Source organism: Carcharhinus amblyrhynchos, chromosome 3 (assembly GCF_965287045.1).
Source record: "Carcharhinus amblyrhynchos chromosome 3, sCarAmb.v2.hapA, whole genome shotgun sequence".
Taxonomy (NCBI): domain Eukaryota; kingdom Metazoa; phylum Chordata; class Chondrichthyes; order Carcharhiniformes; family Carcharhinidae; genus Carcharhinus; species Carcharhinus amblyrhynchos.
The window spans coordinates 114,575,288-114,719,466 of NC_137326.1; the positions used below are offsets into that span (position 1 = coordinate 114,575,288).

General features: G+C 41.0%; 2 protein-coding genes and 1 non-coding gene across 12 annotated transcripts; 1 reads left to right on the forward strand and 2 right to left on the reverse strand.

The window, feature by feature from the left end:
* Positions 1 to 8,853: 8,853 nt before the first annotated feature.
* rubcn (rubicon autophagy regulator) lies at positions 8,854 to 64,513 on the forward strand. Of its 6 annotated transcripts, XM_080185781.1 has the most exons (23): positions 8,854 to 9,073; positions 13,035 to 13,188; positions 14,990 to 15,073; positions 17,913 to 17,978; positions 20,201 to 20,348; positions 20,587 to 20,693; positions 29,960 to 30,116; positions 31,918 to 32,436; positions 33,609 to 33,653; positions 35,970 to 36,065; positions 38,858 to 38,973; positions 41,630 to 41,834; positions 43,203 to 43,301; positions 46,654 to 46,728; positions 50,276 to 50,336; positions 54,571 to 54,703; positions 55,792 to 55,937; positions 56,028 to 56,092; positions 56,649 to 56,887; positions 57,903 to 57,964; positions 60,855 to 61,008; positions 62,230 to 62,323; positions 64,350 to 64,513. In XM_080185781.1, exons 1-23 carry the CDS (start codon positions 9,006 to 9,008, stop codon positions 64,511 to 64,513), a joined length of 3,057 nt encoding a protein of 1,018 aa, XP_080041907.1. In that variant the 5' UTR covers positions 8,854 to 9,005. The 6 variants fall into 6 exon arrangements, with proteins under 6 accessions (XP_080041907.1, XP_080041910.1, XP_080041908.1 ...); XM_080185784.1 differs by lacking the exon at positions 46,654 to 46,728; XM_080185782.1 differs by lacking the exon at positions 17,913 to 17,978 and having other exon boundaries at positions 60,831 to 61,008.
* Positions 64,514 to 64,569: 56 nt separating this feature from the next.
* On the reverse strand, positions 64,570 to 99,106 carry cpdp (CPD photolyase). Of its 5 annotated transcripts, none has more exons than XM_080185791.1 (10): positions 98,941 to 99,106; positions 94,635 to 95,167; positions 93,704 to 93,849; positions 91,741 to 91,923; positions 88,652 to 88,810; positions 87,282 to 87,480; positions 85,814 to 85,966; positions 78,113 to 78,234; positions 77,089 to 77,248; positions 64,570 to 64,974 (listed from the first exon to the last, which is right to left on the reverse strand). In XM_080185791.1, the coding sequence occupies exons 2-10, from the start codon at positions 95,125 to 95,127 to the stop codon at positions 64,913 to 64,915; spliced, it is 1,677 nt and encodes a 558-aa protein (XP_080041917.1). In that variant the 5' UTR covers positions 95,128 to 95,167; positions 98,941 to 99,106; the 3' UTR covers positions 64,570 to 64,912. The 5 variants fall into 5 exon arrangements, with proteins under 5 accessions (XP_080041917.1, XP_080041918.1, XP_080041916.1 ...); XM_080185792.1 differs by lacking the exon at positions 64,570 to 64,974 and adding an exon at positions 64,981 to 68,837 and having other exon boundaries at positions 98,941 to 99,105; XM_080185790.1 differs by lacking the exon at positions 64,570 to 64,974 and adding an exon at positions 70,555 to 75,731 and having other exon boundaries at positions 98,968 to 99,106.
* LOC145341687 (U2 spliceosomal RNA) lies at positions 87,691 to 87,882 on the reverse strand. The gene has a single exon (XR_013886441.1). It is a non-coding gene; the product is annotated as a U2 spliceosomal RNA (small nuclear RNA).
* Positions 99,107 to 144,179: the final 45,073 nt, after the last annotated feature.

Here is a 144,179-nt window from a genome sequence, read left to right on the forward strand (position 1 = left end):
GTCCATGAAACCATTGTCCATTGTTGCAAAAACTTATTTGGTTCACTAATGTCCTTTAGGGAAGGAAATCTGCCATCCTCACCTGGTCTGGACTAAATGTGACTCCAGAACTGCCAGCAATGTGTTGACTCTCAACTGCTCTCCAAGGGCAAATCAGGATTGGCAATAATTGCTGGCCAGCCAGCTACACCACACTCCATGAATGAATAAAAAATACAAGTTTGTAAACACACTTAAATGAATAGAATGGCTCATGTGGTGTGGAAAATGGGTATTACCCAAGGCCAAATTTATGTTAAATTACTTCAAAGGTCACACGAGTATGACAATAGCCACAGTGTACAAAGGTATTTATCCAAACATCCCTTTTCCTAAAAAGAAAAGAAATTGCATGTCTTACCATTTGCAATTTACTCAACATACATAGCCCATAAGGAATGATCATGCATGAACGAAAAACTGTTCTTTCTTGTCTGTTCCAATTTCATCAGTCCCCACACACACATTACGTTCATAGTCTTTAAAGGGAGCTCAGGATTTCTAATGGCGTACATGTGACTTGTTGTTGGTGTTCAACTGGTGTCTGCTGGTTCCTGGGATGTCACTGTCTCTCCAGGGAATGTTGTTACCATGACGAGTGTTGTCGCTGTGGTTCATATTGCTGCTGATCTACTGCAGTGATTGGCAAAATCAGCTCTGCTGTGTAGGAGAGGTTTCTCTGGTCCCACATAGATGTTTATAGTTGCAATGTTAGGTCTGGTCATTCAGTTTCATCATGTATGATCAAGGTAACAACTTCTCTACATGGATCCCAAGTTGTGGACTGACTTCTGTTAAGCTTGTTGAATGTTTGTACCCTGACCAGCTCTCCAACTTTCTAGGACCATAAAGACCTTTGCCTTGACAAGTTCTAACATAATTTCTTCTATGGTTGACATGGAGTAGTTCGATCAGTTCAAAGTTTTATTGAGGTCCTTTGGACCTATGCACAATTCAGTTCTCCATTATGCTTCCAATCCAGTCTTGAGTGTTGACTCTTTCTTGATTAGTCCCTTCTTTTCAAGCTCTTCTATCTTCCTTTTCAGGCTGGACGTGGAAGGCAGCTGGAACTAAACTAGAAAGATACTGAGTTGGTCTCACACTCTCATCCATTTCAAGATAACGTTCACCAAGAAGACATCCAAGGTCTGTGAAAACATATTTTTGATTTTTCAGGATCTGTTCAGCAATTGATAACTTGGTGTCATATAGAACAGTACAAGTCTCTCTGGAACGTGGAAATTACCAAGATTTTGAACTTGTTTCAGCTGAGATGAAGGAATTTTGCTTAATGTCCGCAATCTAGAACTGAAAGTCTTCTTTCTTCCTGTTGTATTAGATTCTGGGCTCAGTTTGTCCTCTTGGGGTGAGCATTGTTTCATCAGAGAAGAAATCTGAGTTTTCTGTTCTCCTGTGAGATCTGGGGTGCATAGTTGTCTGCCATTTCCAAACACAGTGTTTATAGATTTAATAGACCTTTGGCTCATGGCCAACCTCCTGTAATTTCTCCTCTTACTTCAATGGTACTTCTAATCCTTTTAATCATTTGTTTCAACAAATCTCTTAACATATAAATTGAACACACTTGGATGTTGCTACACTGCTCCGAGTTGCCAAAATTGCACAGTTCAACCCTTGTTGGAAGCCATACATTCCTGCTGTCCCTTGCAGGGCTCAATTGTTAACAGAATCCCTACAGTACAGAAGGAGGCCATTCAGCCTGTACCAGCTACAATCCCACCCAAGCCCTATTCCCGCAACCCCATGCATTTACCCTACTAATTTACCCGGGTTTTGTGAGGTGGCTGGGTATCGCCAAAACTTCAGCCAATACAAAGACTCATGAAAGCCAGTATCCTAGTTTAAAGACTTTTCTTTTGTCTGACCAGCGAGTTACAGGGAGAGATTATCGAAGAGTCCTAGGACCCTCCAGACATAGAGCAGCCTGACATCTCCCATAAACTCTGACATAAACATTTAGGATAGATCAATTATACATTTTTCTTATCAAATTCTCCTGCCTTTCATTAGCTTTGAATCAATAATCTTCAATACACTTAAAATATCAATAACATCTGTCACATACTTTTTGCATTTTATCCTCTGACATGACGGTATTTTGTTGGTCCATGGAATCTGGATGCTTTCTCTCCCCATTGTTGACTCAACTTCCTCTATTGCTTAGCAACCCCAGACGCTGAGGTCAAATATTCCTTTCATTCCAATGCACATTCTAATATCTGAGAATACTGAATTAACTCTATTCATAAGCTGCCCTGAGAACCTTACTGCTAGCAATTTTTACTGATAAGAATTTGTACATTCTGAGGTATCATTGTTTCCTCAGAATGTGGCTCTGTCTGAAAGTCCCCATACCACCACGTCTTGCAGCAATTTGCTCTTGGCTAAAGTGCACAAATTATAAAAATAGAGATAATACATTTAAAATATTAAAATGTGCATTTAAATCGTAATCACTTGTTTGAATCTCTTACTGCATTCACATACGTGTAAACTATTCTCTTGTTAGCTTATAATTTGATTTATTATTGTCACATATATTAGTATACAATGAAAAGTATTGTTTTTTGCATGCTATATAAAGCATACCGTTCATTGGGAAGGAGAGAGTGCAGAATGTAGTATTACAGTCATAGCTAGTGTGTAGTAAAAAATCAAAAAAGTGCGAGATAGGGTCATTCAAAAGACTGATGAAGCTGTTCTTGAGTTGGTTGGTACGTGACCTCAGATTTTTATATCGTTTTCCTGACAGAAGAAGGTAGAAGAGAGTATGTCCAGGGTGTGTGGGGTCCTTAATCATGCTGGCTGCTTTTCCGAGGCAACGGGAGGTGTAGACAGAGTCAATGGATGAGAGGCTAGTTTCCGTGATGGATTGGGCTACATTGATGAACTTTTGTAGTTTCTTGCAGTCTTGAGCAGAGCAGGAGCCATACCAAGCTGTGCTAGAACCAGAAAGAATGCTTTCTATGGTGCATGTGTAAAAATTGTTGAGTCGTAGCAGACATGCCAAATTTGCTAGTCTTCTGAGAAAGTAGAGGTGTTGGTGGGCTTTTTTAACTATAGTGTCGCATGGGGGGACCAGGACAGGTTATTGGTGATCTGGACACCTAAAAACTTGAAGCTCTCGACCATTTCTACTTTGTCCCCGTTGACATAGACAGGGGCATGTTCTCCTTTACGCTTCTGAAGTCGATGGCTATCTCCTTCATTTTGTTGCAATTGAGGGAGAGATTTCTTTGTCATCGTACCAATTCACCAGATTTCCTATCTCAATCCTGTACTCTGTCTCTTCACTGTTTGAGATCCAACCCACTACAGTAGTGTTGTCAGCAAACTTGAAAATCAAATTGGAGGGGAATTTGGCCACACAGGTATATAAGGAGTGTAGTAGGTGGCTGAGAACACAACCTTGTGGGGCACCGGTGTTGAGGATGATCATGGAGGAGGCGTTATTGCCTATCTTTGTTGCCAGTTTTTGTGCATGGTGATGTCCAGTGGTACCATGGTACCATTTAAAGGTGCCAAGTATTATGTAATATAAACCTCTCCTGCTAAGGCTTGGAACATAAAGATTTTTCTCTCCTTTCTCTTTTTTCTATGAAGACTTTACGACCAGTTATAGATGCTTTGAGCGCCCCTGATGAAATACATCTGGAAGACTAGATTCATGATATCTCAATGAATAGATTGCTGATTTGGAGTGCCTGGGACCATGTAGACAGATTGAGTGAAGAACCTTAAGGAGAAGCAGAGAGTGGCCAGGACCTCTGTACTAAAGAAAACTGTTGGGGAACAAACACTGAAATCTTGTTGCTGTACAATTGTTTAGAATTAAAGTTTGTTTATTAGCCACAAATAAGGCTTACATTAACACTGCAAGAAAATTACTGTGAAATTCTCCTAGTTGCCACACTCCAGTGCCTGTTCAGGTGAATGCATCTAATAAGAACATAAGAACGTAAGAACATAAGAAACAGGAACAGGAGGAGGCCATCTAGCCCTTCGAGCCTGCCCCGCCATCAATCAGATCATGGCGGATCTGAAGTGGCTCAGTTCCATTTTCCTGCTTTCTCCCCATAACCCTTAATCCCCTTGCCTACCAAAAACCTATCTACCCGCGAGGTAGCCTCTACCACTTCAACGGGCAGAGAATTCCAAAGATTCACCACCCTTTGAGTGAAGAAGTTCCTCCTCAGCTCTGTTCTAAACTGCCCCCTCCTTATTTTGAGGCTGTGCCCTCTAGTCCTGCTGTCCTTTCTGAGCAGGAAGAACCTCTCCACCTCTACCCTATCCATCCCTTTCATCATCTTATACGTCTCAATAAGATCCTCCCTCAGCCTTCTAAACTCTAACTAGTACAAGCCCAGTCTATTCAGCCTCTCCTCATAGCTCAACCCCCTCAACTCCGGTATCAGCCTAGTGAACCTCCTCTGCACTCCCTCCAAGGCCAAAATATCCTTGTGCAAGTGCAGCGACCAAAATTGCACACAGTACTCCAGCTGCGGCCTCACCAGTGCCCTGTACAGTTGCAGCAAGACCTCCCTACTTTTATATTCAATCCCCCTCGCGATGAAGGCCAGCATCCCATTTGCCTTCCTGACCACCCGCTGCACCTGTAGGCTGGGTTTTTGCGACTCATGCACAAGGACCCCCAGGTCCCTCTGCACCGTAGCATGCTGCAGCTTTCCTTCCGACTATTATTCCTACCAAAGTGGATAACCTCACACGTGCCAACATTGTATTCCATCTGTCAGGTCCTCGCCCACTCGCTCAGCCTATCTAGATCCCTCTGCAGACTTTCTACACCCTCTGCACAACTTGCTGTTCCACATATCTTTGTGTCATCAGCAAATTTCGACACCTTACACTTGGCTCCCTCCTCCAGATCATCTATATAAATGGTAAATAGCTGAGGCCCCAGCACCGATCCCTGGGGCACTCCACTAGTCACCAACCGCCAATCTGAATAGCACCCATTGACACCTACTCTCTGCCTCCTATTTGACAGCCAATCCCCTATCCACGCTAACACCTTACCCCCAGCTCCATGCCCCCTAACCTTCTGTAACAACCTTTTGTGCGGCACCTTATAAAACGCCTTCTGAAAATCGAGAAACATCACATCCACCGGTTCCCCTCTATCCACCGCACTAGACACATCCTCATAGAATTCCAATAAATTCGTCAGACATGACTTCCCCTTAACGAATCCGTGCTGCGTCTGCTCTATCAAACAATTCTTCTCAAGATGCCTTGCTATTTCCTCTTTGATTACGGATTCAAGCATTTTTCCTACAACAGACATTAAACTAACCAGCCTATAATTCCCTGCCTTTTGCCTGCTACCCTTTTTAAACAGCGGCGTAACATTAGCCGTTTTCCAATCTTCCGGCACTTCCCCGGAATCCAGCGAGGTTTGAAAAATAATCACTAAGGCATCCACTGTCACCTCTGCCATTTCCTTCAGAACCCTTGGATGCATTCCATCCGGTCCTGGGGACTTGTCCACCATCAGTCCCTCTAGTCTGTTGAGCACTGCCTCTCTAGTAACAATGATCTCATTCAGGCCCTCCACTCCTACCATCTTTCCATTGTTAACACCCGGCAAACTATTCACGTCCTCCTCTGTGAAGACTGAAGCAAAAATGTTATTCAACGCCTCAGCCATTTCCTCATCCCCCACCACTAAATCCCCCCTCTCATCCTCTAAGGGTCCAACATTCACCCTAGCCAGCCTCCTCCTTTTTATATATTTATAAAAACTCTTACTATCCTTTTTTATATTTAGCACTAGCTTAGATTCAGTCTATCCTTCTTTTCTTTATCAACTTGCTGTCATTCTTTGTTGATATTTAAACCTCTCCCAATCCTCTTCTCACCCACTACTTTTAGCCACTCTAAACGCATCAGCTTTTAATTTAATACTCTCCTTTATCTCCTTCGTTATCCACGGCTGATTATCTCTTCTCCTACGATTCTTCTTTACCATCGGAATAAATTTCTGCTGAGCACCAAGAAAGATCTCCTTAAAGATCCTCCACTGTTCCTCAGCAGACCTACCGACCAATCTGCGCCCCCAATCTACATTCGCCAATTCCTCTCTCATCCTATTGTACTCCCCTCTGTTCAAATGAAGGGACAGTCATCACATCTTTCAGAATGTGGGAAAAAGACTTCTGGATAAGTACATGGGATTGGGAGTTATAGATAGTTCCGTGGCCTGGTGCAACTTGTGGGCCAAGAGCCTGTTTGTGCTGTAATGTTCTTTGTATAGAAGGAGGCCATTTAGCCCATTGCACCTGCCCTGATCACATCCCACCCAGTGCCTATTACCACAACCCCACGCATTTTACCCAGCTAATCCTCCTCATGCTAATGGATAATTTCACATGACCAATCAACCTAACACGCACATCTTTGGACTATGGGAGGAAACTGGAGCAAACCCACAGGGAGAATGTGCAAACTCCACACCAACACTGATCCAAGCCAGAATTGAACTTGGGACCCTGGTGCTGTGAGGCAGCAGTGCTAACCACTGTGCCACCCCATTCCCAAGAAACTTCCAAGAGTTATCAGACCAATGACTTTCTGAAACATCTGACTTATTGAATGTTGTTACTTATTAATTGTTCATATTGCTAATTTTAATTGTTAACACTAATCTGTTATTGATGTCAGGAATCTTTGATTTAAAGGATGTGGAAAAATGTTGTGTTATTTTTAGTATTTCCTCACCAGCAGCTTTGCAGCGGAACAGAAGCACTTTTAAGAGACCAATCATGTGATGTCACTGATGATGTCATCAGCTATTTGCACAGGCAAATTGACAGTCTATTTTAACAGCTTGTCATGACAACACCCTTTCAATAAAACTCTTTGTTTGAATCTTTGCTGCCTGCAGCCTATCTTTTAAAACCACCTCGGGAGTCAATATACGTTGCAGTGTACAGGCGTCACAGGTAAACAGGACTTGGTTAAGACACAGGCACAGTAAAAAGTTTCACAACACCAGGTTAAAGTCCAACAGGTTTACTTGGTTGCACAAGCCGCAACTTTCGGAGTGCTGCCCCTTCATATCAGGTGAGTGGGAGTTCTGTTCACAAACAGGGCATATAAAGACACAAAATCAATTTACAAAATAATCGTTCCTACGCAAGTCTTTACAGATAACCAAGTCTTAAAGGTACAGATGACGTGAGTGGAGAGAGGGCTAAGCACCAGTTAAAGAGACATGTATTGGCTCCAGCTGGGACAATTGGTGAGATTTTGCAAACCCAGGCAAGTTGTGGGAGTTACAGATAGTGTGACATGAACTCAAGATGAGGCCGTCCTCGTGTGCGGAACTTGGATATCACGCTTTGCTCAGTGACTCTGCGTTTTTGTGTGTCATGACTTGCATTCCAACCATTATTTTGTAAATTGAGTTTGTGTCTTTATATGCCCTGTTTGTGAATAGAACTCCTGCTCATCTGATGAAAGGGCAGTGCTCCAAAAGCTTGTGACTTGTGCTACCAAGTAAACCTGTTGGACTTTAACCTGGTGTTGTGAGACTTCTTGCTGTGTTTACCCCAGTCCAAAAGTATGGAGTTAACAAAACAGCCATTACCTCATTGAATGGTAGAACAGCTCAAGGGGCTAAACAGCCTACTACTGTTGATTGATAACAATGGTATTGTCACCACCATAGGAAGCAATCCCAAAATGTTACTCTGCTCACAAAGCTTCCTGATGTAACAAACCAATCCAAATCTTCAAACTTAACATCAGTCTAAATTGGAATAAAACACATAATTTCTAAATTTGTGAATGAGACCAAACTGAGGGAATAATTTGTGCTGATGTGGACCAGATAACCCATGGAGAACTTAAAGAATGAGTACATAATATGGCAAATTTATTCCAATATTTCAGTATGAGTGGACACATTTTGGAAAGAAAAACAAAGGAGGTCACATAATCGTTGGAAATTAAGAGCCTAAGTGGTTGAAGGAGTACTGATACATAAATCACTAAAAACATAGCCACACAGGTTAATAAGTTCATAAAAAAACAAATCTAGCACTAGGATTTATTTCCAGAGATAGAATTGAAAAGTAGAGATTTAAGCTAAACTTGGTGAGAACCTTGATTAGGTCACAGTCGGAGTATTTGTACAGTTCTAATTATTATTTATAACGAATGTAGTGGCACTGAGAACAATGTGAAAAAGATTTACACAGGTACTAGAACTACAGGGTTACACGCAACAGGAAAGCAGGAACAGACTGGATCTTCTTTCTCTAGTCACTGATAATCTCACTTAAAAGCAGTCGAATGCCAGGTTTAATGAAAAAAATCAATATATGGTGCAAGATGTCACTCTCCTGAGCTGAGGATGGAGCATCTGATTCGAGTGAGATCAAGGGGGTAGTGCCAAAACTTGAAATAATTCCATTTCGGTGAGTGAACGGAAGCTGGGATGGAGAAGGGGCAAAGTGGGGAGAGTGGGTGCGCACGCGCGTCGGATTGAAGGGCGCGCATGCGAATCGGGGGGGCAAATGAAGGGATGACACTGCGCATGCGTGTCAGGGAGGGGCTTTCTCGTCGGAGAAGGGGTAGCTGCGTGGGGAGAGGGAGTGCACACGCGCGTAGTGGGGCGGGGTTAGGTTCGTGGGCAGGAGCCGTGTGCGCGCGTTGGGGGAGGGGGATCGTATCCGGGGCCGTTGGCAAGGCGGGGCTTAGCTTGACATCACGTGGTGTGAAGGAAGGCGGAGGCCCTAAGGGAAGCTGAGAGTGGTGGCGGTGGTAGTGGCGTTGGCGCTGGGGAGGTGGTGGGGTACTGTTCTGAGGAATCGGAACACGGGTCCTGACAGCAGCTGAGGAGGGAAGTAGAGCCGCTGGGGAAGGGCCAGAGAACTGCTTTCTCCGGGAATGCCCGGGGAGTGGTCCAGGTGGGTGAGGACATGTTGTCGACATGGAGGGAGAGCAACTGGCAGCACGACATGGAGAGCGCCGAAGAGGCAGAGTGCAGGTACCAGTCCCAGTCTACTGTCTTCAAATATGTCTCCGTGCCCTGGCTTTTAACTTATCAACGGGCAGTTCCTGATTTTTATTATTCACTTGCGATTCACAAAGCTTGTATAATACTCAGACGGTGGGTTATAATTTTAATGGCAGTGACAGACATCACTCAGTATCCAGCTTATAATTTATCTAAATAGTACGGTAATTGTGAGCGGGCGGAGGCAGTTGTAATGACAGGTACCTCCCAGAGCAAATTTGACCCTCGGCTGCAGAAAGACTCGAGAGAGATTGGCTTAATGGACAAAACCTCAAGTGCTATGACACAATGTATGCTCTTTTAACCTTAGTTGAAAGGTGAGACTGCATTTCAAGAATGAGATTTGTGTATGTGAAATAGAGTTGCCATGTGCAATTTAAAGTTTTGGATTAATGAAGAATTTTGACATGTAGTTATAACAATTTATAGCATAAAGATGATAAGTATTGAAGTTTCTAATTTGAATCCTTTGGACTGTTTGAGGTGGACTGAGGACAAATGGCTACATTTGTTTGGTCTGTTGATGTTATGAATGGGCTTAGTAGGTTCCCCCAGTATCACCTTTTGCATTCCCGATACCACTCATATATTTTGCAGGATGACTTTTATTATGTATTAAGAATAGTGATCTTCAAGGAAATGGAATTATTTCAAGTTTTAGCATTGCCCTGTTGACCTGACTCCAATCATATGCTGCATCCACTGCCTTGGAAGAGAGACATCTTGCACCACATACTGATTTTTTTTTTCAATAAACATGGCATTCGACTGCTTTTAAATGAGATTGTCAGAATGTGCTCCTGTTAATTCTGATTTGGTTGGAAAAATGAATAATTCAACAGTACGAATTAAACAGTTTTAATAAAATGAGGCTTTCTGTACCATTTCTGATAATATAATTCAAATTAATTACATTTTGAAATAGAAACAAATAGCAGTACCAAAGTAAGAATAATTTTATTCTATAAACCCAGGCCCACTAGAAACTGTATTAGCCTGCCCATTTTTTTATAAGATATTTACAACTGACAAAAGGAATTTTTATCCCACTCTTCTGGGTTCAATTTGAATGTACTTTCTAGAGGAGAAAGTTTAACTCACTGTACCAACCTGTTTCCATTTTTTTCTTTCCTTTCAGAAAATAGTTTCTTAGTTTCAGATCTCTGACTGGAAATGCAGATAACTTATTCCTGGTTGTGTTTTGCAGCTGTATGGTTTCATATATTTTTCTAGCTATCTGATTATTTTCCCTTCTAACTGAATGCTGTTGGGAGATCATGGCAAGGATCCCACATCCCAGCACTTTTAATGCTGTACAACATTTTTTAATTGCTTTTCTTATTATTTGCTGCCAGAGCTGATACTGTTGTTCTGCACTACTGAATTTAAGTCCTACTATATCTGCACACTTCCTACCAGCTAAGTGCAGGACATCATTGTTGGATCAGGTAGTTATCCAATCCTTTTGCTCAACATTTGTCTCTACCAGAAATGCTTTTTTTAAAAAAAAAGCAATCATAGAATGGTTATAGCACAGAAGGAGACCATTCAGCTCATTAAGTCAGTGCTGGCTCTCTGCAAGATTAACTCAATTCGCTGCACACCCCTACTTCTTTGTTCTCTTCACATCAATTATCTTTTGACAAGTATAATCAACATCCACTACACTTTTCGGCAGTGCATTCCAGATCCTAATGTGGCATTGCATTTAAAAAACTTTCCTCGTGCTGTCTTTGGGAGGGAAGTTACTCCAAAAAGTGATAGTGGCTTGCATAGTTTGTTAACAACTTTAAGTTTATTTATTTTTGTCACAAGTAGGCTTACATTAACACTGCAGTGAAGTTACTGTCAAAATCCCCTGATTGCCACACTCCAGTGCCTGTTTGGGTACGCAGAGAATTTAGTATGGCCAGTGTGTCTAACCAGCACATCTTTCGCACTGTGGGAGGAAACGGGAGCACCCGGACAAAACATATGCAGACACAGAGAACGTGCAGACTTGGCGCAAACGGTGACCCAAACCAGGAATCAAACCCAGATCCCTTGCGCTGAGAGGCAGCAGTACTAACCACTGTGCCATAGTTCCACCTGGAATACTAATTATATTCAGATTATATTTTATACTTGCTATCATTATTTTGCCCTACTATAATCCAATTTCTGCCAGTATTCTGTAAAGAAGTTCCTATAGCTAGATTAAATGTTTGCGCATTGCTGTCATGTCCATATTGGCTGACTGCTCAACATAAATTATTTTTCTCTTGGGTAACTTTGTTTTGAGGATGGCATTACTGAGGTATCAGGGTAACTTTCATTTCCCGTACAATCTGCAGCTTTTTCTGTTGTTGCATGTGCAGGTTCCCTTATTGCTTAGGCGATTGGTTGCACTTCCTTATTATAAGATAGGGTATTAGCAAGAATTCGTTGAGTGAAGTTTTTTTAATGTTGAAGAAATTATATAATCTCCTTTTCCCTTGGTACACGATCAGTGTACCTTTGAGCCTCATCCTCTTCATTATTTATATAATGTCACTTCGTGACGTTGCCTAGAAGCAGGGATCATGTTTCTACGTATGCTGATCGCAAGTTGCTTTACTTTTCTATCTTCTCTGGGGTTCAAAGTTATGCTTGATCCTCCAATTGCCTTTCTGACATAATGTCTCAGATTAGTCAAATGGAACCACCCTTTTTGATTCCTGTTGGCTTTTGTGTTTGTCATTTGCAGTGCACAAGTTTCACTGACTACCTCCTTGGGCTGAGCCCAGTTTGCAAAATATAAAGTTGATAGATCCAAAATCTCACTTTTTTTGCTGTATCCATTCCCCCCTCTAATTTGTTTTTACCATTGCCATTACCTGTTTAATGCTGCTGCAGAATCTGTTGATACATTTATTTCAAGTTTGACTTCCCATATGCTTACATATCAGGCCTTCCTCCTTCTACTTGCTATAAATTGCAATTAATTCAAAAAGCTTCCACCTACATTCTCTTTGCTGATCACTTTATACTTTCGTAATCCCTACACTTGCAGTGTTTCCCCATGCTTTTTTGATTTTTAATTTTTAAATCATTGTTCTTGTAATTGGAATCTATGACAGACTCATTCAATACCACTGAATAACCTCCTTCAAGCATATGTTACCACTTGCGTACTGCAAGTTTTCATCATTTTTGTGCTACTTGTTTCCTCTTTAACTGGTGGCTATTCTTTCAGTCACCAAATTATTGCTTTTTGGAATTTCCTTTCAAAATCACTCCTATCTTATTCTGTAATTTTTTTGCTTCCAAAAATTGCCTTGATTTTCAGCACCAGGTCCTTTGTTTTGTCTCCTAATTTCATTTTTCCCTGCCACCCTGTGTTTTTTCATCATCAGCTCTTTTAAGATTTCTGATATGGGATATTGATATGAACAATAGTAGATAAATTCAAGTTGTTGGAAATATAGGTTTATAAAGACCTTGTCTTTACGGTCCATCTGCTGGGTTTGATTTGCCCACTGATCTGCTACTTGTAGCAACATAAATGGGCTGTTTGGCAAATATTCTAGATGAATGAAGTTAATTGAAGGAAATGGGCCTCAGTTACTACGTTCTCTGATATAGACCCAACTTCAAGATTAGCTTAATTGACTTTTGCTTTTGAGGGGGAGAAATTCTTTTTCACACTGGACACGTATTCAAGCTATTTGTGCTGTCAAAACAGTGCACCCTTTACACACCAATGATTGGAGAAGCTGATTAGTGACTAGTAACCAGAGAATATAATTAATGTTATTTTGCATGAAGGATGCTGTTTGTTGTGATAGAAAGTGACATTGGAAACAGGCAAATAATAGCTGAATTTTGAAGCTCGTACTCTTAAAATGTGTGATCTCATAAAATAACCTTGCTTAGGTTTGCAGTTGTCTTAATTTTTTAAAATTTTCTACAGACAAGAACATTGGAAGTTGCTGGGAGGCCTGAAGACAACTGTGGAGGGGCTGCTGTCGACAAACAACCCCAATGTCTGGTCTAAGTATGGAGGATTGGCGCGACTCTGTAAGGACATGAACAAGATCATGTGTCATGGACTCCTGGAAGATGAGGTCTCAGTTATTGTATTTTCTTATTGCAGTCGGGTAGAGAGCTAGCTCCTGTTAAAGCTGAATGCCTATCTCTTTGCAGTAGCAAACAGAACATGAGCCAATAAATAATCTCCCCATTGTAATCAACAATTCCAAAGAATCTAAATTATCATGCTCATTTATTCTCACTCCCCACATTCCCCAATGAATGTATCAGATAATAACTTTCATAGAACCAAAGGGGCAAAGTAGTTCAAATATGAAAGGGTTTTTTCTTTTACTGTAGATGTGAAGGAGACTGCCATAGAATAAGTATTTTTGGAAGGATGCGATGATTAATGCTACTTTGCTGAATTCATCAGTATTTAGCATAGTTACCATAGTAATGTTGCATTAATAACTCAGAAGTTTAGAATTGAATTGTAACTTGCATATTGTTGTACTGAACACTAGGGCATTGCTGAGTTGAATCTACTTTGTGCATTTTAAGATGGAGTGTGCGTATGCAATCTGCAAAACGGAAAACTATCACCACACACATTTGAAGCACAGTTTGATTATATTCTGAATTGCGAATTGTGGAAACTGTTTGCTCCGATCATTGATTTTTGTTCCACCTGCTGTCATTAGTGCCTTATGGAAAGATTTGGAACAATATTTCGAAGCCTTCTTTGTGTGGAACGTGCTTAATTGCATGTTGCTACTTTGCAAAGTTTCCAAGAACTGGACAGTGTTACCACTGGTTTATTGTATCACCATTATAAAAGGTTTTCGATTTGTATAATATTCATGTGTTAAAATGCTGTAGCAGGTTACGGTATAAATTTAAAACCTGCACCTTTGGTGAAAAGATCATGTAGCCCATAGATAAGGACAGAAACTTGAATTGGCTTAAGGCTTTTGAAGCTTAGTTTGTTTATTTAATGGTAACTTTCCAGGTATCAGTTGGAATATGTTTTAGTTAAAGTACCATGTCCTGGATGCACTATGCTCATAGAAAGCAGCAAGACTTTTTATACCTGGTGAGGTGGCCCAATGACTTTGCTATCAAATGGATTTTTGAATATCTGAAAGACACAGTGCTGGAGATTTTTGGAAGATCTTCAATACTTAAAATTCACAATCTGTAGCAGTGAGAATTGAAGCTTTCTTCTCTATTTTGTGATAACATGTTGAAAATAAATAATTAACTTGGTCAAAACCTCTGGTAATTCAATGTGTCAGTGTCCTGAGCCACTAAATTGTGCATCGTTCGATTTGAAAAACTGATAACTGGCTCCCATGACTATTGTATATTACGTGAGTGCTACTGCAGTACTGTGACTCATACTGCAGATGTGGGGCTTTTTATTCACTGTTTAAAATAACAGCATGTCAGAATAGCTTCTTACCATGCTGTATTCAAGCAAGTTTTTTTTGTTTCACTTGGTGGAAAGCCCACAGCTTTGACATCTGCACAGCTGAATTCAGGAACTTGATGAAGATGAAGTTGTGATATCTGTATATAAGATAGCTTTTTTTTAAAGAAGGTATGGAAACATTTGGTTCTGTATTCCTGCTGCTTTGATTGCTCTTCATTGGAGCCACTGCACCTGAAAATGGTATGTGTTTTACTAGCGTATTCACTATTTTAAATATATTGCTGTTTTTGGCTGAGAGTTACAGTAAGCTAAAGCTGTGATAAGGGAGTACTTTACTTAAAGGATTTGCTATCGGTAAGGTTGTCATTGAGTCTGGATTAAAGAGGAATTAAGTGTGAAGTGTAAACTAGTGCCGAAGAGTTAAGTATGTCAATACTTAATTATGGTTTAATTTTTAACAGGTATACTGTCAGCAAAAGGATTACTGGCCATTTATAAAAGATGTCCGCTGGGTCAGCCCTCGCCTTGCTCACCATATTGAGCAGGTAAGCCAGAGAGAGGTGTGTCTTATTATTACTATAAACTATTTGGGGTTTGCTTGATCATGTGCTTCATCCTTCGTCTATACCCATGGGATTGTTTTGTAGGTAAATAAGCTTTCACTTTTCCATGTTTCCTGTCAGTGGTTTTTAATGCAATGGTTTCTGGTTTCAAAAGCTGCTGAAATATGTTAGAACTTAGTTTTGAAATGCTCTATTGTAGATTTTCAGACACCCTATTCTTCACTATTAATGAGTGTCGCTGAATTGTCTTGTTTTCCACTTACAGGCAGTTTTGTAATAAAGCATAGCAATGCCTCTCTTTTCAACAAATTATTGTTCTGATTCTTCAAGTTATGCCTTGCAATGGATTCAGTTGAATTCAAAATGGGTTTGTTTTCCTACTTTTTTAAAAAAAGGCCAGCTATTGTCTCCATTTCCTGCTGTCTTACGCAAATGCTCAGAACGAACTTGATGTCTGGCAAAATTATAAATAAAACAATTTAGTTGTAAAAAAGTGTGCCTTTTTTTTTACCATTTGGAACTATTCCCCAAAATATAAACATTTTTGCTCTTAAAAAAAATGAAGGTGTTCTTTGCACCTGTTACATTAGCCCAATGTTTGGACGAACTACAATGTGTGACAGGCCATGCAGTTCCTCCCCCACAAAATTGCTGTCAGTGATATTTTACAATTAGAAAAATTTTATGAAGTGTCATAATTGATGTTTTTCTAATGGTTGGAAAATCATGCCATAGGAACTGCTCTCTGATTCACTGGTATGGCAACATAAAGTTTCCAAAGACATTGCTAGGGATATCAGAATATCCTGATTTGCAACTTTATGAATATATTTCCATTTGCAACTTGCATTTGGGAGCCATGTTGTACTGGAGAATTTCTTGTTTCCCGAGTTGTGATAATTAAACTTAACTAAGTTTGCTTTAAAACTAGCTTTTATTACAAGACTCCATGCAGTATATGGCCAAATCTTGGAAACAGAGAGCAGTCCGTACTAACTGCTGATTCTGTCCCAACACTGCACCTACTACAAGGATCAATTCAATAATTACACTTTTACTTAGCTTACATAATTTTAGTAATACAAGCAATGGTACATTGAATAAAACAAATTCTGTGGCTCCCTCATCCCTGACCTTGGTTCTGTGACTCCTTTATGCCTTGTTTTCTGTAATAAACAAATTCTGTGACTCCCTCCTTCCCGACCTTATCTAATGTCTCGTATGTTATCTCATGGTATATGGAGTCAGCTATGTAAAAACAGGCTTCCCTGGTGTTAATCATGTCTCATTCAGGCTGTGCGAAGTCAACCTTATCAAAACAAACTGAGGCCAAGCATTTGGCCTTCATTAGTTGTAGTCATTTCTTTGTTCAGAGTCAGTCAGTTTTACAGGGGTCTGGCATTTTGAAATGGCTTCATCTGCTGTCCTTATTTCGTACTAAATACTTGACCATTTTTCCCATCAGGCCACAGCTTCATTCGTACACTATCACAGCCAGAATGTCCAAGCAATTCACAAGCTGGTTTTGAGCATGAGTGTATCTTTAGCAATCACCCCCCCCAACAAATGTGATTATCCATGTAAGAAACCATGTGTCACTGGTTGTGGGTTCTGTGGGTCTATACATCGCTGATGAACTAGATCTGAGAGCCATATCTCCAACTGCACGTTTGGCAGGTGCTTCCAGGAGGTGAAATTGTTCCTTGGATTCGATTTACTGGCATTCCTTTCTCGGGCTGCTTTTCCAGATCTCGTTTTGCTTTTGGCTGTTCTCGACAAATTGTGTCCTTACGATTAGAAAGTTCCTCCAAAATGTCCCAGGCATTGATGTCTATGTTGAATTTCTTGATAAGTCTTCAGGGTATCTTTGAAGCACTTCCTTTGTCATTGTCTTGTTTGGGTGCCTTCCTTAAGTTGAGCAAAGATTTGCTTTAGTAATTGGGACTCTGGCATCCTAAGAATGTGGCCTGTCCAGCGAAGTTGGAGAAATTTTGGATGATCATGGCTGCTGATGTGAATGCACCTGTCCTCCCAGCTGATGCAGAGAATCCATTTCAGACAATGTTGCTGGTACCTTATGAGGGCCTTGAGGTGGCATTTAAGTCGTCCGGGTTTTTGAACCATGCAGATCAGTTGGGAGGACAACTGTCTTGTACAGAAAGATTTTAGTATCAGCAGTCAGATTCATAGAATCCCTACAATGCAGAAAGAGGCCATTTAGCCCATCGATCCTGCACGAACAACAATTCCACATAAGCTTCACCCATGCATTTATCCTGCTAATCCTCTGACACTAAGGGGCAGTTTAGCATGGGCAATTTAGCACGGCCAATCAACCTAAGGTGCACATCTTTAGACTGTGGGAGGAAACTGGAGCACTTGGAGGAAGCCCACACAGACACGGAGAATGTTTAAACTCCATACAGACAGTGACTAAAGGCTGGAATTGAACCTGGGTCCTGGCGCTGTCAGGCAGTAGTACCATGCCTCAGCAATCAAAATCTCTCATCTTTAAGCATACAAAAGCAGCGCTCACGGATTGGATACAATGTTGGATTTCTGCATCGGTTGCAGCCTTAAATGAGAAGTGGCTCCCAGGTAGGGATAATGTTCCACGTTTGGGAGGATTTCTCATTGATCTTGATGAGCAAGAGAAGGGTTCCTGCTCTGGGGTGAGTTAATTAAAGAATTAAGTCTTGAGGTTTAGGCTGGTGTGCCTCTGCGAATGTGTCAAGTATGGCTTGGAGATTCTCTTCCGAGAGAGGTGGTGGTGTTGTCATCCGCATACTGAAGTTTTTTTCTTGGATTTCAACTGGTTTAGGTTGAAAAGTTCTCCGTCAATCCTGTAGACAATGTCCACGTGACTGGGAAGCATGTTCCTGACAAGGTAAAGGATGGGAGTGATAATGCATTCCTGCTCAATGCTTTGTCATATTTTCATCAGTGAGGAATGTTCTTGTGGAGGAATCAGAGGATGTTGAAGAATTTCACCTGGCCTTTCTCAAGGTTTTCCATGGTGCTTCCTGATTGACTGAGTTGAAAGACTTTGGAAATTCAAAAGTTAGTTTAATTGCATGCTATGTGACTCAAAGCAATATTAATGATTTGGCTAAAAATGATGGTAAATGTAATCTCTAACAGAAGTTTTAATAAAAATGTTAATAAGATTTTAGCTAAAAGTTAAATTCAACCTGATAAAATGATTTCTAGAACCAAAATAGAATAATCAGCAGTCCAGATGAAAACAAAGGAATAAAGTCCAAATTTTCGTTCAAGCTTTATTTCAAACGTTTCTTTAGTCTTTACCTGTCTGAGAAATGACATTATTGCAGTTTTAATTTTGTTTGTGCTATTTTAGAATACTGATTAACAGTGCTATTTTAACTCAATAATTACCTCATTTAAACTACGAGTTTATAGGGGAAATTTAAGCTTGTGTTAGCCCATGTAAAATAACGGAAATTAAGCTCGCTAGATTTGCATTTGACACCAGAAGCAATCGTCTTGAGCTGTCCCTTGGGATCAAGCATGATTTACTTCCACACTGGTTCAGTGGGTTTTGAGATGGCTGATAATTTTAGTGCATAGTCTGTACACTCTGCTGCATGCGGGGCAGGTGGTGCTTGAAAGTTTGAGTAGCTGGGTTGTTTGCAGACTTGTGAGCTGCTGCTGACACCTTGACTTTGTGCCAACGTGATGAATTTCAGGCAGCCTTTGATAGGAACTTCCGTAGTGCTTCCTGATCAACAGAGTTGAATGCTGTGGGGAGCCAGAATGCCCAACTAATTCACAGGCTGGTTTCCTATGAAGTCCCTTGAGCTCAATATCTTTCCAGGTTATCTCGATCACAAGCCAGGTAATCCCATGAGTTGGCAGAGATGTTTGACCTATTCAGGGGTTCTTTGAGGACATTCTTAAAACTTTACTGCTGTCTTGGGAATCTCCTGCCACAACTGAATTCCAAGTAGAACATATTGCTTCAGGAGTCTTGTCAGGTATCAAAACGATATGCCCACACAGCAGAGTTGGTTTTGAATAATTAGTGATTCAGTGCTAGGCAAGTTGACTTGGGAGATAATATTACTGTTGGACTGCCTTCCTTGCCACTAAATTTGGAGGATCTTGTCAAGGCACCACTGGTGGGTTAGCTAGTCTTTAGAGTGTGAGGATTTCTGCTGCCCTTAGTCTTGGGGTTTCAGACTCTGGTTCTTATATACTTTTTTACCTCAGCTGAAGATGGATTTTGGAGGCAATAATGAATTTTATCACCTATCTGCTTTTGTCCCGAGGAGGCTTCCAAGATTTCACTGTTGATCTTAATTAACGTTGGGAGGTGCTGTGCTGTGGGAGCTATTGGAAAAAGACCATTTTTTTAATGCTTTGGAGTCGTCATCACTGGAGCAATAACAGGAGTGCTTATGTAGTGGCACAGCATATGGGAGTTCTTTTGTATAACAATGCATGTTCATGGGGTGCATAAATTTATTATCTTTTAAGAATTGGGACAAATTAGAAAGCACTAACTGGGGTAATAGCGATCAAGGGAAAATCTGGGGAAGGTGGTTAAAAGTAGCTCATTGGTTTTCATTTCCTTGGCTCAGTGACTTCTGAAGGAACTATTCAGAATATACGGCTTTAATTTCCCTCAAGTTGAAATGTTGAGCTGTTGTAATTTTACAGCAAAATTGACTATTCAGATGCAGTTAGACCTGTAAATGGTGACTAATCCAAACCTTTCCAGTATGAGAGGAATTAGAGCCGATATCAGGGAAACGGTAGGATGTAAAATGTAGAAATAGTAAAATAGACAGAATGGAGAAATAGTAAAGCCAAGAGATTTGCAGGATAAGTAATGAACGTGAGAAGAGGGAAAAAAAGCCAGTGTTTTTTTTAATAGAAGAGATTGGTATGTGCTTTATTTTGTGACATGACTAACTTAAGATAGGAAAGAATTGGAGAGCAAGAAATATAAATCAGGAAATATTAGATGATGCTGAATTTGGACTTTCCAAGCTCTGCAAATCAATGCTGCTTAAGGTTTAGTTTGCGGGGATGAACTGAAACATGTGACTTTGTAATTTGTAACTTTTTTTTATCTCTTCCCCTTAGATAATGGACAACGATGCACATTCTGTCCCAAAGAGTAATCCACAAAAAGCACAGCATTGGCTCCACCACAGTCTTCAGTTCCACTGCCTGTCATCACAGCTAAGGCCATTGCTCAGCAACTGTGAATACACTAGGAAATTCTACAAAGGTACAATATAATGTGCTTTAGACCATATTGTGTAGGATTGGGACTTAATGCATCTTTTCCATGAAAATAATATTGTGTTGGCTGTGAGCTTTTCAAGGCAGCATTGCTCAAAAACAAATGTCACAGGAATGGGTTATTGGAACAGATTCATTGGTATAGAATATTCCTTTTTATTGGATCTAGTTTACTATAACTTTCTATGAAATAATGATTGTAAAAAGCTATTTATCTCTTACAGATACTGCTTTTCTGTTGAGTGATCCTCATGTAACTGCTATGTTTCAATGTCTGGAAGCTGTGGAACAGAATAATCCTAAAATGTTAGCTCAGATTGACACATCTGTGGTAAGACCTTTGCCTTCTGAAATTATAATGCAGAACAGTTTTAAGTAATTAATTTATATTTCATAAGGAGAAACAGGAATGATGGCGCAGATTTACTCGGGTCTCCAGAGATGATTCCAATGTCCAGTACGTGTTAACTGTTCTCTCTCTCATTTTGGATTTTTACTGTACCTGCTTCACTCCTTTCCTGAAGGCTTTGACTCATGTTGAAATGAGTTTTAGCTCCCCGTTGTCTTGCTCAAGTGGTTACTTCTTATTTAAGCCTGCTATTAATTATTTTAATTCCATACTTGTCTATTTGTTGATTTCATGAGGGGGGGAAAAATGTTATTCCAACTATTGGAATGCCACCTATATTTGTTCTCTATGCTGTACTCCTAGCCCTTCTAAAACCACTGCCTGATTATTATTTTTAGCTTTTCTGCTTTTTTTTAACTAAGTGGAATTAGTCAGGGGACACAACTTGCCATAGACTGATGCAGCATTTCTTGCTTTATCAAACTGGCCAAAATTTTGTGTTAACAAACAAAAGGACTGCTGCAGACTTACAGGTTGGGAAATTAATAAAGATGCAAACTCAGCACTTGTGAAAGATTTCAGATGCAGTAATTGAGATGGGGAGGCAGGACTGGAAGAATATAGCCAGGGATAAGATTTCTTTTCTGTCAAATTTATTTTCTACCACCTTAGGAATTTTTTGATCAACTCTTAATTGAAGGCAGGTTTATGACTTGCTTTTCGGCCATTTGAGCCAATTTGCAAGGATGTATGCAAGAAAAGACATCTTCTCTAATGTTACTTATCACCAGTGGAGATATTTTCGGCTTTTACTTTTGGCTTTTGAACAGTGATATGAGTGAATTAGGCAACTCAACATAGCACGGAGCTGTTAAGATGCGTGCTACATCCTAAATAATAGGATTCCTCAGCATGAGTGAGGTTACATCTATAGTACTATATTAATAGAATCCTGACAGTGCAGTAAGAGGCCATTTGGTCCACTGAGTCTACACCAACCCTCCAACAGACCATTTTACTTCAGCCTTAATCCCCATAATTTGGTGTAATTACCTTGCTAATCCCCTAAATGCTACACATCTTGGGACGCTAAGGGGCAATTTAGCATGACCAATCAATATTCGAGGTGAAAATAAGGATTGTCCTAGTTCGTCCCAGTGAATTAAATACCAAGATTTAAACACACTCTCCTGCCCCAAATAATTTTATAGTAACACACATATATAGCACTGTAATTGAATATTTGAGGAAAATTAAAAGTGGTAATTTTTCCAGCACGTTTGGATCAGGTGTCCATCTTGGTTCCTTTTTATTTTCTCCACCGAATAATCTTTACCAAAGCACTGCAATGTTGCTTGAACAACCCACTGCAGATGCCTTTGTTAGTGGGAGCGGGCGAAACGACCACTACGGACTCGGGGTGAAGTTCAATAATGGCACAGCTTTATTTTCTTTTATGTCGATGGAGAAGCACAGTCAGGACATACAATCGGACTGTCCTGAAAGCGCTCTGCCCGTCCCTCGCAGCAGGCTATAGTTATACCTGAACTTCGGTGCGGTATGCAATTCAAATGCTAATACTCTATTTAAAGTATTTGACCTTAGCCATCCTGTCTCGATGTTTCCAAGTGTTGAGGAAATTGTTTTAGGTGTGTGTTAATTGTTTTGAATGATTTGATTATTTAATAGTCTAGAATCTCCAGGGTTTGAACCATAGGTGTGTCATTGATATCAAAAGAGATTTTGAGGGACCAGGAATATTTCCTTATGCTAATGTTAGGTGTCTCCAGGGTTGTTTGACTGTTTAAAGGTGCTGATTTTGATGTGGTGGAGATTTAGTTCCTGAAGGTGCCATCCTGTCCAGCTTCCCTTATGTGCTAGCCCTTATTTGCATTCTAAAAGCATGCTCTTGCCTACTGATCGGTGTCTGTTACTTTGTGATTCTTAGTGGAGGGCTCTGAGGGTAACTTTAGTTTGCTTCCATTTTGTGTGCCCAATTTCATAAAATTTGTTGTCCGATAACACCCTGTTCAGTTTGTGTGGAGATACCGGGCTAAGGGATGTGTATTATCTAAATGATGAGAGATTGTAGAACTGAGGTGCAAAGAAATCTGGGTGCTTAGTGTTCACAAAAGGCTAGTATCCAAGTAATTTAGGAAAACTAATAAATGTCCTCATTGTGAGGGGAATTGAATACAAAAGGAGGGAGGTTATTCTTCAGTTATATAGAGCATGAGTGAGGCCACATCTGTAGTACTGTGTACAGTACTCATAGAATCCAGAAGTGCAGTAAGAAGCCATGCAGTCCATTGAGTCTACACCAGACCAAGCCTTAATTTGATGTAATTACCCTGCTAATCCCTTAACCTGCTTACATTTTGGGGCACTAAGTGGCAATTTAGCATGGCTAATCAAGCTAAATTGGTAAGCTTATTTAATAAAGGATGTAAATGTGTTTGACATAGTTCACGGAAGATTTACCTCACTAATATCTGGAATAGGTGGGTTGTCTGACGAAAGGTCGGACAGCTAGGCTTGTATCTGCTGGAGTTTAGAGCAAAGGATGACTTGATAGAAACATAGGTAATTTTTGATAAGATCCTAAGGGAGTTTGACAAGGTGGATGTGGAGAGGATGTTTCCCCTTGTTGGAGAGTCTAGAACTTGGGGTTGCCCATTTAAAACCGAGATGAGGCAATTGTTCTTCCCTCGAGGGTCAGCCTTTGAAACTCTGTTCCTAAAAAGGTGGTGGAAGCAGAGTCTTTGAAAGTTTTTAAGGCAGAGATGAATATATTCTTAGTAAGCAAGGGGGTAGTAGGTTATCATGGGTAGGCAAGACACAAATTTGAAGTTACGATAAATCGGCTATGATCTAATTAAATGACAAAGCAGGCTTGAAGGGCCAAAATACCTAGCCCTGATCTTTGTTCATATGTTAACACACTAGTGTGTTTTGTTACAAGAATAGCAAATTTAGGGTATTGGTAGAAACTTGAGGATCTCCATCTTTTGAATGTAAGATTTAATAATCAAAATATATTCAAAACTTATTTATTTTTGACAATGTGGCATTGAGCAGCACCGTCTAACCTGTGAACAGGCTTAGGTCTGTTTATGTCTGGATAAGATATCTTGCATAATTAAATGCTTCCCCCAAATCATGAATAATATGCCCAGGGTATGAGGAAAAACATCCCAACAAGCTGGCTACACGTTATTCCCTGTGATCAGAACCATCATTCCTTGCTCTCGTCAACGATTGGCCTCAGCATTCCTCCCACCTCCATTGTTGACACCTCGTCTCCCACATCTGCTCTCCTCCTCCACCATGAAAAGGGCACACGCACGTGCACGCACCAAAACCCCGGCTCCCATTGGAGTCTGCCCTTGGCACAGGTATACACTGCCAGACTGACACTGAAGTTACTGAACTGAAGTTACGAACAGCAAAGGGTCAAAAACTTTGCTGGGTGTATTCTATAGGCCACCCAATAGCGACAGGGAAGTTGAAGTGCAGATAGGGAAACAGATTCTGGAGAAATGTATTAATAGAACATAGAACATTACAGCGCAGAACAGGCCCTTCGGCCCACGATGTTGCGCCGACCAGTTTTTTTTTAAAAAAAACACTGACCCACTAATCTAAACCAATCCCTTTTCGTCCATAAACCTATCCATAGATCTCTTAAACGCCCCCAAACTAGGCGCATTTACAACCTCAGCAGGCAGGGCATTCCAATCCCTCACCACCCTCTGGGTAAAGAACCTACCCCTGACATCCGTCCTATAACTACCACCCCTTAATTTAAAGCCATGCCCCCTCGTGCTAGCATTCTCCATCCGAGGAAAAAGGCTATCACTATCCACCCTATCTAAACCTCTAATCATCTTATATGTTTCAATAAGATCCCCTCTTAGCCTCCTTCTTTCCAGCGAAAACAACCCCAAATCCCTCAGTCTCTCCTCATATGACCTCCCCTCCATACCAGGCAACATCCTGGTAAACCTCCTCTGCACCCTCTCCAAAGCCTCAACGTCCTTCCTGTAATGTGGGGACCAGAACTGCACACAGTACTCCAAGTGCGGCCGCACCAGAGTTGTGTACAGTTGCAACATGACGCTGCGACTCCTAAATTCAATCCCCCTACCAATAAACGCCAAGACACCGTATGCCTTCTTAACTACCTTATCTACTTGATTCCCAACCTTCAGGGATCTATGTACACATACACCTAGATCCCTCTGCTCCTCCACACTATTCAAAGTCCTCCCGTTAGCCCTATACTGAACACATCTGTTATTCCTACCGAAATGAATTACCTCACACTTCTCCGCATTAAACTCCATCCGCCACCTCGCGGCCCAGCTCTGCTAAGTCACCCTGCAAACTATGACACCCTTCCTCACAATCTACCACACCACCGACTTTGGTGTCATCAGCAAACTTACTGATCCACCCAACTATACCCTCATCCAGATCATTAATAAAAATTACAAACAGCAGTGGCCCCAAAACAGATCCCTGAGGCACACCGCTCGTAACCGAACTCCATGACGAATATTCACCATCAACCACCACCCTCTGTCTCCTATCTGCCAGCCAATTCCTGATCCAAGTACCTAGATTACCCCCAATCCCATACATCTGCATTTTCTGCAGAAGCCCACCATGGTGAACCTTATCAAACGCCTTACTAAAATCCATATATACCACGTCAACTGCCTTACCCCTATCCACCTCTTTGGTCACTTTCTCAAAGAACTCAATAAGGTTGGTAAGGCACGACCTACCTGCTACAAAACCATGCTGACTGTCTCTAATCAATTCATTACTCTCCAGATAACTATAAATTCTATCCCTAATAATTCTTTCTAAAACCTTGCCCACAACAGAAGTAAGACTCACCGGTCTATAATTCCCGGGGAAGTCTCTGTTCCCCTTCTTAAACAATGGGACAACATTCGCTGTCCTCCAATTTTCCGGTACTATACCAGAGACCAACGATGACCTGAAGATCAGAGCCAGAGGCTCTGCAATCACCTCTCTAATAACAGAGTTGTCGTGATGGGAGACTTCAATTTCCCAAACATCGACTGGAATATCCCTAGGGTAAGGGGTTTGGATGGGGAGGAGTTTGTTAGGTGTGTTCAGGAAGGTTTCCTGACACAGTATGTGGATGAGCCTACGAGGGGAGAGGCTGTACTTGACCTGGTACTGGCGAATGAACCAGGGCAGGTGATGGATCTCTCGGTAGGGGAGCATCTTGGGAATGGTGACCATAATTCTATCTCCTTCACAATTGCATTGGAACGAGATAGGATCAGGCAGGCTAGGAAGGTGTTTGTCTGGAGTAAGGGGAGATACGAAGAAGTCAGGAAGTTACTTGGACAAATAAACTGGAAGGAGGCGTTCTTAGGGAAAAGTACCGAAGGAAGGTGGCGGATATTCAAGGAATGTTTGTCTGGAGCTATGCGTGACAACGTTCCGATGAGACAAGGGGGTTTTGGTAGGTTGCGGGAACCGTGGTGCACGAAGGCTGTGTTGAACCTAGTCAGGAGGAAAGGGAAGGTGTACAAAAGGTTCAGGGAACTAGGAGAGGTTAAGGATCTTGAGGAGTATAAGGACTGTAGAAAGGAGCTTAAAAGGGAAATTAGGAGAGCCAGAAGGGGTCATGAGAAGACCTTGGCGGGTAAGGTTAAGGAGAATCCCAAGGCCTTCTATAAATATGTGAAAGGTAAAAGGATGAGAAGAGAAGGGATAGGACCTATAAAAGGTGAAGGGGGTAAGGTCTGTGTGGAACCAGAAGAAATGGCAGAGGTGCTTAATGAGTACTTTGCCTCAGTATTCACGGTGGAAGCTGATCTGGGAGATTTTGCTACGGATTTGCAGCAGATGGAAAAGATTGAGTTTGTGGATATTAAGGTGGAGGATGTGTTAGAACTTTTGAATTCTATCAAGATTGATAAGTCGCCGGGACCAGATGGGATATACCCCAGGATACTGTGGGAGGCGAGGGAAGTGATTGCAGAGCCCCTGGCGATGATCTTTGCATCGTCAATGGAGACGGGAGAGGTTCCAGAAGATTGGAGGATTGCGGATGTAGTCCCTATTTTCAAGAAAGGGAACAGAGATAGCCCGGGAAATTACCGACCGGTGAGTCTGACCTCAGTGGTTGGTAAGCTGATGGAAAGGCTTCTGAGGGACAAGATTTACGACCATTTGGAGAGGTTTGACATGATCAGGAATAGTCAGCATGGATTTGTCAAGGGCAGGTCGTGCCTTACGAGCCTAGTTGAGTTCTTTGATAATGTGACTGAACACATTGACGAAGGAAGTGCCGTGGATGTGGTGTACATGGACTTGAGCAAGGCGTTTGATAAGGTCCCCCATGCAAGACTTCTTGAGAAGGTGAGAGGGCATGGGATCCAAGGGCATTTGGCCTTGTGGATCAAGAACTGGCTTGCCTGCAGAAGGCAGAGAGTGGTTGTGGATGGGTCTTTTTCTGCATGGAGGTCAGTCACCAGTGGAGTGCCCCAGGGATCTGTTCTAGGACCCTTGCTGTTTGTCATTTTCATAAATGACCTGGATGAGGAAGTGAAAGGATGGGTAAGTAAGTTCGCTGATGACACGAAGGTCGGTGGTGTTGTGGATGGTCTGGAAGGATGTCAAAAGTTGCAGCAGGACATAAATAGGATGCAGGACTGGGTGGAGAAGTGGCAGATGGACTTCAACGCGGATAAATGTGTAGTCGTCCATTTTGGCAGAACCAACGGGATGAATGAGTACACTATCAAGGGCAGGAGTCTTGGTAGTGTTGAGGAGCAGAAGGATCTTGGGGTCCGGGTCCACAGAACTCTTAAATCGGCCTCGCAGGTGGAAGAGGTGGTCAAGAAGGCGTATGGTGTACTGGCCTTCATAAATCGAGGGATTGAGTTTAGGAGTCGGGAGGTAATGCTGCAACTTTATAAGACCCTGGTCAGGCCTCATTTGGAGTACTGTGTGCAGTTCTGGTCGCCTCACTATAGGAAAGACGTAGAAGCTATTGAAAGGGTACAGAGGAGATTTACAAGGATGTTGCCTGGACTGGGAGGCATGCCTTATGAAGTTAGGTTGAGGGAACTGGGTCTCTTTTCCCTGGAGAGACGTAGGTTGAGAGGCGACCTGATAGAGGTTTATAAAATGTTGAGAGGAATAGATAGGGTGGATTCTCAGAGGCTATTTCCCCGGGTTGAAATGGTCGCTACGAGAGGACACAGGTTTAAGGTACGGGGAGGAAAGTACAGAAGTGATGTTAGGGGTAAGTTTTTCACTCAGAGGGTGGTGAGTGAATGGAATCGGCTGCCGTCAGTGGTGGTGGAGGCGAACTCGCTGGGGTCTTTTAGAACGGAGTTGAGGAGGAACTTCTTCACTCAAAGGGTGGTGAATCTCTGGAATTCTCTGCCCGTTGAAGTGGTGGAGGCTGCCTCGCTAAATATTTTTAAGAAGCGGGTTGATGGGTTTTTGATAAGAGAGGGGATTAAGGGTTATGGGGAGAGGGCGGGAAAGTGGAACTGAGCCACAACAGATCAGCCATGATCTTATTGAATGGCGGGGCAGGCTCGAAGGGCTAGATGGCCTACTCCTGCTCCTATTTCTTATGTTCTTATGTTCTTAAAAGACTTCTGGATGAGTATATGGGGTTTTATGGGATTGGGGGTTATAGATAGGTGTTGATGTGATCGGCACAACTCGTGGGCCGAAGGGCCTGTTTGTGCTGTAGTGTTCTATGTTCTATGACACAGTCAGGGGCATTGCCAGTGCACCACCTGGCCATATCCCTCTTCCCTGGGGGCTATACTTTATGGTAATGGGGGGGATCCCCATGACAGGCTCGTGTCTGGGTGAACCTATTCTAAATCTCAGCGATATTGTGTCACTTTAATGAGGTTTGAATGTAGGGGGGGTGGAATATGTGCAGGGCTGGTCTTTAATTAAATGTATTAAGGTATTTAAATCAGGTTCATGTCTGTTACGGACATGAACCTGATTACATCACTAGTAGGGGGCAGCAGAAATTGAAGTCAAAACCTTGCAGTTGACTTCCAGGGTTTCACTGAATCTTGAACCCTCACTGCCATTCCCACAGACAGCAAGCGTGGACTCAAGATTGCCCCAATGATTCTAAATGCTTGCCTTTGGCATTTTGCAAAGTTTAGTTCTAAAGTATATTTTAATGTAATATTATGCTATAGTGCTGAATTTCCATGATTTACACTTTAGCAGGATTATTGTTCAGGACTCTACAAGAAAGATGTGGAGATGTGGACATTGGATGGGGATAGGCACAATAAGTAGTCTCTCAACACCAGGTTCAAGTCCAACAGCTTTATTTGGTAGTGGTAGCACAAGCACTCATCTGATGAAGGAGCAGTGCTCTGAAAGCTCATGCTACCAAATAAACCTATTCGATTTTAACTTGGTGTTGTGAGACTACTTACTCTTCAAGAAAGATGTAAGCCTGCGAGAGTGCAGAGATTCACCAGGAAGTTACAGGGACTGGTTAAAAAAGGTAGAACTGTCTTCCTTGTAACAGGAAGAATTCAGAGCAGCCTTAGTGGATATTTTCAAGATGATGAAACGGTTTGATAGATTGAGGACATAAAGAAGAATAATGCTCCCAGTGAGTGTGTCAATGCCAGAGTTCATAGATTCAAAAACATTGGCAAAAAACCTAGAGGAGAGATGAGGAAAGCTTTTATTTATGTTGATGGGATTAGGGACGTCACGTGGAAAGGTGGTGGGACCTGATAATTTTCAAATGGAGTTGAAAAAGTAACTGAAGATGGTGATCTTGCAGGAATGATCTCATGACTGTTCTTTTTCAATGTATCAGCCCAGGCCAAAGGGCAAATGGTTCCTGCGCTGTACGTTTCAATGAAAATGGGGGAATGTAGAATTCAATTTGGAATTGTTGCTGAAATTTTGGCAACATCTTGAGTAGTAAAACAGAAATGAGCTTTGTGTTCTTTTTAAACCTATACTCCTACCTGTCAGTTTTTTGTGCGGAATTGAGCCTTGTCAAACCAACCATGGGAAAGCACATGGCTTAAATCTGCTTTTGATAGTGTTGTAGGTTTAACATTTGCTATATTACCACAGCAGTATTCAAAGGGAATTAATAATGTATGTGTTCATGTATAACAAATGTCACTTTAGACTTGTAAGTTCCAGAAAAGTGAAGATATGCAATTTTTTTAAACAATATTTAGTTTGCAAGGAAGTGTAATTCTTCCTTACCAATGATGAAAAGTCAAAGCCTCACAGCTCTACCTGGAACCAAGTGCATGTCCCATACAGAGGGAGGCCAACAAAGACACACCACCTCATATACCAGCCTCTCTGGTCATTCTACCACTTTGAACTTGGGTAAGTGAAAAATGATTTTAAATGTATCTATTTTTAATCTTATTTTCCCTTCCATGGATGTGTTAAATGTAAGATGGTTTTTAGAAGGGATACATCCAAAAGATAAGGTAACATAGTTCAACCATCTCAACTTTGTTGACCAGATCATTTGTTTCAGCACTCTGAGCTTCCAACTAGTCATCTGGTGTTCAATGGTTGGGTTGTTTATTGCCTTATGTGCGTCTGTGTGTAATTATGCCAAAGCATTCAGTGTAGTTAAGCAATCTAATCTAATACAGTAATAATGGAGAATTCAGTTTTCATCTTTCATCCTTAGAGTTTAAGTTGAAACTGAAAACATGACAGTTTGTCAAATCTTCCGAGAATTTTCTGGAGCTGTTAACAATTCGAGCGCAAATCTCCGGTTATGTTTGTAGGATTGTTTAACCATTCTTAACATATGCAATAATTAACCACACCTCACTGAAGTTGGCCTTGATCACAGATACTTGATTTTAAATAGTAGGTTTCTCATTTTCCTTTTCTCCTCCCAGTCATCCACAAAGGGCAACCAAAGTAAAAGTCCAAGCGAATATATTACCACAAGAATAAAATATTGTAATGTGAAGTGACAGGTAGAGAATTCGGGCAAAAATCATATACTATGAACATTGAATTAAAGCTTCCATGTCCTGGCTTTATACTTGCGAGTCTTTATTGAGAAGTTTAGTCTAGTTCCATATGGACCTTTGGTGTTAGTGGGGGATGGGGTGGGGGGGCAGAATCAATACATGAATTATTTGTTTAATTCATCTTCAGAATCATAAACTGTCTATAGTATAGCCAGTAGTATAAAACCATTTGATTATAGTGTTACAGACAGGATGGGGACTAATTTAAAGAGCCCTGATCTCTCCTCTCACTACTTGTCCATAAACAGAGGTGTTTTTGACTTTCTCGTTTAAATTGTGGCATATTTTCCTCAACTCTTCAGTTTGGAATGATGTGATCCTCTATTAATATTCCCATAGCAAACTTGAGGTAAGGTAAGATAACATGGTTGGTTTATTTTACACGCGCACTAAACTTGCCCCTTTTGCACTTGTATAATGAATGAAGGAAAGGAATAAGATGCAAGACCATGATAGAAATACGTCTTACATTTTCATGAGTCCAGAATCAAAATTTCAATAGTGTATTCCTTCAGATTAGCAGGCTAAAGTTGGTGCAGTTTTATCCGTCAGACAGAACTTCCACGATGGAAGAAAACATGCAGAGATAATCTCTCAGACACTGATACAGGATGTTTCTGGTGGTGCATAATGTAGATAAGTACCAGGCAATTTACCTGGACAGTTATTTTGTTGCTATTTGTTGGGTGGTAAAATGGCATACTGCCAGAGTTCGGTTGCAATGGCAATATTACAAGTTCTAGCAGCTCTGGGAGGTCATGTAACTTGTATCCTTCCTCCAAGCAGTGGAATCTTGAGAGATTTAATAGGGGACTCAGGGTCCCTTTTGCCCTTGCAGTTGCACAGTCTCTAGAAATGTAAAGAGCACTGGTGCATTTATTTGAATTTTGATCAATATCTCTTCAAAGGTATCAAGATCCACACTGATTTCTGAAGGTTAGAAATCCCTCTGGTATGGGACGTGGCTTGTCAGGCATGACAGGGTACAGCCTTTGTCCATTTTTAAAATTAAATAATTTAATAAAGTAGTCAGGTTGACAAATATATTTTTATTCCTATTTTCTGTAAGGGACAGTAGAAAATACAACTGACGATCCTCTCCCTTTTTTCCTCTTCCCTCACTGATATAGGTGCTACACCACATGATTTCATTAAACCGACTCAGCAAGAGACCAAAAAGAGGGCTAATTTGACATTTTTTCCAGATTCTACAGACCAATTGCTACCAGATCATGTCTCAGCCGTTCACCAGTTCAGTGTCGTCCCCTCTGTGGAACCATTTTCTCCAGTCAGTGAGACAACAATTAGTACCCCTGTTAGCCATGGTGAGGACTCTTCCGGTGAAGTACAAGATGAGGGATCAAGTGAAATGGATGATGGACCAGAGTATTTGGCTATTGGAAACCTGGGAAGGAGGGATCACAGCTCAAGTCAGTGCAGCAATAGCTCCTCTTGTTCCGGAAGTTCACAGAAACTTGCTCCATTGGCAGGGCAAGTTCCTAAAATGACTGTTAGTTGTAGTGAATCTTTGAGCCTTCCAAGACGTTCCAGCTTCTCTGAAACCCTAAATCTGGAACGACAGGGCAGTTTCAAGAAAAGCCACATCCGATCTCATTCTGATACTGGTTTAGCAACGACAAAGACATCAGGTACAGTGAATTTTAATTCAAGGATTTATGTATGTCAAGATTTTCTTGCCACAATATATGATGAGTCAAGTTTAGTTTTTAATCTCCGTGTGCCAACCAAAAGAAGGAAATGGAAAATGTAATAGTTGGTAACTCCCTAATGAATGGCAGTGATACTGAGTCCCGTTGACAGTTTCATTCTCTGGCTTATACTTTGTTCTCTGGTTGAAAGGAGATCAAGTTCAGCCTTATGTTAAACCTGGACTGTAAAGGAACCAAGTCAATCAGAGTCCCTACTCCTGATGTTTGTCCAGTGACTTTTCCATTAACGTATGAGAGTGGCAATATAAACAGGACAGGATAGACTCCATGATTTCCAATGGGGGTTGGTAAGTCTCCGAGCATTCCTGTCAAACTCTTCAAGGGTGGTAATACATTAATGGGTAACAAGCATGGGGAACCATGCCATTGTATGTGCAGCTACTTTGAGAAAAGGGCAATAGATCTAAAGAATGAGCTTTATCTAAACAATTCTTTGAAGATCTATGTACTCAGCACACCGTTATGCAGTGGTTGGATGTAGCCCTGTGCGCTGTTTCACAAGGTTAATTAATATTAACGAAGAAAATGGGAAGAACTGTCAGTTTAGACATTCTGTTTCTGAGCAGTATTGGTGCAGGCCTAAGAAGGTTTTCTTGGTTTTACATAAAGCAAGTAGAAATGATGAAAAATATCTACCCCAGTGAAGAATATTACATATGTAAATGTTTATTTGCAATATTTTGCTGTCTTTACAAAACATTGAACATCTGTTGTTTTACAGTATGTAATGCAAAACAGCCAGCAGATTATACAATTACTGTAACATTGTGTCCAGTTTGGAATTCCAATCCAAATTGATGTTTGTACTTGCTCTGGGGTAGAGGCAGGTTTCATCGTCTTGGCTAGATTGTTTAGAGGAGGGATGGAAAACCAGATAGTCACCTTCTCACATAACAAAGGATGTCAGCCAAGTTGTGATGCAAAGTGAGTGGTATAGGCTTATGCATGAATTACACAATATTGCAGCTTTGTTCAAGAAAGGATGGGACGAGCAGGGAGCAGAAGGAGAAATCATCCATTTGGCACTAACCTCTAATCCTGTTGTCTTGTAACTTTCCATTTCCCAATTTTTATTCTTCGGCTTTCTCAAGGAGACCTCCGGAAAATCACAATTATAGTAGAGGACCCAGTAGAAGGTTTGCAAATGGATGTTGTAAATTGCATTTTCAATATGATGAAAAAGCATGCAGTCCCCACTGTAATTAACAATACCAGTAATGTCAGTTTTATCATATGTAAAGTGCAGAAATGGAACTGGTTGGTGGTTTACATTTTTGAGGTTGCTTCAGCCAATACAATTCCGCATTGACTTTTACACTCGTTCTGTGATACTAACTTTATTATGCACTTTTTTAAAGGTTAAAAAAATTGGGTTAATGGTAGTTAATAAATCTTAGTAATCCAAATGAGAGCAAATCTCTTCATCTAAATAATTGGACTTTGTTAGAAGAAAAGTTACATTTTATAATAAGTTATATTTTTATGTGGGTTCAGTAGTCTGTAGGTGGGATTTTACAGCCTCACTCATCCCGAAACCACAAGATTCCGCTCGGTCAACAGACCTTTTGGTGGTCTGCCCCAAACCTGCTCCGATTCCTGTGGTGGATGGGATGATAAAATTCTGACATGTTTGTGTTAGTTGTGCTGACACTGTTAGGAAATTGTGTGTATGCACATGCTCACACAGATCTGTCCTCATGGCAAACGTATAAAACAACAAATGGAAAAAGTAATTACTTTAATCGCAACTGGAGTATTTGTCGGCAATCACAGCTGAAAAGGATCTGGTATGAAATGAAAGATTACCTCCAAAAATGCCTTCTATTTTCCAGAGATCTGACAGTATATGAAAAAGAGACAAACGTCTTTGCAGAGTTAGGTATCAGTGTTAGGATCAATTTGGAACTATGGTGTTTTGTGGTTTTTGTTTTATTCATTCCTTGAGAGAAATGTCTCTGTTGGCTTTTCCCCATGTGCCACTTTCAAGATGGGAAATTTAGGTTAAAAAGTGTAGGTGCAAACTTTCTTCCATCAATGGGGTGGTGCAACATCAATTGCTTTTTTTTTCATAATTTGAAAACTTGTCTCAAAGCTGCATTATATTTTACAATCCTCATTAAAGGAAAATTGATGTGCTTTAGCTATGTTAATTGGGCTCTTGCTTTCGATAATAGAAAATAATATGCACATAGATGACAACAATGCCACAAACTGTGTTTTTAAAAAATCTGTTTTGAAATGGTTTCCTGAGGCCACCCCAAACAGGGCAGAACTGCTTAAAATCAACACATGCAACCAGAGTAGCAGCTTCTCTGAATTTTGGGATATTGACCTCTGCAGTTTTCTTATTGCTGGTCTGTAGAAATTGTGGGAGGTCAGTGATCAGAAATATGGCTGTGATGCCACACAATGCACTTAAAACATTAGCAACAAATAAGATTCTGAAATTTATGCACAATATAAATGAATTGTAATCCTGAATAATAGGAGACCTATCACACTGTAGACCTGTTTGCAGTATAAGAGTCACAGCATTTCTTTTGGCTTTACCCTTAATGTCAGCTATCAAATGGGTGTGACTAGAACTCAGGTGTTACCATCAAACAGGAATTTCTTGATGCATTGCTTTGGCTGAAGGGTGCCTAGTAAAATTTAAAATTTATTTTATTACCTTTAGTAATTGGATTGATTGATCCGGTTATTGTAGTAACTTCAGAACTAAGTAAAAGCAACTCCAGAGTGACTGCTAAAATAAATATCATGATGAAACTTTAATTGGCCCTTAAATGATTATTGTCTAAAAAGACAGTCTTGAACTGACCTACTTTAAGGTGCTGAGGTTACATATTCCCACCCTGTGATTGAACAGAATCTGTTTATATAAGTTGAAAACACTGAATGGAAGCTCTTGAAAAAGATTAGTGTTTCAGCATTAAAGTGCAGTATTTAGGCTGAAATTGCCTATCATCAGTTATATAAGTTGCAGAACATATTTTTTTTCCAAATCTTTCCACTGATATTGGTTGATGCTGACTTGATATGACCACTGATACCACTTCTACGCTTAACTTGCATTTCATACCACTGTGTGTTTCATTTTTTGCCTAATTTAGTGTCTTGCATGGTGGAATCTATTTGTGTTTCTTAGTAAATATTGATATTGTTTCACTCCCCACCTTGTCCTCACATTTTATGCACTGGTTCCTTGGAGCCAATGTCAAGCTGATAATTTGAACAAAAAATATTAAAAAACTCCTTTTGTTTTAAAGCATGTTCCTTTTTGTCTTTAATGTAGTATTGTAAGTGCATTCCGAACAGCATTTTCTTTCCCCAGTGTAGCAATACAAATCTCAAATTGATCAACACTGTAATTTAGTTACAGAACAAAAGCCCCTGCAGTAAAATAGTGTCTAGACCTTCGAGTGAGTGACTGACTGTGTTTTGTAATTTAGAATCTCATCTGGGAATCAGAAACCTGAAGGAATATGGTCCTTTCTCAGCTCAGAGCTGCAAGGCCAGCACTCCTAACTCTCCTTACATGGAAGCTGGTAAATACTAATTAAAATCTGTGTTTTCTTTATTGCTGTTTTAAATTGTGTACAAAATTATTTTGCTTTAGATGGTACCCAGGAACTTACTAAGTCATGAAGTTAGTTCTAATTTTTTTCATTATTTTTAATAATTTAGATTTCTCTCCCCTTTTAGTGAGCTGTTCAAAATATTTTGTGTGCAATGTGAATAGACATGTAATTCGCTTTTTTCCACCTATCTCAGTTTTTACTTTTTATAGAGCAACAGTCACAAGCAACACTTAACCCAAACAATTCTTAAGCAATTTAGGAACATTTCAAATTGTATTTTTCTTTGGCACAAAGATATAATCTAAATAAATTTGGTGCCAGTTAATTAATTTGATAACCAGTATGTTCTTGTAATTTTCCTTGGTGAGTACATGAATTACATTTTGATGCTGCAATTTCAAATGTAAATTATTCTGTTAGATTATATTACTAAACTGTAAAATAATTTCATTTGCCCTAAAGCATGTGGTGCTGTGTTTTTGTGTACAATCAACTGCAATGTATTTAATTGTAGAAACTTTCATCATATGGCATGATCAGATAAGTTCTTAATACCTTTGAACAGCTGATTTCAGCTGAGTTGATGTGTAGAATCACTACTGGTTGGTGCAATTTCACAGATTATTTGACCTTGTACATATTGCAAAAATTGGTACTTTAAAAAAAAGAACTCTGGCATAACAGTGGAATCAGCACTTGTTCATATCAGCTGAAGTGAATTCAAGTAAGACCTAAATAAGTTTGCAGAGAGCCTTGTTCCTACAGAATGTGTCCCTACCACATAAAGCCACCCCAAATTTGAAAAAGTTAGTGAATTGATCAAAGTCTATTCAAACATTTACATTCATTTTTCAGGTGGCACAGTGGTTAGCAGTGCTGTCTCAGCACCAGGGACCTGGGTTCGATTCCTGCTTGGGTCACTGTCTGTGTGGAGTCTGAACATTCTCCATGTGTCTGTGTTGGTTTCCTGTGGGTGCTCTGGTTTCCTCCCATAGTCCAAAGATGTGTGGGTTAGGTGGATTGGCTACAATAAATTGACCCTAGTGTCAGGGGGACTAGCTAGGGCAAATGCATGGGGTTATAGGGATAAGGTCTGGATAGAGTTGTGCTCCCTGCAGACTTGATGAGCTGAATGGCCTCCTTCTGCACTGTAGCATTCTGATTTTATTTAAAATTTAGACATGCAAAATCTTTTAATTATGATGTTAAGACATCATGTTTGTTGGAGCCCTTTCATTTTCTTGGTTATTTAGCTTCATTCAAATTTGCAGAATTCCAGTATTTACTGAGATTTTGAAATTGAGTGTTACTTGGTAATAAAATGCCTTAAATGGGTTGGTAAAATATATAATGAGCAGTCACAGACCAACAAGGATAATGGTCTAAATCTTTCGATCAGGGTCAATCTCTGTCTCTGATTCTGGTCAGACAAAAAATACCTCACTCACTTTCCATTTACTTTGCCTACCACACAGTCTGTTTTAACCCTTACATGGTGGACAAGTAACTATGAGTAGACGCCTTATTAGCACAAACAATATTTATTTAAACCCACACAATCAATAATCACCCACCCGACCAACAATAAGTTATCTTGCAGGAAATTACTAGAATTCAAGTCCAGTACAAGACCTTGACTTGACTTTGCGTGACTGGCAAGTACCCAAGCAGATATTGGCCTTTATCTGTGCGTCGGTCTTGGTAGTCGTCTGCGTAGTCTGGTCTGGCATTCTGGCTCTGGTCTGTCTTCCTTCCTTCCTTGGGTGTGGTGGCTCTCCCCTTGCTGTGATGTTCAGCATTGTTGTAGCTTGTTTGTGGGGTCAGAGAGAGAGATTCCTGGTTGCGCAGCACCCTTTATACCCCATTTGGTTTCACGCCCCTTTTTGGCCATTGCCAATCAATTGATCAAGACTCTTCCCCTGATCGATAAGAGCCTAATCAGGTGCTACCACACTGATCTGTAACCCCAACAGCCATGTCTGTAAGTGCTGGAGGCACATAGGTCACATACCTCCCTCCTAAATAAGGGTTCACGGTGCCCTTATGTCTGGTACACAATCCAGTGTGACCAGAAAGTCTCTTTCGTCCTGGAGATGAAACAAGCCAGTGTGACTATAAAGTCCCTTTCATTCTGGAGATGATCCATATCCTGTTTATTCACTCATCAGGGTTGCAGCCTGTTTGTCTCTGTCTTTAAACTGCAGCCTGTCAATTTAGTTTCTTGCCCAATTGTCCCAGAGTGCTTTACAAAATACCATTTTAGATGGCCCTTTTGGCTACAACTTACATCAGCAAAGAGAATCCATGCTGGTGTCACATTTTTTTTCTTTTAGTGGCACGAACCACTATATTCAGGTAAGTGAAGAGCTTAAATGTCCCATAGTTTCTTTGAAAAGCTAAGGAGAGAAGATAAAAGGGGATAGGTGAGATTGTGTTGAGGGTGGAGATGGAGGATCTGCTTGAAATCTGGTGGTGGAACAGGTCATGAGGGTAGATAGGGAGGATCAGTTGTGTAGTTACCCAGGAGATTAGTATCTTCCTGACATTTCCTGAGTAATTGTTTGCGTAAGCAACTCAAGTGTCTGAAGTTTCCAACTCTAACTCAACTGTTGGAGACTCTTTTTAGAGAGTCTTGGAGCAAGGGAATTGCCCATCGGAAGTTCAGACGTCTCGGGCAATTCGCACAGTGTTTGGTTGTCTTAATACCTTGGCCTTAATGGATGAACTTACACTTAAAATGTTGGTTTATATTATTCTAGAGGGTGCCCATCGCATACACAGTTCTGATGGAATGTTTCGCCAACCATCACAAGGGCAGTCTCTGATCAGCTATCTATCAGAGCAGGATTTTGGAAGCTGTGCGGATTTGGAGAAGGTATGTTTCCTTCCTGAACAAATGTGTAAAGTATTTCTCTGGGTCTTGAATTTGTGTTCTAATTTTTTACTTCTGTGTATTAGAACATTTTTTAAGGTGAAGTATGTTGTAGTGCAATTATGAGCTTTCCATTAACTTTTTATTTTAATTCTTTCTCGTTAATTCTCAAACCAAAGCTTGTTCCTGGTCAATTGTTTTTCTCTATATTTAAAAAGCACTAGCCTGTGTCTCGTTCTTTCATTAACTTCATATCAGTTATTTCTTGAAACGTTGTCAAGTTGAGATCACCCAGAACACGTACAGCATAGTTTGGATGGTGCAGTGAAATTTCCTTCTACTCTGATCCAGTATTTGCGCACCAATTTATAGACACTTTCTCTTGTTTCAGTATGCTTCATATTCTAACGTTAACTTTTTTACAAAGATTATTAGCAATCATAGAATTCCTACAGTGCAGAAGGAGGCCATTTGGCCCATTAAGCCTGCACTGACAACAATCCCACCCAGGCCCTATCCCATAACCCCACGTGTTTACCTTGCTAATCCCCATGACACTAAGGAGCAATTTATCATGGCCAATCAACTTAATCTGCACATTTTTGGACTGTGGGAGGAAACCGGAGCACCCACACAGGCACAGAGAATGTGCAAACTCTACACATGATGTGGAGATGCCGCTGTTGGATTGGGTAAACACTGTAAGAAGTCTAACAACACCAAGTTTAAGTCCAACCGATTTTATTTGATAGCAAACTCACAAGCTTTTGAGGTTAAACTCTTCGTTAGGTGAATGGAGAGTTCTGGCCTCAGACAGGGCATATAAAGCACAGACAGTTAAGAGATTACTGATTAGAATGCGAATCTTTAGGACTTGAACTGCAGGTTAGGTGTAAAGTGGCCAATGATGTGAGTGGAAGGAGCACTGATCACAGGTTAAAGAGATGTGTATTGTCTCCAGACAGTACAGTAAGTGAGGTTTTGCAAACCTCGCTCGACGTCGCTTGAACATCGCTCGACAATCACCAGGCAAGACTGTTCCCTTCCTGTTGGCGAACACTTCAGTGGTCACAGGCATTCAGCCTCTGACCTTCGGGTGAGCATTCTCCAAGGCGGCCTTCACGACAACGCAGAGTCGCTGAGCAGAGACTGATAGCCAAGTTCCGCACACATGAGAACGGTCTCAGCAGGGATCTTGGGTTCATGTCGCACTATCTGTAACCCCCGTGACTTGCCTGGGTTTGCAAAACCTCACTTACTGTACTGTCTGGAGACAATACACATCTCTTTAACCTGTGATCAGTGCTTCTTCCACTCACATTGTCGGCCACTTTAGGACTTGAACAGCAGGTTAGGTGTAAAGATTCACATTCTAATCAGTAATCTGTAAACTGTCTGTGCTTTATATGCTCTGTCTGAGGTCAGAACTCTCCGTTCACCTGACGAAGCGTTTAACCTCGCAAGCTTGTGAGTTTACTATCAGATAAATTGGTTGGACGTAAACCTGGTGTTGTCAGCCTTCTTGCAGTGCAAACTCTACACAGACAGTCACCCAAGGCCGGAATTGAAATTGGGCCCCTGGCACTGTGCGGCAGTAATGCTAACCATTTTGGCACTGTACCATCCTGATACTAATGGTTAATGTTTAGTTTTTGTTCTATGAAGCTATGTCCAAAGAGCCAGATTTAACTAACACCAGTCTTCAGGTAGACCTTCAAGTCACCTGTTTGGGTTGGATTTATGTTGGGTCTTTTTTCTGTTCATTTATTGTGTTCTTTCTTCAGTTATCCAGGGCTAATTTGTGTGATGGTACGCAGACCATTGGAATCTCTTTGTAATGAATAAAAAGGATTTGGTTTAGGAAAAACGTCAGTTCATTGTAAAAAAAATCTTGTTTTGCTTTCTGACTTGTTTGACTCTCCATTTCTTTTATGGTTCACAGTTTAAGTTAATGTGGAATTAAAACTTCTATCCAATATTAAATTAAACTTTACTATCTTGTTTAGTAGAAATTCAGTCGATGCAGAAGCAATGAAGCTTTTTCGGGGTGTTTTAAAATAATTGAGATTGAAATATTGACCAGTGAGTTTTTAATGACTTGATAGTTGGCTAATTTCCCTCTTCTATCTTTGGTCCTTGACCTACAAGATTTTTAAACAGCCAAGTATGGTTTGAAAGAATAAGAAAATAGTAAAATTCATAGTGTAGGTGTCCAGGCTGAGGTACTAAAAGGTGTAGGTTGACTATCTGGAGCCAAACTCAACGGCAAGGTAACATTTGTTTTAACCAACAAGATGGATGTTTGTATTTATCCAAGGACAGATGTAGGATTCATGCTTAAAATTGTACCTTGATACTTAAAGAAAAATCTGAGTATGCTGCTTGTTCTTTGAGCATGCAGGATAAAAGGATCTTAAGTTCTCTTTCCTGACTTTGCGATCCTCAACTGTTTTCTTCTGGAGATGCTAGGGTCTAGAACTGACCTGTATGACCAAGTACTCCCATTTCATTAGCTACAAAGTTGACTTTCAGATAATAATCCTTCTCTGATTTGAGTTCCTTAGTTGGGGGTTCGTTTGTTAATTCTTCCCTTTCCCCCTTCCTCCCTACCATTGTATTTACAAAACATATTGATGTGTAAACTCTCCTCTTTATTTAGGAGAATGCCCATTTCAGTATTTCTGAATCACTGATTGCTGCAATTGAACTGATGAAGTGCAATCTGATGAAGAAACAAGTAGTGGATGATGATGAAGAGGACAGTGACAAAGAAATAAGAGAACTAAAACAGAAAATCCGTATTCGACGGCAGCAGATCCGGAGGAAAAAGCTTCTACCTGGAATGAGGGGCACTGAGTCAGACAGTATGTATGACTGTGTGAACATATTAGTGGGAAATAAACCTATGACTGCTGAATCATCAGTTCAGGTGTATACTGAAGTGGTAGAATGTAGGAATGGGTATGTGAATTTATTTTCTGGCACTGATGTATTCATATCCAGGCGCCTTTGTCAATTATGTAAGTCCTGGCACCTGAGGGATAGGTATGGCTTTGCAAGGGTCGGGCATAGTAAATTGTTATCTTTGAAGAATTTGGCAGGGTGACTGACCTCTGCCATGTCAACCAGGTGCAGAGGAATTTATTTTCAATAACCTTGCTGCAGAACGCCAGAACCAAAATGATCTATTGTTTATTCCTAAAAGTGGGCATTATCAGGTAGCATCCCTGAATGGGAAGAAAATAACTGCAAAATAAATGAATTTGGAATGAATGTACATAAAATGGTATTCTATCTAGCGGTCTTCACCTTTACATAATGCTATTGGTTAAACAGATAAGCAAGGACCACATTAGAAGTTTTTTAAAAGTTAGAAAGTTTTTTAGAAAGAAAAATTGAAGTTGGATAATAATGAATCAGGATTTATAACTTCAAATATGACTTAAATCATTGTAAATTGCAAAAATATGAAATATCTACAGATATTAATTTTGTATTAGAATGAAGAAAATTCATTTAAAAAAAAATTGTAGTTAAGAGTTCTTAGTCGTACAAACTTAGAAGGACGATTTCTGGAAATCAACAGTGTGCTGGAGCTGAAGCGTCATCCAATGCTGAGTGATCTGGAGTCACACCATCAGATCTTATTGTAAGCAGACATGTTTTTGATTTGCTGTAAAATGGATTTTTTCTTTCTGAAATTTTCTAAAATTTAAGCAAGAAAGAAACTTTATTTGATTAGCAGCTTTCATAACCTCGGCCCATCCTAAAGTGCTGTACAGCCAGCAAAATGGAGTCAATTTGTAATGCAGGGAAAACCTTGCAGCTAATCTGTACAAAGCAGCATCCCTAAATTGCGATGAGATATATGGCCAGTCATTTGATTTTTAAGTGATGCTGGTTGAACTTTGACAAGGAGTAAGGGGCACAACTCATCTGCAACTTTTTGACTAGTGTATTGGTGTCTATTTTGCCCACCGGAGAGAGCAGATGGAATTTATGCTTAACGTCTCATCCAAAAGACATCCCTCAATGATGTACTGAAGTTCATGTTTACGTACTCAAATTTCTGAAGTGAGGTTTGAACCCATGATCTTCTAACTCTGCTGCTGCCACTCAGACATGCCATATCGTTGTGCTAATTCATTGTGGGCGCTTAACTTTTTATTCAGTTGCTAAATTAACCCTTAGTTAAATGCAAAATTTTACAAAAAATGTTTTCTCCCCTACAGCCTGCACTACAGAAAGTGGGTCCCCCATCAGTTCCTATGATTCTGCACCACTATCAGATTCTGGATCTACTGATGGAGTGGATGAATTTGAACTAAAAGGTATTGTCAGAGGCAAAAGAGCAAATTGTGAAACAAGAAAAGTTTGTTCTGCTTATGTAGCTGCTTATCAATAAATTACACACAATTACATCATCCTGGATTTTCCAAAACTATTAACTTTGAGAAAGGTGACTAACCTAAGGAAGAATAGTAAGACAAACTGAGTAAAACTCCAAGAAATCTGCACTATTTCACAAATAGCATTCCACTGGTCTAATAGCTTATGAAATCTCTATATTGTGTCTATCTTAGTAATATATACCTGCAATTATTATTGATTAATTGCTTGTGAGCTAACTATCTTTGGCATTTATGGCATTCAGTCCATTTTCCATAGAACAATGGGCATTCTTATTATAGTCTTAATATTGTACTCCACTTCTATTGAAGAATGTGTTCAAGTTGGATAAATTTCATAAGAACATAAGAAGTAGGAGCAGGAGTAGGTCATCTAGCCCTTCGAGCCTGCCCCGCCATTCAATAAGATCATGGCTGATCTGAAGTGACTCAGTTCCACTTTCCCGCTTTCTCCCCATAACCCTTAATCCCCTTGCCTACCAAAAACCTATCTACCTGCATCTTAAATATATTTAGCGAGGTAGCCTCCAGCACTTCAACAGGCAGAGAATTCCAGAGATTCACCACCCTTTGAGTGAAGAAGTTCCTCCTCAACTCCGTTCTAAACTGCACCCCCCCCACCCCCCGCCCCCCCTTTATCTTGAGGCTGTGCCCTCTACTCCTGCTGTCCTTTCTGAGCGGGAAGAACCTCTCCACCTCTACCCTATCCATCCCCTTCATCATCTTATACGTCTCAATAAGATCCCCCCTCATCCTTCTAAACTCCGAGTACAGACCCAGTCTATTCAGCCTCTCCTCATAGTTCAACCCCCTCAACTCCGATATCAGCCTAGTGAACCTCCTCTGCACTCCCTCCAAGGCCAAAATATCCTTGCGCAAGTGCAGCGACCAAAACTGCACACAGTACTCCAGCTGCGGCCTCAAGTGCCCTGTACAGTTGCAGCAAGACCTCCTACTTTTATATTCAATCCCCCTTGCTATGAAGGCCAGCATCCCATTTGCCTTCCTGATCACCTGCTGCACCTGTAGGCTGGGTTTTTGCGACTCATGCACAAGGACCCCCAGGTCCCTCTGCACCGTAGCATGCTGCAGCTTTTCACCCTTTAAATAGTAGTCCCTCGTACTATTATTCCTGCCAAAGTAGATAACCTCACACGTGCCAACATTGTATTCCATCTGCCAGGTCCTCGCCCACTCGCTCAGCCTATCTAGATCCCTCTGCAGACTTTCGACACCCTCAGCACAATTTGCTTTTCCACTTATCTTCACTTTAGCATTTCCAGACTTTGGATCTTGTACCTGTGTTTTGTCCATATTGAATAAATTTAATTCAGTTAGCAACATTTCTTTCACAAGTCTGTTATGAAACCTGGTGTTGTCAGACTTTTTACTGTGTTTACGCCAGTCCAACGCCAGCATACCCACATCATGAATACTTAAAGCAGCTTTGTTAGTATTCAGCTATATTTCAGTGTGATTACATCCTTTTTGAAGGTGTTTCGGACAAGTGTTTAGAACAAGTGCATCTGCAGGAGACATCATTGTCATTTCACGAGGATGGACTGCGCCCATTTTATCTATCATTGATAACTTTATCCAGAACCTTTCTTATTCTGTTTGGACTTGATAACTGTCTTCACTATACATTGTCATATGTCTCCACTTAATGATTTTTTGAATGGAAAATCCAAAATAACCATTTCTGTACAAAGGAATTGAGTTTGAATTCTGTAAGCTTATCATGAGGAAGGTGCTTTAAAATAGTTTTTTCTCTAGATTATGTTCTTTCTTCAGACATGTTGTAAAATCTATGCTGTGTGAGTGCTTTCAATCGGAAGTAAAAGAGAATGTTAGAGTTGAAGTGGTTAGCTCTGCTTCTTTACAATGCCAGGGACCCAGGTTTGATCCTGTTCTTGCATGACTGTGATGTTTGCAGCTTCTCCCCCTGTCTGTGTGGGTTTCCTCAGGATGCTCCAGCTTCCTCCCACATTCCAGTGATGTGCAGGTTAAGTGGATTGGCCATGCTAAATTGCCCCATAGTATCAAGGGACTTGTAGGTTAGGTGGATTAGCCATGATAAATGGGGATAGGTGGGTGGCTGGGTAAGATGCTCTTTCAGAGAGTCAGTGCAGACTCGATGGGCTGAACAGCCTCCTACACTGTAGGGATTTGCACTGTAAGAATTCTATGAACGTGTCAAGGATGCGGGCATTTAAGAAAATTCAAAACCAACAAAAGAAAATTGAAGGGAAGAGCTGTTTAACTGTTCTAAAGCAGCTTCACATGCTGAAGTTGAATCCCAGGAGAGTGAGCTTAGTTGCAAACTGATAAGGGAAGGAACATCAATTTTATTGTATTTTTCTATCCTCTCCTATCTGGAACAAAGCATTCCAGGAGATCAGATATAGACACCATCTAATTTTGTGACATATTTCAAAATATAAGTTTATCTTTTTTCTTCCACTGTTAAACTGCTTTTGGTGGAGTTGGTACACAACTCCAAACATTTTGACATTGATAACAGTTCTTCCTCTGTCTTTACTCATTTGATAAGAGAGGCATATGCGGAAGGTCATAGTTATCATAATTTTGGCCAAATTTGCACCATGTGCTGTGGTTTAGCAGAATTAACAACCCTCCTTCTGATACCTGGACCTTAACCACTTAATTGTCGTCTTCATAAATATAAAACTAATGCAGCTGACTGACATTAAATGTGGCTTAAAGAAAATATAGTTTATAGTACATTAAAAAATATTGAGATAATAATGAATTCACTCCAAAAATAATTGAATACAGCACCTTCACTGATGGCTTGACATCTGCAACACAACAGTTTGTTATTTCTCTTCTATCTTCCTACTCTCCATCAAATGGCATGTGTGGACGAGTGCAATACTAGAGACTATCTCCGATCTGTTGGTAGTTTATCTGATCTGTTAGTTGGTCTGTTCAGCAATTACTGGTGTACAACATTTTTAGGAAAAATTTTTCATGGTGTTCAAAGTGGTGTGCTTTTAATTTGAAAGTTTTGCTGCTGAACATTCCCTCGATGTAAGTTTTTGTTTTATTTTTCCGTTAAAGCCATTATATCTTTTAATGCTTCACTGTAACCATTAAGTGGATAAGTATAGCAGAGAGGTAGTTGTTGTTTATTTTTACCTTTTTTAGTAGGCAGAGTTTTACTGCTAACCTGCCTGATACTACTGCTTTGAATTGCTGCTGAGAAAAGTTGTTAAAATGATGTGAATCTTATTGTCACTGTGTCATACAGATTGTATTGATGAGTCAAACCTCATTCACATGTCAGCGAATGGGCTTTCAGCATCAATGGCATCATTGTTTTCAGGTATTTCATTAGTGAATTAGATGTTGTCTGATTTATGTTCCCAATGCTTGATTCCAAAGTACTCCAGGGAGAGCTCAGTCTGCTGGCAATAGGCGTTTCATAATTTTGTTTCTATTTTCCCATTTTAACTTCACTCATTTGTTTCTTGTGTTTCAAACCAATTTTCAATGAGCCCCTAATATACAGATGCAAGAATTCATTGCATGCCTGTCAAACTTTGTCATTACAAAATTTTCAAATATGGTTGTCATTAACTGCAATTAAGAAGATCAATTTTGCATTAAAATAAGCATTGAATCTTTCACAGGCATTACAAAATCAGAATCTTTATGGTGCAGAAGGACACCATTTGGCCCATCAAATCTGCACTGAATCTCTGAAGGAACATTCTACTTTGTTCTACTCCCCTGCCTTATCCCTATAACCTTGCACACTTTTTTCAGATAAGAATCCAAATCCCTTTTTTGAATACCTTGATCAAACTTGCCTCTACCACTTTTGAAGTTCGTTCCAGACTTCGATCATCCTCAATAAAAAGATGTTCCCTTGCATCACTTTTTTGCTCCTTTTGCTATCTACTTTGGATCTGTGCCCTCTTGATTTAGAGGGAACGGTTTCTCACTATTTATCCTTGTCCATATTCCTCAGGATCTTGAATATCTTTATCATGTTTCCTCTCCAGCTGCTTTTCTGACAGTAAAACAATCCCAACGTTTCCAATCTTCTTTGTACACTCTTCAATGCTTTCATGTTCTTCCTCAAGTATGGTTTCCTGAATGAGAGTACTGCATATTATGCATAACTAGTGCCTTATACAAGCTCAACATGATCTCCTTATTCTTATCCTTAATATCCCTATTAATGAAACTTAATATACTATATGCTTCATTAATAGTTCTCTCAACATACCCTGCCATTTTCCATTTCTTAAGTGCATATACACCAAAGTCCCTCTGTTCTTGCACCTCCAGAGTTTTGCCTTTTTGTTTTATACTGTCTGCCACCTGAATTAATCACCTCCTCTGTCTCTGCATTAACCTTCATCTGTCACTTGTCTTCCCCATCCACCAACATGTCTACGTTGTTTTGAAGTTCCAGACCATCCTCATCATGGTTAACAACGATCTTTGTATCACCTGCGACTTTTGCAATCATGCCCTAAACACACAGTTTGAGGTCATTAGCATATCAGGAAGAGCAAGGGTCCTAACACTTACCCCTGGGGAACTCCACAACAAATATTCCTCCAATATTATTTTATAGACTTAAGTACAAGTTTGTCAAAGGTCAAGTTCCATAAATAAAGTTCTGCAGGTCCACACAGCACTTAAGTTGCGAGTGATGATCCTTTTTTGATTTGTCTGATTTTCTCTTACTTCTCCCATCTCTTTAATACAGAATCCTTAATAGGAATAAAAATCCATAAATGAGATTAACCCTTGTCCAACTGGTCATTTATCATGTGTTCTTGTCATATCAAGTAGTAAGTTATTAACAGCTGAGGCATTTGCAAAAGTAAAATCACTTCATACAAGTTTTTAGAAATTTAGCCTCATTTGGGTCGGTTGATTTCTTTTCTCCTAATCTGAACGCATTGAGGTCAGTTGTACCATGAATGGTCTTTAAATGAAGATAATATAACTCTGTACATTTATCAGCGCTCTTGAATGTTGTGTTTATTGATGAATTTTGTGTTTTTTGTTCCAAATTTGTGAAAGTCTGCAGCTCTCCCTGGAGTTCTTTGGCTCTTTGTTTTGTGTTGGTTTTTGTTGTAGTTAGGCTCTAGAAAGGACCTTTCCTTGAGAATTTTATTACTTGTGGTAGGAGAAATCTTGTTTTCACACTATTTATTCTACAGTTGCGCAATTAATAAATTTAAGTTACACTCCTTAACGTTCATTTAATTATCCTCTGAGGGGAATGCTGGTAAAGTAAGCTAGGAAAGAGCCCGTTAAAATAACCGAGTACTTGTCATTATCAGAACTCAGAATTAACTGAACTGCTAGACCAAGACCAGTAAAATTATAGCCATTTGAATTTGTCTGGTCTGGTGTATTGGGAAAGCATTCATTACAGATCTCTCATACATTATAGTTAAGATCTCTTCCTTTGGCATTTGCAAATTGGACTGAGCTATCTTAAAAGATAGAATGCATAAATATTCTATCATTTTGGCATTGACTACATTGACTGAACCTGGCTTCTGATCATTCTGTAATCTTATGAGCCTTCCATTAGAGCCAGTATAATGAATTAGGTTTCCAAAGGTAATGAAACTTGCTGGGTTATTTTTCTAGCATTTGGTTTTCATTTAGCGCATTGATTTTAACATTAAAACTTGCCCTGTGCCCATGCAGCTTTCCTTGTATGTGGTTTTTTTAAAGGCGTAATTTCTCAGACTTTAAATGAGCACTTCTAAAACTTGATCCCACTATTTGTTACTTTAAACTGCTAGCTGTGTTCTAAGGAATGGTCCTTTTGCTAGTATCGTGATGTCTTGGTGTTCTCCATTTTAACTGGATTTAATCTGTATGTGTCCATTGTTAAACTTGGTGGTGGCTAGGTTTGTTGCTGAGTACATTTCAGCTACTTTTTGAGTATTGTTCTCAAGTTAGCTAAATGTCTACATCTTTGATCTCGCAGTTTATTTTTTGCTATAGAATCCCTGGCACAACAATTGATATTTCTGTTCAGACATTTTATGTAGCTTTTCCAAAAGTGCCAATGATAAAACTGATGAAGCTCAACAAAGCAAAACAAATGAGCTGCATCAGCTTCCTAACATTTAAGAAGAAAATAATTTGTATTATCGAGTTGTAACTATCTGTGCTTTTGATTACATAGACTTTTACAAGTGTTATCTATATAACATTTATACTTGTATTTTTAAATGAGCAGTTTGCAAGGTGCTTTGTCTATATAGTGAAGAACAGCTGTCTCATTCAATATTCACTATGTGGAAGAAATCTCATCTTTCATATTAAAGCAAGCCAGACAAGCGTAACTACTCCATTAGCATCACATAGTTGCATAAAAATGGGTCCTCGTATTGGACAGTCACTATCATTCATTTGAAATGGTTATTTTAGTCTTAGTGCATTTTTTCTTCTCCTTGGCTGAAGTGATGGGCAAGTGACACTAAAGTGTATATAGTGTCAATATACACTGGCTACTAGAAATTGTGAATGATTTCTTTCCCTGCCAATCCTCTGATCATGTTGGAAACTCATTGTGTCCTACTGTTCTTTGATCGAATATTTAGACCTCCAAGTTAATTGTGCTATTCAAATTTCAGTGTCATTAATTCACTTTTTTTTACAAATTGAGTTACATATTGTAAATTGCATTTTTTTTACGAGTAAAATCCACTTTTGCCTTGGCCATTAGTACTATGAAAATTGGCATTTGTTTTTGCAGAAACTTTATTTTAATCCGTTATACATGGTGTATTTGTAGTGGAGTGGATTCTGCAAATTTTGGAAATATCCTTTTGAGTTCATGTGGTGCTGTTTAAGGAATATCTTGAATACTGTGTTTTGTTTTACAGATGCTGATATTAGAAGAAGTTTGGCTTCAAGGAGTAAGTCAGCGATGAGTTCTGAGTCCATGTAAGACTAAGTAAATTTTGCAGTATCACAAGTTTTTGGAGAGTTTAACCTTGTATGAATGTGTTCATTTGTTATAAATTTCATTTTCATTGCCTGTAACAAAATCTGCCCTATTTTCATTTCGAGTATTTAGGCCAACAGGTTTGAAGAATTGTAACCATTCCCCCGGATGTTAAGGGATAATGAGCAGCTAAGCTAACGGGGGGAGGTGGAAGGTGAAGTGGGTGCAATTGCTACATTTTATGGTACAGATTTGTTACAGCATAGAAGAAAGCCATTTGGCCCATTGCATCTGGATCGACTCTCCGAACAAACACCATGACTTAATGCCATTCTCCTTTTTCCCCATACCCCATGTACGTTGTTTCTGTTCAGATAATTATTTTATCTAATGCTCCATTCAATGCCTCGATTAACCTGCCTTCCTCACATTTCCAGACCTGGACCACTTGTGTGTAAAAGCATTTTTTTCACATCACATTTGCTTCTTTTGCAAATCACTTTCCAACTCTGCCCTTTTGTTCATGATCCTTTTACAAACAAGAATGGTTTCTCCCTTAATCATGAATTCCTACAATGCTGGAGGAAGCCATCCGGCTCGTCGAGCTTGCACCGACAACAATCCCACCCAGATTCCGCCCCTGTAACCCTCACGTATTTACCCTGTTAGTCCCCATGATAATGAGAGGCAACTTAGCATGGCAATCCACCTAATCTGTATTTTTGGAGTATGGATGGAAACAGGAGCACCCAGAAGAAACCCACACAGACACGGAGAACATGAAAACTTCATATAGTTACCAGAACTGAATTGATCCTGGTGCTGTGGGAAAGCAATGCTAACTCCTGTGCTACTCTGCCTATCTGCTCTCTCCAGCCCCTTGCTATCAAATCTCCTCTTAGCTTTCTCATCTCCAAAGGGAGCAGTCCCCATCTGTCCAATTTATCCTCACAACTGAAGTTTCTCATCCCTGAGACCATTCTTGTAAACCTCTTCTGCACTCTCAAATGCATTCACATCCTTCCACTATGTGGCACTACAACTTTACACAATACTCCAATTGAGGTTTAACTAGTGTCTTGTACAAGTGCTGTATAACATCCTTGATCTTGTACTCTTATGTCCCTATTAATAAAGCCCAAAATACTATATGCTGCTTTAACTGCTCTCTCCACCCAGCCTGCCACCTTTTAATGGTGTGTGCACGTGTACACCCAGGTCCTTCAGCTCTTGCACCCCCTTAACAATTTTACCCTTTTACTACATTGCCTCTCCATGTTCTTCCTACCAAAATGCATCATTTCATGCTTACGACCTCCCTAATTTAGTTTCAAATCATAGAAACCCTACAATGCAGGAAGAGGCCATTTGAGTCTGCACTGACCACAATCCCACCCATCCACATCGCCGCCCACCCACCCACCCACCCACTGTGTCCCTACATATTTACCCACTAATCCTTCTAACTTACACATCTCAGAACACTAAGGGGCACTTTTAGCACACCCAATCAATCTAACCCGCACATCTTTAGGACTGTGGGAGGAAACCGGAGCACCTGGAGGAAACCCACACAGACACGAGGAGAATGTGCAAACTCCACACAGTGACCCAAGCTGGGAATTGAACCCATATCCCTGGAGCCGTGAATCTTGTTTGCTGCAGTGCTGCTTTCAAATTTCTTTTGCATTGCTTGTCGAACTGGCAAACACTTTAAATGGTGTTTGTTTGTTGCTGTCCTCATTCTCTTCTGATGCATCTTCTCCATGTCCTTTAGTGTGACTTCTCTTGCCTGGTTCACTGTTGCCAATTCCATTATAGCCAAATTATTTTTGTTAGTAGCTGCTTTTTTCATCTCTTTTTATAAGTATGGGAACTCCAAAGATTTATCCTTGGACACCTTCTCTTCCTCAGTATTTGCTATTTCTTGGCAACCTCACAATACACAGGGTCAGTATTTATATGTATACTGATAATTTTTGATTCTACCACTCCATCAGTTTTCTGGTTCCCTGCTGTGTGTCAAATTGCTTGTCTGGCATTCGACCTTGGTTGAGCTATTTGCTCCTGGTAAACCTTAATAGGTTTGAAGCCTTGTCCTAGATTCCTACTACAGTCTACCTTTGTTTCTCAGCCAGACTGTTTGCCATCTAAACATATTGGTCATTCTTAAACTTCTGAACCCAGTTCCCCTCCATAAATAAGAGAACCTATTTCCACCTGTTTAGCACCACTCATTTCAGCTCATTGGGGAAAAGTAAAACATTAATTCAACTATTACTTACTAGTTACAAATCTAAAACTAACAGCACCATCAAGGTAGAAACAGACCTTTTTGTTAAAGAAAATTATTCACTGGCCCTCATTTATTTCTCTCTTCTATTGAGGCAACAGAATAAATTTCCACAACTCGAGTTGGGGCTTGAGAGCTGCAAGGTTGCAATGAGCCCCAAGTCAGTAGAAAATGCTCAAGGAAACAAACCCATGCTGCAAAATATTGCAAATACATTAATTAAAACTGAAGAAATGTTCCATAAAGGAATAAAATTCAACAGATCTAACCCCCGTTATGTTGATGTGCAGCTGCTAAACAGAGGAGCAGCTGAGTATTGACTGAAAAGTAATTTGGCACAGTTCAGGATTGTAGATAAGGGCCTTCTCAAAGTGCAGGAAATAAAGAAGACTTTGAGGTGCGTGCCACTCAAACTTGTACTCAGCATTGGAGACACCTGGGAGCAATGACACCTTGACGGAATGCAGTTGAGACTTTATGCCAAGGATCTACACAGTTGGAAACAGCAAAGAGTAGAATTGCAGTCATCATAGGAGATCCCATAGTTAGTGCAGGGACTCAGCATTTGAGTAACAATTTTCATGAGTCCTGCCCCCTTGTGCAAGGGTGAAGAGCGTCATGGACAGGGTACAGAGTATTGCTTAGGGAAGTGGGTGAGTCAAATTGTGAAGCAAGTAGGTGACAGAGAATAAGTGTTAAGCTAATGGTCAGATTTTCAAGTGCTGGAGAAGAAGTAACATCTTGAAGGTAGTCATCTCTATGCCACATGCTAGCAAGATAGAAATATGAAGATAGAAAGGATCGAAATGTGGTTTGAAGTATAGTGCAGGAGGGAGGCCTCAAGTCTTGGGGTATTGGGGCCAATTCTGGGCAGGAGACGCTTATTCAAGAAATGGGTTCCACTTCAACAAGACTGGGGCCAATGCCCTAGTGGGACGTTCAACACTCTGGTTGGGTCGGGTTTAAACTAAATTGGCAAGAGGGTAGGGATCAGCACATAGAAGCAGAAAAATGGGATAAGGACCAAAAGGTGAGAGTGTTTGTTACTGGAGAAAAAGTATTACCATATTGAATAGGAACAGACTAAGATGAATGGTAATAAAATTGGAGCTCGTGGAATGTAAGGATCAGTGCCTCTTGAGGAAAAACTCATTTATACAGGAAATAGTAACTCACTAGCCATGATGTGGTGGAAGCAATAATGATGAATGATTTCAAAAGGAAATTGGATGGGCACCTGTGAGAAATAAACTTGTAGGGCTTTGGGAATAGGGCAAGAGATTGGAGTTGTCCAGATTGTTGTGCAGAGAGCTAGCATAGACTAGATAGGTCGATGGGCTTCTTTTGTACTGTAATGACAGTGAATCCATGATGTAGAATATTTTTGAAGGTGAACCATTATACCTACTCAATTTTTGAATTGTATTGATGCACTGCAGGAATGCACCAAGGCGCCTTATGTAGGACTCTTCAAACCCATGATCGCTACTATCTAGAAGGACAAGGGCAACAAACACATGGGAATACCATCACTTGGAAGTTCCCCTCCAAGTCATTCAGTATCCTGACTTGGAAATATATTACTGTTTGTTCATTGTCACTCGGTCAATGAGCAGCACTGGTGGTGTACCTACACTACTAACTGCAGCAGTTCAAGAAGGCAGCTCACCAACTTCTCAAGGGTAATTAAGGATGCGCAATAAATGCGGGCCTAACCAGTGACACCCACATCCCGTGAATGAATAAAACAAAATAGTATATTCAATTTTCTAGCTCTAATTTTGAAGCCTCAATATAAAGGGTTATTTGATTTTGCATCAGGTTTTTATTGCACCAGCATATTTAAATGTTAGTTATAAAATTAAGATGTGCAGAAATTAATAAAATATTGTTTTTACTTAAAAACAATGTAATGTGGCAATTGTGTATTTGTGTTACAGTTCATTTTCATTCCTTCATTCAAACTCAGCTGAGGCTGTTGCCATGGGTCTTTTGAAGCAGTTTGAGGGGATGCAGCTTCCTGCTGCCTCTGAGTTGGACTGGTTGGTTCCAGAGCATGATGCTCCTCAGAAGGTAGGAAAAAAATTAAACTTGCCACTTTGCAATTGTAAAGAAATTTGATGCGATGAGTCGAAGCTTGGGAGACCCTACTGAATGAAACAAGTGGTTTTAGAATCCTGAAACTTTTAATTATCTGAAAATAAAATGTACCAGGCTTTCTACATTTAAATTAATATTAAATGGTGGCAGTTTAATTATTGACTTTGCAAAAGGGGCATCTGGGCTAGAATTATACATGGCTGGTGTGACCTTAAATTGTGCAAAACAATGTTGGTGCACTTCCTGAAGGCATCATGCATGGCGTGAGATTTCTAGGTCAAAGTATGTGCGATTAAACCAGATGTTTGCCTGTTGCCATTTAAAGGGCCAATTTTAGACATTAATGAGCCATCAACAGCAATTCTATGCTGCCTGTGTGATTTTTCAGCTCGTTGCATGAGCAAAACAGATGGGCGCTCATGTTTCGTCATGCAAGGGTGGGATAGAAGGCCGTCAGAGCAGCAGGAGTTTCTTTATCATTGCGAGTTCACGCCTGTATAAGTATAGAGTCTAGCTTGAGTTTCCTCGTCATTGTTTAGCATTTGAAGTGTGACTTTCAGCACTTCAGGGCTTCCTTGGAAGACTTTCCTAAGGGCCAGAGCACGGTCAGTCCCTAATTTTCAAAGCACTGGTCATCCCCAATGGGGATATTCTATTCTGTTGGTGGGACCATGCTAGGCAGAGACCTGTAAGTGGAGAGGCATGGGCTCAGTTGGTGCAAGACCAGCAGGGAGGCCAAGGAGAAAGGGAAAGCTGAAGATACCACTACCCAGAGGCTAGAATATACAGGCAGCACTGAGGTGCAGTGCTGCAGGAGGCTACGCTTCTCCAGAGAGGCACTGATATCAAAGATAAAATTCAGGCCCTGGTGTTTATTGGAAAGTATTGGATCACCAAAGTATGCAGCTGATTATTCAATTTCAAATGTGTTCCTTTCCCACCTGACATGTACCTTTCCTTGCCCTCTCCAGTAGTACTTTTCTTTGATTTTGTTAATTTTAGTAAATTTAGTTTTTGCTGAACCAATTATTCTAGTTCTACAGAAAGTAATGTTCTTGCAGCTTTTGCCAATTCCAGACTCTTTTCCGGTGTCTCCTGATGATGGTCAACATGCTGATATTTACAAACTACGAATTCGAGTGCGAGGAAATTTAGAATGGGCACCACCTCGGCCGCAAATAATCTTCAACATTCACCCTTCACCCAAGTAAGCTAAAGCTGGCTCAATGTTTTTTACTTTGTGTTCATGGTGTGTAAGTTGAGACTATCTGATGAAATAATGTTCTTATCATTAAAGGAGAAAGGTGGTTGTTGCTAAACAAAATTACCGCTGTGCAGGATGTGGTACACGAGTGGAGCCAGGTAAGTGATGTTCAGGAAGTTAGCAGTGTGGTAATAAAGTTCTGCTTGTACTTGCATAGTCAATATCCTATTTCTGTCTGTAAGGAGATGTTTTATTTACAAATTTTGTTAATGTAAATATAAAACTTTATGTAGTTAATGGTTCCTCCATTGTGCCTTTTTCTTCATCCTCCTGAAAATAATGGTTGAAGTATGATTTTTAGACAACAATAAAAATCTGGCATAATACTGGTGCACTTTTCTGAGATCCTAGATGCAGAGAATGGGTAGTAGGATTGTTGACAAACCACAGTCTTGTGCATTGTAGTATTTGATCATAAAAAGGACACTATTGGAAGCTGAGAAGCAAATTTTGTTCAGACATGATTGGCAATGGGTCATTCATTGTTTGAGAGGAAGAAGAACGCACCATACCTCCCAAATGCATTTGGATGAATACAAATTCTCATTTATTTACAAGTTATTTTGTCCTGTGATTTATGATGCCGTTCTATTGTGAATTTGCTCTTTCCCAACAGTTCATGAACTTGCAAACTTCACCCCCTTTTTCTTCCAGATTACATAAAGAGGCTACGATATTGTGAATATCTGGGGAAATATTTCTGTCAGTGCTGTCATGAGAACGTCCAGTCGGTGGTCCCCAGCCGGATATTGCGGAAATGGGACTTCAGCAAATATTATGTCAGTAACTTTTCCAAGGATTTGCTGAATAAAATATGGAATGATCCACTCTTCAATGTTCAGGACATTAACAGTGTTTTGTATCGAAAGGTGAAGGCTCTGGATCAAGTCCATGTAAGCAATCTGAAGGCATTTTATTTATTAGGACTGTAAAATAAATTACATCAATGATGAGAATATGCAGTTTTCTTAATAGTGACACTGATCAAGTCTGAGTGTACAGTTTTTGTTGTAATGCCACCAGTATGATATTCATTTTTTGTGTTCATAGAATCTCTTCAGTGCAGAAGGAGACCATTCAGCCCATTGAATCTGTACTGACGACAATCCCTCCCATCCCTGTAACACCACATATCAATCCTGTTAATCCTTCTGATACTAAGGGGCAATTTAGCATGACCAACCCACCTAACCTGCACATCTTTGGACTATGGGAGGAAACCAGAGCACCTGGAGGAAACCTACGCTGACACAGGGAGAATGTCTGACTGTGTGTGGAGTTTGCACAATGTTATAATTAGGATTCTAAGTTTTAAGAACATCCAATAAGAGGGTAACAATTTAATTTAATTGGCAAATGAACCAGAGGAACGATTAAGAGAATTTGTTTATGGAATGAACAGTTGTGATTTGGAATGTCCTGCCTCAGTGGTAACATCAAACAACAAATTTGATCAGTTCTGGAAAGGAAAGATGTACAAGACAGTGGTGTAAGATCTTGGGAACAGGACTAATTGGATAGTTCCTCCAGAGACCCTGCACAAGCATGATGGGCTAAGTGGCTTCTTTCTGTGCTGTCATGTTCTATGATTCTGTTAGATTATTGATCAGTTCATTTGTGTACAAAATTTTGAAGCATTGCATTTGTTCCACCTGCTGATTAAAATAGCATAAAAGTAGCAGTACTGAATCAGTCCTGCATTTTTTCAATTGACTCAGTATTATGCAAGGGTGTTAAAATTATTTTCTCAAATTATAATCCTATTGGGATAGTGTTTTAAAAACTCTGATAATTCGTATGAATACCAGAAATTCTAAACAGCAAAAACAAATTGTGATCTTTAAAAAAAAAACTTGAATGTAATAAATGTACACTACATCATATTTTCTTTTTTGAAAATGTTGTTAGATGCTGAGACTCCAGCTAGTTCACATGAAGAACTTATTCAAAACATGCAGGCTGGCAAAAGAGTAAGTTAGATTTTTTGTTCTCATTTCCATAACTCTCCCATGAAATAGGCATTAAAGGGGGAAAAGTGTGAACTGATTGTGATGCTACTATTAGCTCGGTGGTAATAGAATATTGTATTTGAGAACCCTAGGCTGGAAATTCAAACTTAACAATTGACAAACAACTCTCCAATTTTAGAGACCAGCTGTCATTCTTCTGCCGTCAAAAAAAAACTTCATAATGTATATCACATGGATTCCCTTTTTTTGAATGTTGACATTATAGATCACTTGAAAAATTGTGCAAAAAAATTGTTTTTGGTTATTTGTTGCCAACTTACAATTGTTTTTCTTAATTCCATCTCAGCGTATTTCTTTAGAGCTAATCCGTTTGCTGATATTCCATACCACAGAATTGTCCTGGCTTCCTTACATGCTCCAAAATTGAGTGCTGTTGGACAGTTGATATAACCCTATGCAATGTGGTTGTTTACATCTACCCTGTTTAAGATGGGTTAAAACCAGTGACAATTTCCAGTTTCAATAATCAATGCACGAACATTGTCCCCTCCCTTTTGAAGAACTCCAGCCTGTAAGATGGAATGTAGGGGGGTTTCCTTAAAGTAGATTTTCTGAGTCTCCTATGGAGAGGAACCTTGCTCGCTGTCAGCATGTATTGGAAAATCTGAAGAATATTGCTCACCGTTCTCATAAATTTATTTCACTTAAATGAACTGAAAGCCATGCATGTGCACGCTAACAAACAAGGTGCTCTAAAAATATATCCCAATTGCTTTTCCCTCATCGAACCTGATGTGGACATGTTGCGCTGTGATGAATTATGCGGTCAGTTTGTAATCTGATTTGACTCCAGAAAAAAATAATCAAAATGCCTTAATTTTGAAGATACATTCTGAAAATTCTGTTTGCTAATCTTTGGTCATTTTCTTGGTCTGCCCTTTTCTCTAAATATTCAAGTTCATTTTTTTGTCTTAACACAATTCCCAGGTTATTTTGCAATTTACACTGATTTGTTTGCCTTTTTCCTAACCAACTGGTCAATGTCACTTGAGCTTGTTTTCTTCTCCATTGGTTAGTCTAGATAAGAGGATGGGGGTTGGAGCATTCAGCATCTGAAGAATGATAACCCGATTGAGGTGGTGGAAGTTGGTAGTAGTCCATAAATCCGTAATGTGTCAAGGGCACCACACTTTAAGAAGCCTCAAAGAGGATGCAGTAGAGAATTACTAAAATGGGAGCAGGAATGAGAGACTAAAGCTGTGTGGAGAGAAGAGAGAAACTCAGATTATTCTCCAGTGAAGATTGAGGGAAGACTTAACTGAGATGCTTAAAGTTTTGAGAAACTGTTTCTACTGGAAGGGAGAAATTGACAATCAGAGGAGAGATGAGACAGCTTTTTAATGCAGTGAGATCTGATGATCTGGAATGTACTACCTAAAGGATGATAAAAGTAAATTTTACTAGTAATATTCAAAAGAGAATTGAATAAACACTTGCAGGGGGAAAATGTTGCAGGGCTCTCAGTTAAAGAGCGCAAGGGTGTGACTAGAAACCAACACCTAATGGTATAGCTGTTTCTGTGCTGTCTAGTTTTATGGAAATGCCCCATGATACCACCCTTAGTTGAGAGAAGACAAGCTGTGAGCTTTCTTGCACCTGTTCAAAAATTAGTTTGTGTCAAAATAGCGGCATGCCCAAAATAGGATTGACAAACCAGATTCTAGGAGACTGCATATTCAGCAGAATGAAATGGATTATCAAGATGTAAGTTATTGGCAACTTCAGATGCAAGTTTATGGTAAATTGAATGAGCATTTAGTCCACCCCTTATTCATTTTATGTACGTTTTTTAAAAATTTGCAACTGCCTGGCTTGCACTTTTTGTGTAGGATGCAATGTCCAAACAGTTAAAGGGATTATTTGTTCTGGCTGAATGGGGATGCAGAAACTGGTTAGTTTCATCTCTAGTCTTTTAAATTGCAATTGGAGACTGCATTTGTTCCTGACAGTGGTCACGCTGCTTGAAAGGTTGAACTTAAAAGCTAATTGCACTTTAATTCAGTGAAAACTGCTTTTTGAAGCCTGAAGTAGTTGGTGTGCTTTATATGATTTGCAGAATATCAGTGGCAATTGATTGACCCCATTTTCCTGGTGGTTATCAGAAATAAGTGGGGCAGGGAGAACATTAGTGAAGATTGTAGTTGCAAAATTCTTTCATATGAAGCTGAGTATGAATTGTCAAGTATTTTAACATTACGTTAATTAGTAATGATGAAAGGGACACACTCTTCAAGAACAGAGGTTAGACATTAGCTAGGTAGGATATTAGTCATCTGTGTCAATCTCTGCAGAGAGCAGGAGTCGGAATAATGGATGTTTTTTGTCAGATTGTCATTCTTGACTCAGGCTGTTTTGATCTTTGAAAGAAACAGAAATCTGGCGAGATTCAAACCAGAAGTTGTTAAAGATTGACATGCATCTGGGAGGTTGCAACACTTGTGATTTTGGAGAGGACTTAAAAAAGAAAAATATCATTGAATGCACTCAGCTGCACTTCCCTCACCAATGGAATATTGCAAGCTGTCGTTAAAGCACTCAGTTGAAGATTGCACTTGAGAATGAAGAAACAATATTTGAAGTTGTTACCGCTCAGTTTTGCTAAAGTCACTGTAATCAATTACATTGTGCTTGCTATTTAATTGAGATCTATTTCAAAACTTACTGTAATTATATATAATGGCTGAGCTGAAACAGTAAATATTGATGTTCAGCCAATAGCAACTGCTAAAATGCCCAATATTAATTATTGTAGAAGGATATGACTTTTCTTCTTCTGGACTATCAGGAATTATAATCTCAACTGTAGAATATTGCAATGTGCCTCTTGTAGCCTCCTGGATAGTTTTGACACAGAACCAGGTCACCTGACTGAGGATTATCATCTGTATTCACTGAATGATCTGACTGCTGTAAAGAAAGGGGAACTGGCTGGAAGGTTGAAGGAACTGGTGAAGATTGGTGCAGCACATGTGGAGAACTGCATGGTATGTAAAAAAAAGAGAAATTTGCACCACGAACACAAATATTTATGTTGTTTGTACAGCATAAGCATACAACAGTATTGTAAATAAAAGCATGGTACGTCCAAGGTTGTGAAATATGGGTGGTTTAATCAATAGAAGAGGAACATTCCACACAATGGAGAGAGATGAATTCTGCTACCATTTACTGACTCATGGAAGCTGTATCGTCCAACTGGAAGCGTTGAATTGTTTCCTTCATGGTGATGATACAGTACCCATGAATGAATTACACTCTATTTAAATAAAGATTTAACTTCAGTGCTCTTCTTCTCTGAATAAGGCTGCTGTGTAAGATTTTGAGCCCAATTAACTTTGGCAAGAAGTTTATGATCCACAATTTTATCCATAGCTTCAGTTTGTAGAGATCTTCTATCCCATAAAGTCATATTGTATCCTGTTGTGTATCAGTTTTTACACAAGTCACCAAGACAAGCCAATATTCAAATCTAGAAGTTTGAATTGTTAGTATTTTATCAATTCTCAGAAGTGCTATTTGATGAGACTCCAGTAAGTGGATTGGAAGAATCTCTCTCTTAGTTGGAGAGATTTATAAGTGACTTGTATCTATCTAAAAGGAGCACATGCTTTGGTGACATTACTTGCTGGGTTATTTTTCATAAGTTTTAAGTGGAATTTTTGTATTCATTGTTTTAAAGCATTTAATGGGGTCAGCTTCCACAAACCTATGGGTTAATGACTTGATAAGAATAGTAACTTCATCCTACCATGTTGACACACTCTAAAGACCACAGGGAAATTTCTGTCCTTTTTAATTTTTTTGCTATTTCTAACTTGTTCTTTTTGCACGATCCTAAAGCTCTGAACAAGTTGAATGATGATGTTCTAATAAATCCTGTATAGGAAAGAAAGTTTCGTTAATGATGTACTCTTCCTGTTTTTTAAGTTCAGTTCAAAACTGCCAAAATGTGTAGTTTTGTTCAATACCAGTGGGAAAGTCTGAATTCCCCAGAGTTCCATTCAGTACATTCAGGTTGAAATTTGGAATCTATTTTGATGCATCATAAATTTCAGATTACAAAAGCATGTATGAAACTTATGAATCGTGCTACTAATATTCATCTGGTGGTAGGTTGGCTAACTCATGAACTGCTGCTCTTAGAGTGAACTCTTATGTAATAGAGCAGTGTAAAATAAATAAATAATTGGCCTGTTTTTACACAGCTTTGTCAGGCTAAAGGCTTCATCTGTGAATTCTGTGGTGATGGTACAGATATCATCTTCCCTTTTGAACTGCACAAATGTAAACGATGTGAAGGTGAGTATTTTGAAGTTACATCAAGGGTCAGACAGATGGTATTCTGATAGTCTTCAATCTCAATAGTATTTACATAATTTAGCATGTACTATATATATTTATCTGCATACCCAATTTATGCAGTGGCAATTTGATTTTGTGTACCCAGTATATATAAATAAACAACTGTTAGACATATTGACATGTAATAGTCCATGAAATGTTTTTTGAAGGGTAATGTGTATGTAATTTGTGGAAGTTTTCTGATCTGGATCTCAATCCATGACTTTTTTCTCTTGGGGCTCTCCTGACACCCAGTTGTACCACCTTTTTTTTGTTTTTCCTTTCCCTTTTTTGGTACTTTGCTTTAAAGTTCTTCCCTCAGCCTCTCTACTTCCTGCTATCCCATATGCTTCACCTGTACACACCATCCAAAAATTTGTTGTCCATTCCTAATTGTCCTTGAGAAGGTAATAATGAGCCCCTATCTTGAACTGCTGCAGTCAGTGCAGTGGAGGTACATGCACAATGCTCTCAAAAGGATTTCAGGCTTTTGACCTAGCAAAAATGAAGGAATAGCTGCATTAAGAACATAACATAAGAAATAGGAGCAGGAGTAGGCCATCTAGCCCTTCGAGCCTGCCTTGCCATTCAGTAAGATCATGGCTGATCTGAAGTGGATCAGTTCCACTTTCCCACTTTCTCCCCATAACCCTTAATTCCCTTGTCTGTCAAAAACCTATCTACCCGTGACTTAAATATATTTAGCGAGGTAGCCTCCACCACTTCAACGGGCAGAGAATTCCAGAGATCACCACCCTTTGAGTGAAGAAGTTCCTCCTCAACTCCGTTCTAAACTGCCCCCCACCCCCCCTTATCTTGAGGCTGTGCCCTCTAGTCCTGCTGTCCTTCCCGCACAGGGACGAAGCATTGTTCCATGTCAGGATGGTGTATGCCTTGGAGAGGAAGTTGCAGTTGGTGTTCCCATGTAGCTGTTGCCCTTGACCTTCAAGGTGATAGCATCATTCAAATATTTGACTGCTATCAAAGGAGGCTTGTCAAGTTATAGTGCGTCTTGTAGATAATAGACAATGCTGCCAGTAGTGGAGGGAGTGAATATTTTAAGGTTGTAGATGGACTAGAGGGAAAGTTATTGAAGATGCTTGGGTTTCGGACACCATCTGGTCACTACCACTGATGCAGTTCTCTCCTTTGGCCAATATCTGTACATGTATCATAATGTTTGTGTTCTGTGTCCTATGTAAACCCATGATGAGCTTTCAACTCCATCCTCCCTGCAATGTAATGTCTATTTCCATCTCCGTAACACCGTCTGCCTCTACTCCTGCGTCAGTCATCTCCTGAAACTGTCATCTGTACCTTTTGTCACCTCTAAAGCTCCTAATGGCCAATCCCACCTTGAACCTTTTTGTTTTGGATCCCTAACTCTGGTTCTTGTGTATTCCTTTCCCATGTCCTGCAATTTTTTGCCCAAAACCCCTCAGTCTCCACTATGCTTCTGTTAAGACCTTCCCGAAAGCTTTGATCAAGCTTTTGAATATATCTCCTTTGACTTGGGCGGGATTTACCGTGCAACCTGCCACGTGTTTTGTGGTGGCAGAAGGCAGCCCGCCATTGACAAGTGGCAGCCCCCCCCCCCCCCCCCCTTTCCTCAAGGAAATGCATGGTGGGGATGCACCATCAGTGAGACCAAATGACAAACGATCTTGCTGGCATTAATGACTGGAACGCTACAGCCAGTTGCGATGATAACCAACTTTAAGGAGCTATATAAATGGAAGTTATTGATGTTCACCCATTAGCTCCTGTTCATTCTATGAGAGGTTGGGGAGGTTTGTTCTGAGGAAATCTCCCATTCAAATTCTTTCCCGTAAACTGTGGAATTTGAAGTTTGTCCTATCATTCCTTCAGCATTCATAACACTGAGTTAACACCAATTAAGTTGACTTATTTTAGAAACTTTAATCTCACAACAGCAGTTCAAAAGTTGAGTCCAATGTTTTAAATTGTCTTTTTTAATCTGCAGAATGTAAAGCATGTTATCACAAGTGCTGCTTTAAATCAGATCAGTGTCCCCGGTGTGACCGGTTGCAGGCACGTAAAGAACTCCTTGCCAAACAGACCATAGAACTGTACTTGGAGTCTGAGGGCGAAGAAGAGGAGAGTTCACAGAGTACAAGTTATGACTGAACAAGAAGAAGACAGCAAACGTTGACAAAAGCACTTGAAACTTGACATTTTGGATTGAAGCAGATTTGATTCATGCACTTTTTATTACAACTGGCAATATAGCCTATACCTATACTGCATATCTATGATGAAGATGCTATCTATTGCCTTCCAGCAACAGAAATTTAATGATGGTATCTTTGCTCATCTTCATTTGTCCGTTCTGTTGAACAATTTTTAGAATATCGTTTACATGAATGTTTAAAGGCTCTTTTTGGGTGGGGAGGCGAGGATGCTGTCAAATCCTGAGTAATCCTGGTATTGTGTGTATTTATAACAGGCACCATTCTTCCCACTTACTACAGGTGCATTCCAGGAATGGTCTACATTCATGCCAAAAGTGAGCAAGATTTCTTTCAGTCAACTGAACAGAGTTACTCTTTTTTTTGTGTGTGTGTTTTCATCCTCGTTCTTGCTGTAGGCTGAAGATAAAAACAGGTTTTGAAAGTCAATTAAAATAACGTCTGCAAACAAAAATTCTCACCTTTTGATATTGGGTGTTCTAATTTGTTTGTAGTAGTTAATTGTCAGTTACTATGGCATTGATACCTATCGGTGCTGCAGTGATCTTATCTGAAAGTTTAAGACTAGGTACGACAGTGCTGGGTGATGCCAAAGAGAGTCTTTATGTTCCATTCATCAACTTTTCACAATTGATGTTTTTGGATAGTGCAGATTTAACTGCATTAAGTTGATTTATGTTACTGCCCTATTTGAGCTGCTATAATGTACTACGTCTTACAATTAAAAGGACTTGCCAAGAATGTATAGATTTATTTTAATTTCAGATTCTGTAGGATGGCAAAAGGATTATTCAAGAAATAAGTGTTTGGCTTGAATATAACAGTTTTAGTAGCTGTCAAAACCTAGTGTTTGAAGTATTGTACAGCCAGGTTATTAGTAAAGTAAGATGCTTGGAGGGGTCTCATGATACTATGCTTTGTGAGCAGACTATTTCATCATATTGTCATAGGGATAATGAACTGTAATGGATTAAACTGATTCCACAAAACTGCACTATGGCTTTTAGCAACAGATATGCATGTCTACTTTAAAGACTCTTAATATTATAATGAGCAGATTGTGAAGTGATAAACCTTCAGAAAGCACTTCAGGTGTTAATTGCTGTTGTGATTTGTGTTGGTTGGTATAATTCTCTACTGTTGACATTTTGTGTGCTATTTGTCACACAGTCAATTGCTCCGATTTAGTTTTATTCATTACTGTGCAGTTAATAGTTTAGAAATTAATTATGGTAGGCTTGGTACACAAAATGGGTTTGGGGTTTGACAGAATGGAGCAGACAGAAAGCTTATTTAAGTATTTTTGTAATTGTACTGCTTCGGATCTGGGTAATGCCAATTAAAACCCATTATCAAATGCAGAAAAATATGTCCCTTCACCACCATGCTGGAAGGTTTGATGTTTGTAATGTGCTGATTAACTCAGGTGGAGAAAAAGCTGGTCGGTATTGTCTGTATCAGATACTCTTGGCTGAATACAGAAGGGTGGTGTTGTGATTGAAGTTATGGACATGATTGTTTACCAAGCATTTATGATCAATCTAAACAAAATATCTTGCCTTTCAAAAATTTCATAACTGTGAAATCTGCCTTAGGTTTTGCCCTAACTTATTACAGAATTTGAAATGAGTTGTTTTGAATGAAATTTGTCATGTGAGACTGGTGTTGCTGTGAGGTTTATAAAACCTCATCATTTCAATTATCTTCACCAGCTTGATATTTCAATGCCCTTTCTTTTACTTTTGGGCCATTCTCATTGCTATAGCAAACTCTTTATATTATTTGTGCTATATACAAAACTATATACATTTGGGTCCATTGCAATCCAGTAATAAAACAGGCATTCTTGTCTGTATCATTCCAGTATTATGGAGAAAATAAATATTGTAGACCAGTGTAAAAAGATATGCTATATGAAGTTCTGAAACTGACTCATCACATTTTTCAGATTTCTGTTTCATGAAGAGGATTGATTGGATGGGTGTGTGTGAGTAATGCAATTCCAGGGGCTCAGATGATATATTAACATGAAGCATGAATTTTTGAGTCATCTGAATCTCTGTTCAGTGATCCAGTGCTTTCTAAATCACATTTAGTCTTTGCTGTGGCCTCTGTCCTTGTTAGGGTCTGTGGTATTCTTTTGAATTGTGAATTAGAAATTTTGAATGCTCCATTTAACATTTTCCTTTTTGTATTTGCTGAATTGCCAAAAGCACTCTGCTTGCATTGCAAATAGTGGACACAGAACACTTTTATGAATAAGAATTCACTTGGAAATAGTATGAAGGGAATGTAATTTGTTTGTTTGTGGAAGGTAGAAACAAGACTGTGTAGAGATGGTCACTGATTTATAATGGTATTTGTTATCTGGATCCTTAACTAAGATTTCCTAAACCTGATAGGCAGTTAAGCAAGTGCATCATATGATGTGATGCTGAGCCAACAGATAAAGACATAGTCCCTGATTGTGTGTTCTTGTCTGGTCTTGTCCAGAGTAACAGTGAGGGTGTTACAATGCTTTTCATACTCCTAGAACTGGGAAGGAATAAAACTGATTGTGGATTTCGCTCTTAACTGTTACGACTCTAAGTGCATGCATGTGGATGCTTAAAGGTAGGTTTGGACTTGAGTTTAGTGCTGCAAATATCTGCCAAGTTATAGCATAAGGAATAGCTACTGCCATGTAGTCCCAATGTTGCACAGGCAGCAATGCACACAAGAGCCACTGCATGTGAAATAGGAGTAAGGTGATCAGTAAGAACATTTATTCTGTTATATAACTGGTGCATTTTTCCTCCAAATTTCTCTTCCTAAAGATTGACTTCCTAGGAATTATCTCCACTACTTTGCTATAGCCTTTATTCGTATGTGAGCATCTGTCACAAACCATTTGAAAATGGAAGGCGTTGTTCTCGCACATTCTCCTGGCAGAGACTGCTGTTTAGGAAATTTAAGAATGGTAAAATCCAGATGATTCTCCTACCACCTCATCCTGCAGATCATTTTAGAGGCCCTAATACTGGCTTGACTGAGATTCATTAAGTTGATACAGAGCTGAGATAAAATCCTTCTGTTTCCTGCTCTGAATGAACTGAGATATTGGGGAAATGAACAGATTTTTGACATAGAATAATGATAGAGGATTTCAAAAATGTGACTCATATAATTCCAGGTTTTGGGGTGGAGCTTCCTTTTCTCAAATTTGCACATGTTAAAATTTCTGTGATTATTTGTGACTTATTTTCATGTGGGTACTAGCTTCTAACGTACATAGAGGGGATGGCAGGTTTTAAGATTCCAGCCTCAATAACTAATTTTGATAGAATTGCAAAGACTTTCCTGATACATTTTAGCACTTGATAACTGCATTAAATATCATTTGACGTCAGGGAATGACAAGTTACATACTTTCTGTAAAATGTTGCCACTCTTAAGACGCGGGTTGATGGGTTTTTGATAAGAGAGGGGATTAAGGGTTATGGGGAGAGGGCGGGAATGTGGAACTGAGCCAAGACAGATCAGCCATGATCTTATTGAATGGCGGGGCAGGCTCGAAGGGCTAGTTGGCCTACTCCTGCTCCTATTTCTTATGTTCTTATGTTCTTTTCAGTGATCCATGATTAATCATATGAATTAAGTAGTTCAAAAACACTTGTTGAATTACTAGGGCAGCAGATGCACAGCGACACCATCACCTCCAAACTACACAAGATTCTGCCTTGGAACTATATCATCGTTACTTCATTGTCACTGGATTAAAATTCCCAGAACTCCTTCCTAACAGCCATGTTGTTGAACCTGATTACGTGAACTGTAGACATTCAAGAAGGTAACTCACTACCACCACCTCAAGGACAATTGGGGATTGGCAATAAATGCTGGCCTAGCCCACTCCATGGTAGAATAAAGTTAAAAAAGGACTAAGGTATTTTGTCATGATTTCCATTTTTATATTAATCTATTGCAGAAAATGTGCTGTCTGTGTATTGAGAAATTTGCTTTGGAGTTTTGTCTGTGATGTTTTATCTTAATTTTTTCATTTCCCTGTTTCTCAGTGCCACACCACCACCATCCCCTTTGTCAGTATGCTTTTGAACATTGTTCTTTTTGCAGCATGTGCATTATCTTTTTTTCAGCTTCCCTGAATCTTTGTTAATTGTTTTGTGCTGTCTTTTAGAAATGAAGTTTTGTGATACTAATTACCTTTATAGCATCGTTGAATGTTGTAAATTACTCTCCAGAAATGGTCTCTCAAACTGAATCTAAAATATGAAAAAGTTGTAATGTTTCATTAAGACAGCATAAAATGTCCGTAAAATAATTTTGCACTGCAGACTTCCCTTCATCTTAGAATACTTTATAAATATGCTAGAAGTTGAAAATAAAAATCAGTTATGCATTTGGGAATATGAAATATTGTAAGTTGGGGAGGAAGTAAGAGCATTTATTAAAATGTTTTGGCTAATTGGTGCACTCAATAGTTATCAAAGCTTGAGATTATGGTATCTAGACTTCTTGGGGCGACCATGTGAATGTGTATAATATTAGTCTTAACTGAGTAATGTATACTGCGGTAAGCATCAAATCAGAATGTTTGGAAAATAGTTGTTGAATACCATTCTCTCGAATGACTTGAGACATGTTGCTGAATGTAAGTACATGTATAGGATGCAAATGCCTTATCCTATTGATATATTCTTTTTTTTTTACTGCAGATGAGTTAGATATGCACATTTTAATTAAACTACAGATGTGGCAAAATAAACCAAAAATGACTAAACAATGTTATGTTCAATAACTACTAACAATTTATATAGCCAATTCCTCTGAATATTTTCAAGCGTTGGTATCTTATTTGTGTTGCATACAACCGAGCTTTTTTTCTGCTAACTTTTTGAATGTTAAAAACCACCAAGTAGTTCAAACATATGATCTTATGGCGATAAACTACCCTGTAAGCTTTCGTTTATATTTTTTCCATGCAAAGCTGCTAAAATTTTTAATATGTTGGTTGGCAGATCAAATGCTGGTTTTTCTGAGCTGAGGTTTGCTTTCTTTCAATGTTGGGTTATGTAAAAATTGCACATCAAGTGGTTGCTAATTAGTTAAATACTGTGGTCCATATTTTAGCATTTTCAGTATTTGGTTTTGTTTGGCTTGCGGGAGCTTTATTTCAAGAAGTTCATTTATTAAGATAAAATTTTAAAAACTGTAAAAGGCAAGATTACAGGCATTTGCTATTATATATTGGTTTGTAATTTCTGTACAATGTACAGAAATGTAATGGTTTAAACAATGAGAAATACTCTGACTAGCATGCCATGAATTCAATGGACAGGAAAATCTCATTGTATATATTTAGTGGCAGATATACGGCTGTCTGTTTTGGCACCCTGACCGAAGTTCAGTTTGAAAGACTACCTTTAAATGATTTAGCTGTATGGAATGCAGCAAACCATATTCTATTCAATTAGATCTATATAGAATTGTTTTGAAAAAATGTATTTATTGAATTCTGTGGTTTCGAGAAGAGGATTAATTTCACTGACTAGTTAAGTAGAAAGTTTCATTTAATGAAGGTGTAATATTCTAATGTAATATGTGGAAAAATGTGCTACAGTACTAATTTCATAAATGCATTCTCAGTTAAATCCATTAAATTCAGGCTTAAGCATACAATTTCTTGAAAACTTGGAGGTTTTTAAAGCTTTTTGTTGCGTTTTATGCTTTCCTAATTTCGAATAAGTGTGCTCATTCTGAATGTCCTAAAGTTGAGTGGCAGGAAAAATAATTTGAAGCTGAAAAGCAAAGCACTGACATTGATATCTAAACTGTACATATTATGAAAGTGTAATTTTGTAAACAGTCCTCTTCTCGTCGTTTGTATGGTTTGGACTGGAAACAAGAACATTATGTCATTACATGGTAACTATATTCAGTAACCCATCCACAATAAAAAAAACTACTTCTAAATGTTTTATGTTTTTTTATTGAGGACATCTAGTACAAAGGTTTTAATACATGGAGTACAATTTTCAATCTGCAATTGTTGCAAAGGACAAGTTGAATAGAGTTTTATTGAATTTTCATAAATTACAATTGTACTTCATTTGCATTTAATTCGTTTAGAGCATAGGCTGTTTTTATCTTTAAGGATCTACAAGTATCTGAAGTGCAATTGCTGTTTGGGTGAACAAAGTCCCATATTTTATGGCAAGTATTTTTTCTGGACCAACTTTCAAGAAGACAGTACATGCAGAAGGCACAAATTTCCAGTTATGATTAGAAGAGGATACAATAATTAACACCCCTAAAGTACATGAGTTTATGATCAGATATTGAACAATAGGGGTTTAATTCAAATTATCTAGTGTAAGCACAAAGTTTTCATTATTTAAAATGCATAGATCAATTACTTTCAGCACAAAAAAATTAATTAACCCTTACTGAATCTCTAGAATGGTCATATTTTGGCTTGTTACAATAACATTCTGATATGTCCAGCAACAAATTATATTTACGTTGCACTTTTAACATAGCAAACATAGGGACATTAGAATTTGACACCAAGACACACAAGGAGCTATTGAGACAAATAACTAAAAACATGGTTAAAGCAGTAGGTTTTAAGGAATTAAATGAGGACAGAAAGATGGAAAGTTTTAGGGCCTTAGTTGCTGATGACTGTCAATGAACAATTGAAAATTGGGGATCCTAAAAAGGCCAGAGTTAGTGCAGATTTCTGATTGCTGGTGAGATTGGGGGTATCATTGGCATGGTTAGAAGACTGGCTGGCTGCCAAATGGTATAAATGGGTCTTTTCTGGTTGGCAGAATGTGATGAGCAGTATACATTATGAAAGTTTGTGACTTATATTTACGTTGTTTGGAATAAAGTACAAGTAAGCTTAATTTTTGTTTCTGTATTTGTATGGTGAGAAAGGGTTAACAGCCAGCTTTGCTTCATGTTAAGCAAAGGTGCCTGTAAGTCTGTAGGTTTTCACTTTAAACTTTGCCTGTGTTGTAATGAGAGTTTTTACACACATAAGCAATTACAGGGTTTAAGGAGTAACAAGCTGTTCAGTAACTAAGCTGTTGTTAATGCCCACAATGAAAAGCTGAAGCACTCTTGAATCAGTTTAGAACCAGGTAACCCAGGCAAAAAAATTCCACAGAAACTGCTAGAACATAAAGGACAATGCATAGGGACAGAAAGCCAGTCCCAATCTAAAGGGCACAAAGTCCCAGAAATCAGGGAATGAAGAGACCCCAAGATGGTGGTCAAGTTAAAGGGACAAAGAGCTAGAACCTGAACAAGGTACTGTTCACTGAATTTAGTTTAGGAGCAGAGAGAGGCTCCTTAAAGACAGCACTGCAAGGTGCAGATTTGGAAATGTTCTCTAGTAAGAAGCCAGTTGTCCAAGATAGTCCTAAAGTTGGTGACGCCTTGAAACAACAGCCTATGAAGCAGTGGTGTTCAGTTGGTGTGGCTGGGGATTTGAGAGATTATGGGGAAGCTTGAATGTGTATGGTGCACCAAGGCAGAGGAATACTGAAAGAAGAAGTAGAAATTCTGGAGTGGATCCTGGTGAAGGTATCTGCGAGACAAAATTATTTGGAGGAAGATTCCGAGGTGTTTTCTTCAAGTGGAACTCTTGTCAAGGTTCACTGGACTAATACCAAGAAGGGCAGGTTAGGCTAGAATCCATTAGAGTTTAGAAGAGTGAAAGGCTTGATTGAAACCTTTTAAAATCCTGAGGGGTATTGACAGGGTGGTTGTGGAGAGCATGTTTCCTCTTGAAAGAATTTAGAACTGGGGGTCACTGTAAAAATGAGACAATTTATTTTGAGGGTCATGAGTCTATGAAACTCTTCCTCAAAATGAATTAGAATCTTTGATTTTTTTTTCAATGACAGAGCTAGATAGGTTCTTGATTTAACAAGGGAGTGAATGGTTATTGAGGGTAGGCAGGGATGTAGGTTGAGGTTACAACATCCTTGCAGTTATCAATGACCAGAAACTGAAATGGACTAGCCAAATAACTACCATAGCTACCAGCGAAGGTCAAAGGCTAGGAATCCTGCAGTGAGTAATTCACCTTCTGACTTCTGAAAGTCAGGCTTGTAATGGAATACACTCCATATGCCTGGCTGAGTGCAGCTCTGAAAACACTCAAACTTGACATCATCTAGGACAAAGTGGTCAGATGATTGCTACTTCCATGAACATTCAATTCCTCCATCACCAGGGAACTGTGGAGGTTGTATGTATCACATAAGATGCAGTGCAGGAACGCACCAAGATACCTTAAAGATCTTTCAAACCCATGACTGCTAACATTTAGTTCCCTTCTTGATAGCTTGATCTTGGTTTCAGACAAAGCTCAGCACAACATCGAGGGCCAAAGAGCCTGTGCTGTTCTGTCATTCACCATCTGCCACTCTAACAGCATTATGGGTCTATCCCCACATCTAGGACTGCATGTTCAAGAAGGTTGCTCACTACCACCTTCAGAAAGTGAGGCCACAGCTGGAGTACAATGTGCAGATCTGATTGCACCTCCTCCAGTGCAAAAGAGATTCACCAGGATATTACTTGGGATGGAACATTTAAGTTCTAAAGTAAAAAGCCAGCCTAATGTTTTAGGTGCATCATCTTCAAAGAAATCCAGTGCAATGCATTGTTCCATTTGAACCACTGTGGTGTGCTCTAGCACTGTAATACATTAATTCTGCACAGTAAAACAGAAGTTGCTGCAGGCGATAGCTCTTAAAATGTCTAGAAATTGCTGGAAATATGAAGAGGGGTTTACAAAATCATGGTGGAGAAAAGTTGAGTTGTGAAGTGTCAGAAATTGCTGTGCAATATACACCATTTGACTTAACATTTGCAAAGATGTAAACTTACCAGCAACCTCATTCATGTTGTTAAGAAATGGTTGTATTTTTACCATAATTGCAACCTAATCTTGTAGCCATTCAAGGCTGCTATTTGATGTAATCAAGTCAATGTCCTTGCTGAGAATTGTGTTACTGATCTATTTCTGGAGGCCTGGAAAGGAACAACAGCAACTAGAGACTCCCTCCTCTGAATTGTAATTTGTTCCTAGTGGTTAACTTTTATAAAGAATAAATTTTAATACTTTTTTCCTTTCTCCCAATCCAACTTTTAAGGATAGGATAGGATTTTTCCTGTGAGCCATGGCTATGGTTAAATACTTGCCTCCGAGTCACAGAATTCAAGCCTCACTCCAGAACTTAAGGTTTGTGCTCAAGTGCAGAACTGAGGGACACTGCTACACTGTTGGAGGGTGCTGATGTTGGAAATGATAACATAAGAACATAATAGGAGCAGGAGTAGGCCATCTAGCCCCTCGAGCCTGCCCTGCCATTCAATAAGATTATGGCTGATTTAATAGTGGTTCAGTTCCACCTCCCTACCTGCTCCCCATAACCCTTAATTTCCCTTATTGATCAGAAATCTATCTACCTGTGACTTAAACACATTTAATGAGGTAGCCTCCATTGCTTCAATGGGCAGAGAATTCCAAAGATTCACCACCCTGAGAGAAGTTCCTCCTCAACTCTGTTCTAAATTGACTCTCCCTTATTTTGAGGCTGTGCCCTCTAGTTCCTGTTTCCTTTCTAAGTGGAAATAATCTCTCTGCCTCTACCATATCTAGCCCTTTCATTATCTTATGTCTCTATACAATTCCCCCCTCAGCCTTCTAAACTCCGAGTACAGGCCCAATCTACTCAATCTCTCCAGTATCAACCTGGCGAACCTTCTCTGTACTCCCTCCACGGCCAATGTATCCTTTCGCAAATAAGGGGACCAAAATCACGCACAGTACTCTAGTTGTGGCCTCACCAGTATCTTGTACAATTGCAGGAGACCTCCCTGCCTTTATATTTTATCCCATTCGTGAAAAAGGCCAACGTTCTATTCGCCTTCTAGGTCACCTGCTGCACCTGCAAACTGAGTTTTTGCAATTCATGTACAAGGATTGCCAGGTCCCTCTGTACAGTAACATGTTGTAATTTTTCACCACTTAAATAATAGTCCATTTTACTATTATTTCTTCTAAATTGGATAACCTCACACTTGCCAACATTTATACTCTACCTGCCAGATCCTCACCCACTCACTTAGCCTATCCAAATCTCTGCAAAAGCAAGGCCATATCTTCCTACCTGGGTGGATGCAAAAGATCCTGTGGCATAATTCTCAAGAGTGGGCAAGTTATCCCTGGTGTCCCAACCTGCAATCAACCTCAAAAACAGATTTCCTGTCATTGTCACAGTGCTGTTTATGGGAATTTGCTGTGCACCCATTTGCTATTGCATTTCCCACATTACAAATAAGGGCCAGAAGCCACATTGCATGGGAATCATTAATTTGGTGACTCAAAGGCAGGCTCACCACCCTAAAAAAATGACAGATGGGCTCTTAGAACTAGAAAATCTCAATTAGCCTTCCACACAGTGGGATGCAAATGAAGCTGGGGAATTTGTATGATGGCCAATGATATGAAAGATACCAAAGATACTTCTGCAATTCTAGCCTTATTTCCTTTCATTAGGTGCCCTAATTTAGCTTTAAATTAATTGGTTTAAAATCCCAAAATCTCCATTTACATTACTGTCCCATTAGTTTTATGGTAACACCATTGTTTTTGGCAGGAATAGAAATAGATATCCTCAGAAGGTGTAGCTCAGCAGTTACACAGGACTATACGCTATATGGATGTGATGCTCTATGCCTCACAGTACAAAGCCATCTTGCCACTGGGGAGAGGTAAATTGCAGAAAGCAGCAGGGGAGAGTATGGTTGATGTCAAGAAAGTATGTATGTCTGATTGGGCTCAAATGAGCTTGACTTATTCTGCACAGAAGATTGTTTTTCTAAGTCCACTCCCTACACTACGTACTTGCCCTGAATTAAAAAAGACAAAACTCCAAAGCGTTCATTCTTTATGGAAGCATTTACATGAATCTATAATGGTTTCGAGAGCTTCTTATGATCGTAGTTCCTTTCAAACTGGCCTACATCAAATTTCCTCTTGCAGCCATTGTAATTCATGTAGCGAATCTTGCCAAAGACAGGTCGCTCTGCCCAGCCTTGGTCGTGAATTCCACAAATTGACCACATACAGCCTATGATAGAAAGGAGTCAGGCACAGGTAATTAGGAATATAACTGCATATTTATTATTGAGATGGCCAGCCTTAGATTTGACTCATCAGTAAAATGCATTTCTGGGCTTGGTTCACTTGTTGAAGCCTTTTAAAGGGCATTAGCAATGACCTTGCAGGATTTGGGTGGTGATGGTGGTGGAGGAGGAGAAGAGGAGCAGAAGAGCTTCTGCCATTGAGAGCTGTCCCAGACGGCACAGGTCACTGATACCATCTTAAGGAGAGTTGAGGAATTCATTTACTTTGGGATGATTACTGGGAATGGTAGCACTATTCTGTTCTAACATTCTCCTAATGGCAAAATACTTCAGGTGCTGGAAAATCTCAGCAGGTCTAACAGCAATTGTGAAGAGAGAATACAGCCAATGCTGAGTCTGGTCATTCTACTAGTTTCCCAAATTTCAGGTGGCAACAGATAACCACATCAAATGGATACACTATAGATACCCATGATGTAATTTCCTCATTTGAAATATTACACATCCTCAATGTTTCAACCATTTGTAGGCAACCCACCTCTACCATCCTCCCCCTCCACTCTGCATTTGGGACCGGTGACAGAGGGAGGATGGACAATGATTGGGACTGGCCCAGATACAGCTGAAAGGCCAGCGATCAGATGGCTCTGCAATCCAGCATTGTGGGGTTGAAGGACTGACCAGCGATCAGGAGGCTGGCAATGTGGAGCTATTGCTCATGCACCGATCTCCACTCTGACAGATTGTCATATGCACAGTGGCCTGCTCAGCGCTATACTGCCAGCCTTCTCAGTGGGAATAGGCCCTACTCCCAGATTGTTATCGTGATTCATGCTAGGAGACGATGATGCACGGTGCAGGACTGTCCAAAAAAAAGTGGGATTTACCCCAGTTTTTGTGAATTTGGCACTTAGAACTTTTTTTTGGGAGAATCCCTGCCCAGATCTTGCCCTTGCGTCAGTTCATCAGTCCACTTTTAACATTATGTAAATCTTGTTACAGAGTGGTCATTGAGACAACTCCAAAGCTTCTAAAGACAGAACTTCATGTTCTTGTGCTGCAGTATTCTTTTAAAAGGTGTCTTGTTTTGGGGATTGCATGCATTATCCTTTACAGCTTCTGATTCTGAAAGGAATGGGAATGGAATCCCAGGATACTGGATCTTGGGAAAGAGAGGTGATGTTTGCTTATGCCGAGGGGCAAGGAATGGACTATAAATGATCTATTAACACATTGTCTATTGGCTGTTATTTTTAACTTCAGAGTAGGCGATTAATTATGTAAACATGCAATGTATTGGTGCACACGTTTGAAATAAACCCAAAACAACTTTATGCTTACCTACATATCCATTTGGATCTCTGCCATCGAGTTGATAACGATCATTCAGATAGATCGAGAACTGTAAGGCTTCCTCAGGAGAGGTAGTCCACTCCAGAATCTTTTTAGCCCAGTACATTCGAAGAAAACCATGCATCTTCCCTTCATGGACCATCTGAAGCTACAGAGAACAAGAAGTTGTTTGTTTAAGATACTACACTTCACAAGAACGAAGGCTGGGGGTGATGGGCACAATCGGAGTGCATGTTCATTCTGGTTGGAAAGATCAAAATGGACTGAAACTCTTACCCCATCTAACAAAATTGTCCTCATAGAATCATTGAAACCCTACAGTACAAAAAGAATCCATTTGGCCCATCGAATGTGTACCGACCACAATCCCGCCCAGATCCTACTCCTGTAACCCCACGCATTTACCCTGCTAATTTCCCTGACACTAAGGGGCTAACCTGCACATCCTTGATCTGTGGGCGGAAACCGGAGCACCTAGGAGGAAACCCAGGCAGACATGGGGAGAAAATACAAAACTCCACATGGACAGTGAACCGAAGCCAGAATTGAACCTGGGACCCTGGCACTGAGGCAAGAGTGCTAACCACTGTGCCATCCCCAAACAGTCATTGTCCCCCACCCTTTGTTATGGAACTTGGCAGCTCCCGGTTGGGGAATTGAACCTTGGTCTCCCACGTGACAGGGTGGGATACTAACCTCGACACTAACAAGGAAGCTGCTCTTATTAATATTTCTGGAACTTATGAATTTTATGTCCCTCTATTTTCAGAGCTGATTAAAATTATGGCAATAATGTTCATTAAACACAAGAGAATACTGTATCTGAAATTACTTCTACAAAATACAAATCAGGAACACACACACTGAAATAAACAGGCTGCTGACAACTTTATCAGTTCATTGGGAGAATTTCCAACATAATGCAAGTCATGAGTTTAAAAATGCACACTGCACATGGATATAAAGTGTGTTCAGAGAGTTGGGAGGGCACTTTGTTTGTTCCTATATGTACCTGTGCAGCATTCCACAAGGGATCATGTGTCTGCCCATCTTCCAGTTGTTTCAGTGTGTAAAGATGCGACCGCTGGTCTTTGCTGTGCATTTTCAGAGTTTTCTGTGCCCAGTCAGAGGCACCTGGAAGAAACAAATAACTCAGGTAATGAAGGAGTAGCTTTAAAGAAAAATGTTTTGGAAATATAGAAACTAGAAGCAGGAGTAGGCCATTCAGCCCTTTAAAATGCCTCTTTAGCCCTCGATCCCTTTAGCCCCAAGTGTTTTCCAATGTCACCTCTGGTTGTTTTGCCAAACAGCTTGAAAAACCTCAAAAGCACAAAATACTCAACAACTTAAACTGCAAGTGGGTTCCCAGCAAATAAGATCATGACAATTTAAATTTTAGTGTCATCAGTACGTCACTGAGAACAGGCTGAAATTGAACAGGAAAGGCTGCTGGTCTTTGGAAAAGTCAGGTTAAGTACCTGTAAGTAAGTGATGCTGGACAGGTCTGATGTGTAGGAGAGGGGAGGGTGGGTCTGGGCCAGAGGAACATACAAATGTCTTTTTGTGGCCTGGAGGAGCATCCTCCTCTTTCTACCAAAAGTGTGTTAAAACGTTCCCTTTGTGTTCTTTTCTTCTCAGCATATTCTGAGTTGGTTTAACCTGGCAGAAAAGTTATGGCAGTTTCCCTACTCAAGCTCCCAGGTAACATGTTAAGGTTCAACTAGTATCATAGGAGACTGAGTAACATTTCTGTTATGTGTGGTATATCTTGTCTAGCTTGCCATACTTCCCAAGCCAGTGCGTTATGGGATTATAGGATCCATCTTTTCTTTTAATTCTTCTATTGAAGTAACAAAGGACAGTTGCAGTCTTAAAATCGTCTCCTGTGGCATCATGTGTACTGATTGATCTTGGAAGATACCAGGGCCAAATGTGTAACAAACTGGCAACAAGGACAACTGATCTTTGCTTGGTGTCACTTCCAGCTGAACTGCAGGTTGGATTTGTACTGGCATGCACAGTTAAAAATATAGGGATCTGCAGTGTTTGGAACAGAAAGAAATGTGTAGATTTAAAAAAATTAAAAGGTGACTACAGAGTATGGTAAAAAGAATTACAGCAGATTGTCTTTTTAAAACACAGCAAATCAGGAACACTGCTGCTCTAAGTTTAAAAAATGAACCTGGGACATTAAAAACGTAGGAAAGAGCTAATGAAAAGAAACGACTCATGAAAACATTGGACTCATAGTGCAATCGGCAGCCAACAGAGTTCTTGAAGCATGGAAAACAGAAGGGAAAAAAAAATCTCTCGAATCACCAAAAAAACTGAGATTGTTGCTGCACTTTAAACAGCAACAAAGAAGTTTTGAAATGTTTTAAATCAAAGGGAAGCCATGTTACTGGTGAGCCTGCCTAAACTCGGGAAGCGTGGGAACTCGCATCAGAAAGATGGCAGCTAGGAGTTAAAAAACATTGGTTCCAGCTCTTCAAACAGCAACACGTTCAAAACAGCAACTGGCAGAGAGAAAACAAAAGGTTGAAAATAACCACTTACCAGACCTACAGGACATTTTGATGAGAGTGATGAACTGTGGTGCTTGCACACTGAACATTCAGTATTTCAGTCTTTGCAAATGCAATTGAAAATGAAAGGTGATAACTTTCTTAAGTGTGATAGGACCTAAAAACATTTGGCTTATTAAAAAGCTTGGTGCAGCCTGAAGAACCTGACTCAAAATCATAAGGACTTTATAAATGCCGTGGAGACCTATTTTTCCCCTAAACCATCTGTCATAACAGAAATATTTAGATTTCACAGAAGGAACCAAGGAGAGGGAGAAAGAATTGCATAGCATGTTTCAGTACTTAAAAAGCTCATTGAATTTTGTCAATTCAATGAAACATTGAAATAAGAACATAAGTACATAAGAACATAAGAAATAGGAGCAGGAGTAGGCCATCTAGCCCTTCGAGCCTGCCCCGCCATTCGATAAGATCATGGCTGATCTGTCGTGGCTCAGTTCCACATTTCCGCCCTCTCCCCATAACCCTTAATCCCCTCGCTTATCAAAAACCCATCAACCCGCGTCTTAACAATATTTAGCGAGACAGCCTCCACCACCTCAACGGGCAGAGAATTCCAGAGATTCACCACCCTTTGAGTGAAGAAGTTCCTCCTCAACTCTGTTCTAAACCGCCCCCCCTTTATCTTGAGGCTGTGCCCCCTAGTCCTACTGTCCTGAGCGGGAAGAGTCTCTCCACCTCTGTCCTATCCATCCCATTCATCATCTTATACGTCTCAATGAGATCTCCCCTCACTCTTCTAAACTCTAACGAGTACAAGCCTAGTTTATCCAGCCTCTCCTCATAGCTCAACCCCCTCAACTCCGGTATCAGCCTAGTAAACCTCCTCTGCACTCCCTCCAAGGCCAAAATATCCTTGCGTAAGTGCGGTGACCAAAGCTGCACACATCAGCTTGCAAAAATCCAAACAGATTGCAATCTCCATGGCTGCAAAAGAAGCACTGTAGCTAAACGCGTCAGCTCGACTGTCTAACATGACAGCTGAGCAAGCACTCGATAGCAAGCAGCTGAGAATGTTACTGTTATGGAAATGCTGGTCACCATCTGTTATATATTTGTATTAGTTCCTATTGGCTCATGTAGAGCTATGCTGTATTAATATATGCATTGCAAATGATGTAATAGATCTAGTGTGGCAAACAGAGAGAGAAGGAGCAGCCACAGGAAAGATCACACAACATTCCATTTGTCTTTAGTTAAAGTCTGTCCTGCGTATTATGTCTCCAATACACCAACAAAAACTGCCAACAAGGATACAGACATAAGCTTGCTAGCCATCTGGAAAGAAGAAATTAACCGAGGAAATATAATAAAAAAGGAAAACATGACACGTGCTACAGAGACTGACGGGCTAGGTGCACATGAGTAAATGATACTTTACATGCAGATTATAGAGTTGCCTATGATAAATAAGAGGCTGAAGCTTATGTGCAAGAAAATTGAGGTAGCTGCTGGAAACACAGGTGTGAAGTGTGCATGCGGGAAACCTGCTCAAGTGAAAAAACGGTGGGAGTTTTTGGCATCATGGTACCTTTTGATGAAAATGTGGAACGATGGAGCTCTTGTGTACCTAGTGCTTTGATTATTTTGCACAGGCAAACAAAGTAGTTGAAGATATTATGGTGCCCACTTTCTTGACTGTGATTGGGGAAAGGAAAAGCTTTTAGTTTACTGCAACCTGATAAACCCGGCACTAAAATGTACAAATAACATTATGGACATTCTGCAAGCACGTTTTTCACCAAAACCCCGGGTGATTTCAGAGCACTTTAGATTCTGTACAAGAAACCCAGAAGAGAGGGAGTCAATCACACTGTTCGTGTTGGTGCCTAAAAGACTTGCAGAATATTGAGAGTTTAGAGATGAGTTGAATTATGCTATTCAGGACAAATTTGTTTGTGGTCTACGCAGTGAAGCGACACAAAAACTTCTGCTAATTGAGAATAATAATATTTTGAAGATAGCCATTGAAATCATTGTTTCATTGGAACTGGCTGCAAAGGAAGACTAGCAATAGAGTTTGTGTACTTAAATACATAAAACGTCCACTGAATCAACAACCCGTACACTACCAGACGCCATTGAGGAAAGCAAAATCTCACCTTCTGTTCAAACGCAGAGACAACTTCTAGTTCCTACATCAATTCTGGTTAAACCAATCACTGATGAGATCAGTGTGCAGTAGAAGCCACCAGAAGTTCACTGTAAACGGCTCCGAGAACAACAATCCTCAGCCTGATTAACAGTGATTGATTTATTGGCTATTGTTCATATTGAACTTATTTAGGGATGTTCAATTTAAGTGGGGAGGAAATGTTATGCATTTATATTTATTCCTATTCCAGAGCTCTGCTGCATTAATTCACGCATTGGAAATCATGTAAGAGACCAACCATGCCAAACAGGGAGAGAAGTAGCAGAGATTACACACTATTAATAAAGCTCTATTCATTTTTAACCAAAGTCTGTCCTGCTTATCAGCCTCCAATACACAACACCATCTATCTGACTGGTTGATATAGAGAGCTGAATGCTGTCAGTGTGGCATTCCTGCACATGCCTATAAAAACAAAAAAGAAGCTTGGATCACAAAAGCAAATCAGAGAAAAAGACATTTGTAATCTGGCATAATAATGAGAATCTACATGTCATACAGCAGGAACGGGAAGACAAGAGTGACATCAAAATCCAAAGAACAGCAGCCCTTCCACATCTTGTCATTGGCAGGTAGTTCACAGATTACTGAATGACACTGCTACTGGAAGGCCAATGAACTGAATACAGGGGCAGTAGTTTCTCTGGTCACAGATGTTGTGAATAAGGAAAACCTTAAACATCTTCCCTTGATGCTTGCAAAAATCATTCTGAAAACATGCAGGGAAATCTGTAACTATGGTGGGCAGAATGGAAGATAACTTGGAACTGAATGGAGTGAAGCTGCGTTCAAGGAGGCCAAAACAGCACTGACATATTCAGAGGCATTTTGACCTCCTCCTTACCTCTACAACTTGCATGTGATGCATCACTTTATGGAGCTGGGGCCATTGTCTAACACATAATACTCTCTGATGTGGAGAGGCCCATAGTGTTTGCTTCACAGACTTTAAGTAAAGCAGAGTGCCAAAATGTTCAAATCAAAGCACTGGGGATCTTTTTGAATATAGAAATTTCACTAGTACCTGTTTGGATGGAAATTCACGTTCCTGATTGATTATTGACTCCCCACCTTAATATGTTTCCTAAACTGCAAGCAGAATGCAGTGTTGGGCATTAATGTCGAGTGCTCACACACATGACATTAAATATCTAAAATCTCTCTTGCATGACAAAATGGATGATCTTTCAAGGCTGCTCCTACTAATCAGCCAGAGGGACACTCTCAGAAAGACTTTTCTACTTTGTATAAGTGGAGAACACATCCATCGCTTCAATCCAAATCACAAAGGCCATTTCAGCAGACCAAACATTGTCCAAAGTCAAGGACATTGCAACGTATGGCAATTCTTCCCTTGACTTCCAAGTCTCACTTGACCTTCTTCCATACATTTCCAAGAGGATAAAGTTTTCAGTGACTTCAGGTTGTTTGCTTTGGGGCATGCAAGTCATTACTCCAGCAATGTTGAGGAAACCAGTTTTGGATCAACTGCATTCAGGACATTGTGGAACAGTTTGCATGAAAGGAAATGCAAGAAGTTACTTTTGATAGCCTGAACCAAGACATTAAAACCCCTGCAAGATCTTGTTCTTCATGTCAGATTTGAGAAACGTGCCTCAGTTGGCACCCCTCTATTCATAGAATTGGCCAGAAAACCCTTGGAAACGCATCCATGTTGATTTCACTAGTCTATTTGCTCATGGTGGGTCTGTATGCTCATTCCAGAAGTTTCAATGATGTCCTCTATTACTGCTGAGAGTACAATTCAAAGGCTAAGAAAAACTTTCAGACATTTTTGGCTGCATACAATTATACTTTTCAGCATTACCCAGGAACACATATCAAATGAGGATGCACTCAGCAGGTTGTCCCTGTCCACAGACAGTGGCATCACTGCCAGTTCTGCAATAGTGTTGGCTCTGTGTATATTAGACACTTTGCTGGTCTCAGTGAAACACGTGGACAGAAAGAGACTCAGTATTGTTGAAAGAGAAGAAAATGGTCATGCAAGGGTGGTGATATAAGGAGTCAGAGCTGCTTAAACCCTACCTACGAAGGAGGATGGAGATAACCAGTGAAGACAGGATAGTGTTGTTAGGGGCTAGGGTTATTGTCCTGCCAAGACATCTCTTGTTGCAAGAGCTGCACGACTTACATCCAGGTAGAAGCAAAATGAAAGTACCAGCCAGAAGTTGTGTGTGATGGCCAGGCCTGGCTGGAGAAATAGAAAGGATGGTGAGACAATGCCCCAGCTGTCAAGCTCAGTGGACCCTGCCACCGCCAGCTACGCTGCACCCTTGGGACTGACCGGGCAGACCCTGGACAAGAATACATAGACGTTTATGGACCACATGCTTTTAATATCAGTGGATGCATAATCAAAGTGGCTGGATGTCCAGTTGATGAAGTCCATGATGGCAGCTCCACCATTGACAAATTGAGGAAGAAAATCTTTGCCAGTCATTGGATCCTGGAGTTCTTAGTATCAGACAATGGCACATCCTTCACAGTGGAGGAGTTTCAGAACTTTGTAAAATCAAATGGTATTCTCCATGTTAGGTCAGCATGTTACCACCCAGCCTCAAATGGGTTACTGGAATGTAAACTTTCAAGACTTCAGTGAAAAAACATATCAATAAACCTTCACCGTTACATATTGCCAGCTTTTTGCTGTCTTATAATACAACGCCAATTGTGACAACGAGGATCATGCCAGCCGGGTCATTAATGGAATACCATTTAAGAACACATTTAGATATACTGTTCCCAGATTTGGTGGGGCGGGTGGAGGCTACGCAAGCCTCTTATAAAGGAAATCATGACTTAAGAAAGAACGACAGAGTTTGCTGGTGTGAGGGTTTAGTCACAGTCAGAGAGTCTGCAGCAGGATTAGCATGGGTGACTGGTAAGCTAGTGGAAAGAACAGTGCCCTATATCATAGTGATGCAAGGATGTCACATCAGAAAACACGTAGACCATCTGAGGAAGAGAGTAGTGCCTGACACAAGGGATCAACAGGAGACTCCAGCAGGAAATTTAGATCTGCTAGGATTTGTCACAGGGATCCCGGATGTAAATGTGCAACCAAAGCATCCAATGAATCCAGTAACTGAGAATACAGCAGCTACTTGAAGAACTGGACCTTGGGGTTGATCACTTTGCCTTTCGCCTCGACCCAACATGATTTTTCATTCCCAGATAAACTTAGTTCAGAGTTGAGATGTTCTTCTGGAGTTTGGAAATCACTGGATCGATTAAATTTATGACATGTTGCCTTGGGGACGGTTCTCTGACGTCCCTTATGAAAATTGTTGTCATATTAATGATGTTTTCTTTATTTCCTCCTTAGGTGAATTCAGGAGTTGGGGGTGAGGAGTGAGTGAAGTAATATGGCCCCTTTAATGGGGCGTTCCCTAAGGGCCACGTAGTCAGGCCCGACTGTACGGAGTGTCAAGGTGGGAATGGAGTGTGAGGGCTCATATCTCTGGCAGGGGCAGGATCTGCAGTTGGAGCCAGGAAGGAGTAGTGTACAATCACATAGTTATTCTATCTGATGCTGTTGCAAATAGTTATTTGTTCCTTTACAATAAAGCCTTTTATTCTTTAGCTTTTTCAAGTCACCCTTGATTTATTACACCCCCACTCATCCAGAATTGTGTAGCAATATCTAGTCAGTACAAATATCTTAGATAATTATAACTGCCCATTAATCAATTGCTGCTGGGTATATGGGAATTCACGTCACAAGTTATAGTTCATTAGCACCACACAGCAGTAAACTGACAAAAAGAAAAAGGCACATTATGTTAGATTCCATACATCTGCAAGATGAAGATTTTTAATTTGTTATTGAATTGAATTGAATTCAATAATTGCAATTATCTTGTAAGGTTCAAACAACAAAAAGCTGACATTGTGATTACTCATAATTTATACTCCACATGAGATGATATGAAACAAGGCCACTCCTCACCTTGAACCTTGTCATACTGTTCGTTATAAAAACAAAAATTGTCCGCCAGCTCCCGCCGTACCACAGCTTCTTCGATATAACTATCCACACTGTCCTTGAATACATTGCGGTATTTCCTTACCTCCAGGATTGCTCGTTGAACTGAAACCTGACCTGCAAAAGGAGGTTGAGATATCCTGAGAATCATTGAAGATATTATTTCAGGACTGCTTACGGTAATCTGGGGCAGCAGTAAAATTCCAGGCTTTTACAGAATCTATCATGGAAGGAGGCCATTTGGCCCCATAAACTAACATTAGTTTCCAACACAAATTGGAGGTTTCTAATGTAGTCTAATTCATTTGTCTGTCCCCCTCATCCTTTAATATTCCTTTTCAAAATGTTTATTCAACTCCCTTTTAAATGATGTCATAGTTCCTGTCACAGTGGTGAATCTAATGTGTGAAACGGAGTTCAAATACAGCTTTGCTCTTTTACTTATGATTCAGAACCTCTGCCCACATCTTATAGATTTGCCAAACAATGAAAATAATTTTTCATATATCACTCTCTCAAAACTCTTACAATTTTAAAAACCTTTTAATACATATACCTTTAACCTTCCATTGGAAAGCTCCAATTGTTCAAACCTTTCTTCATAATATTAAATCCTGGTATAATTTATGTGAGTCTACACTTTACTCTTTCCAAGGCTTTAATATCCTCTTTCTCGGGTGACCATTAGGCATGTGCCATATTCCAACCGTGGCCCACTTGTAGAAATCCACCATCATTTTTAATGCTCTTATTCATAAAAGACAGCATATTATTTGCAAGTCTTATATACATGCATCAGTCCCTCCACCCCTGCAAGTCTTGCCAGTTAAGTTATTCTCTCTTGTATTACTTTTTTAAAATTCCAATATGTACTACTTCACATTTCTTTATATTATACATCATGTACCATCTATCTGCTCATTTTGCTAACCTATCTAGCCTGTTGCAATCTTCCTCAATTTGCCAAACCCCCAATTTGATTTCAGTTTAACTTTAAAAATCTTTCCTCTGTGTAATTTTTCAAAAATTTTACATAAGTGGGAAACAAAACAGATGCTAGTGTAGATAATGGGGCATGGTATCTTTATCCTACTTTCCAATTCAAACAAAATACCTTTTACCCCTACTCTTTGCCCTAGCCGTTTTTCTCTCAATATGCCTGTATTCAATGCTATTTTTCACATTACCAGTTTTGCCTATTGTCTCAAGACAGTATTTGGATTAATATTACAATGTTGATGATAAGTTAAATCCATGGAATTAAAATAACAATTACAGAGGTGGGAAACGTACATTCAAGCTACATGGTTATGCAGATGAAGAGAGGGTTAGGGGTCAGTCATTTGTTTCCCTTCTCCAAACTGAAATGCTTCTTTTGAGATGAGAAAAAAAAAGCAAGGCTTCCCAAAGTTAAATTTTCCCAGACACTCACCAAAGTGAAACCATGGTGACATATTACTCAAGGCAGTTTTGTTTGGGTTGTTTCTGTCTGTGCTGAAGTGCTTGAGCTGTTCCTTAATGAATGACTGCAATGTAGTTAGACCTGCTGCAGTCCCTGGTTTGGCCCAGTCAACTTCCTTAACTGTGCGGTCCACTTGAAGGCTTGCATAGGCCGCAGCCCAATCAATCAACTGGCAAGATAATCCCAAAACAAACAAAAGTGATAATTGACTGAGATTATCAATAATAATCACATCTTTAGAAAACATACAGAGCAAATTTTTTTTTGTTTTTATTCTGATTCAATCCAATCAAGTCCAAATCAGAGTCCCAACAAGTTGAGATATTCCTGATCCAAGCTGACAAGACAGGGCTCTCAACTCCTGTCTTGAGCTTGATCTACATGATCCAAGCTGATTGGAGTTAGGCATAGCTCCTCCTCCAAGGCTTGATCTCTTTGCATCTTAGCCAAAAGGCCGAGACGCTGCTTTAAAAAATTGCTTCAAATGAAGCTAAAATATAACCTAATGACTTCAACCAAGTACAGCATGTCAATACTACGCTTGATCTTAGCCAAAAGGCCGAGAAGCGATTAAAAAACAGAGAGCAAATAAGCAACTATCAGATATTTTAATTACATGGTGGTGGTTGAATGTTGTCTCAGGGAGTCAAAGTTATTGTGTCAATGTGCATGTTTACATGCATGTTGCAGCCTGGAGTTATACACAGGCTCCAACTTTCTATCACATGGCTAATTAGGAATCTCTCCCACTTTATCACCTGGTGTCATAGTGAAAGGCAGAACTCTCTTGCTTGGGCATGGGTTACTTTAACTAAGCAACCTCAAACAAATGGGATCTCAACATGAGGAGAACTCATTAGAATTGAACTGCAGGCAGAGAGGGTTTGTCACGCAATCATCCCAATGAATTAATTTCCAGTGACAAAACTGACCTGCAAACTGGAACTAAACATAATAGAAACTTGTGAATCACCTTTCAAAATAAAATAGCAGCCTTTTTTAGTGCTCAGCTGATGTATTTTTTTCATAGAAAATGGAATTTGAAATACGAACAAATCAGCATGATCTTATTGAATATCAGAGCAGGCCCAAGGGGTCAAATGGCCTACTTTTGTTCCAATTTTGCATTTTTTTGAAAAATGATTATGCAGATTCCTGGTGTTATATTACTGACTTCTTAGACAGTAATAATTACAAATCAGTACAGACTCAAAACTACTTCTGTTTCCAGCTACCATCACTGGATTCTTAATTTTGGAGTTAAGACATTAACTGTTTGTGTTTTCCACTGTTTTAATTAGGTCAATGAGCTTCTAGATTAAGTATACCCAGATACCAACCTGTGCTTTCAGGGGGGAAGTATAAGGATGCTGGACAATTGGAGGAAAGTCTGTCAGGAATTGGGGGAGTTTGTCATGAATTTTCTTCCTGATTGTCCTGGCACCGTATTCTTGTTTCTTTGAGGCTATCCAGCAGGGTACAATATTGTGAGCATCAACCTAAACACCGTAAACAAAATGTCTACACATTATAAAAAGAATAAGGGAAACAATTTATAAAAGCATTCTTTGTGTTGCAATGCTTTCTTATGTGTAGTCTGGAATTTGGTCAGTTTCTGTTCCTCTACGAAAGGTGAATTGCATCTCGAAATCTAAGGAATATGGCCAAATTACTGGTCTATTCTTTGCACTATAGCTATATAAGAACATAAGAAATAGGAGCAGGAGTAGGCCATCTAGCCCTTCGAGCCTGCCCCGCCTTCCTGACCACCTGCTGCACCTGCAAGCTGGGTTTTTGCGACTCATGCACAAGGACCCCGAGGTCCCTCTGCACCGTCGCCTGCTGCAGTTTTTCGCCCCTTAAAATACACTTAAAAAGTTGCATCTAATTGAATTTAACATTTAGTTACCAAAAACAATACACAGCAACAGCAAGCAGCATTAACCGGGCCTTGGGACACACAACACAAATCATAGGAGGTAATGTATCCGTGCATAGTATTGGCACAGCTAAAAGCTAAACATTGAGTACAGTATAAAATTCTGCTCACTTTGCTACAGCAAGGATACCCAGGCACTGGAGACTGTGCAGTAAAGAGCAACCAATTTGATAAGACACTGAAGACACCTGAGCTGGCTGTTAATTAACTCAGGTTGGCTGGCTAGCTAGCTGGTATGTACTGCATATTGACGCTGAGGGTGTAAGTTCAATCCCTGTACTGGATATGGCTATTCATGGAGGCCTCCCATTTGCCTAGCTCCATGTTTGATCTGGACTGCTGTGCCTCAAAATAGATATAACCAACTGTTTCTCTTACTAATGAACAGAGATGCCTGTGGACCATTGCTGATTACCTGAGTTAAGAGGAAAGGCTGAAGGCCTCCAAGTGTTCACGATATAGGAGAAAAAGAATTGTATCGTGAAAGGAAAATTCCGTAGATGCCATATATCCAGAATAAAGACAGAACAAGATGGAAAACTCATCAGGTCTGTGGTGAGTGAAACAAAGTTAACGTTTTGAATCTGTATGATTCTTTTTCTTAGGTTTTGTTTTGTTTAGGCAGCTCTGGAGAAGGCAATTGTGTCTGTATCTTTTTTCCTTCTTGGGTTTTGCAGAGCAGATTTGGGATGAATTATATTGAAATATTTTACTTTTGAGAAAATGTTGTACATGTTTCAACAATGGGAAGCTCAATATGCTAATGCTGTGAGACAGGCATTGGCAGTGGATTACATAGTCATTTTAGGTGACCAACAAATGTTCACACACCCATTGTAGTGAGAACAATTTATTCAAGAGAGTACAGCACTAGATTTCTGCTAAGTCTCTGCTTTTGGGAGGCTATAGTCAATTTTAGCGACATCAGTTGTGAATTCCAGGAAGGCTTACTGAACAGAAAAGTATCAGAGATGCTGTCCTCCAGCTTCTAGAGGTCAAAACTAACAAAAATAATGGAAATTATTTTTATGACCATTCGGATTTTAAAGCAAAGGGCTACAGGGGTCAGATTATGAGAGGTGCTTTGAATAAATCAGCCCACAAAAGGCACTTTCAAGAAGATTGAGTGAAGTAAGTGGAATTTGCTTTCACCTTAAATAATTCATGTCTGGTCTTGTCTCACTGAATGTTTCCCAGTCTGCCTTCAAAAACATTTCAGAACCCCATGATGGCAGTGTGAAAGGCATGACATTCAGCTCACATCATAAAGAGCTGCTACTGTTACATTCCTCAATTACACGATTGTGAAATAACATATCTGGCCACAGACCAGGTCGCTGAAAGTAAAAGTATTCAGATCATACACAGGGTGACAATCCTGTTGTATGCAAGGCCTCCATATCCAACCCATTCATCTAACCCTTCAAGCACACCTGACCCACATGTGACAGAGACCTTGACTACACATTGGACTTATCAACCATCTCAGAATGCATCAAACCAGAGTGGATCCAAGTCATTCTCAAATCCGAGAGACAGCCCAAAGAGAAGAGCATCCCAGGGACCATTAAACAAATGATTAAAAGCTCCTCTAGTCTGGGCTGTTTAAAGTAATGCAGGATCCTTAAGCAAACTGATAAATTTAGCTGCAGTATGTTTCAAGTTTGTCAGACCTTCTGAATCAGCTAAGAAGAGGGAAGGTACTCTTACAGTTCAGGTTTAACTACTTTACATAGGAGGGTGGTGAGTGCGTGGGACAATTTCTCAGGAAGGCAGTGAATCAATGTAGAAAAATACAGACTGGAGCAAGACTGGAAAACAGGTATACAAATTATTTTCTGATCCTGTAGATTTTTGTTAAACCTGAACTGCCAGTGCACTTTCCCTCTTCTAATGTGTTCTAGAGAGTGTGATAAATTTTAGCATTTTGCACTGAAACTTACTGGTCTGCTTAAGTATCCTGGCAATAAATGGAGATTTAGGCTGTCGGATGGAGATGGGAAGTTCTGTATTGTAGTGTAATACAAGAAAAAAAACTCGCATTTATGTAACACATTTAAAGGTCTGGGAACTTCCAAAAGTACTTTGCAACTTGTGAAGTGTGGTCACTGTTACATTGTAGAGAACACAACGATCAATTTGTACATTGTGAGGTCTCACCAACAACAATGAGATATTTACCAGGTAAGTTTTTTAAATTGTAAGTTGAAGGAGAGATCTTATACTGAAATGGTATTCTTCACAATTAAAGCTCCTGTTATGAAAGATGTCAAGGTTTTATGCTGTATAATAATTAGATCCATGTTTTTTCAGACCACAAATGTTCCTTTGAGAAATTCTGCATGGAAGATAACAAACTGCAATGTTCCCATTGTCGGTGTGAACCTCAGTGTTGACATGACACAGGCACATTGTCTATCCAAATTTCAATTATTTACTATAACCATTCAAAAGATCAATTTAATGGAAGGAAAAGAAATATGCGAATACCTGGACAAATTGCAAATCTTCTGGTAGGTTCTGTCTCACATTTTCAACCCACTGAAGTGGAAGACGCAATGGGGAGAAATCTGTAACCACGCCTCCAATGTTGTTTTCTTTAACAAATTCTGGCAACACGTCTTTAGCAAGTCCAATGAGTAGATGGAAAGAAATATTCAGCTGTTTGCACTCCTGCAAAGTAAAGTCAGCAATATTGTCAGTGAGAGCGAGAAAAGTCAGTGTTTCATATTCTGATTTGCCAAATTCACCAGTGCTATTTCTTTTTCTCCCACTCCTGTTCAAAGACTTTTCTCCATTCTTCTTGCTTTAAACTATAAAAGTCTAGGAGGAATTTATCTCAATCGTTACAGTTTTCCTTCAGGTTTTAGACAAAAAAAAATCACCAGAAGAAAAATAAATGACAATATTGATGTCAAGATTGAACTGGTTCTAATCCCATTCAGGGACGAAAATGTAACATCCTTACCTGCTTCAGTCATGTGTCACCACAGTCCCACAAAACACACTTGACTCATTGTGCCCTCTATCAAAACAAATCATCTAGTTGTAAAAACAAATTGCTACAATAAAGGATCCAATGCCTCTGGGGAAACTAAGAATGGACAATAGATATAGCCTTGGTAGTTCTCTGCTCTCTGATCACCTCATGATAATGTGGCATTAAGATCAACGGGTGACAGCAACAGCCTGCATTACTCTCAAGTGCAGAAAAAATCCCAAGATACTTCAAGAAGAAAACATGAGTGGAAATCTTTGTCGGGGGAAAATGTGCTCAATGAAAACTTGATCAAAGAGATGTGGTTTGAGAGGAAAGATTTGGGAAGAGGGCTCCCAATACCAACGCTTTTGAGAGGGTAAGGTGAGGTGGAAGAGTGGGAGGCCTGAGTTAGAGGAGTGATTGTAAGAGTGAATAAGGGGTTCAGAAGGTTGCAGAGTTTGGGTGGGCCAGGGTGTGTGGGGATTTGTAAACTATGGAAAATATTACATTTAATGGGACTTTTTTTCTTTGGTTGGTGATTGGCTTTACCAGCAGGATGGAACATTCAGACCTATCAATGCAATAGTTTATCTGCAACTGAGCCCAGCTATGAACATAGAAAAATACTATGAGAAGCAGCTATATACAATAAATGCATACTAAGGATAATGGACAATTCATATCAGAAATCACATCACAAAATCATTCAATAAACTATTAGAAAAAATCCTTGCATTTCATTCCAAGGAGGGTATATTAAACATCTTTATTTATGCCAAATTATGTTGTTATCTATCCATGATTCATAAAAAAGGAAAAAGAACCTGAATTTATTTCATGCCTTTTATAGCCTTTAGTCCTAAAGCAACTTAAAACCAACGGTTTAATTTTGGTGTAGTTTTTTTTTTGTATAAGGAAATGTGGCAGTTTTGCCACATTTGCCGACAGCAATGAGCTGAAAGGGCAGATAAGTTGTTTGGTGTTGGTTGAAAGATGAATTTTGGCCAAGACACTGGGCAAACTTTTTTTTTTAAATATAGTGTCATGAGAACTTTTATATCCAGCAGATTGAACTGTAATCTTTCACCTCAAGCAGTAACATATTCCTTTAGTAACGCACTGAAAAGTCAGCTTGGACTTTGTGCTCTGGTCTCTAGTGGAACTTGAAAGATCAGCTTTCTGATTCAGAGCTACCACTTCATAAAAGCTGGAACTTTATATTTGTAGTGTATAATAAAGGCACTGTATGTTGCATGTGTGCAATCGTATAAGTGAAAAGCACTGTTCCACCACGTTTCTTCAAGCCAAATTTGTGTATTATTTCACCATCACTTAAAATCAAAACAGGTGCCAGTTGCATAATCTCCTTGACATCATTATCCTTCTTCTAGAGTCTATCTATCACACATATCCAGAGATTTGAAAAATACCGGTACAAACTTTTAATCAAACAGAATACATGAGAATATTTACCTCAGCGACCTCCTGAAGTCCCTTCAGCATGAAACCAAAATGGCGGATGGTAGCATCCAGGAACTTGGGCACCAGGCAAAAGCAGACATGGAGTGGGAGTTTCTGCTTAAGAGCCAGCCATTGTGCATATAAGAATGCCCAGTTATCTGTGGGAATAAATTATTCCTTTGATCAGCAAGATGATATTTTTCGTAATGACACTACTCTGGAATCAAATCAATGTTAAAAGAAAGATTATTTAGATGTTAGATTTTTGGGTAAATCAGTGAAATTGGAACCGGACGACAATCTCACCAAAACCCTTTTGATACAGTTTTAAAATTAAAATTAGCCATATTGTTATATACAGCTGGAAATAGGTTTGTTCTCTCATAGACTTTATCTGTTTGTCCAAACACAATAGAAGCCAAATTTAAATTTAAACTTCATTGTTACAAATGAAAATATGCCAGTAAGTGTTTACATGAAATATTATGGCAAATAACCATTGGAGCTTTCAACAAAATACAGAAAATTAATGTACGGTATGAGGAAATGAAGTGCCCTTTATCATCAATAAAAATAAATGTCCAGCCAACAAAGAGCAATGCACAAGGAGAAAGAGAAGGAAGAGGATAAATAACTTGGATGAGAATCCTGTCTGAGCGAAGGACAAAAGATAGAAGACGTCAGCACACTGAATAAGTTATGCACCCCTGAGTAATTCTTGGCAATAAATGCACACCATTATAGGATGTACATTGAATGCAAAGTATATAAAAATCAATTGAAAATAAGATATTAATAATTAAAATACACGTAGTTGTGAGATTCGTTCCAGAAGTTATGTTATTCCAACTTGAGTGACATTTTATGATGGTGAAACAGGCAATGTGTCACATTTAAAATGTCTGTATGAAGAGAACAACCTCCAACTCCCAAAGTAACCTACCTTGTACTCGTTGGTCTCGAGACATCCAGTAAATAATTCCCTGACAGTTCTCCCTGATGCTCTCTGTTTTAGAAAGAAGACGAACTCGGTTTTTGTTATAACTAAATTCTTCCACTGATGGTGCCGTGGACAAACGAGACGTTTTAATACTTTCCAACAGACTTCCCTCACTTGAGGGAGCGACCTTAGTCTGCTGTTCAACTTTCCTCTTTTTACTGTTGCTAAGTTTGGATAACTCTCCCTCATCCAATCCTGGAGTGATCTCTTTCACTTTTCTTTTTCCCTTAGCATGGAGATTCAATGCTTCTTTCTGAATGGAATCATTATGACTTGGTTCCTTTCTCAATCTCTTTATAGATGTTTTCATGCTATTGGAGGAGCTGGAAAATGCTGTTGTCTTTTTATTTGATTTCTCTTCCATTTTCTTGTTGTAGTCAGAACCTACAGCATCGCATCCAGATTTCCTGTCGGCCTGTTTCCTGTTCTTCGACATGTAGCTTCTGTGTTTAGCACTCTGCAGACAAGTTGAAGGTCTGAAGAAACAGATTACAGAATGTCCATGGCAAAATGACTGGCAAACACTGATGAATAATCTGTAAACAGAATAAAGTTAATGACAGATCCATAGTTTTTACCATTTCATATTTACTAATGCTGCAGGGCTCGCACATCCGATCATAGAACCCTACACTGCAGAAGGAGGACATTCAGCCCATCGGGTATGCACCAATTACAATGCCACCTAGGCCCTTTCCCCATAACCCCAAGCACTAAGGGGCAATTTAACATGGCTAATCCACTATTGCGCACACCTTTAGACGGTAGGAGGAAACTGGAGCACCTGGAGTAAACCCACGCAGACACGGGGAGAATATGCAAACTCCACACAGACAGCGACCCAAGCCAGGAATTGAACCTGGGTCCCTGGCGCCGTGAAGAGGCAGTGCTAACCACTGTGTCACAGTGCCGTGCCCAACGATGAGTTACTTATCAAAATATTCCTATAAAGCTTTGAACGTGTTATACATTTTGCTGCATATTTAAAATTAAGCTAAATCAAAAAATTGTATCAATATGTTGAATAACAAAAATGCTGTGGGAATGTTCATTATGACCATTATTTGCAATTAATTTATCTTATAATAATCAAATGCAAATAACTGAAAATGAAGTAAAAATAAAGTTGTTAAACTTGCAGATTGTCCACTACAGAGATAGTTGTAACATACTGATAAACTGGCTGCCTCTACTGAGCCAAAGGAAGACTGGGAGCATTGAAAAAAATTGAAATATTTTGTCTAATTCTAATTCACTACCTGTTTCTTTAAATCTAGCACTTTAAAAGTTGTCAGAAGTTTCCTTGTACTAAGCCTAGTTTTTGCATGTTTCACTGGTTACAGGTTTAAATCAAATACTAAATATTTTTGCTGGATTCAGTTTGCAACTGACAGCCTCTTTTAAGGGCGAGATATTCAAAACTTAAGAAGTCCCCGGGATACGTCCTTGTGATAGAAAAGACTGACTGAGTCTGAATAGGAGGTGGGATCCAGTTTGAATATCTCAGCGAAAAATACTGGTAAATATAAGAATCTACAATCATCACTTGCAAATCTCACACTGTGGGCAGGACTCCTAAACTGTATGGTATACAGGTCACTCATGAATATAAGGCAAGAAATTCATTCACTGGTATCAGACTTAGGTCAATTCTCCAGAGAGGCAGCACCACTCCCTTCGTAGTTCACATAGGTTTCGTCATTCACTTGGGGAGATGGCGGCACAATGATAATGCCACTGATTCAACAATCACAATAATGGTGACCGTGAAACTATCATCAATTGTCATGAAGATCCATCTGGTTCATTAATGTTTTTTAGGGAAGGAAATCTTATCATCCTTACTGAGTCTGACTGGCGTTTGTTCCACAACACCATTTAATTTGGTAGCAAACGCCACTAGCTTTGGGGGCTTTTTCCCTTCGTCAGGTGAGTGGGGAGTTCTGATCACAAACAGGGCATATAAAGGCACACACTCAGTTTACAGAATACTGATTAGAATGTAAGTCTTTACAGTTAATCAAGTCTTAAAGGTGCAGACAATGTGAGCAGAGATAGCATTAAGCTAAGGTTAAAGATATGTCTATCGTCTCCAGACAGGACAGTAAGTGAGATGTTGCACGCCCAGGCAAGTCATGGGGGTTACAAATAGAGTGACATGAACCCAAGATCCTGGTTGAGGCCAACCTCGTGTGCAGAACTTGGCTATCAGTTTCTGCTCAGCGACTCTGCACTCTCATATGTTGTGAAGGCAACTTTGGAGAACGTTTACCCAAAGATCAGAAGCCGAATGCCTGTGACCGCTGAAGCGTTCACCAACAGGAACAGAACAGCCTTGCCTGGTGATTGTCGAGCAGTGTTCATTCATCCATTGTTGTAGCGTCTGCATGGGCTGAATGTACCATGCCTCAGAACATCCTTTCCTGCAGCATATGACTCCCATGACTTGCCTGGGCTTGCAACATCTCACTTATTGTCCTGTCTAGAGACAGTACATATCTCTTTAATCTATGCTTGATGCTTTCTCCACTCACATTTAAGACTTGAATAGCTGTAAAAGCTTGCATTCCAGTCAGTATTCTGTAAACTGAGTGTGTGCCTTTATATGCTCTGTCTGTGATCAGAACTCCCCACTCAGCTGACGAAGGGGAAAAGCCCCCAAAGCTAGTGATGTTTGCTACCAAATAAACCTGTTGGACTTTAACCTGGTGTTGTGAGGCTTCTTACTGTGTTTACCCCAGTCCAACGCTGGCATCTCCACATCATGACATTTGTTCTCCAGGTCCAAAGCAATGTAGTTGATTCTTAACTGAGCCCTGAAATGTTCAGCTTGAGGAATGGGTAACAAATGATGGCTTTGCTGTGGCGTCAATGTCCCATGAAAGAGTAAAGAAAAAATATATCAGTGGAGATCTGTGCAGGCCGCAGTATGGTCTGCCCTAGGGGATCAAAGTCACCTCTGTAGCACCAATACAGGAGTGAATTGCTCTCCTGTAGAAGCTGGAGTTGACCATTCAGCCCCTTAAGCCTGTTTTACAATTCAATTAAATCAGTTAATTTATTTCCTAAATCTATTCACTGCCTTCAATTTTGTAACCATTAATATCAGTGCCCAATAAAAATCTATTCATCGCCATCTAAATTTTTCGATTGACCAGCTTTTAGGGGCAGAATTTTTGAGCTAGCTGTTCCCCTTTCTGACATCATCCCTGATCAACCTACTTATAATTTGAGTCAATACTCACTAGAGAAATACATCTGCTTTATCAATTCATGAGATCTCATTGAGACATATAAGATGATGAATGGGATGGATAGGATAGAGGTGGAGAGACTCTTCCCGCTCAGAAAGGACAGTAGGACTAGAGGGCACAGCCTCAAGATAAAGGGGGGGGGCGGTTTAGAACAGAGTTGAGGAGGAACTTCTTCACTCAAAGGGTGGTGAATCTCTGGAATTCTCTGCCTGTTGAAGTGGTGGAGGCTGCCTAGCTAAATATTTTTAAGACGCAGGTTGATGGGTTTTTGATAAGCGAGGGGATTAAGGGTTATAGGGAGAGGGCGGGAAAGTGGAACTGAGCCACGACAGATCAGCCATGATCTTACTGAATGGCGGGGCAGGCTCGAAGGGCTAGATGGCCTACTCCTGCTCCTATTTCTAATGTTCTTAATTCCAAATGTCTTAAATACCTCAGACCTGGTCTCCTCTACTCAAGGAATTACACACCTAGTCTAGGTAAACACCTATTTCAACTATCTATTATGATTTTTGTCCTAAAAGAAACTCCATAACCTGCTGCATTCTTGCTGGTCATGAAAAACATTGCTAAAAATCAGGCTTTTCCAACCAAAGCAAACTATTAAAGTTTTTAAAGTTTAATTCGTCAGTCACAAGTAAACTTGCACTAAAACTGCAATGAAGTTATTGTGAAAATATGTTAGTCGCGAAACTCTGGCGCCTGTTCAGGTACACCCAGGGAGAATTTATCTTGGCCAATGCACCTAGCCAGCACGTCTTTTAGACTGCAGGACGAAACCAAGCACCTGGAAGAAATCCAAGTAGACACAGAGTGAAAGGACAGACTCCACATAGACAGTGACCCAAGACGGGAATTGGCGCTGAGGCAGCAGACCTTCTCCGAATTGCTATTGGATTTTGCTTTACTGAGCTGCTGTTGGTAATCTCTTATCTCCGATTCTTAGGTTTGGTCAAGATAATCATTATCTAAAGCAGAATAAACAAGCTCCTCACCTTTGGCTGGCCGTCCCTGTTTCTTACCTGCCCAGGTTCACGTGCACTGCCTGCCCTGTTGCAGTCTCTTTGTTCAAAGTTGCTCTTACACAACAATCAGCTTTGAAACCTTATGTAACTTTCTGAATGCCACTGAGCATGATCGCCAGCCCCTCAGCGGAAGGAAGTTGCTGCAGCTGTTGTGTAACTTTTAAACTAAGAGATCCGTATTTTGATCTTAAAGCAGGCGTGCGGATTGCTGCTAATGAAATTAACCAAATATTTTAATTGATAAATGGCTCAATGGTTTAAGGGATAAAAGCAGCATGCCAAAATAACGATGACGGAGGAAGGCCAGTCAGTCCATTTCCGTTCCTCAGACACGCCAAGCGTTCTCCAGCCCTTCGCACTGGGGGCTGCTTCTCCCCCACAAAAGGCTCAGTTCGTGGACAAAACTCCGGCCCGTCACGCCCCAGTCCCCGCCAGCGAGAGCGGAGAATCTGGCGCTCAGCCAAATCTCCGTCCCCTGCAGCGGGAGCGGAGAACCTCGGGCGAGGCCGGAAATACCGGCCCACAGCGCTTTCCCTGTCCTTGCTGAGAAACAGCTGGTTAGTGCAGCAGCACTTGAAGAAACTTCAGCTACCCTTTAACAAAGTCTGTGCCTTCAGTGCAAATTACACTTTATTCTTAGCCAGTGCAGTTTGTAAAACAGCTTTATATCCACTGTCATATTTTAAGTTTAAAGGATGTTTTCCTAAAGTTATCCATGAGCTATCTAGTTGTATGTGTGTGCGTGTACTTTCTTACCTCTGTAGCCAGAAAGTCTATTTGAAAAAGAAAAGCCTTTTAACTTATCCACTCACCTGAAGAAGGAGCAGTGCTCCAAAAGCTCATGAATCCAAATAGACCTGTTGGAATTTAACTTGGTGTTGTGAGACTTTGTACTCTGTCCACTCCAGTCCAATGCTGCATCTCCACATCACAACTTTAAAAAGGAGAGGTTAGTTTATTTCACTGTTATGGCTCTTGGAGTTACCTAAGTATAAGTTTCTAACATTTGCACACACAAAGGTTAGTTAACAATGAAGATAAAACAGTATTTATAAGTTTAAATCCAGTTTATTCCATATTTCTGTAGACCTGATATGTTTTGAAATTGATCCGAAGGTCCAGATGTTGTATGGTTGACTCTGCAGTTGTGGTGATTTCCACTGTTGAATTGCCGGTGGTTGCTTCAACTGCTGAGCCTGGTAGGTTGAATCAGGGTTTACAAGGAGGGAAGATTGTTTTCGTCAACAGCAGTGGTGTTTTTAGCTATCCAATACAGCAGACCATTTGCTGTTTGGGATAGAACATAGAACACTACAGCACAAACAGGCCCTTCGGCCCACGAGTTGCGCCGATCACATCAACACCTATCTATAACCCCCAATCCCATAAAACCCCATATACTCATCCAGAAGTCTTTTAAAAGACCCCAGCGAGTTCGCCTCCACCACCACTGACGGCAGCTGATTCCATTCACTCACCACCCTCTGAGTGAAAAACTTACCCCTAACATCACTTCTGTACTTTCCTCCCCGCACCTTAAACCTGTGTCCTCTCGTAGTGACCATTTCAACCCGGGGAAATAGCCTCTGAGAATCCACCCTATCTATTCCTCTCAACATTTTATAAACCTCTATCAGGGATCTTCCTCTCTCTGGATTGAATCTTAACATGGATCTCCAAGGTGGATCTTGTCAGTTTTTTTGAATAAGTCTGAAACAAAGGTAGCTGCTGTCATGCTGAGTCAGATGGGATTACATAGCATATACAAAACATAAACTGCCCATTTGGCCCTTCCAGTCCAAACTCAAGCCTCCCATCTTTCCTATTCTAAATCTACCATTATAATCATCTGGTCAGACTGGATGCATGGTTAGAAACATAAAACATAGAAAATAGAAGCAGGAGTAGGCCATTTGAACTTACTTCACCATTCATTTTGATCATGGCTGATCATCAATTGAATATCCTGATTCCACCTTCTCCCCATATCATAAGAACATAAGAAATAGGAGCAGGAGTAGGCCATCTAGCCCTTCGAGCCTGCCCCGCCATTCAATAAGATCATGGCTGATCTGTCGTGGCTCAGTTCCACTTTCCCGCCCTCTCCCCATAACCCTTAATCCCCTCTCTTATCAAGAACCCATCAACCCGCTTCTTAAAAATATTTAGCGAGGCAGCCTCCACCACTTCAACGGGCAGAGAATTCCAGAGATTCACCACCCTTTGAGTGAAGAAGTTCCTCCTCAATTCCATTCTAAACCGCCCCCCTTTTATCTTGAGGCTGTGCCCCCTAGTCCTACTGTCTTTTTTGAGTGGGAAGAGTCTCTCCACCTCTATCCTATCCATCCCATTCATCATCTTATATGTCTCAATGAGATCTCCCCTCATTCTTCTAAACTCTAACGAGTACAAGCCTAGTTTATTCAGCCTCTCCTCATAGCTCAACCCCCTCAACTCCCCTTGACCTCTTTAGTCCCAAGAGCTATATCTGATTTATTTTTCTTAAATTCATAGAATTTCTACAGTGCAGAAGGAGGCCATTCAGCCCATCCAGTCTGCACGGACCACAATCCCACCCAGGCCCTATTCTCGTAACTCCATACATTTACCTTGCTAATCCCCTTGACACTAGGGTCAATTTAGCATAGCCAATCAACCTAACCCGCACATCTTTGGGATGTGGGAGGAAACCAAAGCACCTGGAGGAAACCCACATAGACACAGGGAGAGCCTGCAAACTCCAAGTAGACAGTGACTCGAAGCGGAGATTTGAACCCGGGTCCCTGGCGCTGTGAGGCAGCAGTGCAAACCACTATGCCACCGTGCTGCCCTATTCACACAACATTCTCACTTCAACCACTTTCCATGGTAGTGAATTCCACACATTCACCACTCTATGGGTGAAGAAATTTCTCCTCACCTCAGTCCTAAAATGTTTACTCTTTATCCACAAACTATTTTTGAAATCAGCATATATAATATTGAATTCCATTTACAGATACATGGAGAAATAGATCTTTCTTCAAGAGAAAGGCATTTTTGGCCAACATGAAGCATTACATTTTTACTGCAGACAGGCATTCGTTGCAGCTGAGTTTGCTGTCCCAGACAACAGCGTCCCAGACAACAGCATCCCTGGGTATGTCCTGTCCCACTGGCAGGATAGGCCTGGCAGAGATGGTGGCACAGTGGTGTGCAGTTGGGCAGGAGATGCCCTGAGTGTCTACAACACTGACTGTGAACTCTGTGAGGTCTCATGACATCTGGTCAATAGTGGTCAAGGAAACCTCCTGGCCCCAGCTGATAAATTAGTGTTCCGCCATGTTGAACAGCACCTGGAGGAAACACTAAGGGTGCTTTGTTTCACAGAGACTGATGTGAACCAATTGTTGCCTAGCTTTCATTTGTGTGATCAATTACAAAAGATGTAATTTAGCCATCAATGTTTACCCAAGCCACGTGAAACTCTCAAACAATTGGCTTTTGATGCTTTGCCCCGAGTATAGGGAGTCACATTCTAATGTCAAGCAATGAAAACATTGTGGCCTTGTCTGGGATTCAAAACGCCATTCCTTCTCACAATCTTCTGGGAGCTATCTTAACTCCCTGTTTCCATAAAGCGGGCTTTTTGTTTGCACATTTTTCTAGATTTCTGCTGATCTCCACCATTTGATCGTAAGGGGCTGTCTTCTCATACTTGCGCCTCACAGAAGAGCCCGTGAGGCTGATTTAAACCAATGATTTGTACAACCAATTACAAAAGATGTCGTTGAGTCGTCTGTGCCCATCCAAGCCACATGAAACTTTCAAACAATTGGCTTCCAGTGCTCTGTTCCGAGCAAAGGGAGTCATATTCCAATTTTGACCAGTGAAAACAGTGGTTTAGAAACCCAAATGTTTTGTCTCGGATTCAAGATACTACTCACCATCACAATCCTCTGGGAGCTGTTTTCTCTCCATGTTCCCACATAGCTAGCTTTCTGTTTTCACATTTTTCTAGATTTCTGCTGATGTGTAGCATTTGATGATTTTGTCTCCTTTACACCTTTTGGACTGATATAACATTTAATCAGTAAAGGGCCAAATACAATTTCCCATCTTGATTGACCTGTCAATCATCCTTACCCAGAAGATAATCACAACAGGGATAAAATGGTGATCAAAAAGCACAATACTCCAAATGCTGGAATTACAAAGAACCAAGAACAATACAGCACAGGAAACAGGCCCTTCGGCCCTCCAAGTCTGCGCCGCTCATGTTTCCAATTAGACTATTCGTGTGTATCCCTCCATTCCCAGTCCGTTCATGTGGCTATCCAGATAAGTCTTAAACTATCCCAGAGTGTCCTCTACCACCTTGCTTGGCAGTGCATTCCAGGCCCCCACCACCCTCTGTGTAAAATACGTCCCTCTGACATCTGTGTTAAACCTTGCCCCCCTCACCTTGAACCTGTGACTCCTTGTGTTCATCACCTCTGACCTGGGAAAAAGTTTCCCACTGTTCACCCTATCTATGCCCTTCATAATTTTATACACCTCTGTTAGGTCGCCCCTCATCCTCCGTCTTTCCAGGGAGAACAACCCCAGTTTACCCAATCTCTCCTCATAGCTAAGACCCTCTACATCAGGCAACATTCTGGTAAACCTTTTCTGTACTCTGTACAAAGCCTCCACATCCTTCTGGTGGTGTGATGACCAGAACTGGACGTAGTATTCCAAATGTGGCCTAACCAACGTTCTATATAGCTGCAACGTCATATGCCAACTTTTATACTCTATGCCCTGTCCTATAAAGGCAAGCATGCCATATGCCTTCTTCACCACCTTCTCCACCTGCGTTGCCACCTTTAAGGGTCTGTGGACCTGCACATCCAGGTCCCTCTATGCGTCTATACTCCTGATGGTTCTGCCATTTATTGTATAGCTCCCCCTACATTAGTTCTACCAAAATGCATCACTTCGCATTTATCTGGATTAAATTCCATCTGCCATTTCTCTGTCCAGTTTTCCAGCCTTTCTATGTCCTGCTGTATTCTCTGACAATGTTCATCACTATCCGCAAGTCCAGCCATCTTTGTGTCATCCGCAAACTTACTGATCACACCAGTTACACCTTCTTATAATTATTTATATATATCACAAATAGCAGAGGTCCCAGTACAGAGCTCTACGGAACACCACTAGTCACAGACCTTCAGCCAGAAAAAGATCCTTCCACTGCTACCCTCTGTCTTCTATGGCCAAGCCAGTTCTCCATCCATCTAGCCACCGCCACCTCTCCTTTTATCCGGTGAGATTTAACCTTTTGCACCAACCTGCGATGAGGGACTTTGTCAAAAGCTTTACTAAAATCCATATAGACGACATCCAGGGCCCTTTCCTCGTCAATTGTTTTTGTCACCTCCTCAAAAAACTCAACCAAATTTGTGAGGCGTGACCTCCCTCTTACAAAACCATGCTGCCTATCGCTAATGAGATTATTCCATTCTAAATGTGCATACATCCTATCTCTATGAATCCTCTCCAACAATTTCCTTACCACGGACGTCAAGGTCACCAGCCTATAATTACCCGAGTTATCCTTGCTACCCTTCTTAAATAACAGGACCACATTTGCTGTCTTCCAATCCTCTGGGTCCTCACCTGTGTTCAGTGAAGAGACAAAGATTTGTGTTAGAGGCCCAGGAATTTCATCTCTTGTCTCCCTGAGCAGTCTAGGCTGGATGCCATCAAGCCCTGGGGATTTGTCTGTCTTAATGTTCCCTAGAAAACCTAACACTTCCTCCCCTGTAATTGAGGTTTTCTCTAACGGGTCAACACATCCCTCTGAGAGACTCCCAGTCAACATGTCCCTCTCCTTTGTGAATACTGATGCAAAGTATTAATTTAGGATCTCACCTACTTCCTTGGGCTCTAAGCATAATTCCCCTCCTTCGTCCCTGAGAGGTCCGATTTTTTTCCCTAACAACTCTCTTGTTCCTAACGTATGAATAAAATGCCTTAGGATTCTCCTTAATCCTGTCTGCCAAGGACATTCCATGACCCCTATTTGGCCTTCTAACTCCCTGTTCGAGTTCTTTCCTACTTTCTCTGTATAAATAATGAAATAAAAACAGAAAATGCTGGAAATACTCAGCAGGTGAGGCAGCATCTGTGAAGGGAGAAACTTTCAGAATAATCACCTTTCATCAAAACTTGGAAAAGTTAGAGGTGTAATAGGTTTTATAGAGTCACAGAGGTTTACAGCATGGAGATAGACCCTTTGGCCCAACTTGTCCATGCCGCCCAGTTTTTATCATGAAGCTCGTCCCAGTTGCCCACATTTGCCTCATATCCGTGTGTGGAACAAGGACAAAGGAAGATCTGTTTGACATGAAATAGAAATGTAAATCATGACTACAATCTGTCATTGTAAATCCAGTGAGGGCCTACAGAATGCCATGTACTGTGTTGAAAGAAATTGAACTATTTTGTAAAACTTCACATTTGAACTATGTGATGTCACTTTACAAATTTTATGAATAAAGTATATTTTTTGAGAAAGAATCTGGAGGCCCAGACCTGCAAAAGCCCTGAACTGTTGTCAGCTAATTTGCTGGCATCATGGTTAGTATTATTTGAGGTTGGCGAGGAATATCTGGAATGTTATGAACACACCTTTGGATTCTGTGCAAAATGCAGTTTGTGATCCATTTATTTTGCTTGTCAATGATTATCTACAGAATAGAATCTACACTGAGTTGTGTTAAATCTCGCTCAGACATCTGTCAAATTAGGCATTGTAAAAATTGGTGCCAAAATGATAAGCAAAAGGATAACACTGAGCAATTCATGAGACAAATTCTGGCTGAGCCAATGATGCCCCTGTCACGCGAAAGAATAAAACAAAAACCTCTTTTTGAGTTTTCTGCCTGAGCAGAACTGACCCACAGCACTGCAAGCTCCACCACAGATAGGGCAAGAGGCACGTCCTGAGTCCACCTCAGCCGGAACATCAAACCCCATGCTGCTGGCACCAGTCTACGCCAGCCCTCCAGGCAATTAGTCCTCCCAAAGAATTAGAGTTGCCATAGTCAACATACACTTAAACATGCATGTTGTAGCTTAGAGCTAGGGATAACGATAGTAGAAGCTCCAATTTCTTTCCATCATGTAGCTCACCAGGAATCTGTTTTGCTCTTGCCACAAGCTTACAAGTTGGTACTCAACAAGTTTGACCACATTATGGACACACTTTCCATGGTTCTGGAATGGGACTTGAACCAGGAGATTCTGGACTAGACATAGAGATGTTACCCAATGCATGATAAGACCACACTGAGCAATCGTAGAAGTTTAAACCCTTTAGCTAATTCAGAATTTAAGCAGTATTACAATTTCCAAAAAACCTATTATAGATTACAATCTTTTACAATATCTGAGTAGCCAAGTCTTTGACAAATCTGAAGTTCAGTGGAGATCTGTTTTAGACCAGTTAGACGACTGTCTTGGCATTCAGTCAAATTAAATGGTTCTTTTTCAATGTTTGCCTGATACTACTAGCACAGGCGCCATCACGAGCAACCTGAACACAGTGGAGAGATTAGGATAAAGAGTTTTCTCTAAATATGACCAAGTGATGTTGAAGATGATTTACTGGAAACGTGTCTGCATGGGTTTCCAGTGCCGTACTGGATGGATCAGTATCACCCATTGTAAACAGTAGCGCTGTGACATGATGGTTAGAGCTGCTGCCTCACACACACACAGGGATCTGGGTTCGATTCCTAGCTTGGGTCACTATATGGAATCTGTACATTTTCCCCATGTATGCATGGTTTTCCTCTGGTTTTCTCCCGCAGTCTGGAAGACATGCTGGTCAGATGCATTCGTTATGCTAAATTCTCCCTCGGTCTACCCGAGCAGGTGCCGGAGTGTGGCAACAAGGGGATTTTCACAGTAACTTTATTGCAGTGTTAACGTAAACCTATTTGTGACACTAATAAATAAACTTCAAACTTAAACGCGAATTTATTGAAACACTTTTCTAGTGTTCCTATTTTGATAGATTTCTTCTTTGCTTCAGTGGTATCGATCAAACCAAAGAGAGAAACAAATTGACAAAATTAAACTGTTTGGTGCGTCTGGGCAAGGGCATGCCAACTATAAGAAGAAAGAAATCTCTTCAGAAGCTGCCTCTGAATGTTTTTGCATGGTTATCTTACACTTCATGGTTAACACGCATCATTATGGAAAATTTATCACTCCTGAGGGACCATAATGCTGTTAATTCTGCTATTTTACAAACATCACTATCTAATGCCCACCTTGCTGCCTCCTGTGCCCTCTGGCCTGTGATGTCAGAGTAGGCATCCTCTGGAGAGCCTGGACCTGGAGGGGCCTCGCTGACCTACAGGTGTCACAGGAGAGGGCTGATGTCAGGAGGAGTGAAGGGGATGTTTGGAAGGGCTGGAGACTGCCAAAGTGTCCCTTGTCAGAGGCTCCTTGGAGTGTTTGATGGCCCCTGGTCACCCCATGGGATGGAGGGACAGTTGCAGTGGGTTCCAGAAGCTGCATTACCATCTGGTGATGCCAGTCCTGAAGGCCCGCCAGTGCCTGAGTTTTGCTGGCAATACCATCAGCCATGGTCTGGTGTGACTGGGCTAAGCTCTGGTACATCGTTGCAATGGGCCCTGCTGTCCTGTGTCTCAGCCATGGATACCTTAAGCTTTAAAGTTTATTGGTGTCACAAGTAGATTACATTGATACTGCGATGAAGTTACTGTGAAAAGTGAAGTGTGAGCCAAGCCTTGGACATCATGATAACCAAGCCCTTCTCCCCAAAGGGGATAAGGACTTGTAGCTTGTGCATGCCCCCACCCATCTTCCCACACTCCCCCTTACTGTCTGCTAATATGTCGTATGGGGCAAGAAACTTCAATGAATACTTAAATCTGCTAATCTGGCTCCCACCTCACTGGGCAGAAACCAGATTACTTTCAGGTGTGGGGGCTGGGAGAATCCCAAAGGGGTATCCCACTAGTGCTAGAAGCACTATTTACCTCCCCCACAATTCTCTGACCCCTCGTGGCCGCAGTGTAATCTGCACCAGGAAAAACACAGCTGGAAAATTGCCCCGTTATGAGTTTAGCCATTTTTGACTACTGCTGTCAACACAGGAGTTAGTCCATCTAGTTTATATCAATGATATACAAGAGATAAGAACCTAAGAAATAGGATCAGGAGAAGACCATATAGTCTGCTGAGCCTGCTCTGCCTTTCAATATGATCATGGTGATCGTCATCTTCAACTCTACTTTCTCACTTCCTCCCTGAGACACCAAAGATCTGTCTGTTAGTTTTGGATATATTCAATGTTGCTGCATCCACAACCCTCTGGAAGAATTCCAAAGGTTGTCCATATATACTGAGACTGCTGCCAACACAGCGGGCCAGATTCTCACCTGTAGAATTTGCCATTTCCGCTGTTCAAAATTCTCTGTTCTCATTGGCAGCTGGGGCAGGACATGCCAGACTGGAGAATCCCAGCCAGTATAATGATGGCCGGAATTCCCCCGGTCCCACTCATCCTGCCGCTGTAGTCAGCGAGGACAGAGAAGAAGGCGCACAGCCAAATCTCCAGTCATAGCAGGGAGACTGGAGAATCCTAAGGGAATTCCAGCCTATATTTCCAATGTTACTGAATACTATTGAACTTTCAAAATGAATAGAAAATGAAACTTTGATAAACGCTTTGACATGAAGACTTATCAGTTGCAAACAAATCTAAAATTGCACAAATACTTTGTATAAGCTAATTTTTAACCAGATTAAATGAATATATTACAGGAGAAAGTCCGTTTGGAAATTTGAATAAATCAAGTTATGGAGCATAAGTCAATATCTATTAAAAGAGCATAATAAAAACATACTTACCTGGCGTTTGAAAGACAACATTCAATGCTGCATTTACTCGACCATCGCTTAACTGTTCTGTCTGTAACAGCAATAGTTTTGGAAACACTTCTTTAGGAAGACCACCTTATGCTGTAAAATACAATGGCGACATATCCTAAACATTTCTGTGTGCTTACCTTGCAATTCCTGGTAAGATTGCTCATTTTTGTTCAGTTGAAATACTTAACTGTTTTTGCTTTCATTAATGCTTTACATACTAAACATTGTACAAGTTTATGTTAATTTTTCTTTAATATGTTTTGCAAGTGGGCTTAAAGTTAAGCTCCCATGAAATACTTTCAATAGTTTATTGTTGGTTCTTTCACTTCTTAAATTCTTTCAGGGAATATTGTTGTTGGTGGCAATGCCTACCCTTACACCCATTATTAATTGTCTTTCAAAAGGTGGCAATCCAAGTGGCATAGGCCCAATCAGAGTGCAATTTGGAAGTACGTTTCAGGATTTAGATCCAGAAACACTGAAGGAGTGGTGATGTAGTTCCAAGTTAGGATGATTCGTGGCTTGAGGCAACTTACTGCCCCCAAGCCTGCCCTTGCCCTTCTAGGAGATAGAGATCATGGAGGGGGGATTTTCCACATACCTGTCGCACGTTTCTGGTCCACAGGGGGCACTTGCTGTTGGCCAGTGGGGATCCTCTGGTCCTGCTGCTGTCAATGGGGTTTTTCCATTGATTCTGCTCCACATCTTCGGGAAATCTGTGGTGGGAGTGGGCCTTCAGTGGGACTGGAAGATCCTGCTGGCATGAACAGCCAGAAGATTTTGCCACATGCGATTGGAAGGCGCTATCGGAGGAGTGTTGAGGGTTCCTGTATTATTTCTTGTATTGCAGTGCCATTGTGTGCTGATAGCAAAGGGAGTAAATATTTAAGATATTGGATAGGCTGTCAATGAGGTGGGCGCATTGTCTTGGATGGTGTTAATTTCCTTGAGTATGTTTGGAGTTGTATTCATCTAGGCAAATGGAGAGTATTCCATCACATTCCTGCCTTGTGTCTTGTTAACGTGAACAGGCTTTGGGGATTCTGACAGTGAGTTACTGGCTGCATGATTCCTCAACTCTGACCTGTTCTTGTAGCCACAATATTTACATGCCTGATCCAGTTATGTTTCTGGCCAGTGGCAACCCCCAGAATGTTGATGGTAAAGGATGGTAATGGCCAGAATTCTCTGACCTCACCTGCGGCTGGGATTCTTTCCACTGCAGTGATGGAGATTTGGCTGAGTGCCTAATTCTCAGTTCTTGCTGGCAGTGCTGGTGGGGTGTCTGACATTGGAGAATTCTGGCCAGTGTCATTTAAGGTTAGAGGGAGATGATTAGATTCCCTATGTTGGTGATTGGCATGGCCTGGCACTTGTGCGATGTTAATGTTATTTGCCAGTTATAAGCCCAAGTCTGAATGTTGTCTGGGTCTTACTGCTGGAGGCACAGACTACTCCAGCATCTGAGGAGTCATGAATGGTATTGAACACTGTGCAACTGTCTGCAAACATCCCCATTCCTGACCACATGATAGAGGGAACATCATTCATAAAGCAGATGAAAATTGTTGGGCTGAAGACATCCGAGTCACCTGAATCCTTGGAATAATTCAAATGTTTGAATTAGTGTTTCAGCACTTGTGGGGGTGATTCTCCAGTCCCGTGCACTCATGCTTAGATTGTGCTGGGGCCGCATGGGGCTGGAGAATTACATGGGAGGGACCATGGCATATTCAGTGCTGGGGAGAACACCCTTTGGGGTCTGTTTGTGGAAGGACAGGGTTGCGTCCTCTTGGTGATGGTCTAGCTGCTGTATTAGTAATGCACTTGCCTTTGATCTAGAAACCTCCAGTTTCAAATGCCACCCCAGCACCTGATGATAACCAGGGAAGGAAACTATTAGGTTTTTAGTCAGCTTACAAATCAATTTAAATCAATTAATAATGAATCAATTCAATTCCATTTCTCCAATGGAAAGAGCGTGAAGATATGAATATAAACAAACAAGAATTGTTGATATGGGAGTAATGTAAAAGAAGCCACTGGAGAGCATTTAAACTAGTTTGGCAGAAGGGTAGGACCCAAAGCAGTAGAGGGAAGTTTGAGGACAGCACTGAAGTTAAAGAGAGCACATTAAGCAGTAAAGGCAGTGTCAGTAATCCTAGTACCAGACAGATCAGGCAAAAGCAAGACAGAGAGCAAAGGAAGTCCAGATTAAACTGCATTTATTTCAATGCAAGAGGTCTGACAGGCAAGGCAGATGAACTCAGGGCATGGATAGGTATGTGGGACTGGGATATTATAGCAATGACGGAACATGGCTAAGGGAGGGATAGGACTGGCAGCTCAATGTTCCAGGGGACAGATGCTGTAGGAAAGATGGAACAGAAGATAAGAGAGGAGGGGGAGTTGCACTTTTGATTAGGGAAATCATCACGACCGTATTGAGAGGGGATATATCTGAGGATTTGGCCACTGAGTCTATATGGGTAGAACTGGGAAATAAGAAGGGGGAAATCCATTTGATAAGGTTGTACTATTGGCCCCCAGATAGTCAGTGGGAAATTGAGGAGCATATATGTAAGAAGATTACAGATGACTCCAAGAAAAATAGGGTGGTAATAGTTGAAGATTTTGACTTTCCCAACATTGACTGGGACAGCCATAGTATTAGAGAGTTGGATGGAGAGAAATTTGTTGAGTGTATTCATGAGCAGTTTCTCATTTAGTATATGGATGGCCTGACTAGAGAGGGGGCAAAACTTGACCTCCTCTTGGGAAATAAGGAAGGGCAAGTGACAGAAGTGTTAGTGAGGGATCACTTTGGGACCAGTGACCATGATTCTATCAGTTTTAAGATAACTATGGAGAATGATAGGTCTGGCCCAAAATTCTAAACTGGGGCAAGGCCAATTTTGATGGTATCAGGCACGAACTTTCAAAAGCTAATTGGGGGAGTCTGTGGGAAGGCAAAGGGACGTCTGTGAGAAGACAAAGGGAAAGCGAAGGTAAGTGGCAGGCTTTCAAAAGTCAGTTAACCAGGGTTCAGGGGAAGCACATTCGTCTTAGAGTGAAGGGCAAGGCTGGTAGAAGTCGGGAACCCTGGATGACTCAAGATATGGAGGCCCTGGACAAGAAGAAGAAGGAGGCACATGACATGGGATCAAGTGAATCCTTTGAAGAGTATAGGAGCTGTAGGAGGGAGAAATCAGGAGGTCAAAAATGGGACACAAGATTGTTTTGGCTGATAAGGCAAAGGAGAATTCAAAGAGCTTCTATATATACATAAAGGACAAAAGAGTAAAAAGGGAGAGAGGAGAGCCTCTTAAGGATCAACAAGTCATCTATATGCAGATCCACAAGAAATGGGTGAGATCCTAAATGAATATTTCTTATCCGTATTTACTGTTGAGAAAAGCGTGGATGTTAGGGAACTTGGGGAAATAAATAGTGATGTCTTGAGGAGTGTACATATTACAGAGAAAGAGGTGCTGGAAGTTTTAAAGCGCATTAAGGTAGATAAATCCCCGGGACCTGATGTAGTGTATCCCAGGACATTGTGGGAGACAAGGGAGGAAATTGTGGGTTCCCTACCCAAGATATTTGAATCATCAATAATCAGGTAAGGTGCCTTGGAGATTGGAGGGTGGCAAATGTTGTACCTTTGTTTAAAAAGAGCTGCAGGGAAAAGCTGGGAACTACAGGCCAGTGGGTCTCATGTTTGTGGTGGGTAAGCTGTTGGAAGGTATTTTGAGAGACAGGATTTACAGGCATTTAGGGAGGCAAGAACTGATTGGGGACAGTCAGCATGGCTTTGTGAGTGGAAAATCATGTCTCACAAATTTGATTGAGTTTTTTGAAGGAGTAACCAAGAAGATAGATGAGGGTAGTGCAGTTGATATTGTCTACATGGACTTTAGCAAGGCCTTTTGACAAGGTACCGCTCGGTAGATTGTTGCATAAGGTTAAATCTCACGGGATCCAGGGTGAGGTATCTAAATGGAAACAAAATTGGGTTCTTGTGGTGGTTGTAGAGAGTTGTTTTTCAAACTGGAGGCTTGTGACCAGAGGTGTGCCACAGGGATCAGTGATGGGTCCACTGTTATTTGTCATTCATATTAATGATTTGGATGAGAATACAGGTGGCATGGTTAGTAAGTGTGCAGATGGTACCAAGATTGGTGGCGTGGTGGATAGTGAAGAAAATTATCTCCGATTGCAACAGGATCTTGATCAATTGGACCGGTGGGCTGATGAATGGCAGATGGAGTTTAATTTAGATAAATGCAAGGTGATGTATTTTGGTAGATTGAACCAGGACAGGACTTAATTAATGGTAGGGCATTGGGGAGAGTTACAGAACAAAGAGATCTAAGGGTATATGTTCATAGCTCCTTGAAAGTGGAGTCACAGGTGGAGAGAGTGATGAAGAAGGCATTCAGCATGCTTGGTTTCATTGGTCAGAACATTGAATACAGGAGTTGGGACGTCTTGTTGAAGTTGTACAAGACATTGGTAAGGTCACACTTGGAATACTGTGTACAGTTCAGGTCACCCTATTATTGAAAGAATATTATTAAACTAGAAAGAGTGCAGAAAAGATTTACTAGGATGCTACCTGGACTTGATGGTTTGAGTTATAAGGAGAGGGTGGATGGATTGGGACTTCTTTCTCTGGAGCATAGGATGCTGAGGAGTGACCTTATAGAGGTCTACAAAATCATGAGGGGCACAGATCAGCTTGATGGCCAATATCTTCTCCCGAAGGTAGGGGAGCTTAAAACTAGAGAGCATAGGTTTCAGCTGAGAGGGGAGAGATACAAAAGTGTCCAGAGGGGTAGTTTTTTCACTCAGAGGGTGGAATGTCTGGGACAAGTGCCAGAGGTAGTAGTAGAGGTGGGTACAATTTGTCTTCTAAAAACCAACTTCCTTGAACTATTCCTGTGCCAGGGAGTAAACACCTAATTTATATAATTTTTCATTATAACTTAACCTCTGGAGCCCTATTAACATTTCACCAAGTCCTTTCTTCCCTCCCTCCATTGACTTGTTTATCCTTTCAAGTTTCTGATTTCAGAACTAGCCTAGTCCAGCTATACAATCATGGCTTAATATAGCCCCTTTATATATCAGTGACTTCTATTGAATAATTGACTTCAAATTCGGACTTAATTGGAAGGTCTGTTAACTCACTGTGTTCAGACAGGCCACCTAAGATGACAATTTACAAAGGCATGCTGGGATAATTGGCCAAGTACAGAAACCAACAGGCTGCAGCTTAAAGGATCGAGAGAAAACAGGCTGCAGATCAGACAACCTAATACACAGGAGATAGGCCATCTCTAAAACAGGGAATACTCTTTGGTCAAACACACTTGTTTACCAGACAAAAGGAAGCCTTAACCCCTTATTTAGGAGGGAGGTATGTGACCTACGTGCCTCCACTATATTAAGCTTTCCTACCTTTGTATTTTAGCCCTGTAGTTATAAAGGTTAATATTTGATTAATCTTTTTTGATTATGCTTTGTACTTGACCACTACATGTTTGTGATCTGTGTCCTTAAATCTCTTTGGAACACCAATATTTCTGGCTTCTTTACCATTTAAATATTTATTTACTCTTCTGTGGTCCAAAATGATGGTCTTGTACAAACCTCATTAAATCTAATTTGCCACTGTTTTAAATACACAGTATCACTTTATATTTTTATGCTCTTGTCTACGCTACTGATTATACCAACGTAAACTGGCTTTCGATCACACAGAAAATGCTGGAGAAACTCAGCATGTCTGAAAGCACCTGTGGAGAGAGAATAGAGCCAGTGTTTCAAGCCTAGATGACCCTTCGTCAGAGCTGAAGAAGCATCATTCAGACTTGAAACGTTGGCTCTATTCTCCCTCCACAGATGCTGCCAGACCTGCTGAGGTTTTTCCAGCATTTTCTGTTTTTGTTTCAGATTCCAGTTTCTGCAATATTTTGCCTTTGGCTTTCTATTATGTTAGTTAAGTAATTAATAAATACACTGAGTAATTGAGGCCTTGTGACACACTGCTGGTTACTCCCTTTCCATGCAAGAATTTGCAGCATTTCAGAGTCATTGTCTGTGTGTGAATTAACATCTACTGGTTTCCTTTTACAGATCTGGGTTACAGCAGCAAAAGTTCAGACTGAGCCTGTCACCACGAATGCATCTGTTTACATGAACATGACTATAGAACATGTTGATATGTTTAATACTGAGACATCTTCATCAACCCATCTGTCAACATTTTCACAAAAGCCAGGGTACACAACAACAAAGCAAAGATTAAAAGCGGAGAGGGCTGATATCCATTCATTACCAGGTCATTCAAAGCAAACTGAATTTCAAACAAGAAGGGGTAAAGAGAATAAAGCTTTCCTGATAACTACAGCACCATCAGCACTGCAAGAAAACCAGAAAACAGCGATTAAACCTTTTGCACCAAACCTCCGAACAAATATGCAGGGAGAAAAGCAGACATCAGTGAATACAATTTTCCCATCAATCAATGAAACAACTGAACAGAACAGAAACCAAACCTCACCTTCACTTAATGCTACAACATCAGCTCCTGCTACCAAAATGCAGAACAAGACCTCACCCAATACAGCAAAGCCTGTAACTTCTGTAGGCCTGACAGGTACAGTAAGAAATACGAGCAAGGAGTGAAATATGTATTCTAGGATATGCACTTACTTATTTCATCTGTTCTTTTTTCCTTTCCAACAGAGTGCCAGTTCTTGTGTTTTGCTGAATGTCTATTTGTAGAACAATCCGTACTTATGTTCTCTGATGTTTGGTTAAGTTTTAACTTTGTAAATGTGCACCTTTTTATTTCCTCTGCTGTTCATTTTAGTCCTTTTGAATCACTTAACATCCATTTCCATTCAACTTTGTGGAACATTTCAACCTTTTGTCAGTTAGTGCCAAGTTAAGCAACATTAACCCATCCTCTGAGAGCAGCACCCTCGAGAACTTTAACTGTGTATTCAGCAGTGTGTCTATTTCATTTCTAAAGGATGGGCTGATTCACATTGATTATTTTATAGTTATATTTGCTCTTGGAAAACATATCAGTAAGATTATCCACCTCACTATGATCCTGATATTTCAGTGGATTCCAGATTGTTCTTTCACAAGCTGCACGTTATTCACATCACCTCAAACCATACCAAATAATTGAATGGGAATTGCAGAATCTTTGGAGACCTGAAGAAGGCATTCAGCCCATCAAATGGAACTGGCTCCCTTATAGTCATAGAGGCATACAGCACAGAAAAAGGCTGTGCTAGTTGAAAACTAAACCACCTAACTGTTCTAATCCCATTTTCCAGCACTTGGCTCATAGCCTTTTGTGCCTTGGCATCACAAGTGCACATCTAAATAATTCCCTGAAAGAGCATTCTGCTTAGCCCCATTCCCGTGCCTTAACCTTGCACAATCTTTCTTTTCAGATAGCGCCCAGTTCCCTTTAGAATACTTCCATTGAAGCTTCCCTCCACCACCCTCTGAGTGAAAACAATGTTTTCTCAGATTACTTCTACTCCTTTTGCCAATTATTTTGAATCTGTGCCCTGTGTCCTCTTATTCTTGAAGCTGTCTTGAAAGGGAACAGTTTCTCACTGTTTGTCCATACCCCTCAGGATCTTGAATACCTCTAACAAGTCTGTTCCCAGCATTCTTTTCCCTAAGGAAAACGGACCCAACTCCTCCAATCTATCCTCATAGTTATAGTCCTTCATCCCTGGAATCATTCTTTTTGTGAGCCGACAGGTAAGTGGAGCTGAGTCCACAAAAAGATCAACCATGAACTTATTGAATGGCAGAGCAGGCTCGAGGGGCCAGATGGCCTACTCCTGCTCCTTGTTCTTATGTTCATATAATCTTCTCTTTTCTCTCTCCAATGCCTTGACATCCATCCTGAAGTTGGGAACAAAGCAAGCAGCACAAGCCATTAATTTTGTCAGATTTTCCACTCAGATAACAAGGTAACACTCAACTGTTAAGCTGGTGGCTACCTGGAAGTGTTGGTTTACTTATAATTTTCTTTGCTCTTTAGTGACTTTTAAGGGACATCTGGAAAAATACATGAATAGGATGGAAATAGAGGGATATGGTCCCTGGAAGGGTAGGGGGTTTTAGTTCAGTCGGGCAGCATGGTCGGTGCAGGTTTGGAAGGCCGAGGGGCCTGTTATTGTGCTGTAATTTTCTTTGTTTTTTGGTATGCTTCCCAAAACTGGATGCAGTATTCCTGATGAGGCCTAACTAGTGTCTCATACAAGTTCAACATGACCTTCTTACTCTTGTACTCAGTGTCTCTATTAATAAAGCCTAAAATAAGATATGATACATTAACTGTTCTCTCAACATGCTCTACCATGTTTGAAACAAGCCATTCTGTTTGAAGCTTTGGTGTAGTTAAATGAGGATACCACTTTAAACTGACCAAAATTAAAGCTGCAACTATACAAGCAGGAACAGCAGAACTAAATCAGTGAGATTCTTATGTAGATTTCCACACAGCATGAAGCCACATACAGGCCATTCAGTGAAACCAATTCTGAACTGCTTATGCTCCACATACGCTTCCTCCCACTCAACATCATCTTCCTTTATCAGCATATCCTTCTCTTCCTTTCTCCCTCATGTACTCATCTAGTTTCTCCTAAATGCATCAATGTTATTCAACTGATCTACCCTATGTGGTAATCAATTCTATATTCCCATCGCTGTCTGGGCAAAGAAGGATTTCCTGAATAACTTATTGGATTTTTAGTGTCCATCTTATCTTTAAGTCTTCAAGTTTTATACTCCTTAAGTAAAACTATACTACTTTATCAAACCCCTTTATAATTTTAAAGGCCTCTATTAGGTATTCCCTCAGCCTTCTCTTTTCTGGAGAAAATGCACTAGCCTGTTCAGTCTTTCCTTTCTGTTCAGACATCATCCAGTTCTCTGGTTTAATACCATAAGAAGTCTCACTGCACAAGGTTAAAGTCTAATAGTTTATTTAGAATCACAAGCTTTCAGAGAACTGCTTCAATCTCAGGTGAGTCTCATCTGATGAAGGAGCAGTGCTCTGAAAGCTCGTGATTCTGAATAAATTGTTGAATTTAACCTGGGTCTTCTTACTGTGTCCATCCCAGTCCAAAGCTGGCATCTCCACTTCATACGTTTAACACAATTAGCCGCTTTCCAATTCTATTCCTCTAGAAATTAAAACCAGTGCTTTGTTTGTGTTTTCACTCATAAGCTTGCTTTACTACTTTAAATGATTGAAGGATCTAAAGATTCAGAGACACCAATCAAATTTAGGCTGTTATTTGCCAAGGAGAATATTGCTTCTATGTTCATCATACCGAAATGTACGATTTCGTACTCACTGAAATTGAAATTAAATTGTCATTCTACAACGACAAACCTATTCTACAATGTGGGTACTTAATTAGTGATCTTTTGAAATCGACTTCATCTGCTCCAGTACACAGGTCTACTATATCTGTTCTCTCTTAAAAGCATTCAATAAGTTTGGTCAAGCATAATCTTCATTTTTGGAATCCATGCTGACTACTCTTATTCATTTTTTCCATAACTGCTTTGAAAGTTGTATGTGTTATAAGTGCACCAATTGCTCATGAGGGATTATGCAAAAAGTTTGTGGGTCCATTTATTAATTCGAGGCACATGTGAACAGACAGACAGAAGCGCATGGACAGAAAGCTTGAGGACATCAGAGCTGCAGAGCTGTGTGCATGTGCTCTGCTCCAGGCCAAAGTGAAACTGAAGCTGAATTACATAAAAGTGATTTCATGCTGCTATCCCTTAATGGCATATTTATAACTTTGAGTAAATCTATAATTATATTTTCTACCACTAATATTAATCTTAGTTTATAGTTCCCTGGAATTGTTTTATTTCCCTTTTTAAATATAGGAATAAGGTTAACTGTCCTTTAGAAAAAGAAATATTATCTAATGAACTAACACCTCTGTTATCCTTACTTTGACATATTTGAGAGAATTGACCGTGCACCCATTCACCATTGTTCAGCATTTAGTTCCATTCTTATTTATTCAATCATAGCCAAAGGATCATTTGCAATGGTTTCTCTTTCTGCTCTCACAACGTTACTTCTGACATTTCCAACGATCTTCTTATTCATGGCGAGAAGATTCAAGTACAGAAGCAAGGATGTATTGCTGTAATTATGGATGGCCACATCTGGAATATTGTGTGAAGATTTGGTCTCCTTATCTGAGGAAATATCATAGAACACTACAGTGCAGAAAGAGGCCATTCAGCCCATCGAGTCTGCACCGACCACAATCCCACCCAGGCCCTATCCCCATATATTACCAACTAATCCCTCTAACCTACACAACCCAGGACACTAAGGGGCAATTTAGCATGGCCAATTAAACATAACCCGCACATTTTTGGACTGTGGGAGGAAACCGGAGTACCCGGAGGAAACCCACGCAGACACGAGGAGAATGTGCAAGCTCCACACTGACAGTGACCTGAGCCAGGAATCGAACCCAGGACCCTGGAGCTGTGAAGCAGCAGTGCTAATCACTGTGTTACCGTGCCACCCTCATATGTTCTTGAAGTGAGGGAGTGCAGAGAAGGTTTACCAGACTGATTCCTGGGATGGCAGGACTGATGTATGAGGAGAGATTGAGTTAGTTTGGGTTATGTTTGCTGGAATTTAGAAGAATGAGGGGGTGGGGGGATCTCATTGAAAACAAAAAATTCCAACAGGACTCAACAAGCAAGTTGCCGGAAGCATGTTCCCAATGGTGGGGGTGTCCAGGACTAATGACCACAGTCTGAGGATACATAGAAAATAGGAGCAGGTAATGGCATTGAAATACCTCCAGAAACATATGATGTGGATTCTACCTATGATGAGCCATAGCCTGCTAACACCAAAGCTTTGTCATCTCTTACAGCTCCCTTTTGTTTCATTATTTGTAGAACTCCATCTCCTTGCAGGCTCAGGATTTTCATCATTACTGTTCCTCTCATAGTCACATTCCTTTCACAATATTTTTGATTTTTACATGGTATAACTGGCAAGGCCAACATGTATTTCTCACCCATATCACCTTTGAGAGGCTGGTGGTATATGTGGTGTAGGTACACCCACAGTGCTGGCAGGGAGCCTGTTCCAGGATGTGTATCCGGTACCTTGGTCCACTGAGGGTGTTTTATTTGAATTTTCTGCAGCAGCTTGACACAACTGAGTGAATTGCAAGACCATTCAGAAGGCAATTAAGAGTTGGCCACCTTGCTGTGGGTCAGGGAGTCAGATGTAGGTGAGGTCAATAAGGATAATAGATTTCCAACCCTAACGGACATTAGTGAACTAGATGGGTTTTTAAAGTAGTTTAATGAGATTTTGCCAGCTGCTGTGGTGGCATTTGAACTCATGTCTCTGGAGCATTATTCTGACCCCCTTGGATTATTAATCCAGTAAAATTACCACCATCCACTATTCCTGTTACTGGTTATACATGATTCCTTAATTTACATTACAGAACACAATATTAAAGAACTTGCAATAAGGTGGATTTTACTTTTTCCCTGAATGACTACATGTACCCCACAATGATAAGATCTGAGGATGCATTGACCCTTTTAATCAAATTTCTATACTACCAAATTCTTTATGGTTTGAGTTTTCACAGTGCTACTGAGTTAACATAGTAGTCACTCTTGAGAGGTCATTGAATCTTATCCTGAACTGCGATAGTTCTTGGATTTGTGGAGATTTCATGAAGTGTCTCTTCAGATGCCTGAGTCTCCCTCTCATGGGTCTTCCTGCTTTCATAGGGCTAGTTGTTGTTTCCTTTTGGCCAATAACATCCATAGATGATGGGAGAATCTGGAAGACCTTTGTGTTGCAGAACCTCCATGGCTGCTGATTCCTTGGAATTTCTTCATTGTGCCTAATGTTCTCAAAAATGGCATATCCCCTAGGAGCAGTAAATTTATTAAGAGTTTATTATTGCTCCTAAACCATCTTGCTTACATAATTAGAACCACTGGTGGACAAATTGATGATTTAGCTCTGGAGTCATGTAGCTAGCTGTAAGTTGCTGATATTGTGTGACTGAAGGAAAATCCAGCCCTCTATCTCTGAAGTGAATTGAGTTCACTTCTTTAGTATTGCTGCTGAGATTCGATAGAAGTAAGTTTTAGGTGCAACATGCATTACAACTGGGCAGACAATTGGAATATTGAATGTTACAGAATGCTGCAATATACAATAGGAGGATATTACGCACAGTTGTCATTTGCTGCATGCTGCATCAATTTGCATTTTGGAAACGACTCACAATTGATGCACAGGAGAAGGATGAAGAAAAGGAAAGGAAAATGGCAGTTTTTTAAGCAGCTACTGGAGGTCCTGCCTCATGCTGAAGCCAATCCAGGGAAAGCCACTCGAAGCTGCCAGTGGTGTGTGCAGCAATAAGAAACAGACTCCCAAACAAAATCTCCTTGCTCCCCTGTGAACTAATCCGACTATCATGTTCTTTTGATTATCTGTCAAGTTCTTAACAGAATTTCTCCTCTGCTCTTCTTTCCTACATACTTTTCCCCAGCCTGACCTGATTCAATGCACACACTTTGATTCAATGTTAAACAGAATTTGATGACTATTTTGTTAGATTATCAATTCAGAAGAAGTGATTGGAGAGATATAGTGAATGCAGGCAGATGTAATGTATGTGAAATTTAAGAAGGTGTTTGATAAGAATAAATCTTTTCTTCATCCCCTAAGTTCATTAAAAAGTGCAAGAGTATTCATAAAGCTAATCGGTATCCAATTATCAGAGGCTTATCATAAAAATGCTCTAGCAATAGGAAGGAAATGCTCATCAAGTACGGTAGGGAAGAAGCTGTTCTTGAGGCAGATGATATGTGACCTCAGACTCGGCCTTTTGGCTAAGATCAAGTGTAGTATCGACATGCTGCACTTGGTTGAAGTCATTGGGTTACATTTCAGCTTCATTTGAAGCAATTTTTTAAAGCGGCATCTCGGCCATTTGGCTAAGATGCAAATAAGATCAAGCCCTGGAGGAGGAGCTACACCTACTCCAGTCAGCTTGGATCATGTAGATCAAGCCCAAGACAGGAGGTGAGAGCCCTGTCTTGTCAGCTTGGATCGGGAATGTCCCAACTTGTTGGGACTCTGAATTGGGTTTAATTTGACTTGATTGGATTGGAATAAAGTTTAAAAAAAAACTTATTTAAAAACCATCAGTAGCTTCAGATAAAGTTGCTGAAGAAACCACATGCAAGTTTACAGACTATGAAATGGACAACTAGGTGTTGATCCAGTAGCAAACTGAAGGGTAGCTTTTAATATCTTCCTTCCCTGCCACCCACCTCATCTCCACACCGACACCTGGGCAGGCGATGGCCTAGTGGTATTACCGGTAGGCTATTAATTCAGAAACTCAGTTTCTGTTCTGGGGAAGTGGGTTTGAATCTCGCCACAGCAGGTGGTCGAGTTTGAATTCAATAAAAAAAAATCTACTGTTGACCATGAAAACATTGTCAATTGTCAGAAAAATCCATCTGGTTCACTGATTTCCTTTAGGGAAGGAAATCTGTCGTCCTAACCTGCTCTGGTCTACATGTGGCTTGAGCCACAGAAATGTGGTTGATTCTCAACTGCCCTCAGGCAACTAGGATGGATAATAAATGCTGGCCAGCCAACAATGCCCATGTCCCATGAATGAATAAAAACAAAAGTGGATGAAAGAGGAATTAAAATGGCAGAAGTGGAATGGCGGGCAACTACTCAGTTATTTATTACGCTCAGAAATCATTATATTTTTCCATGTTGTCTTCTAGAGGCTATATCAGCAGAAGCTCCTACAATAATGACAACTCCAATGCTGGCAACTCCAACATCAACAACTTCAAAGGCAACAACTACAAGTACAACAACTTCATGGCCAGAAATGACAACAACAACCCCTAATACCCCAACTCCAGGCCCAGCAATTACAACAACAACAACAACTCCAAATCAAACAACTCCATGGCAAACAACTCCAAATACAACAAGCCCATGGCTAGCAAATGCAACAACGATGCCAAATACAACAACTCCACGGCCGACAATTACAACAACAACTCCAAATACAAGCCCATGGCCAGCAAATACATCTCCAAATACCACAACTCCATGGCCAGCAAATAAAACAACAAATCCAAAGACAACAACTCCATGGCTAACAGCTCCAAATACAACAAGTCCATGGACAGCAAATACAACATCTCCAAATACAACAACTCCATGGCCAGCAAATACAACAATGATGTCAAATACAAGGCCATGGCCAGCAAATACAACATCTCCAAATACAACAACTCCATGGCCAGCAAGTACGACAACAACTCAAGATACAACTCCTTGGCCAGCAATTACAGCAACAACTCCAACTACAATAACTCCAAGGCCAGTAATTACAACATCAACTCCAAATACAACAACTCCATCGCCAGCACATACAACAACAAGAACTCCAACTACAACAACTCCATGGCTGACAATTCCATCAACAACTCCAATCACAACAACTCCATGGCCAACAATTACAACAACAATTCCAAATACAACAACTCCATGGCCAACAATTACAACAACAATTCCAAATACAACAACTCCAAATACAACAAGTCCATGGCCAGCAAATACAACAACAACTCCAAATACAACAACTCCATGGCCGATAATTACATCAACAACTCGAATTACAACAAGTCCATGGCCAGCACATACACCAACAACTCCAAAAGCAACTACTCCATGGCCAATAGTTCCAAATACAAGTCCACGGCCAGCAAATATAACATCTCCAAATACAACAACTCCATGGCCAGCAAATACAACGTCTCTGGATACAACTCCATGGCCACCAATTAGCACAACAACTCCAAATACAACAACTCCATGGCCAACAATTAGCACAACAACTCCAAATACAACAACTCCATGGCCAGCAAATACAATGTCTCCGGATACAACAACTCCATGGCCAACAATTAGCACAACAACTCCAAATACAACAACTCCATGGCCAACAATTAGCACAACAATTCCAAATACAACAACTCCATGGCCAGCAAATGCAACAACAACTCCATGGCCAACAAAACCAAATACAACAACTCCAAGGCCAGCAGTTACAACAACAACTACAAATACAACAACGTCATGGCCAACAACTCCAAATACAACAACTCCAAGGCCAGCAATTACAACAACAACTACAACTACAACAACTCCATGGCCAACAATTACAACAACTCCAAATACAACAACTCCATGGCCAACAATTAGCACAACAATTCCAAATACAACAACTCCATGGCCAGCAAATGCAACAACAACTCCATGGCCAACAAAACCAAATACAACAACTCCAAGGCCAGCAGTTACAACAACAACTACAAATACAACAACGTCATGGCCAACAACTCCAAATACAACAACTCCAAGGCCAGCAATTACAACAACAACTACAACTACAACAACTCCATGGCCAACAATTACAACAACTCCAAATACAACAACTCCATGGCCAACAATTAGCACAACAATTCCAAATACAACAACTCCATGGCCAACAGCTCCAAATACAACAACTCCATGGCCAGCAAATGGAACAACAACTCCATGGCCAACAAAACCAAATACAACAACTCCAAGGCCAGCAATTACAACAACAACTCCAAATACAACAACTCCATGGCCAACAATTAGCACAACAATTCCAAATACAACAACTCCATGGCCAGCAAATGCAACAACAACTCCATGGCCAACAAAACCAAATACAACAACTCCAAGGCCAGCAATTACAACAACAACTCCAAATACAACAACTCCATGGCCAACAACTCCAAATACAACAACTCCAAGGCCAGCAATTACAACAACAACTACAACTACAACAACTCCATGGCCAACAATTACAACAACTCCAAATACAACAACTCCATGGCCAACAATTAGCACAACAATTCCAAATACAACAACTCCATGGCCAACAGCTCCAAATACAACAACTCCATGGCCAGCAAATGGAACAACAACTCCATGGCCAACAAAACCAAATACAACAACTCCAAGGCCAGCAATTACAACAACAACTCCAAATACAACAACTCCATGGCCAACAATTAGCACAACAATTCCAAATACAACAACTCCATGGCCAGCAAATGCAACAACAACTCCATGGCCAACAAAACCAAATACAACAACTCCAAGGCCAGCAATTACAACAACAACTCCAAATACAACAACTCCATGGCCAACAATTAGCACAACAATTCCAAATACAACAACTCCATGGCCAGCAAATGCAACAACAGATCCATGGCCAACAAACCCAAATACAACAACTCCAAGGCCAGCAATTACAACAACAACAACTACAAATACAACAACTCCATGGCCAACAACTCCAAATGCAACAACTCCAAGGCCAGCAATTACAACAACAACTACAAATACAACAACTCCATGGCCAACAACTCCAAATACAACAACTCCAAGCCCAGCAATTACAACTACAACAACTCCATGGCCAACAACTCCAAATTCAACAACTCCAAGGCCAGCAATTACAACAACAACTACAACTACAACAACTCCATGGCCAACAATTACAACAACTCCAAATACAACAACTCCATGGCCAACAATTAGCACAACAATTCCAAATACAACAACTCCATGGCCAGCAAATGCAACAACAGATCCATGGCCAACAAACCCAAATACAACAACTCCAAGGCCAGCAATTACAACAACAACTACAACTACAACAACTCCATGGCCAACAGCTCCAAATACAACAACTCCAAGCCCAGCAATTACAACAACAACTACAAATTCAACAACTCCATGGCCAACAACTCCAAATACAACAACTCCAAGCCCAGCAATTACAACTACAACAACTCCATGGCCAACAACTCCAAATTCAACAACTCCAAGGCCAGCAATTACAACAACAACTACAACTACAACAACTCCATGGCCAACAATTACAACAACTCCAAATACAACAACTCCATGGCCAACAATTAGCACAACAATTCCAAATACAACAACTCCATGGCCAACAACTCCAAATACAACAACTCCATGGCCAGCAAATGCAACAACAGATCCATGGCCAACAAACCCAAATACAACAACTCCAAGGCCAGCAATTACAACAACAACTACAAATACAACAACTCCATGGCCAACAACTCCAAATGCAACAACTCCAAGGCCAGCAATTACAACAACAACTACAACTACAACAACTCCATGGCCAACAGCTCCAAATACAACAACTCCAAGCCCAGCAATTACAACTACAACAACTCCATGGCCAACAACTCCAAATACAACAACTCCAAGCCCAGCAATTACAACAACAACTACAACTACAACAACTCCATGGCCAACAACTCCAAATGCAACAACTCCAAGGCCAGCAATTACAACAACAACTACAACTACAACAACTCCATGGCCAACAGCTCCAAATACAACAACTCCAAGCCCAGCAATTACAACTACAACAACTCCATGGCCAACAACTCCAAATACAACAACTCCAAGCCCAGCAATTACAACAACAACTACAACTACAACAACTCCATGGCCAACAACTCCAACAACACCTCAAAGTGATCCATGTAAATCTAATCCATGCAAAAATAACGGGAGATGCATCCAGACAAAGAATGATTATGTTTGCATTTGCCCTTCAGTTTGGACAGGGAAAAACTGCAATGAAGGTAAGTGTTAGAATCAATGGCTAGGATTCTCCCAAATAGAATCTAAATTCCCAATATGCATGAAGATGGTCCTTTTTTTTAGCATACTTATCAGAGTGAATCACTGACACTTTGTGCATCGCAAAGTGCCTCAGTGAAATTCACTCTAGAAAGTATAGAGTGGGGCCGGTTTCCATGTGAGATAGTGACGGCATAGAGCTGATCGAGCCACTGCACATACGCTGATATGTCAGAGTGGAGATTGGCGTGTGCTCAGTGGTTCCTCCATTGCTGGCCTCCTGATCACTGGTTATCCTGACCAACCCCCCACCCACTTCCAATCGGTGGCCTCCCCAACTTTCTATGTTCCTACCACTATGTTCCTACTTCCCCAGCCAGCCCTAAACTCTCTGACTCTTCACCCTGGACAGTTCTGATGCCCCACCACCCCCGCCCCAACCCCCCACTGACCCTGATAACCAGCCCCGATATCTCCACCTGTGACCAGCCCCTATTTTCACCCAACAGTGCTTGCCCCCTCCCACCGATGACCAGCCCTGACCCCTTCCCCCGGCAGCCCCGACACCCTCCAGCCTAATGATCTGGTTCAATTGCCCTCAATCCCGCCTTTCACTCGGCCCTTTTACAGAGAGTTCCCTCCCCCTTGGCCTTGCCCCCTCGGCACTGCCTGCTGCCCAATGGGCAGAGCCAAGGGGCCCAGTGGGCAGCACCAGTTTTTCATGGGCAGTGCTAGAATGCTAGGCTGGCACTGCCCAAGGGGCATCCTCCTTACTCCGACCTCCCTGGGAGTCTCAATGGCCTCTGTTCCCTCCAGCAGGGTCAGGTGCCTGTTCCTCGTTAGTGGGGAGCAATCATAAACACCACTGGAGGGAACCATTCCTGGCGGGGGGGTGGTGGGTGGAGATGCTAGTGGGCCAGGAGAATACCCCTAATCATATTGAAATGCTAATTTCAATATGATAATCAGCTTTGTGCCGATTTCAGACACAGAGACCGTAACGTCCAATGTGAATCTGCTGTACTACTCGAGCAGAGCAGCGGGTTGGGAGAATCACCCACAATATGTTTCATCAAGAAGACAGGTTTTGTGACTGCTTGCATTAGATTGTTTTGCTCTTTCAGGTAAGTTGATTTCAATTTGTAAATGTAATCCAAACAATTCCACTGTTAAAGCTATAACCTTGACCTACATCTTTTAGAAGAAATTGAATTACATATTACTGAAAACATTAATCCTTATGTTAATAACAAAAAGTCTCATACTGTAAATTTCTCTCATTCGTCTCTGCTCTCCGAATTTGTTCTTTACTGCTCTCTTTTCATCTTCCCATTTGCCATTCTCTTGGGATGCCTCTTGAGGTTTTCTCATTGCAATGTTTCTCTGCTTGTCTTTGACTGTTTTTCCATTTTGTTCTCTCAGTCTTTGAGTATCAACCACATTGCTCTGGAGTCACACATAGGCCAGACCAGGTAAGGATGGTAGATTTCCTTCCCTAAGGGACATTAGTGAACCAGGTGGATTTTTCTGACAGTTGACAATGGTTTCATAGCCATCAGTAGATTCTTTATTCTGGATATTTTTTATTGAATTCAAATTCCATCGTCTGCCGTGGCGGGATTTGAACCCGGGTCACCACAACCATTAGCTGAGTTTCTAAGGTTAGTACCACTAGGCCATTGCCTCCCCTCTAGGATATTATAGTCTAAAATTTCATTGTTACTCTCCTAGGATTTGATCATTTTATTTATAGCATTATATGAAAGAGAGATTGGGACCAGAATGAGGGAAATAACCTACCTGGGATAAGGTTTGGACAAGACAGATAAAGCCTCCTGCCATTGGCTGTTATGAGAGTGGCTATCTAGAACTTCCTTGCTGCCCCCTCTGCTGGGAGCTTCACTCGTGCCCTGTGTAACACAGACACCCACTACACACAGGATCAGAAGTGAATGTTACCAGTATTCACTTTGCCAAGTTTTCACCAGATGATGCATCTTTGAAGTTTTGGACCCATCCTCTTTTATTTCACGATGTGAAATTGCTGGTGTAAGTAGTCTCATTACCCCAGGTTAAAATCCAACAGGTTTATTTGGTAGCATGAGCTTTTGGAGCATTGCCCCTTCTCACTCACCTGATGAAGGGTGAGTGAGAAGGGGCAGCCTGGTGTTGTGAGACTTTTACTTCACTGACTAAGATCTCAGCTAAATGTATACACTGTAAAGGATAAAAAAGTCCATTCACATTTACTTTCTAGATTCCCATTTCAACAGTGCCCACTTGGTATTGATGGGTAGCTGTTGCCCATGGCAACATATCACAGAATGAATATGTATCTTCAGCAGAAGGCAGCAAAGGTGATGAGAATAAAATCGACCGAATTTTCATCCAGCACAATAGAGGATATAAATCAGAAATTACTAAACATCTTACGGAGGAATTATTTTCTCTCCCCAGGTGCAGTCTGCAACCAATCTAATTATATACTTAAAGATGATGAACGTGTGACATTTGCCGAAATTAATTTGGGATCAATTGGATTTTCAAACGAAAATTGTACGGAAGGCACTTCAAATGGTATGTAAATTGAATTCATTACCATTTATCCTTCAAGGCATTTATTACTTTCTTCTATACTGTGTACAATTATCTATTTACTTGATCACTGTATAACTTGCTATTATAGCCCCCATTTTATGTGGACAGTCCTTGGGCAGAATTTTCCCAAACAATTTCTAAGTATCATGGTGAGAAAAAAGGAGTCCTCCACGTCAGTCTCTCAGGCACAGTCCACATCACAATATTTTGGCAGTCGGTGCAATGGAAGAGCCTTCATGCAAATCACGTCATTATGGAGGCTCAAGATGCGTGATTTGCCCAGAATGGCCACAGCTCTGTGTTGTTAACAAAGGGGATCTGCATTTAAACACTTACGATATATCCACTGTCAGTCACGCCAGGAAGATGGCACCGTGTAAACCAGCCCTGCGCCCACAGGGGGAGAACTGTGTTGGCTGCTTGGCGTTGTGGGGGAGAGGAGGACCATCTTCATTCCCCGAGATGGCCGATGATCCAGGGGTTGGGCTGGGTAGGTGACCTGGGAAGCGATGGCAGCAGCTGTGAGTGCCCACGCACTGACATAAGGAATCCGAGTCCAGTGCTGAAAGAAAATGAGCAACCTTACAAGGATGAGTGTCCATCCTATCCAGGCAACAGTCCCATCGTGCCATCCATCACCTCTGGGTATGTTTACTTCGATCCACTCCCTGACACTCTGTGTGGCTTTCCAGCACCTGCCTCCAACCCCACTGGCATCCACCCCCCCCAACCCTGTCAAAACCCGTGTCTGTCGAGGCACGGTGTCGACGTACACTACCCAATTACCCCTCTCCCCAACATCCCCTGACACCCTGCGCCCTTCCAGCCTTTCAATTCCCCTTTGATCCCCACAGGAGAAGATGGGCCGTAATAGGAGGAAGCGGGAGAAAACCAGTGTTAGGATCCCTAAGCTGTGTCTCCTGACTCCTTTTGAGAAGTATGCCATGCGGCTACCAAGGTAGTCCGAGGATAGAGCCATGACTGATAGCCAGGTTGGCTTGCACCACAGAACTGGGGATCCACAAAACCTTTGTTCGTATGACTTGACACAAGTAAGTTACAATCTGCCCAGATAATTGTCTCTCCTGTGCACTGAACCTTCTTTTGCAGTAAATGTCCCGAGTGAGGCCAAGCCTTCAGGGGTTGGCACCTCCCCACCCATTCCCATCCCTCCCCCACCCCTGTGCTATGACTCTTGTTGATACCACTGGTAAAATCTTCAAGGAAAGCACCTACCAGTCAACACAGGCATCACATGCAGCATCCACTGGCACAGATACAATCACCATGCCAGGGCACATGGCCGTGCATGTGCATCAGGTGGAGGCGGGAACCTCCGAGGAGCCAGGCAGGTGGAAGACCCAATGGCTCCAAATGGGAGAACCTCATGATGATGAGAGCCTCTCTTACTGTCCTTCCCTTGTCAATGCCTGTCCTCCGTCCCCTCGCTCCTCCTCGGCCTCATTCTCCACATCCCTCCTGGACCCCATCCTCCTCCTCCTCGGCCCAGTCCGTATCTTCCTCCTCCTCTTCCTCCATTTTGTCTCCCCACTGCTGCGCCTCGTTGTGGTGTGCACAGCAGATCCCGATGATGCGGGAGACTCTCAGGGGGCAGTTCTGGAGGGCACACCCGGAACGGTCCAGGCAGCGGAACCACATCTTCAGGAACCCGCTTCACCGGGTACAGCGTGGGCCTCATTGTAGTGGGTATCTGCACGGGTCTTGAACCTCCGCATTGGCATCATCAGCCATGACTCAGCAGATAGCCTAGTCACCCATGAGTCATTCAGCAGCATAGATTGGTCCTCAAAGAGCTTGGGGATGCCTGAACTCTGCTTTTGTGCGTGCTGTCTGGCTGCCATGCTCATACATGCTTGATGTTAGCCACGTGGTCACAGACATCTGCTGTACAGAGAATGGAACCCCCTTCAATCAATAAAGGGCACCCTATGATTGTACGGGCCGTGCAGGGCGATGTGCGTGCCATTGACAGCACTCTGCACATGGGGCATCCTGGCGATGGCAGCGAAGCCTGTAGCCCGGACATGCTATTGGACCTGACCCATGTCAAAGTAAATGTAGTTGCCTCATGAACACACGTGTGCTGAGGACTGGGAAGTACTGCGGCAGTTACCCACTCTGAGCGCCTCACTCTCTCCCAGCAACCCATGTCCCCATGACTCTTGATGCTGGTGATCTGACAGCGTCCCCAGTGCCATGCACAATTTCACTGGGCTGCTACATCCTCGCCATGGCAGCCATGGAGACTGTAAGGGTGGCTGCATAGAGAGTCCCTTTGGGAAACCTTGAAGCATAGACCTGTGTGTGCACATCGGCATGTCTGGTGCATTGGCTGGCAGTCCAGACAGAAGGTGGAGGAGCACCCTCGTGACTTTCATATGATGGGTAGCCATTGTAGGGAGCAAAGAACAAAGAAACGAAGAACAAAGAAGAATACAGCACAGGAACAGGCCCTTCGGCCCTCCAAGCCTGCACCAATCATGTATTCCTAACTAGACCATCCGTTTGTATCCCTCTATTCCCAGTCTGTTCACATGGCTATCTACATAGAACATAGAACATAGAATATAGAACACTACAGCACAAACAGGCCCTTCAGCCCAATACTTGCGCTGATCACATCCATACCTACTAGGCCATAGAACTATCTGTAACTCCCAATCCCATTAAATCCCATGTACTTTTAAAAGACCCCAGCGAGTTTGCCTCTACCACCACCAACGGCAGCTGGTTCCACTCACTCACCACCCTCTGAGTGAAAAACTTACCCCTAACATCTCCTCTGTACTTGCTTCCCAGCACCTTAAACCTGTGTCCTCTCGTAGCGACCATTTCAGCCCTGGGAAATAGCCTCCGAGAATCCACCCTATCTATTCCTCTCAACATTTTATAAACCTCCATCAGGTCGCCTCTCAACCTTCGTCTCTCCAGGGAGAAGAGACCTAACTCCCTCAACCTATCTTCATAAGGCATGCCTCCCAATCCAGGCAACATCCTTGTAAATCTCCTTTGCACCCTCTCAATAGCTTCCACATCCTTCCTGTAGTGAGGCGACCAGAATGCACACAGTATTCCAAGTGGGGTCTGATAAGGGTCCTATAAAGTTGCAGCATTACCTTCCGACTCCTAAACTCAATCCCTGGATTAATGAAGGCCAGTACACCATACGCCTTCTTGACCACATCCTCCACTTGCGAGGCCGATTTAAGAGTCCTATGGACCTGGACCCCAAGATCCTTCTGCTCCTTAACACTGCTAAGACTCCTACACTTGATATTGTACTCTTTCATCCCGTTGGTCCTGCCAAAATGGACCACTACACATTTATCTGCATGTAATTCCATCTGCCACTTCTCCACCCAGTCTTGCATCCTATCTATGTCACGCTGCAACTTCTGACATCCCTCCAGACTATCCACAACACCACCAAACTTCGTATCGTCGGCGAACTTACTAACCCATCCCTCCACTTCCTCATCCAGGTCATTTATGAAAATGACAAACAGCAAGGGTCCCAGAACAGATCCCTGGGGCACTCCACTGGTGACTGACCTCCATTGCAGAAAAAGACCCATCCACAACCACTCTCTGCCTTCTGCAGGCAAGCCAGTTCTGGATCCACAAGGCCAAAGCCCCTTGGATCCCATGCCCTCTCACCTTCTCAAGAAGTCTTGCATGGGGGACCTTATCAAACGCCTTGCTGAAGTCCATGTAAAGCACATCCACTGCTCTTCCTTCGTCAATGTGTTCAGTCACATTTTCAAAGAACTCAACTAGGCTCATAAGGCACAATCTGCCCTTGACAAAGTAGTGCTGACTATTTTTGATCATTCTAAACTTCTCTAAATGCTCATAAATCTTGTCCCTCAGAATCCTCTCCATCAACTTACCAACCACTGAGGTCAGACTCACCGGTCGGTAATTTCCCGGGCTATCCCTGTTCCCTTTCTTGAAAATAGGAACCACATCCGCAATCTTCCAATCCTCTGGAACCTCTCCCGTCTCCATCGATGATGCAAAGATCATTGCCAGGGGCTCTGCAATCACTTCCCTCACCTCCCACAGTAACCAGGGGTATATCCCATCTGGTCCGGGCAACTTATCTATCTTGATAGAATTTAAAAGTTCCAACACATCCTCTTTCTTACTGTCCACATGCTCAATCTTTTCAGTCCACCGCAAACCTGTAGTACAACCTCTCAGATCACTTTCCACCGTGAATACTGAGGCAAAGTACTGATTAAGCACCTCTGCCATTTCTTCTGGTTCCACACAGACTTTTCCCCCTTCACCTTTTATAGGTCCTATCCCTTCACTTCTCATCCTTTTACTCTTCACATATTTGTAGAACGCCTTGGGATTCTCCTTAATCTTACCCACCAAGGCCTTCTCATGACCCCTTCTGGCTCTCCTAATTTCCTTTTTAAGCCCCTTTCTACAAGCCTTATACTCCTCTAGATCCTTAACATCTCCTAGCTCCCTGAACCTTTTGTACGCCTTTCTTTTCTTCCTGATGAAGTTAATCACAAGCTTCGTGCACCACGGTTCCCGTGACCTACCAAAACCTCCTTGTCTCATCGGAACGTTGTCATGCAGAGCTCCAGACAAACATTCCTTGAAAATCCGCCACCTTCCTTCAGCACTTTTCCCCAAGAACACCTCCCTCAAGTTTACTCATCCAATTTTCTACCTGATGTCCTCATATTTCCCCTTACTCCAGATAAACACCTTCCTTGCCTGCCTGATCCTATCTCTTTCCAATGCTATCGTGAAAGAGATAGAATTATGATCGCTATCCCCGAGATGCTCTCCCACCGAGAGATCCGACACCTGTCCTGGTTCATTAGCCAGTACCAGGTCAAGTACAGCCTCTCCTCTTGTAGGCTTAACCACGTACTGTGTCAGGAAACCCTCCTGAACACACCTAACAAAGTCCTCCCCATCCAAACCCCTTACCCTTGGGATATTCCAGTCGATGTTTGGAAAATTGAAATCTCCCATCATGACAACTCTGTTATTACTACATCTCTCTAGGATCTGTTTCCCTATCTGCACCTCAACTTCCCTGTCACTATTGGGCGGCCTATAGAAAACACCCAGCAAAGTTATCGACCCTTTGCTGTTCCTAACTTCCACCCACAGAGACTCTGTAGACAGTTCCTCCACGGCATCCTCCTTCTCTACAGCCATGACACTGTCCCTGATCAACAGTGCCACTCCACCACCTCTTTTGCTTCCCTCCCTGTCCTTCCTGAAACATCTGAATCCCGGCACCTGAAGTACTCAGTCCTGTCCCTGAGATATCCAAGTCTCCGTAATGGCCCCCACATCACATTCCCAAGCAGCAATCCACGCCCTAAGCTCATCCACTTTATTCACTACACTCCTGGCGTTAAAATAGACACACCTCAGACCCTCGGTCTGTGCGCTTCCCTTCTCCATCACCCATTTAACCTCCCTCTCATACTGTCTACAGTCCTTCTCTACTTGGGAGCTAACCTCCTCGCTCTGTCACCACATCTTAATTCCCTCCCCCCAACCTTTCTAGTTTAAAGTCCCCCCAGTGGCCCTAGTCAACCTTCCGGCCAAGATATTGGTCCCCCTGGGATTCAAGTGCCACCCGTCTTTATTGTACAGGTCACACCTTCCCCTAAAGAGGTCCCAATGATCCAGGAACCGGAATCCCTGCCCCCTGCTCCAGTCCCTCAGCCACGCATTCACCCTCCACCTCATTCCATTCCTGCTCTCACTCTCCCGCCTATCTAGATAAGTCTTAAATGATCCTAGCGAGTCTGCCTCAACCACCTTGCTTGGTAGTGCATTCCACCCACCACCCTCTTTGTAAAATACGTCCCCTGCATCTCTGTATTGGACCTTGCTCCCCTTACCTTGAACTTGTGATCCCTCGTGTTTGTCATTTCTGACCTGGGAAAAAGCTTCCAACTGTCCACCCTATCCGTGCCCTTCACAATGTTATAAACTTCTAATAGGTCACCCCTCAACCTCTGTCTTTCCAGGGAGAACAACCCTATTTACTCAATCTCACCTCATAGCTAAGACCCTCCATACCAGGCAAAATTCTGGTAAACCTTTTTTGCACTCTCTCCAAAGCCTCCATGTCCGTCTGGTAGTGTGGCAACCAGAACTCGACACAGTATTCCAAATGTGGCCTAACCATTGTTCTATATAAGTCCAACATCAATTGCCAACTTTCATACGCTATGCCCCGTCCAATAAAGGCAGGCATGCCATATGCCGCCTTCACTACCTTTTCCACCTGTCTGTCCAGTGTGAGGAGTTGTGCTGACACCTGCCAAGCTCCCTTGACTGTTAGTGAAGCCTGGGCTGGAATGTCAGCAATAAACCACAGAGGCTGTCCAGCAGACAGATGGCAGGGTAACCAGTGTGACTTGAGTAGGGTTGGGACTCCACTTGGGTTATTTGTTGGCCAGGGGGAATGCATGTAACAGGAGCTCCAAACCCGAGCACCCTCAGACTGGCATGAGCCCCCTGAAATCTCTCCACCCGTGCAAACCCCCAACCACATTCTGCAGCATGGCAGCAGCTGCCACCTTCCCCTGCAGGTTGGTGCTCAGCGACACTCACCTCCTCACTCACCATCACTACTGCTGTGCCTGAATCACACTTTTAAAGAGCAGTACAAACAGTGACATCCTGCCAGAGAGGTGGGAAGCCTCTGGGACATTGGACGATTACACTTTGAACTTGCTAATAATATTGAAATCCAGTCAGTCTCATGCTAATAAGCTTTGTGCCCTTTCTGGGCATGAAGGATTTAGCACCATTAAAGAGGGGCAGGGGCAGTAGCAAGCCATTTTGGATTTTTAGCTTTACACACTATTTCCCCAGCTTGCCAAACACATCAGGGCACGATGAAGTGGTAAAATTGCATCCAGATTTAGCAGTCCTTTTATCCTTGCTTCTGAATGAAAACTGATCTCTGTTCACTGATTCTCACCCATTTTTAACTGGGGTTGCTTCTCTGATAATCAGATCCCTGCTTCCTGATGTAGCTGAGAATTCCTGATCTCTGATGCTGGCAAGCATTATTGCCTCACGGTGCCAGGGACCTGGGTTCCATTCCGGCATTGGGTGACTGTCTGTGTGGAGTTTTCACGTTCTCACTGTGTCTGTGTGGGTTTCCTCTGGGTGCTCCGGTTTCCTCCCACAGCCCAAATATGTGTAGGTTAGGGATTAGTGGGATAAATGTGTGGGCTTGTGGAGATAAAGCAGGAGGTGGGCCTGGCTGGGATGCTCTGTTGGAGAGCTGGTGCAGACTCCATGTAATGGTGGATGCCATTCAAATGCCAAATGCCATCCTTCTGCAGTGAGACCACTGTGTGAGATCTGTAGTTTCTGCTGGCAGCACTGAGTTTTAATTAAGTGAGGGTGAAGGGAAAATCAGATGATCAAATTTAATAAAAATCTGCAGGTAACCCACAACTTCAAAGAATACCATGTCATAATTGCGTTATTATTTGCTGCCTTTCAAAATAAGGAAAAGTCAAAAGCATTGTTCCCGATTTTTGTGAATGTTTTTGCCACCAATTTCAAGTGGTCGTACCACATCTTATAGACACAATTACATTTATTACCTTTTGTTGTTTGTCAGCTGGTTCACCACGTGCATCACGATATTGTTTGTACAACGGAAGCTTGATTCTGACTACGCCAAATGAACTTGAATGTGATATGAATCTGACTGGTGTCCTGGTAAGTCAAGGCATGAGCAATAAATTAATATAAACAAGATTAAACCTAACGGGCAGAATTTTCCCCCAGAAATTTCTAAGTGTCATAACGGCGAGGAAACAGGAATGTTCCGCGCCAGTCTCTCGGATGAGCTACACATTGCAATCTTTCGACACTCAGTGGAAGAGTCTCCATGCAAATCACACAGTTCTGGAGGCTCCAGGTGTATGACTCGCCCAAAGTGGCCACAGCTGTGCATCGTCAACAAGGGGGAGCTGCATTTAAACACAAACGATGCAGTCAGTCAGTCACGCCAGGAAGGTGGCACCGTGTAGAGTAGTTCCATGATTTATGGAGGAACAGTTGGCGAGGAGAGGAGGGCCAGACTGATAATTGGTTAGCAGGTTATCGCTGAGTAAGTGCTGCTTGATAGCACTGACAGTGATACCTTTCATCATTTTGGTAACAATTAAAAGTAGAATAGATTGATGGGACAGAAATTAACTGGATTGGATTTGTGCTGCTTTTTGTGAATAGCACATATCTGGGCAATTTTGCCAGGTAAATGCCAGTGTTGTGGTTATCCTGGAACAACTTGGCTAGGGGTGTCGCTAGTTCCTGAGCACAAGCCTCCAGTGCTATAGTTGGAACGTATCGGGGCTCATATCCTCTGCTGTGCCCAGTGCCTTCAGCTGTTTTTTGAAATTTTGTAGAGTGATTGAATTGCCTGAAGTCTGGTGTCTGTGGTGGGGGGGGGATCAGGTTTGATCATCTACTTGACACTTCAGGTCGAAGGTCATTGCAAATGCTTCAGCCTTGTCTCTTGGTCTCCACCATCATTCAGGATGTTCGTTGAGTCGGTGGTTAGTTGTTTAATTTACCACTGAATGTGACAGATGAAGGACTCATCATGTTTTTAAACTTTGCTTTCATCATATCTCAGTTCTGATGCAAATTGCCTCCTGAAACGTTAACATCTTTATTTCTATTTGCTGGTAAACCAACTGTGTGTTTCTAGAATGTTATGATTTTTTTCTACTTTCTGTTATTTTTATACAGAAAAGCTTGACCAACAATTCCCTAGGTAAAGCAAAAGCTGCAAGTCAAGTTGTGATTCTGACAAGTCGTCCACAAGAGCTAACTGTCGGAAATGTTAACTCAACCACAGAAATTCTCACAGAAATAATGACCAATCCAGAGGAGTTAGAAGAAGAGGTCAGTTGTATGTAGTTAAAATGTAAAAAGGTCTTTTGTTTGTTTGCCACATCAAGATAATCCTGACTATTGACTGTCAACATGATCTTTCAAGTTTGAGGCCACCATTCTATTTCTCCCTGTAATTTTAAAGTTAAAGTTTATTTATTAGTCACAAGGAAGGTTTACATTAACACCGCAATGAAGTTATTGTGTAATTCCCCTAGTTGCCGCACTCCAGCCCCTGTTTGGGTCAATGCACCTAACCAGCACATCTTTCTTAACTATCTGGCCAAAAATGTTTTCTGATAATTAAAACCCAGCCTCCTTGTGAAATAATTATTCAGAGGCTGCTGTCCCTTCACCAGGTTCCCTTTATTTGTGAATATATCTCCATGCCTAAGAGTGTTTCAGATACAAAGTTGGGACCTGGAGTGCAGGTAGGCCTGAGACTCATTATATAGTAAGAAACCTTAAAATGCCAGGTTAAGGTGTTGTGAGACTTCTTGCTGTGTTTACCCCAGTCCAGCGCTGGCATCTCCACATCACGGCTATTCATTATATACGCAGGTGAGATGTCCTGGTTGTGCAGGCAATCATTCCATCAGTCAGGGAGCTCATAATCCAAGAGGCCCATCTGATGGGCCTCATTGAGGCCATTAAACCTTGGGCACGACTTTATTAGCTTGCTGCATCCATTGATCAGCATGGCGAACTGGGAAGGTGGTGCGAGAGGCCAATAATCTGATTCACCCCTGGCGCAAATGGGATATCTATCTTCTCGGCCCCATTTTACTGGCGAGAACAGCTTTGCTTCCTTTCTGGGTACAAAGTTCATTTACATAGGATTGCCTGCATTTAAATGTACTTACCAAGTTTGGCACGGCTGCTTCCCCCGCGCCACCCCCCCCCCCCCCCCCGCGCCCCCACCACTCCGGGTGCTTCCCACCTCGTCAATGAGATGTCAAGCCTGTGAGAATCACTACCTCTCTGCAGTGTTGGGGATTAGATGCCATGGCCATGCTGGAGGATTGGAAGTCATTGAAGCCCCTGGGTGGTCAGGGGTGAAGCTGAGTCATGCTTGTCGGGTGCTGCTCACTTGGCAGTGCCCAACTGGTACCCTGGGCATGCCTGACTGGCACCCTGGAAGTTTTCAGATTGGCACCATATGTGCGTCAGGACAGTGCCAAGTGGGTAGGGCTTGAGTAGGGGTTGGGCCTTAGTGGGGGTGTGGGACTATGATGGGGAGCGTTGTAACATAATGACGGGGGCTGTGCAAGGAGGGTGATGTTGCAAGGGAGGGCTCTGCAAGTGGGGTCATGCAAAGTTGGGTCGTGGAGGGGATTGTGATGAGGGGCATGTTGGAGATCCATCAGGAGACTCATCGGGAGGCTCCTCATGCCGGCGACCTGTGTTGATGTGGTGGGGGGGATGGCTGTGTGACAATACTGCCAATGATGGCAGGGGGAGGTCAGCTGTTTGTGTGGAGGGGGTGGGAGGGGTGTTCCGGTTAACTGACAGATCTACGTGCCTTGTACAATGGCGCAAGGGTGCTCCAAAGCTGGCTTTCACGGCTTATTTAACATCTGCCCCCCACCCCCACTCCCCCCGCTATCACTATGCGGGGGATCTTACTGGCTTGACCCAGGTTCACAGCTGGTTTTTCGCCTCTCACAATTTTACCAGCCCTGTTTTAGATTTAGATTTCCACTATCTGTAGTGCATTCTTCTCTCACAGTGTTAGTATGAAATGGAGGGTTCTGCCAGATACATTTGTATTTGTAATTTTTGTGATTTTTTTTTTCCCACAGACTGTCATTGATGCAATACAGACATTCTGTAATGTGCTCAAAACGAAAGAAGAAATTGTTAACCAAGTACAGGCAGAACTGTTAAGGTAACCTTTACAGAATCTAGTCTTATGAGTTTCACCTGTGTTTCTTGAAAATCCATAATCCAATTCTTAAGTAGTTCTTTGAAAGCTGAGCTAAAATATTAAAATTGCAGATGTTTTAATAATGTAAGCTTCACAATCAAACTAGCTTAATTGTAATCTGGCTAGCCACAGACACTGCGACAAGTTGGTGCACACTGACTCACGTGGGAGACTATAACTCAGGGACACAGCTTCAAAATAAGAGATCACCTATTTGGGCCAGAGATAAGGAGAATTTTTTTTCTCTCAGAAGGTCGTTAGTCTGTGGAATTCTCTTCTCCAGAAAACAGTGAAGGTTGAGACACTGAATTTATTCAAGGCAAAGTTAGATTGATTCTTGATAGGGCGGCACAGTAGCACAGTGGTTAGCACTGCTGCTTCACGGCTCCAGAGACCTGGGTTCAATTCCCGGCATTGGTCATTGTCTGTGTGGAGTTTGCACATTCTCCTCGTGTCTGCGTGGGTTTCCTTCCACAGTCCAAAGATATATGGGGTAGGTTGATTGGCCATGCTAAAATTGCCCCTTAGTGTCCTGGGATGCGTAGGTTAGAGGGATTAGTGGGTAAATATGTAGGGATACGGGGGTAGGGCCTGGGTGGGATTGTGGTCAGTGCAGACTCGATGGGCCGAATGGCCTCCTTCTGTACTGTAGGGTTTCTATGATTCTATAACAAGGGAGTCAAGGGTTATGCAGGGCAGACAGGACAGGGGAGTTGAGGCAACAGACAGATCAGTCACATCTTATTGAATGTCAGTATTGGCTTGACGGCCGATGCCTGCTCCTTTGTCCTGTGTTCTCTCTCTAGTCCCAGACAGCTACAAAGAAAAGCTGATTGCTTTGATTATGCAGCTTTAATCAGAGATTCTATTATATCAAATCCATGATATGTATTTGCTTGGTGTATCTTATTAAATCACATCAGTAAGTATTCTACCAGCTCTGGTAAAGCTGACAAATATTCCTTCACAATATATGTTGAATCTACCAAGGACTTGCATTTCTCATCTCATGCCAGTTCAAGCCCCGGTCCAAGATATGTACGTATCAATTTAGGTTAACACTTCAGTACAGTAATGTGGGGTTACTTTTAGATGAGGCATTAAATAATGAGATCCTTTCACTATCTTATTAGGAATGCCCCTATGGACTAAAGGTGCATAAAGAATCAGGAAATAGCCTTGATAACTTGAACACTGGGTGCTCTTTATTGAAGTTGTGCACTGATTCCCAGAGAGGTCTAAGACTGCCCAACAGGGTCCTACAATAGGCAGAACTAATTATCCAGAGTCACCTGACCACACTGGTAAAGGAGCAGTCTGAACCCCAACATATTACATATAGATTGCATGGGATCAGTTGAAGAGGAGCAGGGTGTTCCTCCTGGTTTCCCAGTCAACATTTATCCCTCATTCAACTTCTCTAAAGCTGATAATTTATGTCAACATTGTTTGTCGAACCTTGTGTACTTACTGTAGCACAAACTGACAGTGACTACAATTTAAAATTGACTGTTAGGTGCTTTGGAACACCCTATGGATATAAAAGTTGGTGTCTAAATAGAAGCTCTTACTTATTTTTATATTGACATATACCTCTGCATATGTGACCAAGATTTTAATCTTGGTGTAAATGCCTTTAGCCACATCGCAATCTTACTGACAGCGCAAAGTTATATAGAAACTCAGGACCGTGTTTCTTAAAACTCATAGTCCAAAAATGTGGTGAACAATTATTATAGTCATTGCACTTAATGTGAAAAGTGATTTTATTTTGATAAATTGCTTTACCATTTCAGCTTGACTGTATACCTTGAAAACGTGACAAATTTTCATAGCCTGGATCAAGTGTGTCCACAAGTGGCAGTGATATCAAATGTATCCAATTCTTCTACTCATCATAATGGCTTGGGATTAGTTTCATACCAAAGTAAGATTTTATAATAATAAATCACACAATAATCATAATCAAGTGATATGAATTACACATGATTTAGTAATACATTGCCATACTTTGAGAGTTTTAACCACAGATCATCGCTGTGGACAAGCTCATGTAAATATATCGTGTATTTTCTTTGTGGTGATGCAGTTAACAAATCCAATGAACAGTAATCACAATGGAATGCATCAACTAGATTGAAATTCTAGTGTGGATCCTGAAATAGAACAACACTGCCAATTCTAACCTCACATATTGATAAAATATCCAGAAACAATTCTTATATCCATGTTTGACACATCATTTGTATACGCATCCATGAACTCTATTTAATAGTGTTATGATGACTTAAACTGGGGAGAAATGATTTCTATTGAATTGATAATGAAAAGATATAAGTTTAAATCATAACCAAGTGAGCAAAGAGAGAGCTTCAGAAAAATCTTCAAAGGGCAACAGCAGGGAATAGTCTACTAGAAACAAAAATGCATAAAGTTTTTAAAAGGAAGGAGGCTTAATATTTGAAAATTAATTTTTTAAACTTGTTTCCAAAATGCGCTAGATGGAGAACTGTTTCAGAGAGCTGGCATAGATGCAGTGGGCTGAATGGTATCCTATAAAATTGCAACACCAGCCTGTCTACTTCACTAGTGCTAATGCAGCAGAACTCAATCCCTCTTCATCTTAGCAAATTCTGTTTGAAATCCCATTGCAGATATCATTTACAAGATAGAAGAAGGTGTAACATACTTCTGAATGTGTGCCAGCCATACACAAAACATTGTATTAAACTAAGTGGCAGAGCAGGCTCAAGCTTCTGTAATATTCTGATCTGTGGAAGAATGGCTGCGAAGAATATCTCCCCTTCTGTCCTTCTGCTCCCAGTGGCTCATGCTGGCATCTTTTGAAAGCTGGAGTCAAGGACCTTCCTCCAAAATATTTTTGGCATCTTTTAGCAGGCATCAGAGGGAATCATGCTCCGTGGACATGAATTTTGTTGAGACGTGGAGACCATAAGGAATGGAAGTCTTAAAGCCACAGGGGATTCTCCAGTCCTGTCCGCAGAATGTCTATGATCACTTCTCTCAGGGTGATAGTACAATGATAAAACAGAGAATTATTGGATTCCACTTAGCTCCCACTCAGAATTTCAGGACCTTTAATTTCTTCCCTATAGTTTTTAGATGTAAGCAACCATGGATTTATATGACTTCCATTACAGTTTAGTTATCAGAGAAATACTGGTAACGCAGTGTGCTTTCACTTTGAAAAATAACGACACAATAATTATTTTGTCTTTGCATGTCATCCAGTAAAGTAGGTGTTCCTCAAAAATTCATGGTTCCCCCAACTGCCTTGGGTTTGCCTAATTAATGCTAACTTACTAAGACAATAATATTTAAACACATGTATGTTTCCTTAATAAGATACCTATGGATTTGTGTTTTGAATATGAATAACCAGCCTGATTAATCCAGTTAGTAGAGCACAGAATTTTCTTCCACAGGCAGTAAATCCAATTGCCTGCAAATATTTCAGTCAATCAACAAAACCTGTAAAGAATTAAGCACTCATTAATAAATGTGCTCGCAGATCTTTTCTTGATTTCTGGAAACACAATAATTTATATAAGCCTGCAAACTATAGCATATTTAGTTTAGTTCTGCAGAAATACAAACTCTAAAAATGGCTTGTGTGGGACATCTGTCCACCAGGATTATATGAAATGGAATAGTCAAGCTCACCTCTTGAGCCCATTCCACCTTTGTTATTCAATAAGATCATTGGTGACCTTATGACTGAACTATTGGGTGATCTTACTAAAAAAAAACTATTTAAATGACTATTTTTCCATTATACCTCTATAGATAATGCCACCGACTTGGAGAGAAATGCAATTAAATCTATTTCCACGGTAAACGATTTCAACACTGAAAAATTAGAGGCATACATCTTCATACCTAACAATTCTTTCAGTAAGGATTTTTCTTTTCAAATAGTTTTAGTTTCTGTGTTTGAAAATATAA

What these genes read in the sequence shown, in the direction of transcription:
- rubcn (XM_080185781.1), top strand. Translation starts at nt 9,006, where the DNA reads ATGTTGTCGACATGGAGGGAGAGCAACTGGCAGCACGACATGGAGAGC. An exon ending in GCTGTGCGGATTTGGAGAAG is followed by an intron (nt 38,974 to 41,629) that starts GTATGTTTCCTT and finishes CTCTTTATTTAG; the next exon opens with GAGAATGCCCATTTCAGTAT. An exon ending in GCGATGAGTTCTGAGTCCAT is followed by an intron (nt 50,337 to 54,570) that starts GTAAGACTAAGT and finishes TTTGTGTTACAG; the next exon opens with TTCATTTTCATTCCTTCATT.
- cpdp (XM_080185790.1), bottom strand. Translation starts at nt 95,127, where the DNA reads ATGTCGAAGAACAGGAAACAGGCCGACAGGAAATCTGGATGCGATGCT. An exon ending in TCGAGACCAACGAGTACAAG is followed by an intron (nt 93,850 to 94,634) that starts GTAGGTTACTTT and finishes TTATTCCCACAG; the next exon opens with ATAACTGGGCATTCTTATAT. An exon ending in CTTCCCCCCTGAAAGCACAG is followed by an intron (nt 87,481 to 88,651) that starts GTTGGTATCTGG and finishes TTATCTTGCCAG; the next exon opens with TTGATTGATTGGGCTGCGGC.